Source organism: Quercus lobata, chromosome 7 (assembly GCF_001633185.2).
Source record: "Quercus lobata isolate SW786 chromosome 7, ValleyOak3.0 Primary Assembly, whole genome shotgun sequence".
Taxonomy (NCBI): domain Eukaryota; kingdom Viridiplantae; phylum Streptophyta; class Magnoliopsida; order Fagales; family Fagaceae; genus Quercus; species Quercus lobata.
Window position 1 is genome coordinate 47190721 of NC_044910.1, and position 124419 is coordinate 47315139.

Here is a 124419-nt window from a genome sequence, read left to right on the forward strand (position 1 = left end):
AATATCAGGTCTGGTTATGGTTAAATACAAGAGCCTCCCAACCAGTCTCCTATATTGGCTCGGATCATCAAGTCACTCACCATCAAACTTACTAAGCTTCAAGGTTTGATCCATAGGAACCTTAGAAGGCTTACATCCTAGCAAACCAGCATCTTCCAATATCTCTAATGCATACTTTCTTTGGCATAAGGAGATTCCTTTATCTATTCTAGCAACCTCCAATCCAAGAAAATACCTCAATTCTCCCAAGTCCTTTAACTTGAACTTCTGATCCAACAACACCTTGAAATCTTCAACCCCTTTTTGATCATTATTTGCAATTAAAACATCATCCACATACACTAACAACACAATGAATGACTCACCTTGTTGTCTAGTGAATAAGGAATAGTCTGCCTTAGATTGAACAAAGCCAAACTCAACCAAAGCAGTGGAAAACTTGGAAAACCACATTCTAGATGCCTGTTTTAGGCCATATAGAGATTTGTTGAGTTTACATACCAACTGTGATTGCTCCCCTTTACTGCATTGCACCCCCTTGCTGTGAAATCCTGGTGGAAGGGACATGTATACTTCCTCATGCAAATCTCCATGGAGAAATGCATTGTTAACATCAAGTTGGCTGAGAAACCAGCCTTTCACAGTAGCAACAGCAAGCACACACTTCACAGATACCATCTTAGCAACAGGTGAGAATGTGTCAATGTAGTCAAGTCCTTCCTTTTGGGTGAAACCCTTAGCAACAAGTCTTGCTTTATACCTCTCAATGGAACCATCTGATTTGTATTTGACCCTATAGACCCACTTACATCCAATAGGTTTCTTTCCTGGTGGCAATGAAGTAATAGTCCAAGTATTGTTAGCTTCTAATGCCTTAATTTCAGCATCCATAGCATCTTGCCATTTGGGATTACCTACTGCTTGGTGGTAAAAAGTAGGTTCTGTGATTGAGGAAATGGCACAGCAAAATGACTTGTATGAAAGGGAAAGGTTAGTATAAGAAATACAAGATTGAAGGGGATGTGAGGTACCTGAAATGGAGGAAATTGGAAGGGTTGCAGATGAAACCTGATTACAATGGTAAGCCGCAAGATAGGAAGGAGTCTTAGTAGGTCTATTAGACCTTCTAAGGGCAATAGGTGGCTGATCAACATGTGGCTGTTCAACAAGTGGCTGATTGGACAAATCATGGGCATGAGATGAATCAGATACATCAGGAAACTCCTGAATGTCCTCATCAAAATCATGATGGATTTGGACAATAGTATCATCAGATATGGGCAAAGAAGAATAGGAAGGATTGGAAGAAGGAAAATCAGTGAAAACAGAAGATTGAGTAGAATTAGAAGAGAAAATGGGCAAAGGAATGAGACTAAGAGACTGAGAATTAGTATTAGAAGAGAAAGGAAAATGTGATTCATGAAAAATAACATCCCTAGAGAGGAAAGTGGTATGAGAATCAAGATCAAGAAGTTTATAACCTTTGACATTAAAAGGGTATCCTAGAAAAACACATCTTCTAGCTCTAGGAGTGAATTTATGCTTATGAGGACTGAGATTAGTAGCAAAACATAAGCATCCAAAAGTCCTAAGGTGAGAATAAGAAGGTGGCTTGTTGAATAGGATCTCAAAAGGTGTTTTATGATCAAGGATTGGAGAAGGGAGCCTATTAATCAAGTAGGCTGCAGTGAGAACACAATCACCCCAAAAGGATAAAGGAACATTAGATTGAATTTGCAATGCCCTAGCAGTAGCAAGAATGTGTTGATGTTTTCTCTCCATAACTGAATTTTGTTGTGGAGTATAAACACAACTCATTTGATGAATGATTCCATTGGAATTATAGAAGTCTAAAATGCTAAACTCTAAGGCATTATCAGATCTAATGGCCTTAATCTTGGTTCCAAATTGTGTGAGAATCATGTTGTAAAAGGAAACAATTAATGGTCTAACATCAGATTTTGCTTTGAGTAAGAAAATCCAAGTAGCTCTAGATGCATCATCAACAATAGTGAGGAAGTATTTATGACCATTAGAAGTTAAAACAGAAAAAGGGCCCCAAACATCCATATGGACAAGATCAAAAGGATGAGAACACTTATTATTATTGAAGGGAAAAGGAATTCTTTTCTGTTTTGCTAAAGGGCAAACAGTACAAGTTTTATTACAACAATTCTTGAGAAAAGGAAAAACATGGCTTAGGGACTGAACCTTCACATCAGAGGGATGTCCAAGCCTTGAATGCCAAAGGGAAAACAAATTGCTAGAAAGAGTAGATGAGCAAGCAGCAGAAAAAGATTTGAAAGACAGCTTTGACAGAAAATCAGCAAGACAAGTGGTGGCTTGATTTAAGCTGGTATCTTGCAACATATACAGGCCATCATGCATTTGGCCCATTCCAATCGTGCTCCAACAGGTAAGGTCCTGTATAAAACAAAATTTGGATAGAAAAACAAGGCATATGGGTTGAGTTTTAGTTAAAGCACTGACAGATAGTAGGTTAAAGGTGAAAGAAGGCACACAAAGCACTAACAGATGTATGGTCCCAACATGTGTGACAACAGCAGCCTCCCCATTAGGCAATTCAACCATGGAATGTGAAATTTCAGTATAAGAAGTCAACAATTTTATAGAGCAGACTATGTGATCACTAGCACCAGTATCTATAACCCATGTGTTAAAGTTATAAGCTCTCCTATTTACTGTCTTAGCAGAGAAGACTGAGTGCTTAAAATTAGTGAGGTTACCTGCAACAGCATTGGATGTGTAATTCACAGCATTGGCTACATGAGGGGCTTGACCTGTTGTGGGTTGTGAAGTAGAACAAGAACCAATCAAGGTTAGGAGCTGCTAATACTGATCTTGAGTGAATGAAGGAGTTTGAGAAACAGGCATGTTTGAAGTAAATGCATGAACTCCATTGCACTGATTGCCTTGAATCAACTCAAGATTAGATGAGACTTGATGAGCAGTGGCACTCTTGTTGTTCTTGAACTTAAATCCTGGTGGGAAACCATGCAACTTGTAACACTTGTCCACGGTATGTCCCATTTTCCCACAATGAGTACATACAGGTCTCTCTTTCCCTTTGAAATTGTTGCCTGAGCTTTTGGTAGCCAAAACAGTTGATTCAACTCTAACAGGATTGGTCACAGATCTTTGCATTTCTTCTTGAATGAACAAGGAGTGTGCCCTATTAACAGAAGGCAAAGGATCCATCAACAATATCTGAGTTCTAACTTAAGAGAAAGCATCGTTTACCCCCATAAGAAACTTCATGGTGGATTCCTTAGCTTGAAGACTCTTCAGCCTTTGATTGATGCCACACACACATTGACCACAGGTACATTGAGGAAATGGACTCAAATTCTGCAACTGATCCCATAAAACCTTGAATTGAGTGAAGTAATCAGTGAGTGATTGCTCTCCCTGATGAATCTCAGCAATCTGTTTCTGGATGTTGAAGACTTTGGTCCCATTTCCTTGACAGAAAGTATCTCGAAGATCAGTCCAAATCTCCAAAGCAGTGTCTCTGTAAATGATGCTACCTTGGAGCTTTGGTGATACGGAATTGATAATCCAAGTACCTACCATATTGTCTGCACGTATCCAAGCTTGAGCAGCTACTGGTGTATTCACCAATGGTGAAGAGATGGTTAAAGATCCATCAATAAATCCAAGCTTGTTCTTGGCAATCAGAGATTTCCTCACTGATCTCGCCCAAGCAGGATAGTTTTCTCCTCCAATTAATGGTTGAGAAGTGAGAATTGCTCCTGGATTTTCTCCAGGATGCAAGAACAGAGGATCACTAAGATTGTATGAATCTTGCGAAGAAGATGAAGCCTCTGTAGTGGAAGTATTGCCCGCTGCTGTTTCTGCCATTGAAGGAGCTTATAGAACACAACGGTGGTGAATGAAGAAAGCTTCGAGGAAGATGACAATGGCAGATGAGAAAATCCCCAAAATTGAACTAAGAAACCCTAGAAAAGAGAAGAGAAATTCTGTGGGTTTTGCTCTGATACCATATAAGAAACTAAATGATTGAAAATGAATAATCTGTTATTAATGGAATGATCTGTACACATATATATCCCAAACGGAGCATGTAACTGCCTGAACAAACTGGTATGCACGTGTGAACACACTCTAACAGTTTAGCTAACTACCACACGTGAGTCATTAGCCTACCTTTAGTTAGGAACAAAACTACAAGTAGCTTACAACACAAAACCAACTATACTACATCCTTATTCTGTAGTTTAGGCATATTTACACAACTTTTAATTCTCTTCAACTGGGCTATACCAGATTCACTAGTTAAACAAGTAGTTAGCTCTTCAATCTTCACATTTGTTACTTTGGCACTTGCTGCTACATCATCAAAGGGTCTTGCTTGATCTGATGTACACTGATGCTCTGTTGATACATTGTTTGCTGCACTATGATGCAGCTTGGGCTGCATCAGTGTGGCACCTGAGGCACCTGATGCACATGTAACAGAACTTGCTGATGCTTTAGAACTTTGACAGTAACTAGAACTACTAACTAGATACTTAGGATTTTATGGCCATTTTGCCATTTTGGCCCACATTTAGGGGTGTTCATGATGCAGTTATTCGGCAAACTTGCCACATACCTTAGGAACTAGTTACCATTTCATTAGCTCCAGTCATGATCGCTGACAATTAATTCTTTAACTTCCCAATTTTTGGGCACTAGTGTGGCTTAGTTTAGTTGTCACAACCAAAAATCCCACAAATTTTCCAAATCTAACCTACAGCCGAAATCTATTAATCAAACCCACAAATCCTAAATCAAACCCATAGATCCAACAAATCAAAACCACATATCAAAAAAAATTAAAACCCACGTATCAAAATATCAAATCAAAGAGAAAATATGAAGGGTTAAAGAGACTCACCTTTGATTGACCTTAATTTGGTGCAAATTCGCTACGATTCATTTTAGATATACTTTGATTATTTGGATTTCTAGGTTTCTAGCTTACTGGATTATTAGGTTTGGTGTGGGTTTTTGGATTTGGTATGAGTGTGGGTTGCTGGGTTTGGACTTTGGTGAGAGAGAGAGAGAGAATGACTACATGAGCAGGATAGGTTTTGTGGGATATACATACATATATCCGTGCGGTTCGGTTTGTAGTGAAATACCATATTCAATTCCAACCACTTCACTGAACCAACAACAGAATGAGAGATCGTCTCCAGTCACCTATTTCAGTTTAGTCAATCGACTTGTTTTCCGGTTTTTGTCAAAAGAAAAATGATATGTCCATAACATTTTTACAACAAATCTTAAGTAGCAAGTTGTTACTAGTTGTTATTGTTGGGACAAAAAAGTAATCTTAGTGTTAGGTTCAAATTTAAACTAATAACAACTAACCACCTATGATATGTTGTGAAAATATTGTGGATGGAGCATCTCTCTTGTCAAAATTGTGTGTTGAGCCTTAATTTTTTGTAAAAAAGATTTTTATTAATTTTTCATGAAAATTAAAAATGAAGCAATTTTTTTAAAGCATTATCGAACTTTTTGGGCTAATATACTTCTTGATTTTTCTCATGTTTGTCCAAGATGGAATCTTCCTGAAACTACTTTGCATGTTATAAGGGATTGTATATGGGCCATAGATGTTTGGATAGCTCTTTCTGGACAAAGACCCATTAATTTCTTTTGGTTACCCCTAGCTTCTTGATTGAAAGAATATCTTATTCAATAGCATCCAGAAATTCACAATTATAATCCCCCATCTGCTACCCGTAAACAAATGGTGCACAAAACCCTTCACCTCTCTTCAGAGTTTCTTCTTCTCATCCATCCTAGAGTTTCTAATATTCCCAAATGCATCTTAAATATATCTTGGAAACCTCCTGTTGATCCTTTTGTAAATCTAAATACCGATGATAGTAACTTAGGTAATAAGAAATTCACATGGGAGATGGATCACTGGATTTTATTCACATATAGGCTTAAGAACAAATAATATAGCTGAGCTTTGAGCAGTCAGGCAATGGATATCTATGGCTTGGGATGCAGGCATAAATTTTTTAAATATAGAGGTCAACTCTAGTTATTAAATGTCTAACTTTTCCTGAAGATATGGCTTCGGCCTTCGCCCCTTTAATTTATGATTGCTGGATACTCCTGGCAAGAGACTGGACGGTCCATCTACAACATACTTACCATGAGGCAAGGGGAGTGGCGGACAGGCTAGCAAAGAGGGGAAGGGAGCAAAGCAATCAACTGGAAATATATGCACAATGTTCATCTTAATAACCTTGTGCAGAAATGCACTCCTAGGAGTGCTCTATGAATCCTTTTGTAAACTGACACCAACTACATGTGTCTAATGGACATACTTGATGTACTTTGCTTTTAAATATTAAATAAATTCTCCATTTTCACCCAAAAAAAAGTTCTTTTCTTAGTCCTGATAAGAGATAATGAGTGATTGTCTTGTATAACTGAGAATCTCTGCTAAATCACTGGCTTTTTAGATTTTGTTTCAATTTATAACGAGTCAAGTTTAACTTAATCTATATATATCAAAAGGCACGGTACAAATCATTCAGTTACCGCAATCCTGATTGCTCAAGTATAAAAGCCCACAGTACCTATATACATGCTTCATTACAAGTTACTGGGAAAGAGACCAATGCTCACAAGATCTTTTAGTCATCATTTACATTGCACCATAATAATATCATAACATTTTGACATAATGTTAATATAAAGATAGAGCAAGGAATTATAGGATCATTTTTAAAAATAAATATAAAAAATAAACATAAATTTCTCTTTGTATTGCGCTATCTGCTACAAGAGCCTCCTTCATATATCCTCTCTCTAGCTTTAAATACCTGAAACATCAATGAAAATTCAACTAAGCATTCAAAACTAGTTTAGTCTACAAGCCTGGCACATTTCAATTGCCACCAATTTTAACAGAAGATAGATTTGATTTTTTAGTCTGGAATACTTAGAGAAGGTTTTGAAACGTCATGCTATGTGATATAGTTGACATAAATTGCAGTATAAAGAAGACGAATTAGAAGAAGGGAGGGGGGGAGGAGGGGGACAATTTTGTAGAAAGGAAGAATCCTTTGTACTAATAACCTGATTTTGCCAATCTGTGAAATTTGTTCCATGAGTATACAGAAATGCTTGTACATTTTTGCAAAATAGATAAAAATCAACTCAAAATTTTATCCATTGCTTAATAGGGTCTATGCCTATGTACCAAGCCAACGTGTGTCCTTAGTTTTTTTGTTACTCTTCCAATTAAGTGAGAAATAATCTACTACCAAGTTAAGGTGCCCTTTCATACCCTGTGCGTTCAAATACCACAAGCTAAACTTAACTAAGCAGTAAGAATTGGAGTTTTTGAGCAATAAGTTAGTTTGGGCCAGTCATGTTAACCAGACCCAGACTAAGAGGCCAGGAATAGGCTAAGCTAGTCTTAAAGGACAGCAGGTGCTAACCAAACAATAGACTCAACCAGGTTAAAAACAACTTCAAACTGATCAGAGAATATTATGATTCCCTCACATCATCCTTTGATTCAAAATTAATTTTCTCTATATCATTTAGAATGGTGTTCATCAGCAAAAGCAATTACAAGTAAACATAATTATTGTTGTTGGCACAAGAAATACAACATCTAAAAGTAAACAATAATTAAATCACAGGGAATGCTGTCATAATAAAATTAGCAAGCAAGCTCAACCCACGTGCAATTTAGAACAATTCTTCTAACCTTAGTTTTCCTTGAGCCATTCCACTACATCTCTATGTATAATTCATGCTAATACTGTTTTTGGTAACTTTTACAGATAAATGGTTAAAACTTGGAAAAATGTATTTGATTTATTACTTGATTTCTACACCAACTAGTCTTTGTATATAAGAAAAACAAAATTCAATTCCAGAAGACAGCAAACAAATAACTTCATTGTCATAATTAAACAAAGATGTAAAGAAAATTGACTTGTATGAGTATATAAATCTGTAAACAAAGACATGGATGGTATACACAGACCATCATTTAAGACAATTAGCAAGCTACTTATCATATGACAACTGCCCTAAATCTTGATATTCATTTAATCAGGTAAACATTTTAAAATGTGACATTGAATCTTCTTGTTTTCAGTCCCTCTCTCTTGCTCGATATCATAGATCTAATTCATACCTAATCTAGAAGATCAAAGCCTTAAAATTGCTCTCACTTTTTCACAACAATAATGACAAAAGAATTAATCAAATTATATAAAAGAAAATTTCTGGGAAAATGTAAATTAAATAATGCTATTTAAAATACTTACATGAGATCCAAAGAATAAAAAGCCAAAATAGTTTCTTTCTCCAATTCCACTTACTCCAGTCTCTTTTTTCTCAAGTTTGGTTCTTTAACTGCAAAAGCAAAAGGAATTAACATGCAAGCCCATGATAAATCAGCAACAAAGAACAAAATACATAAACATAAAAACTCATTCAGACATTTTCACAAACAATACATATGCACTCATTAATACACCTGAATCTTCTATAAGAACTAAAATTCCAAACAATAAAAATAACATTCTCAAATTCCTTAGCTACTTCATCAACTATAAAACCCAAGGGCAGTATCATCTATATTAATCCAACTAAAAAAATGCACATGGATGAATTATAAAAAAAAAAAAAAAAAACCTTCAATGTCAAAACAAATCAGAGAGTGGGTAAGAGAGACTGCAGAAATATTAATCTGCCCCAAAAAATCTCTATATGGATGACTATCAATGTATAATTTCCTCAAATCTTAACTGTAAGAGTTAACCAAAAAAAAAAAATCATTAGTGCGAACTGCAAAATATCAATGGCAGTAAAAGCAAGAAAAAAAAAAAGAAACTAAATGAGAATTCTTCAAGATGCAGAAACTTCAACTCCCCTTGTCTCTCTCCCTCAAATTTTTACAGAGAAAAAAAATTCAACAAATGGTACCAATCTCAAAGTATGAATACACACAATTTACTCAAAAACCAATCTCAGTCTGCTCAAAAACCAACAAATGGTACCAATCTCAAAAACCAACCAAATTTACTCAAAGCGTGAATAGCAAATACACATAATCAGAGAACTAAGTTTTCAGATAAAAGAAAGAACACTGATCAACCATAAATTAGGTTTGGACCAAGAAAACGCCAAGTCATCGATCCGCGTGAAAACCCTATCCTCCAATAAGAACCTACTCCGCCTCCCTATATAAACTCACCCAAACCCACCAACCTCTTCGTCACATTTTTTTCATTGCAAGCTTTTTCACATTCCGAATCTCTCTCTAGAATTTTCACTCTATCAAAAATCAATGGCACCCACAAAGGCAGAGAAGAAGCCAGCGGAGAAGAAACCAGTGGCGGCGGAGAAAGCTCCGGCGAAGGCCGAGAAGAAGATCTCGAAGGAAGGCGGTAGCGATTTGAAGAAGAAGAAGAAGGTCAAGAAGAGCATCGAGACTTACAAGATCTACCTCTTCAAGGTTCTCAAACAGGTTCACCCCGATATTGGGATTTCAAGCAAGGCTATGGGGATCATGAACAGCTTCATCAACGATATCTTCGAGAAGCTCGCCCAGGAGTCATCGCGATTGGCTCGGTACAACAAGAAGCCCACGATCACGTCTCGGGAGATTCAGACTGCGGTGCGTTTGGTGTTGCCTGGTGAGTTGGCTAAGCACGCTGTCTCTGAAGGAACCAAGGCTGTCACCAAGTTTACTAGTTCTTGAATTTGATGTTTTTACCAAACGGGAAATGGGATAATGTTGATTTGTGTATTGGATATATGAAGTGGATTGTGATTTTTTTTTTGGGAGATGGTAATGGTGGTGGTGTTTTTGCTAATGGAAACTTAAAAAAAATGAGACCGATTTATTGGCTTTTTATTTAATTCACGTTTGTTTGGAAAATGGATCAAGGGTAGTGTGACTTTATAATGTTGATTTGTGTATTTGATATATACAGTGGGTTACTGGGTTGAGATTTTTTTTTTTTTTTTTGATTATGGGTTGTGATTTTTTTTGGGAGATGGTAATGGTGGTGGTGTTTTTGCTAATAATAAAAAAAAAAGACCGGTTTCTTGGATAGTGTGAAACTAGAATATGCTTTAAAAATTGTGTGGGAATTTTGAACTTCTAATGAAAATTTTCCCGGAAAAATCTGGGTTGGTTTTGATTAATGACTGAATTTTAGTTTGATATTTTTGAAGAGATGGTGGTTTGGCAATCAAGTTTTCAACAAATTCTTGTATGTGAGAATGGCTTTCTTGGAAGATTGTCACCTACTCATAAAAATGGTATATATTCTAGTTTTTTTTTTTTCCTTAAAATTTTTTATTTTGTATATATGAAAGACTGGTGTGCAAACAATTTCAGTCTACTCGCACTATCAGTCTTAAAAAGACATTCCAATCAACTTGAAGAGTAAATGTGCAGTAGAACAAACGCCCAATCATTAGATAATCGCCATTATTATTTGTGAATTCTCGCATAACTCGGGTTTTATAAAAAGAAAATTTTAAATCCTGTCTTAAAGCCCAAATCTAGCAACAAATCACGCATACAAACACTCAGACTCTTTTATCTCCTCTCTGATGTGAGAGGCTGAGAGCTATCCTTCGAGCCTCCTGTAACAGATCGACAAATTGCACAATATTTAGGTTCTCAAGGTGCAACGTGTATTCCCAGAGCATATTGTTGATGCACACCTCAACAAGCTCATGTTCCTCATTGTCGTCATAACAATCCAATGCTGTGTCCATGAATCTTCGGATGAATTCCACCACAACTTCATTTACATTTTGCTTGGTGTTATTACAAAGACTGACAAATATTATCCTCTCTTCTTCCTGGAAGAACTTACGAAACCGTCTACCATCTCATCCCAAGTCCTGATAGAACTTGGTAGGAGTCTGGTATACCATGTGTAAGCCTGATCCGTAAGGGATTTAGAAAACTCCCTTAGGCATAGCTCTTCGTTACCAGCATGTTGTCCCATTGTATCGAGGAACTTGGGGACATGTTCTATCGCGTTCCCCTTTCTCCCATCATAGCGGACAAAGATTGGAGTTTTGTAGTTATTTGGATAGGGTTGTGATTTTTTTTTTTTTTTTGGGGGAGATGGTAATGTTAATAATTTATTAGTAACTTAAAAAGGGAAAAGAAAAAAAGAAAAAAAAAAAAAGACATAATAGCCAAGCACATAGTTTAATTTCTCATTGAACCAAATTAAATAAAGAGAAGTGAATCTCTCTCCAAAATGAATCCATAAGAGTAAGTGAGAAACCAAAAACAGATTGGATCATTCCCCAAAATCCTTCTCGTTGAATCTAAATTCCCTCTCACTAAACCTAGATTGAATCTCTCTATCCCTTGCTTTGTGTATAGACTATTGACATAATAACTTAGCACGTAGGAACCACACACCCAATAACCTTGGCATGGACCCGAACTTGATTACCCAACCACAACTTGCCGGTGACGAAGAGAGAAGCAAGTTGCACGATAACCTTAACCCAAACTTGTCAACAAGAAAGAGAAGAAGCTAGTTGTACGAACTCACAAGAACAACGTGATCAAAAGTGGTTGTTCTCCCACCATTCTGACCATCACTACAACATATGTTGGGTTAAGGTTTGGGTTTTAGCACCTCATTCAATTGGCAATTATTAAGTAGTTTTGTCAATTTGCTACTTGGGTGTGATGGAATCAACCTAGAATTTTGACATTTAGGTCAAGGGTTTTCATACCTAGCTGCCTATGAAGCCGAAATAGAGAGTTGAATCAAGTTTGGGTTTGGAGAATTGGGATGATGTGTGTTTGAGTTTAATTTGATGTTGTAATCTTGGGCTTGCTATTTGATCTCTTTGTGGCATAGTTCATTTTCTGGGTTTGTTGTTAATGTTTTGGGTTTGTTGTTCATTTGGATTTTTTGTTCAGCTCAATGGGTTTGTTGTTTGATCTCTCTGTGGCGTATTTCTTTTTATAGGTTTGTTATTCATTCGGATTCGTTGATCATCACAGTCGATTTGTTATCTGATCTCCTATGGCATAGTTCATTTTCTAGGTTTTTTGTTCATCTCATTCATTTTCCTTTCTTTCTAGCCAAACAAGATTTTAGGGGAAATTGGGAATTTGCTTTTGGTTTAAGGAGGGCATTGTGGTCATTTCAGGTGGTGTTAATGGGTTCCATATAGTGACTCAAGTGCTTTTCCCTCTAACTTAACTAAGAAAGTGACGAAAGGGAAAAAAGTGCTATACAGGTTTTAGTTTAGGGGGCTAATTATGAATCCTTGTAGTTCAGGAAATAAGTGTAAAATAGGGTATAATTTATAGTGGAAACATTTAGGGGGTATTTGGTACATTTGTTTGAAAACATGTGTTTTGTTGTTTGAAAATATGTATAGAAATACGTGTGGGAGAAAAAGTGTAAGGAATGCGTGTAATGTTGTTTAAAAACTAAAAATGTGTGTTTGAGTGAGTGTACCAAACACCCCCCTTTTGGACATAAAATAATTTAAACTCAACCAAACTAGAGGTTTATGGCCAAAAAGGAAAAATAAAATTTAAGATCACTTTTAAATTTAAAGGCATTGTCAAATTTTGAATAATCAAGTGGTGCCCGTACTAATAATTGCACCAGTAAATTTTCATACATCGATTATATATATATATATATATAAATAAATTTTTATTAATCAACTAATGGTGGTGGTGTTTTTGCTAATGGAAACTTTAAAAAAAAGGAGAAATGAGACCGATTTCTTAGCTTTTTAATTGAGGCATGTTTGTTTGGAAAATGGAACAAGGGTAGTGTGAAATTATAACTCGAATTAGAATATGCTTTAAAAATTGTGTGGGCATTTCGACCTTTTAATGAAAAATTTCCCGGAAAAATCTGGGTTTGGTTTTGATATGACTTGACTTTTAGTTTGATTTTTTTGAAGAGATGGCGGTTTGGCAATCAAGTTTTTAACAAATTATTGTATGTGAGAATGGCTTTCTTGGAAGATTGTCACCTACTCATAAAAATGGTATATAATCTATGTAGTTTTTTTAATTTTTAATTTTTAATTTTTATTTTGTATATATGAAATGAAAGACTGTTGTGCAAACAATATCAGTCTACTCACGCTATCAGTCTTAAAAAGACATTCCAAGCAACTTGAAGAACAAACGCACAATCATTAGATAATCGTCATACTATTTTTGAATTTTCGCATAACTCGGGGTTTATAAATAGAAAATTTTAAATCCGGTCTTAAAGCCCAAATCCAGCTACAAATCACGCGTACAAACACTCGGACTCTTTTATCTCCTCTCTGATACTGTGAGGGTTGTCCTTCGAGCCTTCTGTAACAGATCGACAAATTGCACAATATTTAGGATCTCGAGCTGCAACCTGTATTCCCAGAGCGTATTGTTGATGCACACCTCAACAAGCTCATGTTCCTCATTGTCGTCATAACAATCCAAGGCTGTGTCCATGAATCTTCGGATGAATTCCAGCACACCTTCATTCACATTTTGCTTGGTGTTATTACAAAGACTGACAAATGTCATCCTCTCGTCTTCCTGGAAGTACTTACTGCAGAAACCGTCTACCATCTCATCCCAAGTCCTGATAACCTGGTGGGAGTCTGGTATACCACGTGTAAGCTTGATCTGTTCTCGCTGCTTGGTCTGCAACATCTCATAGAGGGTAGCAACATCTGGTATTGGTGCGTGGGAGGAGGCATCTTTGCTCTCTCTCTTGATGCTCTTTGACTTTGGAGGCATTGTTGGACACGGTGATGAAGAGGTATTAGGACTATTTGATCCAAGATGCAGAGAGTAGAGAATTAAGGAAGAAGAAAAAAGAGCAAAAGAGAAACAAAATTCAAAGCTTTTTTGTATTCTCTCAATGATTGTGATTTCTCTTTTCTTTCATGCCCCTACAAGTGAGTTTCTTTACCCTTATGTAGGGTGAGAATTTAGACTTTGAGTTTTTGTAAGTCCCCACTTTTATCTCTTGGTTTCTCTAGCTTATTTGGGCACTGTCTATTATCCTCTGAGAAGAGGAAAGTCCTTACCTCGCCTTTTCCTCTTCCTCCTGCAACTGGAATTCCTCACCCCAAACAAACTTTCAATATGTGATCTCGTTTTTTGCATCTTGCTGTGTCTCCGAGGTGCTGGACTGTTTGACCCTGCTCCCCGGAGTTGATGGTGACCACGATACAGGACCGTAGGACCTGTCCTTTCATAAATCTTTGTCAAGGCCGCTGAACCATGGCCAAAGTGAGTTCTGAACTTTCCTTGATTGCTTTGCTTGAGGAAGACGCTTGTATTGATAAGGATTGGAACTGGGGTCTTGCTTGAATTTGTGTGCAAGTGGGACACACATCTGCAGCTGGAACTGTGAATATGTGAGTAGGCGAATGCAAGAAAAATCACTTTAGGCCTCTCTCTTAGGTTTGGGTTGTTCCGATACTTGAATCTGATGCTATGTATGGGCTTAGCCGAATTAACCCTCAACAACTACATTTCTTCGAGTCTCAGTGCCATGAAATTTACTAAAATCAATAGATGGGTGGATCTCAACCAAACTATCACAACAAGAAAAGTCTCCGAACACCTGAAACTTGGAATAATGTATTTGATTTATTACTCGATTTCTACACGAACTAGTCTTTTTATATAAGAATAACAAAATTCAACTCCAGAAGACAGCAAACAAATAACCTCATTGTTATAATTAAACAAAGATATAAAGAAAATTTACTTGTATGAGCAAATAAATTTGTAAACAAGGACAAGGATGGTGTACACGGACCATCATTTAAGACAATTAGCAAGATACTTATCATATTTAAACTTTTTAAAATATGTCATTGAATCTTCTTGTTTTCAGTCTCTCTCTTGAGATCCAACGAAAAAAGAGCCAAAATAGTTTCTTTCTCCAATTCCCCTTACTCCACAGTCTTTTCCTAACTGCAAAAGCAAAAGGAATTATCATGCAAGCCTTAGAAAAATCATGAACAAAGAACAAAAATACATAAAAATAAAAACTCATTCAGACATTTTCACAAACAATATATATGCACTCATTGATGAACTTGAATCTTCAATTAAGAACTAAAATTCCAAACATTAAAACCCAATGGCAGTATCATCAATATTAATCCAACTAGAAAATTGCACATGGATGAATTTATTTATTTAAAAAAAAAAAAAAAAAAAAACCTTCAATGTTGAAACAAATCAGTGAGTGGGTAAGAGAGATTGCAGAAATATTAATCTGCCCCAAAAAATCTCTTTATGGATGACTATCAATGTAAATTTCCTCAAATCTTAACTGTAAGAGTTAACCAAAAAATCATTAGTACAAACTGCAAAATATCAATGGCAGTAGAAGCAAGAAAAAAAGAAACTAAATGAGAATTCTTCAAGATGCAGAAACTTCAACTCCCCTTGTCTCTCTCCCTCAAATTTTTACAGAGAAAAAAAATTCAACAAATGGTACCAATCTCAAAGCATGAATACACACAATTTACTCAAAAACCAATCTCAATTAACTCAAAAACCAAACAATGGTACCAATCTCAAAAACCAACAAAATTTACTCAAAGCATGAATAGCAAATACACACAATCAGAGAACTAGGTTTTCAGTTTTCACATAGATAAAAGAAGGAACACTGATCAACCATAAATAGGATGCAAAATTAGGTTTGAACCATCTACATTAGCAAAATTTCTTATTAGAGCAGTGTAATAAGTGAAGCTTGAGAACTTATTTCCTATCTGAATCATATTCTTAACATGCCTAAGGTTTTATACTAGTTATTAAGCTTCTTGAAAGTGATGACGAAAAACTAAAAGATAACTGGACTATATTGTACGCCAAGAAAGAAAATAAAATAAATTAGGATTAGACTTATAATAGGAAGGATGTTGGAGTTGGTCATTACCATTGGATGAAGGGAAAATATTTCATTTCTTTCACATTAAATAAATGCTAAGTCACCACACACTTATCACGGCTACTGCTGCTGCATTGTGCATTTGCTTGGTTTAACTTTTCCATCAGTTCCAACCCAGGGGTTGGCTGAGTTGGTTAGGCACTTGGACTCAAGGTGCTTATACCGGGTTTGACTAGGTGTGCTCCCTAGTTTGAGTCCGGCTACCTGCACTTTGAAAAAATTCCCTAGACTAGCGATTTACCATACTATGGATCCACCAATCGCGAACAGTAATTAGTTTCTGGTTGAAATCTTTGAAGATACACTGTGCGAAAGCAAAAAACTTTTCCATCAGTCCCATGTCTTGCTCGTATACCAATTTGACCCCACACTTCCCCACATGATTCATTGTACTATGAAGGCTTGAACCAGAGTCGTTTTCAAATACAACCTCAATCTGACTGCATTCACCGTTCCCAACAGTACTAAACCAATCATCACGAGACAAATACAATAACCAAACGTGGTCCCTACTACATGTCCCAAAATGAAATTTAGAGACATATTGACTGTGAGGCATACCACCAATGGCTTTAACACAAGCTCTATAACCACAAGCTCTAAAACCACAATCTCTAAAACTAGAATAGTAACCTATAGAAAAATCAGCACAGAGAATGAATCCCATCCACCTACTATTACACCAATTTCGAGACAACGCTACGGTTATTGAGTTCCCAAAACTTTGATGAGTTAACCACTCTGGAAAGAAAAATCTAGGAATAATGATCTGAAATTCAGTTTTAGATCCATCCTCTTTTCTCTTGGTAGCAGTTTCATATCCAGTTTTTTGACAAAAGAGTCCCTGTACCCAAAAAAAAAAAAAAAAAAAAGATATTCCATTTAACAAGTGAAGAGAAAGAGGAGTCAAAGAGAGAGAAAGAAGAGATTACCTGTAGGTAACGATTCAACACTGTTAATGCCACTAAACCATAGCACTCATCATACTTGTGATGATGAGTATAATACAGTCGTGACATTCTGCTTTGTCTAAGCAGTGCCGATGATGGTTCTAGGGAACAACACCTTTCCATATTTATATATCTCATGGTTGATGGAAGCTCTGACACTGATCGAAGCTTCTCGCAGCGGCTCAAATCAAGAGCTTCAAGTTTTGAAAGTTGACTGACGATTGCAGGCAGGGTGACAAAATTGTTTGAACTTAGTGATAAATATTTTAACGAGGACAAGCAGCCTATACCATTAAGTTCTATTTCTTCAAGTTGAGAAATCCCTCCCAAATCAAGTCTTTCCAAACACTTTATTTTCCGTAAGTTCTCTGGCAGGTCAAGTTTTGAGCATCCGGAAAGACTGAGAAATTTAAGAGACCTCAAACTATCCATGTTGCTTGGAAGGCATTTGAGATAATTGCAGCCATTTAGATCTAGATTTTCAAGGGCAGTTAAACACTCGATTGATGAGGGTGGTAGTTCCTCAATAGCAGTCCAACCCAAAATAAGTTCCGATAGGCTTTTCATAGTTCCCTTAAATTCTGGAATCTTCTTCATTTTTGAGCAATTAGAAAGATCAATAGACGTAAGGGACTCCATTTTAGCTGACAAGCTGGGAAGATTGGTAAGAGATTCGCAGAAATGGAGATTTAAACTTTTAAGCTTGCTGAGTTGTCCAATAGATGGGTGTAACTCAACTAAATAATAGCAAAAAGCAAGGTCTAGTATCTCAAGTCTCGGAAGCCCTGAAAAGTCAGGTGTCCTAATAAGGTTTTCAGAATAGGCAAGATTGATGGACTTTAACTTTCCTAAACTCTGTTAAAAAGAAGAAAAAAAGCCATTAAACATAGAATTTAGTTTAATAAGTAAAGAATTCTTTGAAATTAAAACAACCTTATTAATGAAAGGAGAAAGCTCAAATACACTGGCACTATATTTTAGCTACACTTAAAGAAAAGAGAAATAATAAATAACTAAAAGACAGTTAAAAGAACCAAATTACCTTTGCTCCTTCCCAAAGATATTTCAACTTGCTAGACGACAATGTAGGGAATTTAACCAAAAATTCCTAACCTGTGAGAAACAAAACAAATAGAGAAAACACACGTCAAAGAAAATAATCACACGCACAAGACAATATTTACGTGGTTCGGCAATTTGCCTACGTCCACGGAGTTGCAGGGATTTCACTATTATCAGGGAAAATACAATAGTGCACAAGAACACTCTCAAGAAACCCAAATCTCAATTACACCCTAGCACTCTCTCACAGAAAAAATAAGAATAGAAGCTGACTGCCTCTCTTTTCTCTATTTTCTCTCATGCGGCTTCTCACTAGGTTAATTAGGATTTCTCTCCATATATGTTCTCACGGCTGCCTTACTATGCTACTAAAAACCTAATATATATATATATATATATATATATATATGTCAAAGTCGGCTAAAGTGGCAGGTTACTTTTCCAAATAGGAGTTGGTCAAATAGTGACCGACTTAGGCAATGAGGATGTGGGCTTGTGGCAATTCAAGCCACACACGGCCCATTCCAACAAATCTCCACCTTGGCTTGAATTGATCAAGCTACACGAGCAAACTCCTCCATCAGCTCCACCTTAGCCCTTAAGGGCTCACAAGCTGCAAACATTAGCCACAATCCTCCATAACACAGTCCCTCATCCCTGCAACTCATCCTCCTGTCCTTAAGCTAGAAGACCAATTGAAGCTGCGCACAGCTTCAACTTCTCAATAGTGACACCCTTAGTCAACATGTCTGCCGGGTTCTTAGATCCACAAATCTTTTCAAGCATTACCAGCTTATCTTCAACAAGGTAACGGATAAAGTGGTATTTTGTCTGTATGTGCTTCGACTTTGAATGAAAAGCCGAATTCTTGGCAAGAAAGATTGCACTCTGACTGTCACTGTGTAGAATACCCATCTCCTGCTTCTTACCCAATTCATCTAAGAAACCATGTAGCCAAATCATCTCCTTTCCAGCTTCAGTTGCTGCAACATACTCAGCTTCTGTACTAGACAAAGTAACAATCTTCTGTAGATTTGAAGCCCATGATATAGCTGTACCACCCAGAGTAAAAACAAACCCAGTAGTACTCTTTCTACTATCAATATCACCAGCAAAATCAGCATCTACATAACCCTGCAGTTTCAAACTTGCACCTGTGAAGCAAAGACATGTATCTGATGAACCCTTCAGATATCTCAGAATCCACTTGACTGCCTCCCAATGCTGCTTTCCAGGCCTACTCATGAATCTGCTCACAACTCCTACTGCATGTGCAATGTCTGGCCTTGTACACACCATAGCATACATCAAACTACCAATAGCTGAGGCATAGGGCACCTTGCTCATGTGGTCCCTTTCTTCTTCTGTCTTCGGTGATTGTTCTATGCTTAGTTTGAAATGACTACCCAAGGGTGTGCTCACTGGTTTAGCTTCATTCATGTTGAACCTGCTGAGAACTTTCTTCACATACTCTGACTGTGAAAGCTTCAATGTACCATTAGCCTTGTCTCTAATGATTCTCATACCAAGGATTTGCTTTGCAGCTCCCAAATCCTTCATTGCAAACAGTTTGGACAATTGCTTCTTCAGATTATTAATCTCCTCAATGCTAGACCCTGCAATAAGCATATCATCCACATACAATAGTAATATGATGTAAGAATTGTCAAAAGACTTAACATAGCAACAATGATCAGCTTCACATCTCTTGAACCCAATTCTATGCATAAAACTGTCAAATTTCTTGTACCACTGTCTGGGAGCTTGTTTTAGGCCATACAAGCTCTTTCTCAGTTTGCAAACTAAATTCTCTTGTCCTTGAGCAATGAACCCTTCTGGCTGAATCATGTAAAGGTCTTCCTCCAAGTCACCATGAAGGAATGCTGTCTTCACATCTAACTGCTCAAGATGTAAGTTTTCTGCAGCCACCATTCCCAGTACTAGTCTGATTGTTGACATCTTCATAACTGGAGAAAATATCTCTGTGTAGTCAATGCCTTCCTTCTGCTGGAACCCTTTAACAACTAATCTGGCCTTGTAACGTTTGCTACCATCATGCTCATTCTTTATTCTGTATACCCACTTGTTGTGCAAAGCCTTCTTTCCTACTGGCAATTCGGTCAGTTCCCATGTCTGATTCCCCAACAAGGAATCCATCTCATCCTTCATGGCTAACTCCCACTTGCTTGAATTCTCATCTTGCAAGGCTTCATTATAACACTCTGGCTCACCACCATCAGTCAACAGGAGATAATTTAAAGCGGGTGAATAACGCTGTGGAGGTCTAATGTTCCTGGAAGATCTGCGGACTTCAGCTACAGGTGTACTCAGATCTACCTGTGAATTTACATTCTCCTTATCTTCTTCACCCCTTTTCTGGACAGTACCTTCAGTCAATTCATCTAAGTTGACAAACTCAGATTTCTTTTGATCTATCCCTGTAACATCTGACACTACAGTTGACCTGTCCTTGTACATAACCTGTTCATTAAATATCACATTTCTACTTCTGATGATTTTCCTGTTTTGTTCATCCCAAAACCTATAGCCAAATTTCTCATCACCATAGCCAATGAAAAAACATATTTTAGACTTTGCATCAAGTTTACTACGAGCATCAGAATCAATATGAACATAAGAAACACAACCAAAAACTTTTAAGTGTGAAAACTTTACCTCTTTACCGCTCCAAACCTCCTCAGGAAGTCTGAACTCCATGGGAACTGAAGGTCCTCGGTTTATCAGGTAAGCTGCAGTGCTAACAGCATCAGCCCAAAAAGTTTTTGGTAGTCCAGCATGCAACCTCATACTCCTAGCACGCTCATTGAGAGTTCTGTTCATGCGCTCAGCCACACCATTCTGCTGTGGTGTCCCAGGAATGGTCTTCTCCATCCTAATTCCCTGTGCAGCACAATACTCACTGAACCCTCCATCTATGTACTCTCCTCCATTATCTGACCTCAAACATTTTACTTTTAAACCTGTTTCTGTCTCAACCATGGCCTTCCACTTCTTAAAGGTTTCAAATACATCAGATTTATTTTTCAGAAAATAAACCCATACCTTTCTGCTTGAGTCATCAATAAAAGTGATGTAGTACCTTGAACCTCCAAGGGATGCAACCGGAGAAGGCCCCCACAAATCAGTGTGTACTAACTCCAATTTTTCAGCCTTCGGTGTCCTGCCAGTTTTCAAGAAACTCACCTTTTTCTGCTTTCCTAAGATGCAACTTTCACACATGTCAAAATCAATGGACTTCAATTCTGGTAATTTTCCTTTTGACAGCAGCATCTTCATCCCTTTCTCACTCATGTGACCAAGTCTTCGGTGCCATAGGCTTGTATCAGTACTTGCATCAGCAACTGCAATTGTGTCTCTTGGACTTGAGGTCATGTACAGAGTACCGGTTTTCTTTCCACGAGCCAATACCCTAGCTCCCTTTGTAACCTTCCAAGTACCACCAACAAATAGTATTGCATGTCCTTCATCATTAAGTTGTCCAACAGAAATCAGATTCCTCCTCAGGTCAGGAATATGTCGAATCTTCTCCAGTAACCAAACAGACCCATTGGGCAACAATATTCGAACATCTCCCATACCCACAACATCCAAGGCTGAACCATCAGCCAAATACACCTTACCAAAATCACCTGCAACATAATTCTGTATGATTTCTCGGTGTGGAGTGGTATGAAACGAAGCTCCTGAATCCAAAACCCAATCATCAAGTGGACTGTCTACTGCAAGAAGTAATGCATCCTGTACCTTTTCTGTTACAGCATTAGCAGAATCATCTTCATTCTTCTTCTTAGGACTTTTGCATTGATTCCTAAAGTGACCTGTTTTCCCACAATTCCAGCATTGTACTTGTTGGCCTGATCTAGATTTACTTCTGTTCCGATTAGAATTTCTGGATTTTGATCTGCCCCGATTTGAATTTCTGTTATTACCTCTGCCTCTTGTCTCAAGGTTTAGGGCAGAACCAGATCCTGAGGATTCACCTGCATCTCTTCTGCGAATCTCCTCAGCCAGAATTAAATCTCGTATATCATTGTACTTGAGTTTTTCTTTTCCTGTAGAATTGCTTACTGCCATCCTCATTGCCTCCCAACTGTTTGGCAAAGAAGCCAAGACGATCAAAGCACGAATCTCATCATCAAAATCAATTTCTACAGACGACAATTGATTTGTGATAGTGTTAAATTCATTCAGATGTTGTGCTACTGATGCATTCTCTGCCATCTTCAGATTGAATAGTTTCTTCATCAAGTGCACTTTATTGTTTGCTGACGGCTTTTCATACATACCAGACAAAGCCTTCATCAGATCTGCTGTGGTCTTCTCCTTTACAACATTGTGTGCAACAGACCTAGACAGAGTTAACCTAATAACTCCCAATACCTGTCTGTCAAGAAGAGCCCATTCCTCAGCCTTCATAGCCTCAGGTTTTGTCCCCAAAAGAGGCAGATGCAATTTCCTCCCATAGAGATAATCTTCAATCTGCATCCTCCAATACGCGAAGTCTGTGCCATCAAACTTTTCTATTCCAGACGCCTTTCCTGCTTCCTCTGCCATTGCTCCCACTCAAACCTAACCCTAGGCTCTGATACCAGTTGTAGGGAATTTAACCAAAAAAATTCCTAACCTGTGAGAAACAAAACAAATAGAGAAAACACACGTCAAAGAAAATAATCACACGCACAAGACAATATTTACGTGGTTCGGCAATTTGCCTACGTCCACGGAGTTGCAGGGATTTCACTATTATCAGGGAAAATACAATAGTGCACAAGAACACTCTCAAGAAACCCAAATCTCAATTACACCCTAGCACTCTCTCACAGAAAAAATAAGAATAGAAGCTGACTGCCTCTCTTTTCTCTATTTTCTCTCATGCGGCTTCTCACTAGGTTAATTAGGATTTCTCTCCATATATGTTCTCACGGCTGCCTTACTATGCTACTAAAAACCTAATATATATATATATATATATATGTCAAAGTCGGCTAAAGTGGCAGGTTACTTTTCCAAATAGGAGTTGGTCAAATAGTGACCGACTTAGGCAATGAGGATGTGGGCTTGTGGCAATTCAAGCCACACACGGCCCACTCCAACAGACAATTCAAGTTCAACAAGTTCCTTTGGTTGGAAACTAGATGGCAAACATTTTAAAGAACAGTAGTCCCATGAAAGATGTCTCAGGCCATTAGGAAAATGATTGAGAGCAATTGAGATGTGCTGCCCCTCAATTATTAGCAATCTAAGATTAGACATCTTTGGAAAAACTACAGAAAATTCTTCAAAGTTGAAATTTGCTTTCCGATTTTTGATGACTATGGCTTGAATTGCTTTTGTTGCCTATGATTTCAAAAGCAGACACTTCAGATTTATACAAACAAATGATAAGAAATTAGAATTACTACAGTAAACCCTTAAAAGGAGATAAATATATTTACTCCCTCAATTTTCCATATTGATAACCTCCTCTTAATTATTGTTATGCTCAAGAAGGCTAAGGTGGGAAATTGCCTCATTGAGCCGAACTAAAAATAACTTAATTTTTGCATTCACTTCCCTCCCAAAACAGTGGGTCCAACTTTCAAATTTCATAATAGAAAATAGTAAGATGCACTACATATTACCAATTTACCATTTGGCATTGTGATATTGTGGAGAAAAAAAGCGATTTAAATGAAATTGTATAAAGATTGGTGTTTGGCTTTACGTTTTTAAGATAATACAATTCATGGAGTTTTTTTTTTTTTTTTTTTTCATTGCATTTTCACACTACCACTTTTCATATCAAAAATACTTTCCAGTTTCCATAGATTTTATCAAACAATTAATTTCAATCCAAACCGACACTAATAGTCGCATTAGTAATTAATAGATCGTAGTACACTAGTACCACATCATATTTTAATTATAAAGTGTATTACATATTTAGCCGTATTAGTAACTAACATTTCATAGTACAGCATATTTTAAAGATTTTACATTATTTTTTAACCAATTTGAAACTCATGCTGTACATTAAATCAATAAACGTGCACTTTTACACATGGTTTAAAAAACCCGAACAGTCAAAGAATCAAAAATGGGTTTGGTTCCTAGTTTTTACCGGTTGAACAAGTGACTATCATGGTTGAACCACTAGTTTAACTAGTCCGGTTTCATGTTTGATTCCCAATTGAACCGTTTGGTCCGGTTTTTAAAACCATGTTTCTACCTTTTAGAAATTTATGACCATGAGAGTAAAAAATAGAAAATTACAACATTACTTTTTCAAGTGATGGAAGAAAGAAAATAAAGCCTATAGAATGAAGTTTTATTATTATCATTATTAAGAAAATAAAGCCTATAGAATGAATTTTTATTATTATCATTATTTTATAATAAAAAAAATGTTAATATAGCCTTTTCTTTTATGTAGTAACTAATAACCAAGAGATTAGTGATGATTGATTACATTAGGAAAAATGAATTCAGTTTTATTAACGATTACTTAATCATATTATGTTTTTAAAATATAAGAGTGTGAGAGTGCCTTTTTCGGGATACTCAGGCCCAAGGATCCCGGGCCTGAATGAAAAAGGAAGGATTTGGTGGACCGGGCCTTGACTCACCGCAGCTAACGAGCTGTTTAAGAATCAAGCGAGTGCAGAGAATTCTCCTGACAATATACAGAAAAATGACAAACAAGGATATCGAAGAGTGCCAAAAAATTAACAACATAAGTTCAGAAGGAAAAAAAAAAGGATTAGCAAGACAATAAAAAATAGTGCTGTGGGGATCCTGGGAATTGTGAAACAGTATTTCATTAATACATTATCTGTTTGATTACAGAAAGCTCACTAGGACGTGATACAAGGTCCAATCAAGCTCAAAAATTGTAGTCTTGAATGGCTATTTCAGTCTTCAAAACTTGCAAAGTTTGATTCTCGTTGAATCCGAGTATGTGCAATAGTGGCCTTTACAGGATATCGGGAAGCAGCATTTGTTTTTCCCTTAGTATTTTCTTTCTGCACAGATCTTTCTGATAGTTTTTCCTAGAGAATTTCTTCTTTCTTGTGTTTCTTTCCTTTTTTTCTCGCTGCCCTTTTCATAACCCATCCCCTCCTTTTATAATGGAGTTTTCTGGGTGTCCCAGGGAACCGTTGGTTCCCCTATTTTGTTCTTTTGCAAACAGAGCATGTTCTGTCCCCATCGTCTCGGTAAGTCCCTTTTCCGTTTTCTCTCATCCTTTCCTTCTCTTGGTTCTGATTCCTTCGAAAGCTTATGGTTGGCCATCCTCTTTGGGACGTGCTGAGGTATGCCCTTCTTGGCATCCCTATTTCTGGCGTCTTCCTTTCTTTCCTATTTGGGCGGAATCCTGTTCTGCCATTTTTGAAAGTCGTTTGTTATCATTCTTCTTCCTTGTCCTGGTTCCCCGAGACCCTTTCTGTCTGTGCCATGAGAGGTCGCTTGCGTTTTTTGCTTTTTTTTTTTTTATTTCTTGTTTTCTTCTTCTGTCTTCTTTCTATCGATCTGTCCCAGTCTTCCTTTTTCTTTGTGCCTGAAGGGATCCATGCCCATTAATTGTTCCTGAGGATCCTTGCTTCTTTATACTTTGTCGTGGTCTCTTTTTTGGATGCTTCTCTCTTTTCTGGGCTTCAAGATCCTCTGGGCCTTTCTTTTATTCTCCCATGAGTCTTCCGTATCTATTGCTTTGGGCTTAGCCTGAATTTTTTCCTTTTGGGCTTAACTTGTTCTTCTGTTTTGGGCTTATTTCATTATGACCCTTTTTAGACCTCAACATTTAGCCCCCCGAGCTCGTGGGTTGCCTGAAGCCCACGCGTGAGTGATTTAGGTTTCTTAAGATTTTCGTGGGATGCCCTTTTTCTCAACTTCTACTGGGTTCTCTTTCCTTTTACTTGGGATCTCGCCCCTTTTTTGCTGCTTTTGGTCACCTCCTTTTTGCGTGTTGTGTTCTCTTACAATTATTATTTCTCGTAGTTTCCTCTTTGCACGGTACGTGGCAGTTGTATATTTGAAGTAAAACTCTTCTACCCACTTTTCTCGTTTCCCATTATTTCTCATTAATAACCGCTGCTTAATCCCTTCTTCAAATTAAATTTTTTGCAACTGGCGCGTCTTTTCATAAACTGTCTTCCCCAACTGCTGTTTGCGCCTTTATTATAGCCGTTTCATCTTATCACTTTGTTTTTCTGAGTTTTTCATTCTTTGAATTTCTCTTTCTTTTTCTCTTCTTCTCTGTTACTCCGGTCTTCCCCTTTTTGCACTTTCAATCTCCTTTCTTCTCACAGTACGTGTTGTTCCGATGGCTTCTTCTTCTTCTCGAAAGAGGAGAGAGCGCACTCCCAGTCCTTATGAGGGTGAAGGTTCTTCTGGTTCTGCTCCAAGTGATTCTCATGAGGTCACTGAACGTCCGGCCTTCCCTCTACGGGATCCTTGGTATTCTCTCAGTTCATCTTTCCCTCATATATCTCATGGTGAGGCTCCTCCATCCCCTCACGCCTTGATGTTTTCTGGCCAAGCGGGTTTCGCTGGTTCCGCCCAAGTTCCTGACCCTAGAGAGATTTTTGATCTTCAGATCAGACAAGGAATTCGAGAGGCGGTCCCTATTTTCTTTGATTTTGTTCCGGGAAAGATTCAGGGTTGGCCTATATGGGTAAACAAGGAACTGTCTGATGCTGAGTTTGTGGGTCGCTTGGAGCGCGTCGGTATCCTAAAAGCAGTGGCCATTTCCAGAAATCTTGAGGGCTTCAGAGACGCCAAAGGGCTCAGGCATCTGGTACGTCGTTGGTGCCCTTCCCTTCATACTTTTTTCTTTTCTGCTGGTGAATTAACGATTACCTTGGAAGATGTGGTTAATAATTTCCTCCTCCCGGTGTTTGGTGAAGAGAGCCCCTTTGATATTAATCTTTCTGGTGAGGATCTCGTTGTAGAAGACAAATTGTTTGGTCATTTTGGTGGCCGCGCTGCCTCTTCTGGTGGCAAGCCGGCTAGGATGGGGAGATGGGTGATGACCCTCTCTCGTGAGAAGGATAAGGAAGTGAGGTGGGCCGGTTTTCTAGCCTTTTGGCTTAGTAAGTTTTTGTTCAGTGAGTTCCTTGGGTATGGAGTTAAGTCTTCCTTTTTTCCGTTGGCAATCAAGTTGGCTCGTGGTATCCAGTATCCTTTGGCCCCTCTGTTTTTGGGTCATGTTTACTCTCAATTGGACCAACTTCATGGAGATGAGACTAAGGGTGATTCTTGTTATGTGATCACTTCATCTCTTCACTGCGCTATTCTTCAGATTTTCATGTGGGACCGTTCTGCAGCTACTTTGGCCAAGTGCAGGAATTTGAAATTTGTGAAGGACAAATTCCAAGGATCCCCTGACATAGTGAAAGGTCTTTGTGGCTATTCTACTGATGCCTTTCCCATCATTTTTCGTTGGATTAGCTTGAAAGGTGGTGGCCTCAATCTTGTGGAGTTATTTGACCAAGCAGGGAGCTTACATTGGAGATCCCCTCGTGAGTTTGGCCCTGGCTTTGCACGTGATTCTGTATTGTCTTCTTTTTTATCTTCTACGGGTAATACTTTTGACTTGCGCCGTGGTGATGAGGGCAGCCTAGCTTATCTTGCGTGCATTAGCCCTTCCTGGCTTCCTGTGCCTTCTTCAGGTGGCCCAAAATATACCCATTATTCAGCACACCGGGTGCTCCGACAATTTGGTTTTGACCAGGACATTCCTCTAGTCTTTAAGGACGTGGTACCATCCCTTCCTTCCTTGGATCCTTTCCTGAGGCTGCAGGCCTTTTCTTATTGGTCACGGAGGAGCCTCCAATTCGCAGTGCCTAACTCCCAGAGAGGAGTCTTTGCTTCTAGTGGCTACACCAGTTATTGGAGAAGAGTACAAAAGTCTTTTGTTGACTATGTTGGCTCTGGTACAGTTCGGGAAGCCTCGAATCTTAGCATTGTTTCTGCTCCGACATCCAATAGGCGTTTATCCCTTCCTACTACTGGGATTGTTTCTGCTGCTGCAAGCAGCAAGACTGGGTTCGCAGAGTGGCATGCCTCCAGGGGAGGTTGGGTGACTTATGGACAGGATTTTCCTGAGACTTGGCTAGGTGATAATCTCATCATTGGCGCTTCCTCTGGAATGCCCATCAAGAAAGGTGCAGTGGAGATAATAAGTGCTGTCACTGCCCCGAGTAAGGGTAAGGATGTTAGGCCGAAGAAAATGAAATCTGTTGATGTTGAAGAAAGTGTGGAGATAGGTTCTGAGACAAAAAGAAGAAAAACTAGGAAATCTCAGATACACTTGGCATCTCAGGAAGGCGAGGATGCCAGGGAACCTTTGGCTTCAAGGACCCGGAAGAAGACTAAGGTAGAGTCTTCTTTTTCCCAGGTTCCTGTGACTGCTTCAGTCCATGGTTCTTTAGGATCCTCTGGTTTGGTATCCCAGCCTCCTTTAGGACCCTTTGGGCGTACTCGTAGTAAGCAAAAGACTCTCAGAGAATCTGTAGAGAGAGAGAGAAGGGCAAGACTTCTTTCCTTCTTCTCTCTTTTTCACTTGTTCACCTTGTTGCACTTATTTCTATTTTGCTGATGAGTGGTGATTTCCTTTGCAGTCCAAGCGCAAGTCTGATCACAAGAAGGGTAAGAGCCAATCTTCTGGAGACGACGTGGTATGTGTGTTCCCCCCCTTCTTTTGTTCTTTCCCTTTTGTTCTGGTATTGTATTGTTAGCATTTTCCTACTGTTGTATTTTTCTCCTTTTTTCACTTGGCACTGCCTTCTCCGCTTCTTCTTCCTTTAGGTGGAGGTATCCCCTCCTATGACTGACAAGGCTCTGGGAGAGGAAACTATCACAGCTCTTTCTGTTGTTTTTTCTATTATGGGGGAGGAGCCCCCTACTGATGATCCAGCTGAGGAAACCGGGCATGTAGAAGCAAAAGCAAAAGCAATTACAAGTAAACATAATTATTGTTGGCACAAGAAATACAATATCTGAAAGTAAACAATAATTCTATAAATGTATGAATATATTGATAGAATCGCAGTGCATGCCGTTATAATAAATTAGCAAGCAAGCTCAACCCACACGCAATTTAGAACACTTCATCTAACCTTAGTTTTCCTTGAGCCATTCCACTACTGCGGTATGTATAAGACTTGGAATAATGTATTTGATTTATTACTCGATTTCAACACCAACTAGTCTTTGCATATAAGAAAAACAAAATTCAACTCCAGAAGGCAGCAAACAAATAACTTCATTGTTATAATTAAACAAAGATATAAAGAAAATTTACTTGTATATCTTTCCTTTCACTTCGCCCTACATAAACTCGAGGTATTGTGCATAGCAGCTGCCTTCAGCAAATCAAAATAGTAAGTTAGAAACGTTTTCAAACAATTAAGAAAACTAGACATCTCGAGTACCTGAAACTCGAGATTCAACTGAAAACCCCACCTTTATATAATCGTTCTGAACGGCTGAGGTGGCAAAAGTTGCCACGCAGATCTCGAGTCTTTGAGACTCGAGATATTGCTCCCATAAACCGACGCTAAAAGACTCGAGATTTACTTAAACCACAGATTATTTTGAATAAAATTTGAACAGTTCTCGAGTCTTATAGACTCGAGTTTTGTCTGGCACAAACCGAGTCTATAAGACTCGTGATTTACTTAACGAAATATTGTGAAAAATTTTTGAACAGAACTCGAGTCTTATAGACTCGAGTTCTGGGCTTTCTATGCTACAGCATTAGGTTGAATAAATTTTGAACAGAACTCGAGTCTATAAGACTCGAGTTCTGGTGCACCTACTTGTACTATCCCGTTCCGTCCACACTAAAAAACAGATAGCAGTATAATTTAGTAACGTATTCTGGGATGACATTATTCAGTCCACACTCAGCCTCACTAAACGCTCAGCCAAAAACAGAGTATCCTCAACTCTCTCACCCATAGACACAGCCTCACTAACTCTCACACCTCTCACTCTCACTCTCACTCACCACATTGCCTCTCTCACTGCTCTTCCCTCTCAACAATTTCATATTTAAGGTATGGGTTTTTTGATTTGATTGTTATTGTAGTTGGGTATTAGTTGTGTATGGGTTTTGCCACTAAGAGAACTTTCCAATGGCTTTATGGGTTTTCCAATGACTCCATGTTTTTTCCTAATATAAGATGTTCTTCTTGTAGTATCTTTTTGTTCTTGATTTCAATTCCTTTTTTTATTGGCTTGCATGTCATTTGAGCTATATATTATTTGTTATATTTTCTTTGATTTATTACTAATTCATGTGATTAATCTTAACCATCTTGATAAAAATATGTTTTTGCATTAGCCATTTTGGTGAAATAAAAAAAATTCTTTTGTCATTGACTTTATTCTTTTTGAGGTGTTTCCCTGCATTAATTATTCTTGATCAAATCTGCCAATTTTAAAGAGAATCAATCTTTCTTGAATTAGATTCACCAAATTCTTGTAGGTTAGAAAATTTTATGAAAGATTCATAGCAATGTACGTTTCCCTTGTTATCTGAGATGTGGAGTGTTGCTTGATTGTGGAGTCACCACTTTTTCTTTAAGGAGCTAGTGGATTGTTTGAATTTATTGTTAAAAGACAAAGAAAATGGGCACATGGTTATAGTCATTGTTGAAGTTACAAAACTTCTTCTAGAAATAATGCGTACAAAAGACTAGCAGGACATGAGTATGCAGATATCTCAGGGGATTTAGGTATGGATGCTAGGATGTAAGTCTTGCTTTGGAGTTGACTGTGTTGTTTGCCATGCCTGGAAATTGTGAACATCTCAGAATATAGTAAAAAAAGAACTTGGAGAGGATTATTTGTGTAGTGACTAATTCTAACTTTAAGGGCTGCCTATTATTTCCTTCATTTTGCTTTCTGACATGGTGCTAGAGACATTAATGTAATTTTAACTACTTGAGTTGCCCCTTTTCAGTTTAGTAAATGGTAAATGTAGCACTAGAACATGACAGTTCCTTTATTTAGGAATTGTCTGCCTCTATACAAGATGCAAACTTAAGAACCATTGATTTTGTTATAGGTAAATCATGTGGACGTTTACATTTTTTTTTTCCAGTGAAACCTTTAAGGTCCCTAAAACTTTTTATAGTGGTGTAGCAGATTGAGTTTAGATGTGTATAGGTTAATATAGATGTGTATAGGTTAGTACAGGTTAATATAGGTTAGATGTGTATAGATGTGTATAGGTTAGTACAAGTTAATATAGATGTGTATGTGTGAACAAAATATTATGGACTTTAATCTTGTAACGACTTTTCATGGAATCATTATGAAAGTGGAGCAGAGGTTCTCTTATTCATTTTTGAAGGGGCTTTTGTTGAGAACAGTCACAATGTTGAAGCAGATTTAATTTGTAATGAGTGTGTATCGTGTGTTCATTAGGCTAAAAGGTCCACTCTGATGTGGTTATTAAAGGTAGTCTTGGAATCTAATAAAATGGTTGACTGGGATTTCAGTTGATACTAATGTCTTAAGCATGAAATATGTTGGAAATACTGAAAAGGTCTCGATTCTTTTTTGTTTGGGGGGGGGGGGTTTGTATGTGTTACCAAAAAATGTGGTTGTGTTTGTGTTACAAAATTATATGATATATCTTTTGCAATTATTTAGTCCCCCATTATCTTTTGCAATTTTGTATGTGTTAAAAAAAATTGCGTTTGCAATTATCTTTTGCTTTACATGTGTTTGCCTCTCATACCATGCTGCTGTAATTAGCCTCTTGTATATAGGAAGGATAGATGGATTTGTATATGTCCAATTGTTAAATATAGTCGTACTACAGCCAAAATGGTAGGAAAAAATGTTCAGTTTGTATGTATGATGAAAAGCAACTTATAAAAGTTTCTCGGCCGCATCTTTTTATTAGAAAGTTAAAGACCTACTTCAAGTTTCTTTTAGATCAGGGAACTTGAAAATGTTTGTTAACTAACATAGTAACTTGACTGTAACAGGTTCACAATGCCTGAAATTGATATAATCATATACCACGGTGGTCCGTTGAAGAATGCCAATGCGAACAAGGGATTGCCATTTGAAGGGCCGGGTATAAAGACCTATTATACCCAAATTGATCGTAGGTTGAAGACCCTTGACGAATTGAAGATGATGGTTATGGAAGAGTTGTGTGAGAACCCTACTGTGCACAACATACACATTACTTATCGCATGCCAAATGAAATCCTGAAGCACCGGATTAATTACAAGTACATGGCGATAGAAGCAGATAAACATGTGAAGATCATGTTTGACAAGTTGGAAAGAATATCTGAAGTAACTAACATTGAGTTGTACATACAGTTGGAGCCACGTGCAGAAGTTGGTATTGAGGAAATCCAACAAACTCAAACAAGTTTACAAGTTACAGTTCCAGATGCTCAATATGAGTATTTTACACATGTTCAACATGATGATGTTCATGCCGATGATGATGATGATGACAATGAGAATGATGATGATTATGATGATGAGGATGAGGATGAGGATGATGATGATGACTATGTTGATGAAAATATTGCCATTAACGGTGAAGAATTTGGCGATAGAGACGAGATTGAAGACAGGATTGAACAAGGGGACTTTAGGGACTTTGAGAGGGACATTGATGACGATGAGACATTGGACGGTAGTCAACCTGATGCATACAATGTTCTTAGTGTCCAAAACATTACAGACACAATCCCTGTGTACTCACCACCTGCCTTGTCATTTTCTGAAAATACTTGGGAAAATTTGGTTGATCCTTCACATATTGAGACACCATTTGTGTCTAGTTGGAGAGAGGGGATGAATTTGTGCAAAGGCTTGACTTTTGCCAATAAAATGGAGGTGCAACGCGTATTAACAAAGTGTGCCCTCAAGGAAAACAAACACTTTATAATCAGTAGGTCAAGCACGACAAAACTTTGTGTGAAATGCGTAGATGAGTCATGCATGTGGTATGTTTGCGTAGTCATGAAGCCCAAGTTCCACAATCTATGGATGGTCACCGTGTACAAGGGTCCTCACACGTGTATACGGACTGGGGTGCGAAATGATGGTAGAATGATGAGTTGTAAATTTATTGCAGATGACATCCTAAAGAAGTTATGTGAGGATCACACTACCCCAGTTAAGCATCTCAGATCTATGATAGAGTCAAAATATGAGGGACAAAAGCCTTCTTACTACAAGGTATGGGATGCGAAACAAAAGGCGATTGGGAAGATGTTTGGGAATTGGGAAGAGTCTTATCAAAGGTTGCAAAAGTTGCTAATGGCATATATTGATCAGGATTCGACTACCCAGGTGTTCTATCGTACCACATCCACCGGTGAAGATGACACAGTATTTTTGAATTATGTGTTTTGGTCTTTCGGTCCAAGCATTGATGGATTCAAATATTGCAAGCCGGTTATCAGTATTGATGGGACCCATCTGTATGGTAAGTATCAGGGAAAATTGTTGGTTGCAATGGCAACCGACGCTAACAATAAGGTATTCCCTCTTGCCTTTGCTATTGTGGATTCTGAGTCAGGGTCTAGTTGGAGGTGGTTTTTACAATGTATCAGAGATGCGATTGGCCGCGTGATACCGAACGAAGGCATTTGCATAATTTCTGACCGACATCTCGGTATCAAAAAGGCCATTGCAAACTGGCCTACAAGGGATGATGGAAGAGCACTGGTATTTCATAGATATTGCCTTCGACATGTTGCTAGCAACTTTAACACACATTTTCAGAACTCGACTCTAAAGTCAGCGGCGTTGAAAGCCGGATATGCTAGTCAGGCAGTGAAATTTGATACCATAATGGAGACCATTAAGCAGGCGGAAATTGAGGCCATTAGAAATAAGAAGTTGACGGGGAAGGATGGCAAGGAAAAGAATCAAGATTATCTTCCATACACATACCTAATGGGCGAGTCTGTGGATATGTGGACCCAGTCACATGACGGTGGGAGACGTTTTGGGGCAATGACAACCAATATATCAGAGTGCTTCAATGGTGTATTGAAAGGTGCACGGGGCCTTCCTATTGCCGCGTTGGTTGAGTTTACTTGGACCAAACTTGTTCAATATTTCCACGACCGTCGCAAAGAATACCTTTTTGAGTTCTCAGAGGGTAAGAAATGGAGTAAATATGCCTTCTCCAAGTGGGAGGAAAATAAGAGTAAATCTGAGAAACATTATCTCAAGCCATTTAGCAATGAAGAGTTGATATTTCAAATAGTTACCCAACTCAACACGTGTAGTGCAAGAGGGGGAAATCACAGTTATGAAGTTCAGTTACAGGAAAGAACATGCAGTTATGGGAAATGGCAAAACATAGGGATCCCGTGTTCACACGCAATTAGAGTATGCGACTATTTACATATTGATTCGACCACATATATTCACCCGTGTTATGGTTTGAACAATGCCATTAACACTTATGAGCATGCATTTGTGGTTCCTAAGTCGCAGTCATTGTGGAGGGATCCCATAGGGCCAAAGTGGTTGCCTAATCCAGCATTGTTGCGGGCCAAAGGTCGACCAGTGAAGTCGAGAATAAGGAACGAGATGGATGGAGTGAGGAATAAGGATCGAGAACCGGGATGGCGGAGGGAGGATGCAGATTTGATAGAGAGTCAGCCCAAGCAGACATGTGGACTGTGTCATGCTTCCGGGCATAACCGCAGAAAATGTCCGCAGTCCCGTGGCGCTTCCACAAGCGGTCATGTTCCACAGTAGGTAGGTAGATGGCAAATACTTATGCATCGGTTAAATATTTGTTGTTCATTCCATGTTGATCTAATGTTTACTATCTTCTCTCCTAACGTGATTACTCTACGTTTCTCAGGCATGCTTCCAAGGACGATGTTTTCGTTGTACGGACCGCCGATCTTAGGAAAAGTGACTACGTTGTATTGCCTCTATGTGAACTTTTTGGTTTTTGTTAAAAGTACTTCTACATCTCTTTTTAATGTATGTGTATGAAGATTGTGATTTGAGTAGTATGGCTAGAATTGCAAATTAAGCGTGGTTGGGCATGTTTAGAATGTTGATATTGACAATGCCTTTTCCTACGATGTAACTGCATTTTGCATTGTAAAACCATGTTTATACAGAGAGCGTAGAAGTTTCAGTAGTTTTGTTTGATGTAATGTACGTGTATTTACATTCTTAGCTTAGTTGCCTCTAAATGAGTGTTTATGGATTATATTCGCAGTTTGTAAGAGCATTGCCTCTCCCCAGGTGCATGCACACGTTTCAGTTTCTGGTTTGTCTGCATAACCAGGAAAAAAGACAAAAAAAATTCCCTAGTCAATGATTCCTGGAATGGGCAGAGGAACACAGAGCAAAATTTGCCAAAAAAAAAAAAATTTACAAAGAACTCGAGTCTATGAAACTCGAGTTCTTCAGGGAAAAAAAGAACAAAACAGAGCAACCCTACTGGACCTCTCTGAGTAAACAGAGCAAAAGGGAGGAAAAAATTTCCCCAGTGGAACTCGAGTCTATGAAACTCGAGTTCTTCAGGGAAAAGAAGAACAAAACAGAGCAACCCTACTGGACCTCTCTGAGTAAACAGAGGAAAAGGAAGGAAAAAAATTTCACAGTGGAACTCGAGTCTATGAAACTCCAAAGCTAAATGAGTATTAAATGTGGCAGCACTCCAAAGCTAACCTGGTACTCCATCTATAATTGCACTTCCTACTTGATTTTTTTTTCCTAGATTTAATTAAATAGTCAAGGCCAGGTAGGAGTTTCACAAACTCTAGACTACATGTTGAAACTTTAGAGCAGGATTGCTGTGATCCACTTCTTGAATTATTATTATTTTTTGGGGGGGGGGGGGGGGGTTGGGGGTGTTATGATGGAAAGGATGGGAATTGTTATGAATATAGGGATTGTGCATTTATAATATCTTTGGTAAATCTTGATAAAAGCTCTCTCAGAAACTTTGAGGCTTTTGACTATGATCTTCATAATGATCATAATTCATTGCTAATTATAATTGATCACAATAATGTGAAAATTGAGAAACTTCTCAGAATGTTGCTTATGTAGGGCTTGTCTCCATGATCTGTTTAATACAGTTTGAGTTTAGTAACTGACATGGTGATTCAAAGGAGAGTAGTTGGAAGAATTAATTAGCTGATTCTCTAAATGTAATAGAGATATATATTTATCTGGGTGCCCCATGACCAAAATATACATATTTTTTCACTCTGTATTGAATATTTCATAGATCTAATCATTTGTATTCTCATTATTTTTGCCTATGGCCATTGACCTCAACGTTTATTGTTGATATACTGCAGAACTATGGCCAAATTCTGATCCAAGTTTCCTCAACAAATTAGGGCTTTGGACAATGATCTTATTGTTAGTTACTCCAACTCACTTCTTTATTATTATTTTTTTTAACAATGAGAATCATGAACCCCATCTCCAATGAGGGAATTTTAGCAAAAGTAGCTTAAAATCTCAGCCTCTATATTGAAAAGCAAATATATTACTTATTGATTCACAGCATACAAAACATTAATATAAACTTCTATGGAAGAAATTGGCTCTGCTTGCTAAGTTATTAATGTCAGTCTCTTATAATCTTAAAACATTCAAATTTGATCTCAGCAGGACTGCTGTCCATCCAATTTTTCCATTCAATTTATCATGGGTTGACCATTGTGAATGCCGATTGACATTATTATTTTCAAATTAACACTGCGCCTATAATTTCAAAAGAATATACTAACTTAACAAGCTTTTAACAGGGCAGTTTTTTTATTAAAAAAATGTATAAGTAAGATATTCTATACGGCCAAACAAAAAATAAGAAGAGTTTTGCCACTAATTTTCTAAGCCCACATAATTGAATACATTGATATTAAGGCTGCCGATAAATGCAACTGACAACAATAATTTTTCCTGTTGAGGAACCAGCACCCAGATTTCATCCTCAAATCAATCAACAACACTTTCCTTATTAACAGAAACTTCAGATTTTAACCTAGGTGAGAAATAATAGGAAGAAAAATAATGCATAATGAAATTGAGAAACGAAAAACCCTAGGTAACATTATGAAATTCCAAACTCTAAAATTGGAGAAACAGAGACAGAGGGTACCAGCAACCCAAATCATGCAACAAGTAACAAAACAATAAAAACTAAAGCACTAACAAGGGAAATTATCAACCACAAACACTTGGGCTAAACACAGATGGAATAATTCTTTAAAAAGCTCAAATTTTTATAAGAAAAACATACCTTCAAACTTGAAAAAATTTGAACTTTCGTTAGAAGGGACAAGAGGGATTTTCACGGTATGGGTGAGGGGATCGTCTGAAGCCGATTGTGAGGAAAGAGGAGAGCGTTTAAGGGTGAGGATGACGGTGATTTTTGTTGCACGCCGACGGGTTGAGGATGACAGATTTCGCCGTTTGAGTGAGAGTGTTTGAACTGAGAAAGAGTGTTTGAGAGACAGAGAAAGAGTGTTTGAACTGAAGCCGATTGTGAGGAAAGAGGAAAGCGTTTGAGGGTGAGGGTGAGGGTGATTTTTGTTGCACGCCGACGGGTTGAGGATGACTGCTGTCGCCGTTTGAGTGAGAGTGTTTTGAACTGAGACAGTGTTTGAGAGACAGAGAAAGAGTGTTTGAACTTAGAGAGAGACCGTATGAGTAGGCGTTTGAAACTTAATGCATTTTTCTCATAACTCGAGTCTTATACACTCGATTTCTACTTAATCCACCTGGCAAATTTGTCCACGTCAGTGTATTTAGAAACCGGGCAAAACGAGTTTTAAAAGATCGAGTTTTAATAGGATCTCCAGTTTTAAAAACTCGAGATGCTATTATCACAAATTCTTTCAAAACCGGCCAACTAACTATATTGTTAGATATCCTTTGCTATTTCGCAACGAAAATCACATAAACTCTCCCAAACCCACCAACCTCTTCGTCACATTTTTTTCATTGCAAGCTTTTTCACATTCCGAATCTCTCTCTAGAATTATCACTCTCTCTCAAAAATCAATGGCACCCACAAAGGCAGAGAAGAAGCCAACGGAGAAAGCTCCGGCGAAGGCCGAGAAGAAGATCTCGAAGGAAGGCGGTAGCGATTCGAAGAAGAAGAAGAAGATCAAGAAGAGCATCGAGACATACAAGATCTACCTCTTCAAGGTTCTCAAACAGGTTCACCCCGATATTGGGATTTCAAGCAAGGCTATGGGGATCATGAACAGCTTCATCAACGATCTCTTCGAGAAGCTCGCCCGGGAGTCATCGCGGTTGGCTCGGTACAACAAGAAGCCCACGATCATGTCTCGGGAGATTCAGACTGCGGTGCGTTTGGTGTTGCCTGGTGAGTTGGCTAAGCACGCTGTCTCTGAAGGAACCGAGGCTGTCACCAAGTTTACTAGTTCTTGAATTTGATGTTTTTGTTAGTTTCTGTTTGGCAAAGCAACTATAGTTCTGTAATGTTTGGTAGAGAAATTTAATGGAATTTGTTGGTTCTGGGAATTGTTTGGAATGATTGGTTGTTTGTTTTTCAATGGGATGTGAATGTGAATGTGTTTGGTGGGAAAACGATTGAAATTATGTATTTACTAAACGGGAAATGGGATAATGTTGATTTGTGTATTTGATATATACAGTGGGTTGTGATTTTTTTTGGGAGATGGTAATGGTAGTGGTGTTTTTGCTAAAAAAAAAAATATGAGACCGATTTCTTGGCTTTTTATTTGAGGCATATTTGTTTGGAAAATGGATCAAGGGTAGTGTGAGATTTTTTAACTTGAATTAGAATATGCTTGGGAATTTTGAACTTTTAATGGAAGATTTCCCGGAAAAATCAGGATTGGTTTTGATTAATGACTGAATTCTTGTATGTGAGAATGGCTTTCTTGGAAGATTGTCACCTACTCATAAAAATGGTTTATAATCTATATAGTTTTTTTTAAAAAAAAATTTATTTATTTATTTTGTATATATGAAATGAAAGACTGTTGTGCAAACAATTTTAGACTTCTCGCGCTATCAGTCTTAAAAAGACATTCCAATCAGCTTGAAGAACAAATGCACAATCATTAGATAATCGCCATACTATTTTTGAATTTTTCACATAAGTCGGGGTTTATAAATAGAAAATTTTAAATCCTGTCTTAAAGCCCAAATCCAGCTACAAATCACGCATACAAACACTCGGACTCTTTTATCTCCTCTCTGATACTATGAGGGCTGTCCTTCGAGCCTTCTGTAACAGATCGACAAATTGCACAATATTTAGGTTCTCGAGGTGCAACCTATATTCCCAGAGCATATTGTTGATCCACACCCCAACAAGTTCATGTTCCTCATTGTCGTCATAACAATCCAAGGCTGTGTCCATGAATCTTTGGATGAATTCCACCACACCTACATTCACATTTTGCTTGGTGTTATTACAAAGACTGACAAATGTTTTCGTAAGCCCCCACTTTTACCTCTTGGTTTCTCTAGCTAATTTGGGCACAGCCTTTTATCCTCTGAGAAGAGGAAAGTCCTTGCCTCGCTTTTTCTTCTTCCTCCTGCAACTGGAATTCCTCACCTCAAACAAGCTTTCAATATGTGATCTCGTTTTTTGCATCTTGCTGTGTCTCCGAGGTGCTGGACCGTTTGACCCTGCTCCCTGGAGTTGATGGTGACCTCGATACAGGACCGTAGGACCTGTCCTTTCATGAATCTTTGTTAAGGCCGCTGAACCATGGCGAAAGTGAGTTCTGAACTTTCCTTGATTGCTTTGCTTGAGGAAGACGCTTGTATTGATGAGGACTGGACCTGGGGTCCTGCTTGAATTTGTGTGCAAGTGGGACCCCTACCTGCTGCTGGGAACTGCGGATATGTGAGTAGGCGAATTAAGGAAAAACCAATTTAGGCCTCTTTCTTTCTGGGTTGTTTCGATACTTAAATCTGATGCTATGTATGGAATTAGCCCTCAACAACCTCCAAGTCCATAACCATTTATCAACTACATTTCTTCAAGTCTCAGTGCCATGAAATTTACTAAAATCAATAGATGGGTGCATCTCAACCAAACTATCACAACAAGAAAAGTCTCCGAACACCTGAAACTTGGAATAATGTATTTGATTTATTACTCGATTTCCACACGAACTAGTCTTTTATATAAGAATAACAAAATTCAACTCCGGAAGACAGCAAACAAATAACTTCATTGTTATTTACTTGTATGAGTAAATAAATTTGTAAACAAGGACAAGGATGGTGTACACAGACCATCATTTAAGACAACTAGCAAGATACTTATCATATGACAACTGCCTCAAATCTTGATTTTCATTTAACCGTGTAAACTTTTTAAAATATGTCATTGAATCTTCTTGTTTTCAGTCTCTATCTCTTGAGATCCAACGAAAAAAGAGCCAAAATAGTTTCTTTCTCCAATTCCCCTTACTCCACAGTCTTTTCCTAACTGCAAAAGCAAAAGGAATTGTCATGCAAGCCTTAGAAAAATCACGAACAAAGAACAAAAATACATAAAAATAAAAACTCATTCAGACATTTTCACAAACAATATATATGCACTCATTGATGAACTTGAATCTTCAATTAAGAACTAAAATTCCAAACTGAAAAGATTCAATCCAAGCTTTACAGATTACAACAATGGTGTTCACACAGTAAATCACTCAGAAAGAAGCTACAAACTCAAGGAGAAAAGAGAGGAAGTTCGAGAGAGAAGAAGAAAGATTCTGATGAATGACAGCTTAACTATTCATTACTGTGATGTACAATATATATATATACACACAAGGATCAACCACGGACTCATTAGAGATCCCGGAATTAACGGGATTGATCCGGAAAGTGCGGAGAGAAATTAGGAACTAAGTAACTGTTAAAAACTACCTAACAGATTGCCTAACCGATTAACAATAGCTAAACAAAACGCAGCGTAGCACATGGATAATATCAGATATATAAAATGCAGCGTTTCAGTAAGTATGAACGCAGCATTTCATTAAATACATTCAATAATCTTCGTGCAACCAGAACGGCATTGTTCTAATGAATTCTTGAAGTAGCCGTTGGGAACTAGCTGTTGGGCATGCTCTGTTGACCTTTGGGACTTCTTCTAGAACTACTCTCAACATCCCCCCTCAAACTCGAGGCAGTGTTAGCCAAGAGTAGAAAATGGGGACTAGGCAAGGGTTTGGTAAAAATATCAGCAAAATTGTCACGACCAGAGATGAACTTAATCCCCAAAGTACTCCGAAGAACACAGCCCCTCACATAATGGTAGTCAACCTCAATGTGTTTGGTTCTGGAATGAAACATAGGATTAGAGGCCAAAGCAATAGCAGAGTTGTTATCACACTAAAGTATGGGGATGTGAGGAAGAAACAGCTTAAGTTCTTTGAAAAGTGTGCAAAGCCAAGCTAACTCAGCTGCTGTGGAAGCCAAGGCATGATACTCTGCCTTTGTGGAAGAACGGGAAACAGTGGATTGTTTCTTGGAAGACCAAGAAATTGGGCTTGAGCCAAGGAAGATCAACATGCCAGTAGTAGACTTTCTGTCAGTGGGGTCGCTAGCCCAATCCGCATCAGAGAAGGCTGGGAAGGTGAGAGGACCTGGAGCAAGATGTATGCCAAAATGCAAAGTGCCCCTCACATAACGGAGAACACGCTTGGCTGCCTCCAAATGAGAAGTAGTGGGATGATTCATGAACTAGCAGAGCTGATGCACACTGAAAGCTAAATCAGGGCGTGTGAAAGTCAAATATTGGAGAGCACCCACCATGCTCCTATATTCAGAGGGATCAGGTAAAACAGAACCATCAAAAGGAGTAAGACGCACATTAGGACAACAAGGAGTCTTTGTGGGCTTGGAATTCTCCATGTGGAACCTGTGAAGCACATCTGAGGCATATTTTGACTGACATAAGGTAAGCCCAAATCGTGAAGGCATAATTTGAATGCCCAAAAAATAGGAAAGAGCACCCAAATCCCTAAGCTCAAAAGCTTGACTAAGAGCAGTGACTAGATGAGAGACTTGGGAAGATGAGTTGCCAGTGATGATAATATCATCAACATACACAAGGAGATAAATGATGAGTTGATGAGAGTGATACACAAATAAAGAGGAATCTGCCATGGAAGCTTCAAAGCCAAGATGTAACAACTGAGAGGCAAATCTGTCAAACCAGGCTCTAGGAGCTTGTTTCAAGCCATACAAAGATTTATGCAACCGGCAGACATGATGAGGAAAGTCATGATCCACATAGCCTAGGGGCTGCGCCATGTAGACTTCCTCCTTTAGAAAACCATGGAAAAAGGCATTGGAGACATCCAATTTCCTGAAAGGCCAATGAAGACTCACTGCTATTGAAAGAACAAGTCGGACTGTAGCAGGTTTCACAACTGGACTGAATGTCTCAGTGTAGTCCACACCTGCCTGCTGATGAAATCCCTTTGCAACCAATCTGGCTTTATAGCGAGCAATGGTTCCATCACTATGTAATTTCAACTTATACACCCACTTACACCCCACCAAATTGATGCCAATAGGAGCAGGAACAAGAGACCAAGTTTTCTGTCTTTGCAAGGCAGAAAATTCTGCATCCATAGCTTGAACCCATTGAGGAAACTTAGAAGCAACCTTGTAGGATAGAGGTTCAGTATGAGTGTAATCACGCATAGCCTTAAAACAAAGTTTAGGCTTAGTGATACCATTCTTAGATCTGGTGATCATGGAATGGGAATTGATAGGTGCTGGAGTAGAGATAAGGGTAGAAGCTGAAGTATTTTGTGGAGGAGCAAGTGGCAAGGAAGGAGAAGGAGCTGAGGCAGTAGGTTGTAAAGTGGTAGGGAAGTGTATAGGTTGAGATTGGGATGGAGATAGAGAGTGAGACTAAGATGAAGGACTAGGAATAGGAGCTAGACTAGGACTAGAGACAGATGGGATAGGACTAGAGACATGTATGGGAAAAGAGGAAGAATTAGGTGTGTAGGGACCTAGGATAGAAGGCTGATTGGAAGAGTGAAGGTACAAGAGATTGGACAGCCATATGTCTGGAGTTGGTAGGTGAGAAGGTGTGACAGAAGGAGATGTAAGAGGAAAAGGGAATCTGTGTTCATTAAACAACACATGCTTGCAGGTATACAACTTGTTAGTGAGTAAATCAAGGCACAAGTATCCCTTAGAAACATTGGAATAGCTTAAGAAGATGCATTCGGCTGTTCTGTGATTAAGTTTGTGTTAATTGTATGGTCTGAGGTAAGGGTAACAAGCACAGCCAAAAACTTTAAGAGAAAAGATATCTGGATTATAACCATAGAGTTTAAACCAAGGTGACATAAAGTCTAAGGTGACTGTTGGAAGGAGATTGATGAGTGCCAGTGTTGACTGAACAGCAAAGGACCAATATGTGGAAGGTAGAGAGGCTTGTGAAAGTAAGGTGCTTGTTGTTTCAATTAGGTGTCTATGTTTCCTTTGACTTCCATATGAGATAATCTGGATTAATCACAGAGGTAACAGCTCCAGAAAGATCCTTGAGAAATTTCTCAGGAATAAGAGGAACTTCATCAAGAAGTTCAAGCATAGAATATGTTTCCAATACCATGGAAATTTGGTGCTTCCAAACAATATAATTGGAAGAATCGAGCTTGACTGTCATCATGTTTGACATGTTTGACAGCAACAGTAGAGGTTGGTTAGTGAGATTGATGGATGAAGAGATTGAAGGCATGGTGGTGGAGGTTGACGGCATAGTAGAGGAAGTTGATGTTGAATTAGTTTCGGCCATTGTTGGACCTTGGGATCGTGGCAGCTCTGATACCATGAAAAGGTTCAATCCAAGCTTTACAGATTACAATGATGGTGTTCACATAGTAAATCACTCAGAAAGAAGCTACAAACTCAAAGAGAAAAGAGAGGAAGCTCGAGAGAGAAAAAGAAAGATTCTGATGAATGACAGCTTAACTATTCATTACTGTGATGTACAATATATATATATATATATATATATATATATATAGACACAAGGATCAACCACAGACTCATCAGAGATCCCGAAATTAACGGGATTGATCTGTTAAGTGCAGAGAGAAATTAGGAACTAAGTAACTGTTAAAAACTACCTAACAGACTGCCTAACCGACTAACAATAGCTAAACAAAACGCAGCATAGCACATGGATAATATCAGATATATAAAACGCAGCGTTTCAGTAAGTATAAACGAAGCATTTCATTAAATACATTCAATAGTCTTCGTGCAACCAGAACGACATCGTTCTAATGAATTCTTGAAGTAGCTGTTGGGAACTAGCTGTTGGGCATGCTCTGTATTCAATCCAAGCTTTACAAATTACAACAATGGTGTTCACACAGTAAATCACTCAGAAAGAAGCTACAAACTCAAGGAGAAAAGAGAGGAAGTTCGAGAGAGAAGAAGAAAGATTCTGATGAATGACAGCTTAACTATCCATTACTGTGATGTACAATATATATATATATACACAAGGATCAACCACGGACTCATCAGGGATCCCCGAATTAACGGGATTGATCCATAAAGTGCGGAGAGAAATTAGGAACTAAGTAACTGTTAAAAACTACCTAACAGACTGCCTAACCGACTAACAATAGCTAAACAAAACGCAGCGTAGCACATGGATAATATCAGATATATAAAACGCAGCGTTTCAGTAAGTATAAACGCAGCGTTTCAGTAAGTATAAACGCAGCGTTTCATTAAATACATTCAATAGTCTTCATGCAACCAGAATGGCATCGTTCTAATGAATTCTTGAAGTAGTCGTTGGGAACTAGCTGTTGGGCATGCTCTGTTGACCTTTGGGACTTCTTTTGGAACTACTCTTAACACAAACAATAAAAATAACATTCTCAAATTCCTTAGCTACTTCATCAACTATAAAACCAGACAAAATTGCCTTATGCCCTTTTCACCCAAATTATATAGCCTTTTGCCCCTCTTCCCAAACTAATTAGGAAATGCTCCTCTTTTGAAACTCGACTTTTTCAAAATCGAGTTAAGCCCTATAGTGACGTTTTCAAGGACCTATAGTGACGTTTTATAACTTTATTGCTTATAACTCGATTTCATGATATCAAGTAACAAAACGTCACTATAGGTCCTTAAAAACGTCACTATAGGGCTCCAAAATTTTTTTTTTTTTTTTAACTCGATTTTGAGAAAGTCGATTTTCAAAAGAAGAGCATTTTCCTAATTAGTTTGGAAAGAAGAGCAAAATGCTATATAATTTGGGTGAAAAGGGCATAAGGCCATTTTGTCCCTATAAAACCCAATGGTAGTATCATCAATATTAATCCAACTAAAAAATTGCACATGGATGAATTTATTTATTTAAAAAAAAAAATAAAACCTTCAATGTTGAAACAAATCAGAGAGAGAGATTGCAGAAATATTAATCTGCCCCAAAAAATTTCTTTATGGATGACTATCAACGTATAATTTCCTCAAATCTTAACTGTAAGAGTTAACCAAAAAAATCATTAGTGCAAACTGCTAAATATCAATGGCAGTAGAAGCAAGAAAAAAAGAAACTAAATGAGAATTCTTCAGAATGTAGAAACTTCTACTCCCCTCGTCTCTCATCCTAAAAATTTTACAGAGAAAAAAAATTCAACAAATGGTATCAATTGTTGATACCCATTTTCGCGACACATTTTCTACAAGCCCGATTCAACCAAGTCCGACTTCCTTGTGAGCTCAATTCATGTATTATATTATATTTTATTCTTTTAAGTATGGCCCAAGCCCATGCGACTTATTGAGGGAAATTGAGGAAGTGTGGTTTGGAGGGTATGGGTCAGTTCCTTTCGGGCCTTTTGCATGAGCCCAGCTTATACGTGCTACCAAGTGGGCAAGAGACACTAGTAGCACCTCAGGCTCATGGAATAAGTCTTGTATCCAAAATTTCCACCCGAAAATAGTTTTTATGCTCTGGGTGACTGTGGCCTAAAGTTTCTACCTTAACCCACTTTTACCTTTAAAACATATTTGGCTCCCATTGGCCAACTCCATTTGCTAGACCTTACTTAGGTGAGCCTCCCAATGGTCTGAAATGTTTGACCAAAGGCAACCAATTAGAGCAAACCTCCTTTATTCCCAAAATTATGTAAAGAGCTTATCAAAACTCTTCCCTAAACAAAAGCAACCCAAACCAAAACACCAAATTGGTATCATTGGGGATAAAAGCCTCTTCCACCACTCAAAAACCAGTCAAGAGCAACACCCCAAACTCCATATAAAACTCTCTCTTTAGCTCATAAAAAGGGGGGCCACATTCTCCCTAAAGACCTGAAACTTGAGAGCAAAAGCCCATTCAGCCAATCAACAATCTCACAATTCTGAAGTTTGGGGGTGGAAATATGGGTACAGGGGAACATTTCCTCTCTTCCTCAAGACCTCCCTCAATTTCCTCTTCTGTGTGACTATGGGTCGAAGTTTCAGACCTGTTAAACCACATTTTTCCTATAGAGCTGAAACTTGAGAGCAAAAACTCACTTAGCCAAGAGACATTCTCACAATTTTGAACTTTAGGGGTGGAAATATGGGTACAGGGGAACCTTCCCTTTCTTCCTCACGACCTTCCTCAATTTCTTCTTCTGTGTGACTGTGGGTCGAAGTTTCAGACCTGTTATGTTTTTATGCTTTTCTGCACTTTCATTATTAGCATTTTAATTTTCTCTTGTCAAAGCACCATTAGCCTTTTGTTCATTATACATTTGAAATTTTGGGCTTGATTCTCCACAAATAAACACTTCTAAAGAACCCAAGGGGAGCAATCTCAGTTTACTCAAAAACCAACAAATGGTACCAATCTCAAAAACCAACAAAATTTACTCAAAGCGTGAATAGCAAATACACACAATCAAAGAACTAGGTTTTCAGTTTTCACATAGATAAAAGAAGGAACACTAATCAACCATAAATAGGATGCAAAATTAGGTTTGAACCATCTACATTATCAAAAAATTTTATTAGAGCAGTGTAATAAGTGAAGCTTGAGAATTTATTTCCTATCCGAATCATATTCTTAACTTACCTAAGGTTTTATACTAGTTATTAAGCTTCTTAAAATCGATGAAGAAAAACTAAAGGATATCTGGACTATACTTGTAAGCGACCAAACCAACCATACGGCAAGAAATAAAATAAAATAAATTAGGATTAGACTTATAACGGGAAGGATGTTGGAGTTGGTCATAACCATTGGATGAAGAGGGAAATATTTCATTTTTTTCACATTAAATAAATGCTTAGTCATCAAACTCATCACGGCTTCTCTTTGAATTGAAAAATCCATGATGGACATAATTCCAACCTTCAAAAGTAATGACACGGCCACTGCTACTGCATCGTGCATTTGCTTGGTATACCAAACTGACCCCACATCGCAGCACAGGATTTCTTGAACTAAGATATCTTAGACCAGAGTCCTCTTCAAATACAACCTCAATCTTACTGCATTCACCATTCCCAACAGTACTAAACCAATCATCACGAGACAAATACAATAACCAAATGTGGTACTTCCTACATTCTCTAAAAAACAATTGAGAGACATATTGACTGTGAGGCATATCACCAATGGCTTTCACACGAGCTCTAAAACCAGAATAGTCACTCATACTTATATTGAAAAAAGCACATAGAGTGAATCCCATCCACCTACTATTACATCAATTTGGAGACAACAGTACGCTTATTGAGTTCCCCCAACTTCAATGAGTTAACCACCGCAGAACTAAACATCCAGGAATAATGATCTGAAATTCAGTTTTAGATCCATCCTCTTTTCTTTTGGTAGCAGTTTTATATCCAGTTTTTTGACAAAAGAGTCCCTGCACCCAAAAAAAAAACACATGATATTCCATTTAACAAGTGAAGAGAAGAGTCAAAGAGAGAGAAGAGATTACCTGTAGGTAACGGTTCAATATTGTAAATACCACTCCACCACTGCTCTCATCATACCCACGAAAAAATGGGGAAGAATAAGGTCGTGACAAACTACTTTGTCTAAGCAGTACTGGTGATGGTTCTAGGGAACAACAGCTTTCCATATTTATATATCTCATGGTTGATGGAAGCTCTGACAATGATCGAAGCTTCTTGCAGAGGCTCAAATCAAGAGCTTCAAGTTTTGAAAGTTGACTGCAGAATGCAAGCAGGGTGACAAAATTGTTTTCACTTAAGTGATAAATATTTTAACGAGGACAAGCAACCTATACCATTAAGTTCTATTTCTTCAATTTGAGGCATCATACTCAATTCAAGTCTTTCCAAACACTTCATTTTCCATAAGTTCTCTGGCAGGTTGGCAAGTTTTGAGCATCCGGTAAGATTGAGAATTTTAAGAGGCCTCAAACTATTGATGTTGCTTGGAAGGCATTCGAGATTTTTACAGTTAGTTTAGACAAAGAATTTCAAGGGCAGTCAAACACTCGGTTGAAGAGGGTGGTACTTCCTCAATAGCAGTCCAACCCAAAATAAGTCGTGATAGGCTTTTCATTGTTCCCTTAAATTCTGGAATCTTCTTGATTTTTGAGCAACCAAAAAGATCAATAGAGGTAAAGGACTCCATTTTAGCTAACAAGCTGGGAAGATTGGTAAGAGATTTGCAGTAACTCAGATCTAAACTTTTAAGCTTGCTGAGTTGTCCAATAGATGGGTGTAACCCAACCAAATTAGTGCACTCTTCAAGGCCTAGTATCTCAAGTCTTGTAACCCCCGAAAAGTCAGGTGTCCTAATAAGGTTCTTGGAAAAGGAAAGATTGATGGACTTTAACTTTCCTAAACACTGTTAAAAAGAAGAAAAAAAAACCATTAAACATAGAATTTAGTTTAATAAGTAAAGATTTCTTTGAAATTAAAACAGCCTTATTAATGAAAGGAGAAAGCTCAAATACACCGGCACTTTATTGTAGCTACACTTAAAGAAAAGAGAAATAATAAATAATAGAAAGACAGTTAAAAGAACCAAATTACCTTTGCTCCTTCCCAGGGATATTCACACTTGCTAAACGACAAGTCAAGTTCAACAATTTCCTTTGGTTGGAAACTAGATGGCAAACATTTTAACGAACAAAATTTCCATGAAAGATGTCTTAGGCCATCAGGAACACGATTGAGAGCATTTGGGCTGTGCAACTCATCAATTATTAGCAATCTAAGATTAGACATCTTTGAAAAAACTTCAGGAAATTCTTCAAAGTTGAAATCTGCTTTCCTTTTCTTGATGACTATGGCTTGAATTGCATTTGTTGCTTATGATTTCAAAAGCAAACATTAGAATTACTACAGTAAATGCCTTCAAAGGAGATAAAAAAGCATACAACAAAGATCCAATCGGTAGCACAAAAAAGCATACAACAGAGATCCAAGGTGTGGACAAACTCACAATCTCACCATCAGTGTGAGGGGGGGGGGGGGGGGGGGTTGAAATCGTCGACTATGGTCACTGATCAAATCAAGAAGGATCTGGTTGTTTGGATCATTGCAGAACTAGTTGTAGATGGATTTTGAGTTAATTTGTCGAGGTGGGGTAGGTGGTGGTGATGTGAGAGAGTGATTTCCGTTTGGACCGTGTGTGTGAGAGAGAGAGAGAGAGAGAGTGTGTGTGTCTTGGGTTTAATGGGTTTGGAAAGGAAGATTGTGTGTGTGAGAGAGAGTGGTTTTTGTTTGAGGAGAAATAGTATTAATATATTAGACAACAAATTTTACACGAACTAACATGAATGCTCTAAGAATTCGTCATAGATAATATATTAGCATGTTAAATGAACATATTCTATATTTTGTTACTTAGGCAACCACTTACCTATTGAAGTTTTTTCTTTTCAAGAACTAATTTATTGAACACAATTATGTCACTATACTTAATCTTATTCGCTAAAATAAAATTATAGCTTCTTACCATATTGTTCTCCAGTACATGAAGCAAGTCCTCAAAAAGCCACAACTTACTCTGCCTTCCAAGCTCTCCACATGATTGTTGATGAACAATTTTTTTACCCATTTCTTGTAGTAGATCATGCATCCCTAATTCTTCATTGTCTCTTGTGACCGTTAGGAGAGATTTGTCCAGGAGAACACTTATACCAAATCTTGCATTAAAACCACAATTCTCTAATATACGAATTACTTCAAATTTGGACCGCCCTTTAAAGAAACATGCAATATCTAAGAATATCTCCTTCCACTCTTCCTCCTCTAGTCCATCATAACTTATCTTAAGTATATTAAATATTTCTTTTTTAGGATTTTTTTTAAAAAAATAGTCCAATGCAATTTGCCATACATCTATTTTTCTTTCAATTAAAAAAGAACCAAATTTAACAAGAGCTAACGGAAGGCAACTAGCATAATTTACAACTTCCTGAGAGAGCTGCGTATAATCTTCTTTGGGTTGCTCATTTTTGAAGGCTTTCAAACAAAAAAGTTTTAAGGCGTCATTATTCTTTAGTCCATTAAGCTCATATATTTTAAGAACTCCTCGTTCAACCAACACATGTTTATCTCTTATTGTTATGATGATCCGACTCCCCAATCCAAACTAGTCAGGCTCTCCAACCAAATTTTCTAATTGGTTCACATCACTAACATCATCTAGGACAAGTAGAACTTTTTTATGACGTAACCTATTCTTGATTATGCCAACTCCTTTATAAACATCCCATATCCTTGTAATTATTTCCACCAAACTTTCTTCAAGAAGTTGTTGTTGTAATTGACCTTTGTTTTGTGATTTTGTGATTGCTGGATACTCCTGGCTAGAGACAGGACGGTCCGTCTACATCATACTTACCATGAGGCAAGTGGAGTGGCGGACAAGCTAGCAAAAAGGGGAAGGTAGCAAAGCAATCAACTGGAAACATATGCAAAATGTTCATCTTTTGTTTCTTGTAATTATATGTGGAACCTTTTGTAGAAATGCTCTCCTAGAGAGTGCTCAATGATTCCTTTTATAAACAGACAATAAACTACATGTGTCTAAAGGACATACTTGATGTACATTGATTTTAAATATTAATAAATTCTCCATTTTCACCCCCATAAAAAAGTCATTTTTTTAATCCTGATAATTGATAATGAGTGATTGTCCTGTATAACTGAGAATCTCTGCTAAATCACTGGCTTTTTAGATTTTGTTCCAATTTATAATGAGTCACGTTTAACTTAATCTCTCTCTCTCTCTCTCTCTCTCTCTCTCTATATATATATATATATATATATCAAAAGGCCCTGTACAAATCATTTAGTTGCCGCAATCCTTACTGCTCAGGTATAAAAGCCCACAGTACCTATATACATGCTTCATTACAAGTTACTAGGAAATAGACCAATGCTCACAAGTTCTTTTAGTAACTAGAATGCACGGACGCGGCTGGGAGGGTGCCGCACCCAAGTCCGATGCGGCGCGACGTGGGACGTGATGTCCGACGTGGTAGACCGCGCGTCAGTGCCGCGTCTGCTTTTTTTTTTTTTTTTTTTTGCCGATGCGGCTCGATTCGCGCCGAATCGGCTTAGATTCGCACCGAACCGGCCTGTTTCGGCCGATTTCGGCCTGTTTCGGCCACATCGGTACATATCGGCCGGCGACCGATACGGCCGAAACAGGCCGAAATCGACCTTGAAACTCGCCGGAGAGGCCGAATTTCTGACCTAAGATGCGCTTCTTGCCTTATTCTTTCTTTGTTTTGTAAATCAAGTATATTAATGTGTTTTTTAAGAATATTTTAATAGTAAAAATATATAGAAAATATAAATAAAAATATTTTTAATCATTTTTTAATCACCAAGTCCCGCCGCACCCGCACCCTATTTTTTCAAAAATTGCCGGGTCCCGCACCCGCACCCGCACCTACACCCGAGTCCCGAAACGCACCCGTGCTTCATAGTTTAGTAATCATTTACATTGCACCATAATAATATCATAACATTTTGACATAATGTTAATATAAAGATGGAGCAAGGAATTATAGGATCATTTTTAAAAGTAAATATAAGCAATAAACATAAATTTCTCTCTGTATTGTGTTATCTGCTACAGGAGTCTCCCTCATATATACTCTCTCTAGCTTTTAAAACCTGAAACATCAATAAAAATTCAACTAAGCATTCAAAACTAGTTTATTCCACAGGCTAGCACGTTTCAATTGCCACCAATTTTAACAAAAGATAGATTTGATTTTCTAGTCTAAAATACTTAGAGAAGGTTTCGAAACTTCATGCCATATGGTATAGATGACATAAATTGCAGTATAAAGAAGACGAATTAGAAGAAGGGAAGGAAGGGGGGGGGGGGGGACAATTTTGTAGAAAGGAAGAATCTTTTGTACTAATAACCCGATTTTGCCAATCTGTGAAACTTGTTCCATGAGCATACAGAAATGCTGGCACATTTTCGCAAAATAAATAAATATCAGCTCAAAATTTTATCCATTGCTTAATACGGTCTATGCCTATGTACCAAGCCGATGTGTGTCCTTAGTTTTTTCGTTACTCTTCCAATTAAGTGAAAAATAATCTACAACAAAGTTAAGGTGCTCTTTCATACCCTGTGCGTTCAAATACCACAATCTAAACTCAACTAAGCAGTAAGAATTGGAGTTTTTGAGCAATAAGTTAGTTTGGGCCAGCCATGTTAACCAGACCCAGACTAAGAGGCCAGGAATAGGCTAAGCTAGTCTTAAAGGACAACATGTGCAGATGTGCTAACCAAACAATAGATTCAACCAGGTTAAAAACGACTTCAAACTGATTAGAGAATATTATGATTCCCTCACATCAACCTTTGATTCAAAATTAATTTTCTCTATATCATTTAGAAGGGTGTTCATCAGCAAAAGCAATTACAAGTAAACATAATTAGTGTTGTTGGCACAAGAAATACTACATCTAAAAGTAAACAATAATTAAATCACAGGGAATGCTGTTATAATAAAATTAGCAAGCAAGCTCAACCCATGCGCAATTTAGAACAATTCTTCTAACCTTAGTTTTCCTTGAGCCATTCCACTACATCTCCATGAATAATTCATACTAATAATTCTTTTGGCAACTCTTACAGATAAATGGTTAGATCTTGGAATAATGTATTTGATTTATTACTCGATTTCTACACCAACTAGTCTTTGTATATAAGAATAACAAAATTCAATTCCAGAAGACAGCAAACAAATAACTTCATTGTCATAATTAAACAAAGATGTAAAGAAAATTGACTTGTATGAGTAAATAAATTGTAAACAAAGACATGGATGGTGTACACAGACCATCATCCAATTAGCAAGATACTTATCATATGACAACTGCCTCAAATCTTGATTTTCATTTAATCAGGTAAACATTTTAAAATGTGACATTGAATCTTCTTGTTTTCAGTCCCTGTCTCTCGCTTGATATCATAAATCTAAATCATACCTTGTTAGGTAAACACACATAATCTAGAAGATCAAAGCCTTAAAATTGTCTTTCACTTTTTCACAACAACGACAAAAGAATTAATAAAATTATATAAAAGAAAATTTCTGTGAAAATGTAAATTAAATAATGCTATTTAAAATACTTACATGAGATCCAAAGAATAAAAAGCTAAAATATTTTCTTTCTACAATTCCACTTACTCCTCTCAGTCTCTTTTTTCTGAAGTTTAGTTCTTAACTGCAAAAGCAAAAGGAATTAACATGCAAGCCCACGAAAAATCACCAACAAAGAACCAAAATACATAAACTTTAAAACTCATTCAGACTTTTTCACAAACAATACATATGCACTCATTGATGCACCTGAATCTTCAATAAGAACTAAAATTCCAAACAATAAAAATAACATTCTTAAATTCCTTAGCTACTTCATCAACTATAAAACCCAATGGCAATATCATCTATATTACTCCAACTTAAAAAATGCACATGAAAAAAAAAAAAAAAAAAAAAAAATCCTTCAATGTCAAAACAAATCAGAGAGTGGGTAAGAGAGATTGCAGAAATATTTATCTGCCCCCAAAAAATTTCTTTATGGATGACTATCAATGTATAATTACCTCAAATCTTGACTGTAAGAGTTAACCAAAAAAATCATTACTGCAAATTTCAAAATATCAATGGCAGTAAAAGCAAGAAAAAAAGAAACTAAATGAGAATTCTTCAAGATGCAGAAACTTCTACTCCCCTTTTGTCTCTCTCCCTCAAATTTTTACAGAGAAAAAAAAAAATAACAAGTACTGATCTCAAAGCGTGAATAGACACAATTTACTCAAAAACCAATCTCAGTTTACTCAAAAACCAACAAATGGTACAAATCTCAAAAACCAACAAAATTTACCCAAAGCGTGAATAGCAAATACACACAATCAGAGAACTAGGCTTTCAGTTTTCACATAGATAAAAGAAGGAACGCTGATCAACCATAAATAGGATGCAAAATTAGGTTTGAATCATCTACATTAGTAATACTTCTTATTAGAGCAGTATAATGAGTAAAGCTTGAAAATGTATTTCTTATCTGAATCATATTCTTAACTTGCCTAAGGATTTATACTAGTTATTAAGCTTCTTGAAAGTGATGAAGAAAAACTAAAAGACAACTGGACTATACTTGTTAGCGACCAAACCAGCTGTACAGCAAGAAAGAAAATAAAATAAATTAGGATTAGGCTTATAACAGGAAGGATGTTGAAGTTGGTCATTACCATTGCATGAAGAGGGTAATATATATATTTTTTTTTACATTAAATAAATGCTTAGTCATCACACTCTTCATGGCTTCCCTTTGAATTGACAAATCCATGATGGACACCATCCCAACCTTCATAAGTAATGACACGGCTACTGCTGCAGCATTGTGCATTTGCTTGGTTTAACTCTTCCGTCAGTTCCATGTCTTGCTCGTATACCAAACTGACCCCACATCGCCCCACAAGATTTGTTGAACCAAAATATCTTGAACCAGAGTAAGCTTCAAATGAAACCTCAATCTGACTGCATTCACCATTCCCAACAGTACTAAACCAATCATCACGAGACAAATACAATAACCAAACGAGGGCCTCACCACACATGCCAAAAAAGAAATCAGAGACATATTGCCTGTGAGGCATATCACCAATGGCTTTCACACGAGCTCTAAAACCAGAATTGACATTTGCATTTCTATTGAAAAGAGCACATAGAGTGAATCCCATCCACCTACTATTACACCAATTTGGAGACAACACTACGTTTATTGAGTTCCCCCTACTTTGATGAGTTAACCACCGCGGAACTAAATATCCGGAAACAATGATCTGAAATTCAGTTTTAGATCCATCCTCTTTTCTTTTGGTAGCAGTTTCATATCCAGTTTTTTGATAAAAGAGTCCCTATACCCAAAAAAAAAAAAAAAAAATGATATTCCATTTAACAAGTGAAGAGAAAGAGTCAAAGAGAGAGAAAGAAGAGATTACCTGTAGGTAACCGTTCAATATTGTAAATGCCACTCCACCATTGCTCTCATCATACCCACGATCAAATGGGAAAGAATACAGTTGTGACAAACTGCTTTGTCTAAGCAGTGCTGGTGATGGTTCTAGGGAACAACAGCTTTCCATATTTATATATCTCATGGTTGATGGAAGCTCTGGCACCGATCGAAGCTTCTTGCAGTGGCTCAAATTAAGAGCTACAAGTTTTGAAAGTTGACTGAAGGTTGCAGGCAGGGTGACAAAATTGTTTGAACTTAGTGATAAATATTTTAACGAGGACAAGCGGCCTATACAATTAAGTTCTATTTCTTCAAGTTGAAACATCTTACTCAAATCAAGTCTTTCCAAACACTTTATTTTCCATAAGTTCTCTGGCAGGTTGGCAAGTTTTGAGCATCCGGAAAGATTGAGAATTTTAAGAGACCTCAAACTATCCATGTTGCTTGGAAGGCATTTGAGATCATCGCAGCCTTTTAGATCTAGATTTTCAAGGGCAGTCAAAACACTCGATTGATGAGGGTGGTAGTTCCTCAATAGCAGTCAAACCCAAAATAAGTTGCAATAGGCTTTCCATAGTTCCCTTAAATTCTGGAATCTTCTTGATTTTTGAGCAACCAAAAAGACTAATACACGTAAGGGACTCCATTTTAGTTGACAAGCTGGGAAGATTGGTAAGAGATTTGCAGAAATTCAGATTTAAACTTTTAAGCTTGCTGAGTTGTACAATAGATGGGTGTAACCCAACCAAATTAGTGCACCCAACAAAGCCTAATATCTCAAGTCTCATAACCCCTGAAAAGTCAGGTGTCCTAATAAGGTTCTTGGACATTAAAAGATTGATGGACTTTAACTTTCCTAAACACTGTTAAAAAAAAAAAAAAAAAAAAACAATTAAACATAGAATTTAGTTTAATTTAATAAGTAAAGAATTCTTTGAAATTAAAACAACCTTATTAATGAAAGGAGAAAGCTTAAATACACCAGCACTATATTGTAGCTACACTTAAAGAAAAGAGAAATAATAAATAATAGAAAGGCAGTTAAAAGAACCAAATTACCTTTGCTCCTTCCCAAAGATATTCACACTTGCTATGCTGCAAGTCAAGTGCAACAAGTTCCTTTGGTTGGAAACTAGATGGCAAACATTTTAACGGACAATATTTCCATGAAAGATGTCTTAGGCCATTAGGAAGATTGAGAGCATTTGGGAGGTGCAGCTGATCAATTATTAGCAATCTAAGATTAGACATCTTTGAAAAAACTTCAGGAAATTCTTCAAAGTTGAAACCTGCTTTCCTATTCCTGATGACTATGGCTTGAATTGCATTTGTTGCCTATGATTTCAAAAGCAAACAGTTGAGATTTACACAAGCAATGATAAGAATTAGGAACACTAGAATTACTACAGTAAAGCCTTCAAAGGAGATAAAAATATATACTCCCTCAATTTTCCATTTATATATAACCTCCTCTAAATTATTGGCATGCTCAAGAAGGCTGTGAACCAAACTCAAAATAATTTAATTTTTGCATTCCACTTCTCTCCCAAAACGGTGGGTCCAACTTTCAAATTTCATAATAGAAAATAGTAAGATGCACTACATGTTACCAATTTACCATTTGGCATTGCGATTTTGTGGAGAAAAAGAGCGATTTAAATGAAAATGTATAGAGATCGGTTTTTAGACTTGCAATTTTAAAATAATACTATTCATGGAGTGTTTTTTCTTTTCCATTGCATTTTCGCACTAAGACTTTTTGTATAAAAAATACTTTCTAGTTTCCACAGATTTTATCAAACACTTAATTTCATTTTTAAAAACACATTTTCAAAACACAATTTTTAAAATCATTACGCTTCAAAACACTTTTTTTTTAAAAACCCAAACCGACATTAAGAGTCGCATTAGTAATTAACAGCTTGTAGTACAACATCATATTTTAATTATAAAATGTATTACATATTAAGCCCTATTAGTAACTAATAGATTATAGTACATCATATTTTAAAGATTTTATATTATTAATCAATTTAAAATTCATACTGTCATACATTAAAACAATAAAGGCGCACTTCTACACATAGTTTTAAAATCCGAAACAGTCAAAGAACCGAATATGGGTTCAATTTCCGATTTTTACCAGTTGAACCGGAGATGTTCATAGCTAATCCACTGGTTTGATTTTTGGTAGAACCGTTCGACCCAGTCCGATTTTTAAAACCATGCTTCTACCTTTTAAAAATTCATGACCGTAAAAAATAGCAAATTACAACATTACTTTTTGAAGTTATGGAAGAAAGCAAATAAAGCCAATAGAATGAAGTTTTATTTTTATTATTATTATTTTTTTTTTAAGAATGATAATATATCCTTTTCTTCCATGTAGGAACCAAGAGATTAGTGATTGGTAGATTACATTCAAAAAAATGAATTCAATTTTATTAAAACTTATTTAAATCATATTATGTTTTTAAAATATAAGAGCATTCACATCAGTTTATGTAAAATATAAAAGACTCACATTTTAGCCAATCAACCCAGAAAACCACCCACATCATACCATATGAAAATGTGTAAAATATTTACAAAACTACAATAATCATGTAAATATAGAGGTTACTATAGTTTTTTATTTTATTTTATAATTATTTCGCATCTCGGTTGCTTCCCAACCCAGACCATCCAACCACTACCATCACCAGCACCATAACCCATTACAACAATGGCAGCTCAAACCCATCAACCTAAACCCAAAATGAAGTCCAATTGGTAGCACAAAAAAAGCATACAACAAAGATCCAAGGTGTGGACAAACTCATAATCTCACCATCGGTGTTTTTTGGGGGGGGGGGGGGGGGGGCCTTGAAATCATCGACCGTGGTCACCAATCAAATCAGGAAGGATCTGGTTGTTTGGATCATTGCTGATCTAGTTGTGGATGGATTTTGAGTTAATTTGTTGAGGTGGGGTAGGTGGCGGTGATCTATAAGAGTGATTTCCGCATGCGTGCACACGCCCGCACGTGCGCGTGTGTGTGTCTTGGGTTTAATGGGGTTGGAAAGGAAGACTGTGTGTGAGAGAGATAATGGTTTTTGTTTGAGGAGAAGAGAGGTATGATTTGGGAGAACTAATAAATAAATAAAAATTGATAAAGAAATAGTATTTAATGAAATGTACTGTAAATAGATAATTTAATGTGGTGTTTTTTGAAAAATAGTTGTGTAAAATAGAACAAATAGGTTTTTAAGCTAAAATAGACTGTAAATTTTACACAGGCAAATGTGAATGCTCTAAGAAATCGCCATAGACAATATATTAGCATGTTAAATGAAAATATTCTATATTTTGTTACTTTTTTCTTTTTTTTTTTTTGAGAAGGAATATTTTGTTACTTCGGTACTTAGGTAACCACTTACTATTGAAGTTTTTTTTCTTTTTTTTTTCAAGAACTAATTTATTGAACACAATTACGTCACTATACTTGCTCAATCTTATTCGCTAAAATAAAATTATAGCTTCTTACCATATTGTTTTCCAGTACATGAAGCAAGTCCTCAAAAAGCCACAACCTACTCTGCCTTCCAAGCTCTCCACATGATTGTTGACAAACAATTTTTTCACCCATTTCTTGTAGTAGATCATGCATCCCCAATTCTTCAATGTCTCCTGCAACAGTTAGGAGAGATTTGTCCAGGAGAACACTTATACCAATTCTTGCATTAAAACCACAATTCTCTAATATACGTATTACTTCAAATTTGGACCACCCCTTAAAGAAACATGCAATATCTAAGAAAATCTCCTTCCACATTTCCTCTAGTCCATCATAACTTATTTTAAGTATATCAAATATTTCTTTTTTAGGATTATTTTTAAAATAGTCCAATGCACTTTGCCATTCATCTATTTTTCTTCCAATTAAAAAGGAACCCAAAGTAACAAGAGCTAACGGAAGGCCACCAGCATATTTTACAACTTCCTGAGACAGATGTGTATAACCTTCTTTGGATTGCTCATTTTTGAAGGCTTTCAAACAAAAAAGTTTTGAGGCATCATTATTCTTTAGTCCAATAGGCTTATATATTTTAAGAACTCCATGTTCGACCAACACATGTTCATCTCTAGTTGTTATGATGATCCAACTCCCCGATCCAAACCAATGATGCTCTCCAGCCAAATTTTCTAATTGGTTCACGTGATTAACATCATCTAGGACAAGTAGAACTTTTTTATGACATAACCTATTCTTGATTATTTTAGCTCCTTCATGAACATTCCATATCGCCGCTGTATCTATTTTCCCCAAACTTTCTTTAAGAAATTGTTTTTGTAATTGAAGCAAATCACCTTTTTCTGACTTTTCCCTAACATCAACAATAAAACTAGAAACTTCAAATTGATCAGAATACGTATCATAAACAACTCTAGCAAGAGTTGTCTTTCCCATTCCCCCCATACCACAAATCCCTACCATGCAAACATTATTCCCAAAATTTAAATATGAAGGGATCAATTCTTCCATGATAGATTCTATTCCTATCAAGTTTTTGTTAATTCTTGAGAATTTTGAACTCAATTTCTTCATCATTTCTTCAACAATGTGTTGGATAAATTCTACCTCATGCCTGCAAATAAGATAGAAAACATTCATGTGATGGCTCAAACCAAATATTTTATTGTTTCTCATGATGTGTTGGATGAATTCTAACTCATGCCAATGAACAAGATAGAAAGTAATTACACGATGGTCCAAACCAATTAAAAAAGACCACAAGAGGAAGAAAAATATTAATCTCCTTGCTCAAACACATTTGAATTCATTTGCTCAAATAGCATGGATAGAACTACCCATATAAGAACAGAAGAGAATTACGTGGACTAAATTCGTGGATGTAACTACCCTTAGCGGAAGAAGAAGTATAAAATAAAGAACACATGAGAGTTACGTGGTTTAGTCTTACAGTATACATCTACAAAGGAAACCCTTAAGAGCAACATCTTTAATGCATGAGTGAAGTACAAATCTTATATTACAATGAATCCAATTAGGGGTGGAACCAGAATTTTTTGTTTGGGGGAAGGGGGCCGAGACTAAACTATCATATTAATTTGCAATACAAGAAAAATTCAAGTTACTATATATCTATATCTACACAAAAGTTACACATCAGCAAAATTATCTTATACGAGAATGTTACATCCTTTCTAAACTTTGCTCGAGTGTAAACGAGTTTTTCAATTTGCCGTAGATATATTTATAAAAAATAAAAAAAAAGCATATAGCTTCTTCCATTAAAATTATAATCAATAGTGGTCTTTCATAAAATAAAAATCCATCCATTATCTTCTCCATTGTGAAATTTTGAGCAATTTCTTTTTCAATGTAAACTATCAATTAAACATTATTAAGGTCACTTTTTGCTCTAGATTTCTCATATCTTTTGAACAACCATAAGTACATAACATTTATAGATATTAAATATAAGTATATAACAAGAAATTAAATTTAAAAAAATCACTATAAGCAACCATAAAATAATGGAGAAATTACACTTTTTCACCCAAAACTATACCCGATTTACACCTACTCCCTTGAACTACAAGATTGTATGATCGCCCCCTTAAACTAAAACTTGTACAACACTTTGTCCGCTTCCTTCACTTTTCCGATTAAGTTAGATAAAAAAACAAAGCCACGTGCAACTCATGGAACACTTGCTAACATGGACCCAATAATGCCACTTAGAATGACTGAAATACCCCTAATTATTAGTAACTTATAAGGGGAAAGAAAAAAAAAAAGACATAATAGCCAAGCATGTAGTTTAATTTCTCGTTGAACCAAATTAAATAAAGAGAAGTGAATCTCTCTCCAAAATGAATCCATAAGAGTAAGTGAGAAACCAAAAGAAGATTGGATCAATCTCCAAAATCCTTCTCGTTGAACCTAAATTCCCTCTCACTGAACCTAGATTGAATCTTTCTTTCTCTTGCTTTGTGTATAGACTATTGACATAAAAGCTTAGCATGTAGGAACCACACACCCAATAACCTTGACACAGACCCGAACCCGCTTACCAAACCACAACCTACCGGCGACAAAGAGAGAAGCTAGTTGTACGATAACCTTAACCCAAACTCGTCAACAAGAAAGAGAAGAAGCTAGTTGTAGGAACTCACAAGAACAACGTGATCAAAAGTGGTTGTTCTCCCACCATTCCAACCATCACTACAACATGTGTTAGGTTAGGGTTTGGGTTTTAGCACCTCCTTCAATTGGCAATTGTTAGGTAGTTTTGTTGATTTGCTACCGGGGTGTGAAGGAATCAACCTAGAATTTTGACATTTACGTCAAGGGTTTTCATATCTAGCTGCCTATGAAGCCGAAATAGAGAGTTGAATCGAGTCTGGGTTTGGAGAATTAGGATGAGGTTTGCATCTGAGTTTGATTTGATGTTGTAATCTTGGGCATATTTCATTTTATGGGTTTGTTATTCATTCGGATTCGCTAATCATCACAGTCGATTTGTTATCTGATCTCCTATGGCATAGTTCATTTTCTAGGTTTGTTGTTCATCTTGTTCATTTTCCTTTCTTTCCAGCCAAACAAGATTTTAGGGGAAATTGGGAATTTGCTTTTGGTTTAAGGAGGGCATTGTGATCATTTCAGGTAGTGTTAATGGGTTCCATGTCAACAAGTGTCACGTGACTTAAGCGCTTTTCCCTCCAACTTAACTAAGTGACGGGAGGGGGAAAAGTGCTATATAGGTTTTAGTTTAGGGGGCTGATTGTGAATCCTTGTAGTTCAGGGGGTAAGTGTAAAATAGGGTATAGTTTATGGTGGAAACATTTAATTCCCATTAAGAATGTAAACTAAACCAAAATAGAGATTTATGGCCAAAAAGAAGGGGGGGGGGGGGAGTTAAGATCACTTTTACATTTAAAGGCATTGTCAAATTTTGAATAATCAGGTAGTGCCCCTACTAATAATTGCACCAATAAATTTTCCTGCATCAATTTTTTTTTTTTTAATATATATAAGTAAAATTTTTATTAATCAACTAAAAATATGCCTCCATGTACACAATAAGAACACAACATTCAGCATGAAATCTTTTTCATTCATCAACTTCAAGATTTGCTCTTCTTCAAATATCAAAGGCAAATCCAATATTTTATTTTTGACGTGTGTATAAGGTTTTTTTTTTTTGATAAGTTAGTGCTACCAATTGATTTAATAAATTAAAGGAAAAAGAAAGAAAGAAAACTATAGGCTATAAGATAAATAAAAAGAAATTAATCTAAAATATAATTGAAAAAGGAAAAGAAGAATTTTGCACATCTCAAGATTTTAATGTCATTTTTTCCTACCTACAGATAAGAAACTTTTTATTAAGGAAGAGGGATGAATTGAGTGAGAATGTGAGATCATTTGGATGAAAGTGAGAGGCTTTTGCCTTTGGGGAATTGGGTAATTGGCTTCTGTAAGAATTTTGAGATATGAGAATAAAAAGGTGGCTTCTAAAACAAGCTAATACAAAAAGCTAAGGATAAACTAAGGTACGATACCTTAAGTGTAGTACATTAGGTTCCTAAATTAAATTAAACACCTTATTGCATTCAACTATAAATACAATATTATTCTTTCCAAGAATAATTAAATGTAGTGCAACTACGTTTTTGAAATTTAATTAGAGAACTTAATGTACTGCACTACACCTAAAGTACATACAAATTTTACCTAAAAATTAAAGGCTAAACATGTGAGGGAGGGAGTTTCAATTCAATAGAAAAAATCAAAATAATAATAAAAGAAAATCCGTATGTTGAGACGAAGAGAAAGCTTAAGGAAAGTGTGGAAGCTGAATTCGAGGACAGCTAGGCCTCCTAGAGATAAGAGAGAAGAGTAACAAATGAGTACATTCTTATTACTTGAATCATTATACAGATTGTTCTATGCTTTTATAGATCTTTTTATTGTGAAAATAATATTTTTTTTAAAGTAAATTTTTATACAAAATTGGACAAAAAGCCTGAATTGAATAAATTTGAAACTTAAAGGACTCAATTGAACAAAAGTAAAGGTAGAAGATTGAAATGAATTTCAACAAAATTTAGACGATGCAATTTGCATTTTAACCTTAATTTTTTTATTCAAATGCTGATGTGGCATATTTTATTATTATTTTAGTTGAAACGTAAGCTTCAAGTATTTCAACAATGCACACTATTTGCTATGTAAACGTTTTCCATTCGTTAGTGAGTTAAATGTAAGGCTCAAATTAACTGACTCAAAAATGTAAAGATCCATATGGTATTTTCACCTAAACTTATCTTATTTTACCAAAGGAATTGAATATATAATTTATCCATTGATTTGGCCATTTCACAATTTAGTATACAAAGTTTCAATTACTCTTTATATCCTAAAACCATTAGGTTTCCATCTAAATTAGAGCTCTTTCACACATGTGAGACTTGTGAGCAATTTTATGGACTAGCTTGAAGAAATAACCCCTCACAATTCCAACCCAAGTGCTTGGCCATGCTGCAATGGATGAAGAGGAAGAGGAAAAAAGAAATGAAATTGAGGTATGAATTAGTCCACAAAATACAAAATCTATTAATTTGGGTAGAATCCTAATGGCTTCATTTCAGTCCAAAGTTTAAGGGTATGGATATAATAATTGAAATTTTGTGAAATCCCAAATCACAAAGAGTAAATTTTAATTTACCAAAAAAATATAATGAAGATAATAGATTGTTAAGTACAAGTTTTGTTGGCTTATTTAGTGACAAATTTTATGTACTTATTCTCTCATTTTTATGTAGTTTTGTGTGCATAATTGTATTTGGGATAAGTTTTGTCAAAGTTGTTGGAAGTGCATCTGTGACCTACATCCTGATTTGTAAATTGTTCTCTATTTTACCATCTAGAAAAGTTACGTTATCTATTATACCAACTCATTTAACAATACATATAACCAACTCATTTAACAATACAGCCTACATCCCGATTTCTATTCTTTAACCACTTAAATTAAATATTCTTTTTCAATTTTTTATTTACCATTTCTTTATTTTTATTTATTCTTTCTCTCTAGTTCTTTCTATACAAGAACCACCACAAATCTACTGACACCACCACCACCACAAGCCTACCACCGCTGCACTACACACACTTGACTCCGCCACCACCACCAGCAACCCACAAAAATCCACAATCCACCATTAACGCCAAAAAAACAAAAACAAAAAAATTGAAGTGGATAGACTAGCACCAATCCACCATCAACACCAAATGCAACAACCCAGTCCCCACCGTGAGCAAAACCCAACTCACGGCAAGCAAAACCCAGACCCACAGCCACAATCAACACACACCCCCAACCACAAACCCAAAATAACAAACCCATCCACCACTCACCTCAAACCCATCAGAACAAATCAAAACAACCACATCACCACACCCAAATCAGAATAACCACATACCCATACCCAAATTGGAACAAATCAAAACAATCACATATACCCAAATCAGAACAACTACACATACCACCGAACCAACCAACCAAACACCACCACTGAAAATCTGAAGAACACCACCCTTAGACCTCAAATTCCAATCATCATTGCTGTAGGAACACCACTCTCAGACCTCAAACTCCAACCATCAACACCATAAAATAGAAAGAAAAAAAAACAGCAACCCACGGTCCCTACCACCGTGAGCAAAATCCAAACCCACCGATCCACCACCATTAGAACATTGAGAACTTAGAGAAGAGAGAATTGAAGATCCTACCTAAAATCACGAGGGAGAGTTGAGAGAGAAGACAGTTTTGGAGATTGAGAGAGACTGAGAGAGCAGTACAAAGAGTCGAGAGAGGAGAGTTTCGGAGATTGAGAGAGATTGAGGGAGAAGTGCAGAGAGAGAGAGAGAGAAAGTGAATAAAATATTATTATTTTGTTTACAAACTCGTGAACAGTGGGTTGTAAATATAAGTACCGCTTCTAAAATTTTTAAGATTTACATACCGGGTTGGAGCTCTTTTTTGGGTTCTCAGTTGCTAAATAGCAATTGGGGAGTGTTTATACCCCCAATAGCAGGTAAAGAAGCAGCTTTTATCAAAGGGTAGTTGCGACCAGCTTGCAACCTAGCTAGATCTAGACTAGGCCACGAGCTGCATGTAGACAAAATGTCATGCACTTTAATCTGTTTTTTCCAACTTTCTCAAATATGCCGAATAACACACCTTGTGCATGTTGGACTTGAGAAACAAATGAGAGCTTAGTATATACACTTAGATTGAGTTCATTTCATTCATCCCAAGCATTCCATCTTGTTGTGAGAGAGAGAGAGCCTTAGCCTAGAGTAAAAAATTCTTTCATCCTATCCTCTCCGTTTCTCTCACAAATGACATATACTAAGAGAAATTTATAATTTTCACCTCCATCATGAAACCTTGAGTTTTATAAGCTTATTGAAGGGCTGGAAATTATTTAGGATACATTTGGTATATTGAATGAGGATTACGACAGAAATTATAATCTTTATTACTAGTAATAAAGTGTATTGTAATATAATAACTAACATATTCATTAGTTTGGTTGTAAGTTATAACATTAGAATAAAACTTAACATTTATTTTATGAAATATCTTATTCATACAATTATATTTCCTTAAAAATCGTTATTTTTAAATTTAAGAGTGATATGTGTTATTTTTTATGATTTTTTATTTTTATAATTGTTAAATGTATATGGAAAGTTTCTTTATTTGAAAATATATTAAGTTTTGAAATTATTGCACTTACTAAGGAATAACTAATATAACCTTTTAAAGATGAATAGTTATTTCTCATTTTAAAGAATAGCTATTCATAAGGAATGACTATTTCTTGTAATAAAAACATAACCAAACTAAAAAATAACTAAACAATAAGAATAACTATTATATTACAACGTTTATTACAGTCTACCAAACATGCTCTTAGAGATAACCTCAAATCCAAATCATATTGGTGGCTTTCTGTTGGCATCTCAATAGTGATCTCTCTAGTAATTTAGTTGAAAGAATGACTCCGGTGAAACTGGTTGCTAGCTAGAGCTTAGATGGCTCAAGTACTTAGAGGGATATGGGCTTTGATGGTTCATGATCTTTCATGTACTGCAACTATTAAGACTAGAGGTTTTATATGAAAACTCTTCTTGGTATTTTTTGTGTGGTTTGTCATTTCTTATTCTGCATCTTTCTTATTGCTTCTATTTATATACTTTGACTTTATTGTATGAATGCAATATGAAAATTAGGTTAATCATGTAAATTTGGTTTTAATGTTAGTTTAGGATTAACTAAGTGTTAAGTCGTAAAATTAATTATGGGTCTAAATATGTACTAGGGGGTTAGCATCTAGTACTTTCATAGAAAATCTCAATAGATTTGTAATTCGTAGAAAGTCAAGTCCTTATTATAAAAAATTAAAAAAAAAAATTATGTCCCTAAATAAAATAGTTCTTTTTTTAATTATTGCAAAGGAGCGTACCTAAGTCAAAAGAAGGGGTCTCGCCAAATATAAAAATAAAGTAAATAAATAAAAAATAAAATACTATTTCTAATAATATAACAAAAATTTAACAAGTATATGTTGCAATATTTCAATTCATGCATATTATGCTACATTTTTTAATTACTATTTATATTATATACTTCATGATATATGAAATAAGACTGGGTGTTTACATATGAGAAATAAATTTGTCATGAATATTATACCTATTTTGTAAATCCCAACCAGCGAGATTAGCCACTTCTCTCAAAGTAGATGTCCATGTTCCCACCTTATCTATGCTCTCCTTAAAACTTTCTTTGGATAAAAGTGAGATGCTTTTGCTTTTGGGGAATTGGGTAGTTGGTTTTTGTAAGAATTTTGAGATATGAGAACAAAAAAGTGGCTTCTAAAACAAGCCAATACGAAAAGTTAAGGATAAACTAAGGTTTGTTATCTTAGGTGTGGTACATTAGGTACCTAAATTAAATTAAACACCATGTTGCATTCACCAATAAAATACAATGGTATTATTTTCAAGAATAATTAAATGTAGTGCAACTAAGTTTTTGAAATTTAATTCGAGAACTTAGCGTACTGCATTGCACTACACCTAAAGTACATAGCTTAAAAATTGAAGGTAATGTGTTTTTTTTTTTTTTTTTTGGGAGGGGGTGGGGGAGAGGAGGGGAGAGAGGAAGTTTCAATTCAATTGTAAAAGTCAAAATAATAATAAAAGCAAATCAATATATATATATATATATATACACACACATAAGCAGAGACCTCATGCAGGAAGTTTCTACCATGTGGCACACTTTATGAAGAGAATTGAAATACTCTTAAGTCACATCAGAGATAAAAACAAATTTAAAAATAGAGACTCTTTATTTCCTTTGGTTCAATGTTTCAATACTACTTTTTGTTAAATTTTTATTCAATGTTTAAAACTACTATTTGTTTCATTTGGTTCAATATTTCAAGACTTTTCTTCTCTCACACACACAATAACTCTTTGCATTTTCATTCACCATTTTCACTTTTACTTCTTTATATACACATGCCCACAACCCTTTATGCTATCCCATCTCAAGTACACTTAGACAAAAAATGATACCATTTACTTTCAACCATTCAATGAGATTTATGTAACTCCGACAATATGGTACCAATTGATTCTAAACCATATGAGTAGGTTATGACAAAGGGAGGGGGCTTGCAATTTTTATTCAATCATGGTAGCTTACGATTTGATGTTGAAGTCAAATGTTGTGGATTTTGTAAAAGTTGTGATCCATTTTGAGTCTTTGGGTGTTTGGAATTTTGGTTTGGGAAAGTCATAAATGTATTTTGTTTTAGAACTAAAGAAAAAGAAACATTCTAATTGATTATTTACGAAGTTAGCAAGACTTTTTTTTTTTTTTTTTTAATTTTGTGGTAGAACTCAAAATTTGTAGGTTCCTTTGTAGGTTTTTTTTACTGCTACTTTGTGCAATATGAGCCATAGTGATAAAAACAAAAATCAATGATGATTTCAAAGTATTTTTCCTTTTTTTTTTAAGGATATGGAAGCCCAAATCAAAACTATTAAATTTTGATAAATGGATGTGTTTTTAGCCAATATCTCTTTGTTTAATCATGTTCTCTTTATATTAATACTTACAAATAATTTCCTTAATTTCATTGAGGTAATGAGTTTGGTGTTTGCGATTGAGGTCTCCATATTTGGTTGTGAGGATAGAGTAGTTGAGAAAGTGTTTGGCGGGTTGTTTAAATTTATGTTATTTTAGAATGTAGAAGTATTTTATACCTTAAATTATTATTTATAAATCATTTATCAATTTAAAAAATAAAATATACTTTTAACGGTAAATATTATAATATGTTATAGTCTTATAGTGTTATATAATTTTTTAAAATAAAATTTGAATTAAGGAAATAAATTTTCAAAGTATTCAAAAATATTGTGGGCAAATATAAATATTATACAACAAAATAAGTATTATATGTAGGTCTTAATATACATAAAAATGATTTCAAGTGAAATTGTAAAGTAATTCATGCATTGTGCAGGACATCATCTAGTTAGTATAAAAAACAAGATTTAGATCTTTAGCAATAGAGCAGGTTAATTGCACCATGAATTTACCACCCCATGTAAAATGTAAAAATTTGTAGAATAAAATGGTAAAAAGGTAAATAAGTTAAAAAGAATTTCCTCAACCAACATTTACATCACATCACATTGCATGTAGGATGTGCTTGGTTTGATGGAAAATATTTTCCGACCATAAAATATTTTCGAGTGAAAATATTTTTTGGAAAGAGGAAAAAGGAAATGAAATTGAGGGATGCATTTGCCTATAAAATACAAAATCTATTAAGTTGGGTAGAATCCTAATAGTTTCATTTCCATCCAAACTTTAAGGGTATGGATATAAAAATTGAAATTTTGTGAACTAAATTTGTGAAATGGCAAAATCAAAAAGAGTAAATTGTAATTTATGAAAAAAAAATAAAATGAAGATAATAGACACTTACGTATAAGTTTATTGGCTTATTCAATGACAAATTTTATGTACTCATTCTCTCATTTTTATGTATTTTTCTGAGCATAATTGTATTTGGGATAGTGTATTTAAGCTTTATGTAAGCTGTTGGAAGTGCCTCTACAACCTACTTAGGCAACGAAGTGACACGTGGCAAATAAAGGAGGAGCTTTTATTAAAGGGCAGTCGCAACAAACTTGCAACCTAGCTAGGCCTCGTCCAGGCCACAAGCTGTATGTAGACAAAATGTCATGCACTCTAGTATGTTTTTCCCAGCTTTCTCAAATATGCCAAATAACACACCTTGTGCATACTGGACTTGAGAAATCAATGAGAGCTTAGTATATACACTTAGAGAGAGTTTATTTTATTCATCATCAGCATTTCATCTTGAGAGAGAGAGAGAGAGAGAGAGAGAGAGAGAGAGCCTTAGCCTAGAGCAAAAGATTCCTTCACCAAACCTTGAGTGTTATGAGCTTGTTGAAGGGCTGGACACTATTTGGATCTAATATCAAATCCAAATCATATTGAAGGGTTCAAATACTTTGGGAGATTTCGGCTTCGAGGGGTCATGGTCTTTCATGTACTACAACTATTCAGATTAGTTGAGAATTTGATGGTGGTGTCAAGGGAGAGGTTTTTCATTGGGGACTAGTTTCCTCTTTGAAAATTCTTCTTAGTGTTTTTCATGTGGTTTGCCATTTCTTATTCCACATCTTTCTTATTGCTTCTATTTATATACCATGACTTTATTGTATGCACCCAATATGAAAATTAGGCTAATCACGTAAATTTGGTTTTAATGATAGTTTAGGATTAATTGAGTATTAAGCCGTAAAATTGATTATGGGTCTAAATATGTACTAGGGTGTTAGCATCTAGTGCTTTCATAGACAATTTCAATAGATTTATAATTCGTAGAAAGTTATGTCCTTATTATATAAAATTTAATAAAAAAAATTATGTCCCTAAATAAAACAGTTCTTTTTTAATTATTGCAAAGGAGCGTATCTAAGTCAAAAGAAGGGGTCTCGCTAAATATAAATAAATAAAGGTCACAATGTCACATACTATTTCTAATAATATAACAAATATTTAACAAGTATATGTTGCAATATTTCATATCATGCATATTATGCTACATTTTTTAATAACTATTTATAATTATATACATATATGAAATAAGACTGGGTGTTTATATATGAGAAATAAATTTGTGATGAAAATTATACCTATCTTGTAAATCCCAGCCAGAGAGATTAGCCACTTCTGTCAAAGTAGATTTCCATGTTTCAACCTTCTCTATGCTGTCCTTACAACTTTCTTTGTATTTATCAAATGCTTCTGCAAAAGTTCCCTTCTGTTTCCGTACATCAGATGGATCCACGTGGTAAAAAATTGGAAAAACTTCCAATCCTTTCTCTTTCTTGCATCTAACAATATGCTCTAGTTCATCCAAGCACCATGTTGAACATGCATAGTTTATGGAGAAAATAACAATAGCAAATCTCGATTCTTCTATAGCTTTCACGAGCTCTTCTGAGATGAATTTTCCTCTCTCCAGTTTTTCATCATCCCTAAAGGTCCAAATGCCTTTATTTTTCAAAGCATTATATAGATGATCCGTAAAGCCTTTACGGGTGTCCTCGCCTCTAAAACTGAGAAAGACATCGTATGTCCACCGAGGTGTTGATGAAGAAGACGGTGATGAGGTTGAGGCTCCTTGGGTGCTCATGGAAACCGGTAGATCTAGAGCTATAATATAGATCCACGAAAAAAAAGAAAAAAGAAAAAGATACGTTCAATAAAAAAGAAGAGAAATATATTAAAAGGAAAGAAAATTAAGGAAAGAGAAAACAATTTGATATGGAATTTTCATCTCAAGGGCGAAGTGAAAGGAAAGACACAAAAGTGATGAATATGTGAGAAAATTGAGAACATACCAATCGAAACTCTCCTGAAACAAGGCCTGATTTAATTCCTACCAGATAAGTTTCCTGTTCAGTAAAGGAATGAATACTGTTCTTTCTCCGTGTGTGCGTGTGTAAGAGAGAAAGAGGGAGGGTGAGAAGAGAGGTAAAGGGAGATGGGGGTGAGATTTATTCACAATTTCGCATCCCCTGTTCTGAGTCAAGTCAACAAGTCTTCTTTCTTTTCTTTCTTTTTCGACTGAAGTCATCTTCTTTCTGTTCCGTTTCGGTAATTTCGCAGTGACCAGGCTATAAACAATGCATCACAGCTGGTTTGTCTTTTCCCTTAGAAAAATAATGCTTCACAGCCTGGCAAAGGTCAGAGTAACTTCGTGGTGACCAGCTGTCTAATACCGTTTAAATTTCTTGTCTAATGGTAATAAAATACTAATATTTGCTATAAAATTGAGTGTGAGTTTGGATAGAAATTTTCGTCTGGGTCTGGCGTATTGTATGGGTTTTGTGTACTGTTTATGAGGAAAAAGTGTACTATGTTTTGGTAATATTAACTCAATATTTGTTTTAGTATTTCCTATCAAATAAATTGGTGACACATGTTTTAAAAATAAATTCAATTTTATAAAAAAATACTTAATCATATTATGCTTTTAAAATATAAAAGCATTCACACTAGTATATGCAAAATATACTAAGATTCACATTTTAGCCAACCAACCCAGAAAACCACCCACATCATACCATGTGAAAATGTGTAAAATATTTAGAAAACTACAATAGCCATGTAAATATAGAGGTTACTATAGTTTTATTTATTTATTTGATTTTATAATTATTTCGCATCTCTCTCTCTCTCTCGGTTGCTTCCCAACTCAGACTATCCAACCACCACTAGCACCATAACCCATTACAAAATTTGATCAAACCCAATGGCAACTCAAACCCATCAACCCAAACCCAAAATCAAATCCAATCGGTAGCACAAAAAAGCATACAACAGAGATCCAAGGTGTGGACAAACTCATAATCTCACCATCGTTGTTGGGAGGGGGGGGGGTTGAAATCATCGACTATGGCCACCAATCAAATCAGGAAGGATCTGGTTGTTTGAATCATTGCAGAACAAGTTGTGGATGGATTTTGAGTTAATTTGTTGAGGTGGGTTAGGCGGTGGTGATGTGAGAGAGCGATTTCCGTGTGGACTCTGTGTGTGTGTGTGTGTGTGTGTTGGGTTTAATGGGTTTGGAAAGGAGGACCGTGTGTGAGAGAGATAGTGGTTTTAGTTTGAGGAGAAGGGAAGTATGATTTGGGAGAATTAATAAATAAGTAAAAATTGATAAAGAAATAGTATTTAATGAAATGTAATGTAAATAGATAATTTAATGTGGTGTTTTTTGAAAAATAGTTGTGTAAATAGAACAAATAGGTTTTTAAGCTAAAATAAACTATAAATTTTACACAGGCTAATGTAAATGCTCTAAGAAATCACCATAGACAATATATTAGCATGTTAAATAAACATATTCTATATTTTGTTACTTAGATACTTAGGTAACCACTTACCTATTGAAGTTTTTTTTTTATATATTTTTTTAAATAACTAATTTATTGAACACAATTATGTCACCATACTTACTCAATCTTATTTGCTAAAATAAAATTATAGCTTCTTACCATATTGTTCTCCAATACATGAAACAAGTCCTCAAAAAGCCACAACCTACTCTGCCTTCTAAGCTCTCCACATGATTGTTGACGAACAATTTTTTCACCCATTTCTTGTAGTAGATCATGCATCCCCAATTTTTTATCGTATCTTGTGACAGTTAGAAGAGATTTGTCTAGGAGAACTCTTAATCAATTCTTGCATTAAAATCACAATTCTCTAATATAAGTATTACTTCAAATTTGGACCACCCTATAAAGAAACATGCAATATCTAAGAATATCTTCTTCCACATTTCCTCTAGTCCATCATAACTTATTTTAAGTATATCAAATATTTCTTTTTTAGGATTTTTTTTTTTTTTTAAAATAGTCCATTGCACTTTGCCATTCATCTATTTTTCTTCCAATTAAAAAGGAACCCAATATAACAAGAGCTAACGGAACGCCACCAGCATATTTTACAACTTCCTAAAAGAGCTACAAATAACCTTCTTTGGGTTGCTCATTTTTGAAGGCTTTCAAACAAAAAAGTTTTGAGGCATCATTATTCTTTAGTCCATTAGGCTTATATATTGTAAGAACTCCATGTTCTACCAACACATGTTCATCTCTAGTTGTTAAGATGATTCGAATATAGATGAGCCATACTCGAGTTTAGTGGACTCAGGTACTGCTAAAACAGTAGTCAAGTCCATGAAACTCGAGTATTAATATGCCTAATTTCACTTATTTCGTTTTTTATACCCAAGCCATACTTGAGTTATACAAACTCAGGTACCACACACAGTACTCAAGTCCTAGGAACTCGAGTATCAATCTGGCTGACCACTTATTTCGTTTATTATACCCGAGACATACTCAAGTTATAGAAACTCGGGTACTACACAATACTCGAGTTCTTGGAACTCAAGTACCTAGTGGCATGTTTTAATCCCAAATGCTAGCTCAGCGTATGCCACGGTGGTAGAAATTCTAGGAACTCGAGTTTAGTTAACTCAAGTACCATTTAGAACTCAAGTTTGACAAACTCGAGTACTAGAAAAGTGGTACATTGCTGATTAGTTCCGAAACAGTGTTTTTTTGCTACAAATTTTACAAAATGGTGGTATTTGGCCATTTTCACCCTTAATATAGAGTAAGAGGTCCAAAGTTCAATGCTCACATTTAGGGGTGTTCATGATGCAATTATTCAACAAACTTGCCACCATACCTTAGGAACCAGTTACCATTTCATTAGCTCCAGCCATGATCGCTGACAATTAGTTCTGTGACTTCCCAATTTTTAGGCATTAGTGTGGCTTAGTTCAGTTGGCACAACCAAAAATCCCACAAATTTCCCAAATCTAACCTACAGCCAAAATCCACTAATCAAACCCACAAATCCTAAATCAAACTCATAGATCCAACAAATCAAACCCATATATCAAAAAAATTAAAACCTATATATCAAAATATCAAATCAAAGAGAAAATATGAAGGGTTAAAGAGACTCACCTTTGATTGACCTTAATTTGCTTCAAATTCACTACAGTTTGTCTTAGATATACTTTGATTATTTGGATTTCTAGGTTTCTAGCTTACTAGATTATTGGGTTTGGTGTGGATTTTTGGGTTCGATATGAGTGTGGGTTTCTGGGCTTGGACTTTGGTGAGAGAGAGAGAGAGAGCATGACTACATGAGGAGGATGGGTTTTGTGAGATATACATACATATATCCGTGCAGTTCGGTTTGTAGTGAAATACCATATTCAATTCCAACCACTTCACCTAACCAGTGACAGAATGAGAGGTAGTCTCCAGTCACCTATTTCAGTTCAATCAATCGGCTTGTTTTCCTGTTTTTGTCAAAATTGTGTGTTGAGCCTTGATTTTTTCTAAAAACTATTTTTATTAATTTTTCATGAAAATTAAAATGAAGCATTAAATTTTTTTAAAAAGCATTATCAAAGGTTTTTTTGGCTAATATACTTATTGATTTTTCTCATGTTTGTCCAAGATGTAATCTTCCTGAAACTACTTTGCATGTTATAAGGGATTGTATATGGGCCAAAGATGTTTGGATAGCTCTTCCTGGACAAAGACCCATTAATTACTTTTTGTTACCCCTAGCTTCTTGGTTGAAAGAATATCTTATTCAATAGCATCCAGAAATTCACAATTATAATCCCCCATCTACCACCAGTAACCAAATGGTGCACAAAACCCTTCACCTCTCTTCAGAGTTTCTTCTTCCCATCCATCCTAGAGTTTCTAATATTCCCAAATGCATCTTAAATATATCTTGGAAATCTCCTGTTGATCCTTTTGTAACTCTAAATACCAATGATAGTACCTTAGGTAATAAGAAATTCACATGGGAGATGGATCATTGGATTTTATTCACATATAGTGAACGTTTGGATCTCACGTCCACGTCCACGTTTTGCTTTTTTTTTTTTAACTGACCAACGCCTCTTGCACTATTCATGTCCCATGAACAATACATTAAGGCAAATGAATGATAACCCACGCGTAAACAGTAACTTTTTAATTTTTTTTTTTTTTTTACTGTTTTCAGTTTTCAATAAAATAAACAATATCCAAATGCACCTATAGGCTTAACAACGAATAATATAGCTGAGCTTTGAGCAGTTAGGCAATGGCTATCTTTGGCTTGGGATGCAGGCATAAATTTTTTATATATAGAGGTAGACTCTACTTTTCCAGATCATATGGCTTCGGCCTACGCCCTTTTAATTTGTGATTGCTAGATACTCCTGGCAAGAGACTGGACGGTCCGTCTACATCATACTTACCACGAGGCAAGGGGAGTGGCAGACAGGCTAGCAAAAAGGGGAAGGGAGCAAAGCAATCAACTAGAAATATATGCACAATGTTCATCTTAATAACCTTGTGCAGAAATGCACTCCTAGAGAGTGCTCTATGAATCCTTTTGTAAACAGACACCAACTACTTGGTCTAATGGACATACTTGATGTACTTTGCTTTTAAATATTAAATAAATTCTCCATTTCCACCCAAAAATAAAGTTCTTTTCTTAGTCCTGATAAGCGATAATGAGTGATTGTCTTGTATAACTGAGAATCTCTGCTACATCACTAGCTTTTTAGATTTTGTTTCAATTTATAACGAGTCATGTTTAACTTAATCTATATATATCAAAAGGCACTGTACAAATCATTCAGTTGCCGCAATCCTGACTGCTCAGGTTAAAAAGCCCACAGTACCTATATACATGCTTCATTACAAGTTATTGGGAAATAGACCAATGCTCACAAGATCTTTTAATAATCATTTACATTGCACCATAATAATATCATAACATTTTGACATAATGTTAATATAAAGATAGAGCAAGGAATTATAGGATCATTTTTAAAAAATAAATATAAAAAATAAACATAAATTTCTCTCTGTATTGTGTTATCTGCTACAAGAGTCTCCTTCATATATCCTCTCTCTAGCTTTAAAAACCTGAAACATCAATAAAAATTCAACTAAGCATTCAAAACTAGTTTAGTCTACAAGCCTGGCATGTTTCAATTGCCACCAATTTTAACAAAAGATAGATTTGATTTTCTAGTCTGGAATACTTAGAGAAGGTTTCGAAACTTCATGCTATATGATATAGTTGACATAAATTGCAGTATAAAGAAGACAAATTAGAAGAAGGGAGGGGGGGAGGGGGGACAATTTTGTAGAAAGGAAGAATCCTTTGTACTAATAACCTGATTTTGCCAATCCGTGATATCTGTTCCATGAGCATACAGAAATGCTTGTACATTTTCGCAAAATAGATAAACATCAACTCAAAATTTTATCCATTGCTTAATAGGGTCTATGCCTATGTACCAAGCCGATGTGTGTCCTTAGTTTTTTCGTTACTCTTCCAATTAAGTGAGAAATAATCTACTACCAAGTTAAGGTGCTCTTTCATACCCTGCGCGTTCAGATACCACAATCTAAACTCAACTAAGCAGTAAGAATTGGAGTTTTTGAGCAATAAGTTAGTTTGGGCCAGCCATGTTAACCAGACCCAGACTAAGAGGCCAGGAATAGGCTAAGCTAGTCTTAAAGGACAGCAGGTGCTAACCAAACAATAGACTCAACCAGGTTAAAAACAACTTCAAACTGATTAAAGAATATTAAGATTCCCTCATATCATCCTTTGATTCAAAATTAATTTTCTCTATATCATTTAGAATGGTGTTCATCAGCAAAAGCAATTACAAGTAAACATAATTATTGTTGTTGGCACAAGAAATACAACATCTAAAAGTAAACAATAATTAAATCACAGGGAATGCTGTTATAATAAAATTAGCAAGCAAGCTCAACCCATGCGAAATTTAGTACAATTCTTCTAACCTTAGTTTTCCTTGGACCATTCCACTACATCTCTATGTATAATTCATACTAATACTGTTTTTGGTAACTCTTACCGATAAATGGTTAAAACTTGGAAAAATGTATTTGATTTATTACTCGATTTCTACACCAACTAGTCTTTGTAAATAAGAATAACAAAATTCAATTCCAGAAGACAGCAAACAAATAACTTCATTGTCATAATTAAACAAAGATGTAAAGAAAATTGACTTGTATAAGTAAATAAATCCGTAAACAAAGACATGGATGGTGTACACAGACCATCATTTAAGACAATTAGCAAGATACTTATCATATGACAACTGCCCTAAATCTTGATATTCATTTAATCAGGTAAACATTTTAAAATGTGTCATTGAATCTTCTTGTTTTCAGTCCCTCTCTCTTGATCGATATCATAGACCTAATTCATACCTAACCTACAAGATCAAAGCCTTAAAATTGCTCACTTTTTCACAACAATAATGACAAAAGAATTAATCAAATTATATAAAAGAAAATTTCTGGGAAAATGTAAATTAAATAATGCTATTTAAAATACTTACATGAGATCCAAAGAATAAAAAGCCAAAATAGTTTCTTTCTCCAATTCCACTTACCCCAGTCTCTTTTTTCTCAAGTTTGGTTCTTAACTGCAAAAGCAAAAGGAATTAACATGCAAGCCCATGATAAATCACCAACAAAGAACAAAATACATAAACATAAAAACTCATTCAGACATTTTCACAAACAATACATATGCACTCATTGATGCCCTTGAATCTTCAATAAGAACTAAAATTCCAAACAATAAAAATAACATTCTCAAATTCCTTAGCTTCTTCACCAACTATATAACTCAATGGCAGTATCATCTATATTAATCCAACTAAAAAAATGCACATGGATGAATAAAAAAAAAAAAAAAACCTTCAATGTCAAAACAAATCAGAGAATGGGTAAGAGAGATTGCAGAAATATTAATCTGCCCCCAAAAAATCTCTTTATGGATGACTATCAATGTATAATTTCCTCAAATCTTAACTGTAAGAGTTAACCAAAAAAAAAATCATTAGTGTGAACTGCAAAATATCAATGGCAGTAAAAGCAAGAAAAAAAAAATTAAATTAAATGAGAATTCTTCAAGATGCAGAAACTTCAACTCCCCTTGTCTCTCTCCCTCAAATTTTTACAGAAAAAAAAATTGTCTCTCTCCCTCAAATTTTTACAGAAAAAAAAAATTCAACAAATGGTACCAATCTCAAAGCATGAATACACACAATTTACTCAAAAACCAATCTCAGTTAACTCAAAAACCAACAAAATTTACTCAAAGCGTGAATAGCAAATACACACAATCAGAGAACTAGGTTTTCAGTTTTTACATAGATAAAAGAAGGAACACTGATCAACCATAAATAGGATGCAAAATTAGGTTTGAACCATCTACATTAGCAAAATTTCTTAGAGCAGTGTAATGAGTGAAGCTTGAGAATGTATTTCCTATCTGAATCATATTCTTAACTGGCCTAAGGTTTTATACTAGTTATTAAGCGTCTTGAAAGTGATGAAGAAAAACTAAAAGACAACTGGACTATACTTGTTAGCGTCTTAGCGACCAAACCAGCTGTACGGCAAGAAAGAAAATAAAATAAATTAGGATGTTGGAGTTGGTCATTACCATTGGATGAAGAGGGAAATATTTCATTTTTTTTTGTGGATTCTGTGAACAGTGCATAGGACCCACTGGAAAAGCCACCACATGCACAGAACTTGCTTCTCCACAAAAAAGAAGAAAAAACAAAAAAATGCAGACGCAGACACTTATAATCTGAATCCAAACGGGTGCTTAAGTCATCACACTCGGGATTTATAAATAGAAAATTTTAAATCCTGTCTTAAAGCCCAAATCCGGCTGCAAATCACGCAATACAAACACTCGGACTCTTTTATCTCCTCTCTGATACTGTGAGGGCTGTCCCTCAAGCCTTCTGTAACAGATCAACAAATTGCACAATATTTAGGTTCTCGAGGTGCAACCTGTATTCCTAGAGCCTATTGTTGATGCACACCTCAACAAGTTCATGTTCCTCATTGTCGTCATAACAATCCAAGGCTGTGTCCACGAATCTTCGGATGAATTCCACCACACCTTCATTCACATTTTGCTTGGTGTTATTACAAAGACTGACAAATGTTATCCTCTCCTCTTCCTGGAAGAACCTACTGTAGAAACCGTCTACCATCTCATCCCAAGTCCTGATAGAACCTGGTGGGAGTCTGGTATACCACGTGTAAGCCCAATCCGTAGGGGATTTAGAAAACTCCTTTAGGCATAGCTCTTCGTTACCAGCATAGTATACAATGGTATACCATGTTGTCCCATTGTATCGAGGAACTTGCTGACATGCTCTATCGTGTTCCCCTTTCTCCCATCATATCGGACAAAGATTAGAGTTTTGTAGTTCTTTGGATAGGGTTTATCCAATAACTCGATTGGATAGGGAGGCCTTCGAACGATAGATTGCTGGTTATTGGCAGTAGAGCCAATCTCCTTTATCAGACACAGCATTTTCCTTCTGCTTGCTTATAGTCTTTCAGTAGCTTGACTGACTCAACAAGCTCTAGCTGTTCTCGCTGCATGGTCTGCAACATCTCATAGAGAGTGGCAACATCTAGTATTGGTGTGTGGGAAGAGGCATCGTTGCTCTCTCTCTTGATGCTCTTTGACTTTGGAGGCATTGTTGGACACGGTGATGAAGAGGTATTAGGACTATTTGATTCAAGATGCACAGAGCAGAGAATTAAGGGAGAATAAAAAAGAGCAAAAGAGAAACAAAATTCAAAGCTTTTCTGTATTCTCTCAATGATTGTGATTTCTCTTTTCTTTCATCTGCCCCTACAAGTGAGTCTCTTTACCCTTATATAGACTTGAGTTTTCCTAAGCCCCCACTTTCACCTCTTGGTTTCTCTAGCTTATTTGGGCACTGCCTATTATCCTCTGAGAAGAGGAAAGTCCTTGCCTCGCTTTTTCTTCCTCCTCCTGCAACTGGAATTCTCACCCCAAACAAGCTTTCAATATGTGATCTCGTTTTCTGCATCTTGCTGTGTCTCTGAGGTGCTGGACCGTTTGACCTTGCTCCCCGGAGTTGATGGTGACCACGATGCAGGACCACATGACCTGTCCTTTCATGAATCTTTGTTAAGGCCGCTGAACCATGGCCAAAGTGAGTTCTGAACTTTCCTTGATTGCTTTGCTTGAGGAAGACGCTTGTATTGATAAGGACTGGACCTGGGGTCTTGCTTGAATTTGTGTGCAAGTGGGACCCCTACCAGCTGCTGGAACTGCGGATATGTGAGTAGGCGAATTCAGGAAAAACCACTTTAGGCCTCTCTCTTTGTGAGTTGTTCCACTTTAGCCCTCAACAGCTTAAGTCCATAGCCATCTATCAACTACATTTCTTCAAGACTCAGTCCCATGAAATTTACTAAAACCAATAGATGGGTGGATCTCAACCAAACTATCACAACAAGAAAAGTCTCCGAACACCTGAAACTTGGAATAATGTATTTGATTTTTTACTTGATTTCTACACGAACTGGTCTTTTTATATAAGAATAACAAAATTCAACTCCAAAAGACAGCAAACAAATAACTTCGTTGTTATAATTGAACAAAGATATAAAGAAAATTTTCTTGTATGAGTAAATAAATTTGTAAACAAGGACAAGGATGGTGTACACAGACCATCATTTAAGACAATTTGCAAGATACTTATCATATGACAACTGCCTCAAATCTTGATTTTCATTTAACCATGTAAACTTTGTAAAATATGTCATTGAATCTTCTTGTTTCCAGTCTCTCTCTCTCTCTCTCTCGATCCAACGAAAAAAGAGCCAAAATAGTTTCTTTCTCCAAATCCCCTTACTCCACAGTCTCTTCCTAACTGCAAAAGCAAAAGGAATTATCATGCAAGCCTTAGAAAAATCACAAACAAAGAACAAAAATACATAAAAATAAAAACTCATTCAGACATTTTCACAAACAATATATATGCACTCATTGATGTACTTGAATCTTCAATTAAGAACTAAAATTCCAAACAATAAAAATAACATTCTCAAATTCCTTAGCTACTTCATCAACTATAAAACCCAATGGCAGTATCATCAATATTAATCCAACTAAAAAACTGCACATGGCTGAACTTATTTATTTAAAAAAAAAAAAAAAAAAAAAAAAAAAAAAAAAAAAAAACCTTCAATGTTGAAACAAATCAGAGTGGGTAAGAGAGATTGCAGAAATATTAATCTGCCCCCAAAAAATCTCTTTTTGGATGACTATCAATGTATAATTTCCTCAAATCTTAACTGTAAGAGTTAACCAAAAAAATCATTAGTGCAAACTGCAAAATATCAATGGCAGTAGAAGCAAGAAAAAAAGAAACTAAATGAGAATTCTTCAAGATGCAGAAACTTCTACTACCCTCGTCTCTCTTCCTAAAAATTTTACAGAGAAAAAAAATTCAACAAATGGTACCAATCTCAAAGCATGAATACACACAATTTACTCAAAAACCAATCTCAGTTTACTCAAAAACCAACAAAATTTACTCAAAGCGTGAATAGCAAATACACACAATCAGAGAACTAGGTTTTCAGTTTTTACATAGATAAAAGAAGGAACACTGATCAACCATAAATAGGATGCAAAATTAGGTTTGAACCATCTACATTAGCAAAATTTCTTAGAGCAGTGTAATGAGTGAAGCTTGAGAATGTCTTTCCTATCTGAATCATATTCTTAAATCGACTAAGGTTTTATACTAGTTATTAAGCTTCTTGAAAGAGATGAAGAAAAACTAAAAGACAACTGGACTATACTTGTTAGCGACCAAACCAGCTATACGGCAAGAAAGAAAATAAAATAAATTAGGATGTTGGAGTTGGTCATTACCATTGGATGAAGAGGGAAATATTTCATTTTTTTTCTTTGTGGGTTCCACAAACAGTGCATAGATGTTGGAGTTGGTCATTACCATTGGATGAAGAGGGAAATATTTCATTTTTTCTTTGTGGGTTATGTGAACAGTGCATAGGACTCACTGAAAAAGCCACCGCATGCACAGAACATGCTTCTCAACAAAAAAGAAGAAAAAACAAGAAAAAAGAAAAGAAAAAAAAGCAGACGCAGACGCAGACGCAGACGCTTATAATCTGAATCCAAACGGGTGCTTAAGTCATCACACTCATCACGGCTTCTCTTTGAATTGACAAATCCATGATGGACACCATCCCAACCTTCATAAGTAATGACACGGTTACTGCTGCAGCATTGTGCATTTGCTTGGTTTAACTCTTCCATCAGTTCTGTGTATTGCTCGTATACCAAACTGACCCCACATCGCCCCACAGGATTTTCTGAACTAGGATATATTGCACCAGGGTCCGTTTCAAATACAACCTCAATCTGACTGCATTCACCATTCCCAACAGTATTAAACCAATCATCACGAGATAAATACAATAACCAAACGTGATCCACACATGTCCCAAAATGATATTCAGAGACATATTGACTGTGAGGCATATCACCAATGGCTTTCACACGAGCTCTAAAACCAGAATAGACATATGCATTGAAAAGAGCACATAGAGTGAATCCCATCCACCTACTATTACACCAATTTGGAGACAACACTATGCTTATTGAGTTCCCCCAACTTTGATGAGTTAACCACCGCGGAACTAAACATCCGGGAATAATGATCTGAAATTCAGTTTTAGATCCATCCTCTTTTCTTTTGGTAGCAGTTTCATATCCAGTTTTTTGACAAAAGAGTCCCTGTACCCCCAAAAAAAAAAAAAAAAAAAACCACATGATATTCCATTTCACAAGTGAAGAGAAAGAGTCAAAGAGAGAGAAAGAAGAGATTACCTGTAGGTAACGGTTCAATATCGTAAATGCCACTCCACCACTGCTCTCATCATACCCACGAGAAAATGGGGAAGAATAAGGTTGTGACAAACTGCTTTGTCTAAGCAGTGCCGGTGATGGTTCTAGGGAACAACAGCTTTCCATATTTATATATCTCATGATTGATGGAAGCTCTGACACTGATCGAAGCTTCTCGCAGTGGCTCAAATCAAGATCTTCAAGTTTTGAAAGTTGACTGAAGATTGCAGACAGGGTGACAAATTTGTGGCAACATAGTGATAAATATTTTAACGAGGACAAGCAGCCTATACGATTAAGTTCTATTTCTTCAAGTTGAGACATCCCTGTCAAATCAAGTCTTTCCAAACACTTTATTTTCCGTAAGTTCTCCGGCAGGTTGGCAAGCTTTGAGCACCAAGAAAGATTGAGAAATTTAAGAGACCTCAAACTATCCATGTTGCTTGGAAGGCATTTGAGATCTTTGCAGCCATTTAGATCTAGAATTTCAAGGGCAGTCAAACACTCGATTGATGAGGGTGGTAGTTCCTCAATGGCAGTCCAACGCAAATGAAGTTGCAATAGGCTTTTCATAGTTCCCTTAAATTCTGGAATCTTCTTGATTTTTGAGCAATCAGAAAGATCAATAGACATAAGGGACTCCATTTTAGCTGACAAGCTGGGAAGATTGGTAAGAGAATTGCAGTAACTCAGATCTAAACTTTTAAGCTTGCTGAGTTGTCCAATAGATGGGTGTAACCCAACCAAATTAGAGCACCAAGCAAGGTCTAGTACCTCAAGTCTCGGAACCCCTGAAAAGTCAGGTGTCCAAATAAGGAACCAGGAATAGGAAAGATTGATGCACTTTAAGTTTCCTAAACACTGTTAAAAAGAAGAAAAAAAAAACCATTAAACATAGAATTTAGTTTAATAAGTAAAGAATTCTTTGATATTAAAACAACCTTATTAATGAAAGGAGAAAGCTCAAATACACCGGCACTATATTGTAGCTACACTTAAAGTTAAAAGAATCAAATTACCTTTGCTCCTTCCCAAAGATATTCACACTTGCTATTCCACAAGTCAAGTCCAACAAGTTCCTTTGGTTGGAAACTAGATGGCAAACATTTTAACGAACAAGATTTCCATGAAAGATGTCTTAGGCCATTAGGAACACGATTGAGAGCATTTGGGATGTGCAACCAATCAATTATTAGCAATCTAAGATTAGACATCTCTGAAAAAACTTCAGGAAATTCTTCAAAGTTGAAATTTGCTTTCCAATTGGTGATGCCTATGGCTTGAATTGCATTTGTTGCCTATGATTTCCAAAGCAAACACTTGAGATTTACACAAGCAAATGATAAGAATTAAGAACATTAGAATTACTACAGTAAAGCCTTCAAAGGAGATAAAAATATCTACTCCCTCAATTTTCCATATATATAACCTCCTCTAAATTATTGGCATGCTCAAGAAGGCTGTGAATCGAACTCAAAATAATTTAATTGTTGCATTCCACTTCTCTCCCAAAACGGTGGGTCCAACTTTCAAATTTCATAATAGAAAATAGTAAGATGCACTACATGTTACCATTTGGCATTGTGATTATGTGGAGAAAAAGAGCGATTTAAATGAAAATGTATAAAGATGGTGTTTGGCTTTGCATTTTTAAGACAATACAATTCACGGAGTGTTTTTTGCTTTTCCATTACATTTACACACTACAACTTTTTCATATAGAAAATACTTTCTAGTTTCCACAGATTTTATCAAACACTTAGGGTATGTTTGGTAAATGTTTTTCCATCTTATATTCTGTTTCCAAAAACAATTTTTTATTTTTGAGACTAAAAAATTTGTTTGGCAACCCAAAATGAACAAAAAACAAAAATTGTTCTCAAAACTTAATTTGTAAAGGAAACTAAAAATAAGCAAAAAAACTGTTTTTAGTTTCTAGTTTTCAAAAGTCAATAAAAACACATATTTTATTTAATGAATCTGTCTCATTTAATGAGTTAGCATTAGAGTTCAAATCCCAGTAACAACATATTTTAGTATTTTTTTTCTTCAAAAAACTATTTTTTTAATTTCAACTAATAAAACATATTTTTGATTTCAAAAATACAAGAAAATTGTTTTTTTTTTATATTCCCAAAAACAAGTTTTTGAAAATAGAAAATAAAAATTGTTACCAAACATAACCTCAATTTCATTTTTAAAAAACACATTTTCAAAACACAATTTTTAAAATCATTACGCTTCAAAACACTTTTTTTAAACATCACAAACTGAAACTAAGAGTCGCATTAGCAATTAATAGATCATAACACAACATCACATTTTAATTATAAAATGTATTACATATTAAGCCCTATCTATATATCTATATATATAATAATAGGTGAAACTAAGAAAGACTCAAATTATAATTCCAAATTAGAGTTCCAATTTTGCGCTATATGTCCTAAATTATTTATTCTTAAAAAGTTTTATTTCTTAATTTTAGAATAAAATGTGAGACCACATCATAAATATTTATCCAAATAAGTGATTAAGTACAAAAACCAAAAAGTCTAGAACAAATAAATCGTAAAAAAAAAAAAAAAAAAAAATGCTTCACAATATTTTTTTTTTTTAAAACATAGACAATTTACATTTTATACCTAATAATATCCTTACAAAATTTTTTATAGAGTTAACAAAATATAAAAATGACTATAGTATTTAAATTATATATATATAGGAATTATATTATGCATATTATTGTATATCTTTAAGTGTATCCATACATATGCATGAGGTTACAAGCTAGTTAGTAATAATTGGATATAATACATCATATTTTAAAGATTTTATATTTTTTGAACAATTTCAATCTCGTATTGTCATACATTAAAACAATAAAGGAGCACTTCCACCTTCTACAAATTCATGGCCAAGAGGGGAAAAAAATAGGAAATGACAACATTAGATTTTGAAGCGATGGAAGAAAGAAAATAAAGCCAATCGAATGAAGTTTTATTATTATTATTATTATTTTTTATAGAAAAAATGTTAATATAGCCTTTTATTCTATGCAATAACCAAGAGATTAGTGATTGGGATTACATTAGGAAATATGAATTTAATTTAATAATTACTTAATCATACAATAATTTTAAAATATAAGAGCATTCACATCAGTCTATGTAAAATAGACTAAGAGTCACATTTTAGCCAACCAACCCCAAAAATTACCCACATCATATCATTTAAAAATGTATAAAACATTTACAAAGCTATAGAGAAAATTTGGATCAGCTTGTGTATAATAGAAAATGTGTCAAATTTACACATTCAAGCCCCAAAACCGCCAACATCAATCAAGGTAAAGATATATAAATTTGCAAAGTTACTATAGTAACTGTGTATTTTACACGGTTACTGTAGCTTTGTATATCATTTATAAATTTTTTTTCTCTCATCTCATCAAATTCCCCTCTCTCTCTCTCTCGCTCTCTCTAGATAATAATAAACAAAGAATGAAGAATAATTATTTAAATAAAATAGAATGTATAATACATAATCTAATATGGGTGTTTTTGAAAATTGGTTTTGTAAAATAGAAAATGTAAGTTCTTGTACTAAAATAGATAGAAATTTTTGCACGAATAGATGTGAATGCTCAACCATGTAAATATAGAGGTTACTGTAACTTTGTATTTCATTTTTTATCTCTCTCTCTCTCTCTCTCGGTTGCTCCCTAACCTGTACCAGTCAACCACCATCACAATTTAATCATTCTATCACAAAACCCGATCGACCCATCAATTGAAAAATCCAAATCAAACCCAACGGCAGCTCAAACCCATCAACCTAAACTCCAAAAAACCATACAACGGAGATCCATGGTGTGGGGGAACTTCGAATCTCACCATTGGTGTGTGGAAAAACTCGAAATCATCGACTAAGGTCGCCAAATTGGTTGTGGATGGATTTTGGGTTGATCTATTGTGGCGAGGTAGGTAGCGATTATGTGAGAGAGTGATTTACATGTGTGTGCGTGTGTGTTTGAGAGAGAGAGAGAGAGAGAGTCTTGAGTTTGATGGGTTTGGAAAGGAAGAAAGAGTGAAACTGATCGTGTGTGAGAGAGACTAGTTTTTTTTTTTTTTTTTTTTTTTTTTTTTTAAATTTAAGGAGATATGATTTGGGAGAACTAATTAAAAAAATGATAAAGAAATAGATTTTAATGAAGTGTAGTGTAAATAGATAATATGATACAGGTGTTTTTGAAAAACAGTTTTGTAAAATAAAACGAATATGTTCTTTGTTAAAATAGACAACAAATTTTACACGAACTAAAGTGAATGCTCTAAGAAATCGTCATAGACAATATACTAGCTTGTTAAATGAACATATTCTATATTTTTTTACTTAGATACTTAGGTAACCACTTACCTATTAAAGTTTTTTTTTTTTAAGAACTAATTTATTGAACACAATTATGTCACTATACCTACTCAATCTTATTTGCAAAAATAAAATTATAGCTTCTTACCATATTGTTCTCCAATACATGAAACAAGTCCTGCAAAAGCCACAGCCTACTTTGCTTTCCAAGCTCTCCACATGATTGTTGACGAACAATTTTTTGACCCATTTCTTTTAGTAGATCATGCATCCCCAAATACTCATTGTCATCATCATCGGAATTGTTATCGTTATATGTGAGAGTTAGGAGAGATTTATCCATGAGAACTCTTATACCAATTATTGCATGAAACCCACAATTTTCTAATATACGTATTACATAATTTTTTCCTGAACCCGTAAAAAAACACGCAATATCTAAGAATATCTCCTTCCACATTTCCTCTAGTCCATCATAACTTATTTTAAGTATATCAAATATATCTATCGTAGGATCATTTTTTAAATATTCCAATGCACTTTGCCATTCATCTATTGTTCTTCCAATTAAAAAGGAACCCAAAGTAACAAGAGCTAATGGAAGGCCACTAGCATTTTTTACAACTTCCTGAGAGAGCTGCATATAACCCTCTTTGGGTTGCTCATTTTTGAAGGCTTTCAAACAAAAAAGTTTCAAGGCATCATCATTATTTAGTCCGTTAGGCTTATATATTTTAAGAACTCCATGTTTGACCAACACATGTTCATCTCTAGTTGTTATGATGATCCAACTCCCTAATCCAAACCAGTGATGCTCAGCCAAATTTTCTAATTGGTCCACGTGGTCAACATCATCTAGGACAAGTAGAATTTTTTTATGATGTAACCTATTCTTGATTATTTCAACTCCTTGATGAATATCCCGTATCTTTTTATTTCTTTCCCCCAAAATTTCTTCAAGAAATTGTTCCTGTAAATGAAGCAAACCACCTTTTCCCGACTTTTCCCGGACATTAGCAATAAAACCAGAAACTTCAAATTGATCAGAATACATATCATAAACAACTCTAGCAAGAGTTGTCTTTCCCATTCCCCCCATACCACAAATCCCTATCATGCAAACATTATTCCCAAAATCTAAATACAAAGGGATCAATTCTGCCATTTTAGATTCTATTCCTATGAGGTTTTTGTTAATTCTTGAGAATTTTAAACTCAATTTCTTCATCATATTTTCAACAATGTCTTGGATAAATTCTGACTCATGTCTGCAAAGAAGATATAAAATATATTAGCCTCCTTGTTCAAACACATTTGAATTCATTTGCTCAAGTAATGTACATAGAACCACCCATATAAGAGCACAAGAGAATTACATGGACTATCTAACATGGATGTAACTACCCTTAGTGGAAATGTAAGTATAAAATAAAGAACACCTAAGAGCTACATGATTCAGCTTGGTGGTATACATTCAGGAAGGAAATCTTTAAGAGCTACATCTTTGATATATGAGTGAAGTACAAATTTTGTATTACAATGAACCCAAACAGATTTTAAGGGGGGGGGGGGTGAGACTAAACTATCATATTAATTTGCAATTCAAGAAAAATTCAAGGCACTATATATATATATATATATATATCTATATATATACACAAAAGTTACACATCAACAAAATTATTTTATACGAGAATTTTACATCCTTTTTAAACTTCGCTTGAGTGTACACAAGTTTTTTAAATTTGCCATAGACATTTAACAAATATTCAAAAAAAGCATTTTGCATCTTCCATTAAAATTATGATCAACAATTGTCTTTCATATAATAAAAACCCATCCATTATCATCTCCATTTTGAAATTTTGAGTAATTTCTTTTTCAATGTAAACTATCTATTAAACATTATCAAGGTCACTTTTTGCTCTAGATTTCTCATATCTTGTGAACAACCATAAGTACATAACATTCATAGATATTAAATATAAGTATATAACAAGAAATTAATGTAAAAAAATCACTATAAGCAACCACAAAATAATGGAGAAATTACACTTTTCCACCCTAAACTATACCCCATTTACACTTACTCCCTTTAACTACAAGATCGTATGATCACCCCCTTAAACTAAAACTTGTGTAGCACTTTATCCCCTCCCATCACTTTCCCAGTTAAGTTAGATGGAAAACGTAGTCAAGTGCAACTCACGTAACACTTTTTGACATGGAACTCACTAATGCCACCTAAAATGACCGAAATGCCCTTCACTATTAGTAACTTAAAAAGGGGAAAGAGTAAAAAGACACGACAACCAAGCACATAGTTTAATTTCTAACCAAATTGAATAAAGAGAAGTGAATCTCTCTCCAAAATGAATCCGTAAGAGAAAGTGAGAAACCAAAAAAAAGATTGAATCATTCTCTAGAATCCCACACACTGAACCTAAATTCCCTTTCATTAAACATAGATTGAATCTCTATTTCTCTTGCTTTGTGTATAGACTACATACATAATAACCTAACACGTAGGAACCACACACCCAATAACCTTGACACGGACCTGAACCCGATTACCTAACCACAACCAGCTGGTGACAAAGGGAGAAGCTAGTTGTACGATAACCCTAACCCAAACTCGTCAACAAGGAAGAGAAGAAGCTAGCTATACAAACTCAAAGGAACAACATGATCAGAAGTGGTTGTTCTCCCACCATTCTGACCATCACTATGGCATGTGCTAAGGTTAGGGTTTGGGTTTTAGCACCTTCTTCAATTGGCAATTATTGAGTGGTTTGTCGATTTGGTATTTGGGTGTGAGGGAATCAACCTAGAATTTTAACATTTAGGTCAGGGGTTTTCGTATCTAGCTACTTATGAAGCAGATGACCAAATAGAGAGTTGAATCGAGTGTGGGTTTGGCAAATTGGGATTAGGTTTATGTCTGAGTTTGATTTGATCTTGTAATCTTGGGTTTGCTGTTTGATCTCTTTGTGGCATAGTTCATTTTTCTGGGTTTGTTTTTCATCTGGATTTGTTGTTCAGCTCAATTGGTTTGTTGCTTGATCGCTCTGTGGCATATTTCATTTTATGGGTTTGTTATTCATTCATATTCGTTGTTCATCACAGTTGATTTGTTGTTTGATCTCCTATGGCAGAGTTCATTTTCTAGGTTTGTTGTTCATCTTGTTCATTTTCTTTTCTCTCTAACCAAACAAGATTTTAGGGAAAATTGGGAATTTGCTTTTAGGTTAAGGGGAATTGTGGTCATTTCAGGTGGGGACAAGTGTCATGTGACTCGTGCTTTTCAATCCAACTTAACTAAGAAAGTGACAGGAGGGGGGAAAAGTGTCATATAGATTATAGTTTAGGGGGCTGATTATGAATTCTTGTAGTTCGGGGGTAAGTGTAAAATGAAAAATAAAAATCGGAGAAGATGAACCAAGTATTGAGCATGGCAACACCAACCCAAGTGCTTGACCATGCTGCAATGGACGAAGAGAAGAGGAAAAAGGAAATGAAATTGAGGGATGAATTTGTCCACAAAATACAAAATCTATTAAGTTGGGCAGAATCCTAATAGTTTCAATTCAGTCCAAACTTGAAGGGTATGGATATAATAATTGAAATTTTGTCAACTAAATTTGGGAAATCCCAAATCACAAAGAGTAAATTTTAATTTAACAAAACAAATATAATGCAGATAATAGATTCTTAAGTACAAGTTTTGTTGGGTTATTTAGTGACAAATTTTATGTACTTATTCTCTCATTTTTATGTAGTTTTCTGAGCGTAATTGTATTTGGGATATAGTGCACTTAAGTTTTGTCAAATTTGTTGGAGGAGCTTTTATCAAAGGGCAGTTGCGACCAGCTAGCTCGCAAACTAACTGGGTCTCAACTAGGCCACAAGCTGCATGTAGACAAAATGTCATGCACTTTAATATGTTTTTTCAGCTTTCTCAAATATGCCAAATAACACACCTTGTGCATGATGGACTTGAGAAATCAATGAGAGCTTAGTATATGCACTTAGAGAGAGTTCATTTTTATTCATCCCAAGCATTCCATCTTGTTGAGAAAGAGAGCCTTAGCCTAGTGCAAAAAATTCCTTCATCCTCTCTTCTCCATTTCTCTCACGAACGACATATACTTGAAAGAAATTTGTAATTTTCACATCCATCACGAAACCTTGAGTGTTATACCCTTATTGAAGGATTGGAAATTATTTAGAGCTAATCTCAAATCCAAATCATATCAGTGGCTTTTCGTTGGCAGCTCAACAGTGGTCTCTCTAGTAATTTAGTTGAAAAAAGGACTCAGTACAGTTAGTTGCCAGCTAAAGCTTGGATGGCTCAAGTACTTATGGATATGGGCTTCGAGGGTTCATGTATTTCATGTACGACAACTATTAAGGCTAGTGGAGATTTCAATGGTGGTGTCGAGGGAGAGGTTTTCTATTGAGAGCTCCAATTTCCTCTTTGAAAACTCTTCCTAGTGTTTTTCGGGGGGTTTGTCATTTCTTATTCAGCATCTTTCTTATTGCTTCTATTTATATATTTTGACTTTATTGTATGAATGCAATATTAAAATTAGGTTAATAACGTAAATTTGGTTTTAATGTTAGTTTAGGATTAACAGAGTATTAAGTCGTAAAATTGATTATGGGCCTAAATATGTACTTGGGTGTTAGCATCTAGTACTTTCATAGATCATCACAATAGATTTGTAATTCGTAGAAAGTTATGTCCTTATTATCAAAAAGAATAAAATAAAAAAGCTTTTATGTCCCTAAATCAAGTAGTTTTTTTTTTTTTTTTTTTTTCAAAAAAAAAAAAAGTAGTTCTTTTTTAATTATTGCAAAGGAGCGTAACCTAAGTCCTAAAGAAGGGATCTTGCTATAAAAATAAAATAAAATAAAAAAGGTCACATACCATTTCTAATAATATAACAAAAGTTTCTATTTCAATCCATGCATATTATGCTACATTTTAATAACTACTTATATTATATACTTCATGAATATATATGAAATTTTTTTTTTTGAGAAGAGAATATATATGAAATAAGACTGCATTTATATATAAGAAGAAATAAATTTGTCATGAAAATTATACCTATTTTGTAAATCCCAACCAGAGATATTAGCCACTTCTCTCAAAGTAGTTCTCCACGTTTCCACCTTCTCTACACTCTCCTTAAAATTTTCTCTGTGTTCATCAAATGCTTTTGCAAAAGTTCCCATCTGTTTCCGTACATCAGATGGATTCACATGGTAAAAAATTGGCAAAACTTCCAATTTTTTCTCAGTCTTGCATCTAACAATATGCACTAGCTCATCCAAGCACCATGTCGAAAATGCATAGTTTATTGAGAAAATGACAATGGCAAATCTTGATTCTTCTATGGCTTTTACGAGCTCTTGTGAGATGAATTTTCCTCTCTCAAGTTCTGTATCGTCCCTAAAGGTAAAAATGCCTTTATTCTTCAAAGCATTATATAGATGATCCGTAAAGTTTTTACGGGTGTCATCGCCTCTAAAACTGAGAAAGACATCGTATGTCCACCGAGGTGTTGAAGAAGAAGACGGTGATGAAGTTGAGCCTCCTTGGGTGCTCATGGAAACCGGAAAATCTAGAGCTATAATATAGATCCACACAAAAAAAAAAAAAGGGTTCAATTAAAAAGAAGAGAAATATATTAAAAGAAAAGAAAATTAAGGAAAGAGAAAACAATTTGATGGGGATTTTTAATCTCAAGGGCGAAGTGAAAGGAAAGATATAAAAGTGATGAATATAAAAGTGAGAAAATTGAGAACATACTGATCGAAACTCTCCTGAAACAACGCCTGATTTAATTCCTACTAGATAAGTTTCCTGTTTAATAATAAAGGAATGAAAACTGTTCTTTCTCCGCGTGTGTGTCAGAGAGAGAGAGGGAGGGTGAGATGAGAGGAAGAGGGAGATTATTCACAATTTCGCATCCCCTGTTCTGGGTCAAGTCAACAAGCCTTCTTCTTTCTATTAAGTTAGAGTGACCAGGCTATCCCAATCCTAATAAAATAATGCTTCATACCGTGGCATTGTTAAATATTATTAAATGTCTTTCGATATAAACAATGCATCACAGCTGGTTTGTCTTTTCCCTGAGAAAAATAATGCTTCATACCGTGGCGAAGGACAGAGTCTTCGTGGTGACCAGCTGTGAAATACTGTTTAAATTTCTTGTGATATTTACTATAAAATTTAAATTACAAATGGCAAGTTTTATCTGCGAAATTTAAGAGTAGCTCTATGTCACAGATTATTTTATAACTAATTTGTTACAAGATTCACAATTCTGATATATTGTAAGTGATTAACCATCACTTATACATTTTCCTCAAAAAAAAAAAAAAATCATCACTTATGTATGGACCCATCATTTTTTTCACCAATTACACCATATCATGCTCATGTCACAATTGTGGCAAGTAGTTGTAAAAAATATTATGGTCCTAGACTTTTTCGAAATTTAATTTAGAGAAAGAGGTCCAAAGTTTAATGATCACGTTTAGGGGTGTTCACGATACAGTTCTTCAACAAACTTGCCACCATACCTTATGAACTAGTTACCATTTCATTAGCTCCAGTATTAGTTCTTTAACTTCCCAATTTTTGGGCACTAGTGTGGCTTAGTTCAGTTGGCACAACCAAAAATCCCACAAATTTCCCAAATCTAACCTACAGCCAAAATCCACTAATCAAACCCACAAATCCTAAATCAAACCCATAGATCCAACAAATCAAACCCACATATCAAAAAAATTAAAACCCATATATCAAAATATCAAATCAAAGAGAAAATATGAAGGGTTAAAGAGACTCACCTTTGATTGACCTTAATTTGCTTTAAATTCGCTACAATTTGTCTTAGATATACTTTGATTATTGGGTTTGATGTGGGTTTTTGGGTTTGGTATGAGTGTGGGTTTCTGGGTTTGGACTTTGAGAGAGAGAGAGAGAGAGAGAGAGAGAGAGAGAGAGAGAGAGAGAGAGAGAGAGAGAGAGAGAGAGAGAGAGAGAGAGAGAGAGAGGAGGAGGATGGGTTTTGTGAGATATGCATACATATATCCGTGCAGTTCGGTTTGTAGTGGAACACCATATTTAATTCCAACCACTTCACCAAACCAACAACAGAATGAGAGGTAGCCTCTAGTCATCTATTTCAGTTCGGTCAATCGACTTGTTTTCTAGTTTTTGTCAAATTTGTGTGTTGAGCCTTGATTTTTTCTAAAAAAGATTTTTATCAATTTTTCATGAAAATTAAAATGAAGCATTAATTTTTTTTTAAAAGCATTATCGAAATTTTTTGGCTAATATACTTCTTGATTTTTCTCATGTTTGTCCAAGATGTAATCTTCCTGAAACTACTTTGCATGTTATAAGGGATTGTATATGGGCCAAAGATGTTTGGATAGCTCTTCCTGGACAAAGACCCATTAATTTCTTTTTGTTACCCCTAGCTTCTTGGTTGAAAGAATATCTTATTCAATAGCATCCAAAAATTCACAATTATAATCCCCCATCTACCACCCGTAACCAAATGGTGCACAAAACCCTTCACCTCTCTTCAGAGTTTCTTCTTCTCATCCATCCTAGAGCTTCTAATATTCCCAAATGCATCTTAAATATATCTTGGAAACCTCCTGTTGATCCTATTGTATCTCTAAATACCGACGATAGTACCTTAGGTAATAAGAAATTCACATGGGAGATGGATCACTGAATTTTATTCACATATAGGCTTAACAACGAATAATATAGCTGAGCTTTAAGCAGTTAGGCAACAACTATCTATGGCTTGGGATGTAGGCATAAATTTTTTAAAGGCAAAAATCCAAAACCGACCCTATAACTTTCAGCCTTTTTCATTTCAGTCCTCTAACTTTCAATTTTGTCATTTTAGTCCTCTAACTTTCAATTGTTGTCAATTCGGTACTAACCTCAGTTACTTGCTGCCGTTAAGTGAGCCAAAACGACGTCGTTTTGGCAATTTTTTTTTTTCATAAATTTTGGAATTAAAAGAAAATAAAAAAACTGTTATTAAAATAAAAAAAAACATTTAGGTGATGGAGACTGAGATTAAATTGAGTTGCAGAGAAATATTGAAACTAAGACTGAGATATTCCCATTACCTGAAATAAAAAACAAAGACCTGAAATCAAGAACAAAGAAATATTGAGAGAGATCGAGATGAAACCGAGTTACAGAGATTGAAACCGAGACTGAGATATTGAGATTGAGACCGAGATGAAGGTGATGGAGTTCTGATATTGAGACCGAGTTGCAGAGATTAAGACCGAGATGAAGGTGATGGAGTTCTTATATTGAGATCGAGTTACAGAGATTGAGACCGAGATGAAGATATTGATAGGGTGTACTCCGTAGCTCCAGCATCGACCAGTTCTTCCTTTTCCCCAAATGTTTAGCATTATAACTGAAGGGTGTTGCAAGAGGGAGCTTTGGAGAAGACTCATTAGTGTCCGATTCCATAGCCATGGATGGAGCGGGCACAGGAGCTTTAAGCGGAGAGTAGAAGCCATCGCCTTCAGTTTCAGGTGCCACAGCTTCGATATGAGGTGGAGGAGAAGCATATTCTGGAGAAAGAGAGTTGTCTGATCCATATTGAGGAGCCAAGGGTTCTTCTTCCCCTAAATGCTTTTTTTTTTTTTTTTTTTTAATAATAGTTTTTTTATTTTCTTTTAATTCCGAAATTTATGAAAAAAAAAAAGCCAAAACAACGTTGTTTTAGCTCACTTACCAGCAGTGGGTGACTGAGGTTTAACGGAGTACTGAATTGATAACAAATGAAAGTTAGAAGATTGAAATGACAAAATTAATAGTTAGATAACTGAAATGAAAAATACTAAAGTTAGAAGGTCAATTTTGAATTTTTGCCTTTTTTAAATATAGAGGTAGACTCTTCATTAGTTATTAAATGTCTAACTTTTCCTGAAGATATGGCTTTTGCCTTCGCCCCTTTAATTTGTGATTGCTGGATTCTCCTGGCAAGAGACTGGATGGTCCGTCTACATCATACTTACCATGAGGCAAGGGGAGTGGCGGACGGGCTAGCAAAGAGGGGAAGGGAGCAAAGCAATCACCTGGAAATATAAGCACAATGTTCATCTTAATAACCTTGTGCAGAAATGCACTCCTAGAGAGTGCTCTATGAATCCTTTTGTAAACTGACACCAACTACATGCGTCTAATGGACATACTCGATGTACTTTGCTTTTAAATATTAAATAAATTCTCAATTTTCACCCCAAATAAAAAAAGTTCTTTTCTTAGTCCTGATAAGTGATAATGAGTGATTGTACAACTGAGAATCTCTGCTAAATCACTGGCTTTTTAGATTTTGTTCCAATTTATAATGAGTCACGTTTAACTTAATCTATGTATATCAAAAGGCACTGTACAAATCATTCAGTTGCCGCAATCCTGACTGCTCAGGTAAAAAAGCCCACAGTACCTATATACATGCTTCATTACAAGTTACTGGGAAAGAGACCAATGCTCACAAGATCTTTTAATAATCATTTACATTGCACCATAATAATATCATAACATAAATTATAGGATCATTTTTAAAAATAAATATAAATAGTAAACATAAATTTCTCTCTGTATTTTGTTATCTGCTACAAGAGTCTCCCTCGTATATCTTCTCTCTAGCTTTAAAAACCTGAAACATCAATAAAAATTCAACTAAGCATTCAAAACTAGTTTAGTCTACAAGCTGGCACGTTTCAATTGCCACCAATTTTAACAAAAAATAGATTTGATTTTCTAGTCTAAAACACCTAGAGAAGGTTTCGAAACTTCATGCTATATGGTATAGTTGACATAAATTGCAGTACAAAGAAGACGAATTAGAAGAAGGAAAGGGGGGGGGGCGGGGGACAATTTTGTAGAAAGGAAGAATCGTTTGTACCAATAACCTGATTTTGCCAATCTGTGAAACTTGTTCCATGAGCATTTCTATGCTTGCAAATTTTCACAAAATAAATAAATATCAACTCAAAATTTTATCCATTGCTTAATACAGTCTATGCCTATGTACCAAGCCGATGTGTGTCCTTAGTTTTTTCGTTACTCTTCCAATTAAGTGAGAAATAATCTACTACAAAGTTAAGGTGCTCTTTCATACCCTGTGCGTTCAAATACCACAATCTAAACTCAACTAAGCAGTAAAAAATGGAGTTTTTGAGTAATAAGTTAGTTTGGGCCAGCCATGTTAACCAGACCCAGACTAAGAGGCCAGGAATAGGCTAAGCTAGTCTTAAAGGACAGCAGGTGCTAACCAAACAATAGATTCAACCAGGTTAAAAACAACTTCAAACTGATTAGAGAATATTATGATTCCCTCACATCATCCTTTGATTCAAAATTAATTTTCTCTATATCATTTAGAATGGTGTTCATCAGCAAAAGCAATTACAAGTAAACATAATTATTGTTGGCACAAGAAATACAACATCTAAAAGTAAACAATAATTAAATCACAGGGAATGCTGTTATAATAAAATTAGCAAGCAAGCTCAACCCATGCGAAATTTAGTACAATTCTTCTAACCTTAGTTTTCCTTGGACCATTCCACTACATCTCTATGTATAATTCATACTAATACTGTTTTTGGTAACTCTTACCGATAAATGGTTAAAACTTGGAAAAATGTATTTGATTTATTACTCGATTTCTGCACCAACTAGTCTTTGTAAATAAGAATAACAAAATTCAATTCCAGAAGACAGCAAACAAATAGCTTCATTGTCATAATTAAACAAAGATGTAAAGAAAATTGACTTATATGAGTAAATAAATATGTAAACAAAGACATGGATGGTATACACAGACCATCATTTAAGACAATTAGCAAGATACTTATCATATGACAACTGCCCTAAATCTTGATATTCATTTAATCAGGTAAACATTTTAAAATGTGACATTGAATCTTCTTGTTTTCAGTTCCTCTCTCTTGCTCGATATCATAGATCTAATTCATACCTAATCTAGAAGATCAAAGCCTTAAAATTGCTCTCCCTTTTTCACAACAATAATGACAAAAGAATTAATCAAATTATATAAAAGAAAATTTCTGGGAAAATGTAAATTAAATAATGCTATTTAAAATACTTACATGAGATCCAAAGAATAAAAAGCCAAAATAGTTTCTTTCTCCAATTCCACTTACTCCACAGTCTCTTCTTTCTCAAGCTTGGTTCTTAACTGCAAAAGCAAAAGGAATTAACATGCAAGCCCATGATAAATCACCAACAAAGAACAAAATACATAAAAATAAAAACTCATTCAGACATTTTCACAAACAATACATATGCACTCATTGATACACCTGAATCTTCAATAAGAACTAAAATTCCAAACAATAAAAATAACATTCTCAAATTCCTTAGCTACTTCATCAACTATAAAACCCAATGGCAGTATCATCTATATTAATCCAACTAAAAAATGCACATGGATAAATTTGATTATTTAAAAAAAAAAACCTTCAATGTCGAAACAAATCAGAGAGTGGGTAAGAGAGATTGCAGAAATATTAATCTGCCCCCAAAAAATCTCTTTATGGATGACTATCAATGTATAATTTCCTCAAATCTTAACTGTAAGAGTTAACCAAAAAAAAATCATTAGTGCGAACTGCAAAATATCAATGGCAGTAAAAGCAAGAAAAAAAAAAAAAAAAAAAAATGAGAATTCTTCAAGATGCAGAAACTTCTACTCCCCTTGTCTCTCTCCCTCAAATTTTTACAGAGGAAAAAAAAAATTCAACAAATGGTACCAATCTCAAAGCATGAATACACACAATTTACTCAAAAACCAATCTCAGTTTACTCAAAAACCAACAAATGGTACCAATCTCAAAAACCAACAAAATTTACTCAAAGCGTGAATAGCAGCAAATACACACAATCAGAGAACTAGGTTTTCAGTTTTCACATGGATAAAAGAAGGAACACTGATCAACCATAAATAGGATGCAAAATTAGGTTTGAACCAAGAAAACACCAAGTCATCGATCCGCGTGAAAACCCTATCCTCCAAAAAGAACCTACTCCGCCTCCCTATATAAACTCTCCCAAACCCACCAACCTCTTCGTCACATTTTTTTTCCTTGCAAGCTTTTTCACATTCCGAATCTCTCTCTAGAATTTTCACTCTCTCTCAAAAATCAATGGCACCCACAAAGGCAGAAAAGAAGCCGGCGGAGAAGAAGCCAGTGGCGGCGGAGAAAGCTCCGGCGAAGGCCGAGAAGAAGATCTCGAAGGAAGGCGGTAGCGATTTGAAGAAGAAGAAGAAGGTCAAGAAGAGCATCGAGACTTACAAGATCTACCTATTCAAGGTTCTCAAACAGGTCCACCCCGATATTGGGATTTCGAGCAAGGCTATGGGGATCATGAACAGCTTCATCAACGATATCTTCGAGAAGCTCGCCCAGGAGTCATCGCGATTGGCTCGGTACAACAAGAAGCCCACGATCACGTCTCGGGAGATTCAGACTGCGGTGCGTTTGGTGTTGCCTGGTGAGTTGGCTAAGCACGCTGTCTCTGAAGGAACCAAGGCTGTCACCAAGTTTACTAGTTCTTGAATTTGATGTTTTTGTTAGTTTCTGTTTGGCAAAGCAAACTATAGTTTGTAACGTTTGGTAGAGAAATTTAATGGAATTTGTTGGTTCTGGGAATTGTTTGGAATGATTGGTTGTTTGTTTTTCAATGGGATGTGAATGTGAATGTGTTTGGTGGGAAAACGATTGAAATTATGTATTTACCAAACGGGAAATGGGATAATGTTGATTTGTGTATTTGATATATAAAGTGGGTTGTGATAATTATTTTTTGGGGGAGATGCTAGTGGTGGTGGTGTTTTTGCTAATGGAAACTGAAAAAAAAAAAAAAAATGAGACCGATTTCTATGGTAGTGTGAAATTATAACTTGAATTAGAATATGCTTTAAAAATTGTGTGGGAATTTTGAACTTTTAATGAAAAATTTCCCGGAAAAATCTGGATTGGTTTTGATTAATGACTGAATTTTAGTTTGATATTTTTGAAGAGATATGGTGGTTTGGCAATCAAGTTTTCAATAAATTCTTGTATGTGAGAATGGCTTTCTTGGAAGATTGTCACCTACTCATAAAAATGGTATATAATCTATATAGTTTTATTTATTTATTTTTATTTTGTATATATGAAAGACTGGTGTGCAAACAATTTCATTCTACTCTCAGTCTCAAAAAGACATTCCAATCAACTTGAAGTATAAAAATGTGCAAAAGAACAAACGCACAACCATTACATAATCGCCATGATAATGACAAAAGAATTATACAATTATAAGAGAAAATTATTGTAAAATGTAAATTAAATAATGCGACTTAAAATACTTACAAGAGATTCAAGGAGGCACAATAGTTTCTTACTCCACACTCTCTTTTTCTTAAGTTTAGTTCTTAACTGCAAAAGCAAAAGGAATTAACAAGCAAGCCCATGAAAAATCACCAACAAAGAACAAAAATACATAAACATAAAAAATCATTCAGACATTTTCACAAACAATACATATGCACTCATTGATGGACCTGAATCTTCAATAAGAATTAAAATTCCAAACGATAAAAATAATATTCTCAAATTCCTTAGCTACTTCATCAACTATAAAACCCAATGGCAGTATCATCTATATTAATCCAACTAAAAAAATGCACACGGATGAATTTAAAAAAAAAAAAAAAAAAAAAACTTCAATGTCAAAACAAATCAGAGAGTGGGTAAGAGAGATTGCATAAATATTAATCTGCCCCCAAAAAATCTCTTTATGGATGACTATCAATGTATAATTTCCTCAAATCTTAACTGTAAGAGTTAACCAAAAAAATCATTAGTGCAAACTGCTAAATATCAATGGCAGTAAAAGCAAGAATAAAAAAAGAAAAAGAAACTAAATGAGAATTCTTAAAGATGCAGAAACTTCAACTCCCTTTGTCTCTCTCCTTCAATTTTTTACAGAGAAAAAAAAAATCAACAAATGGTACCAATCTCAATACCAACAAAATTTACTCAAAGCGTGAATAGAAAATAGACACAATCAGAGAAATAGGTTTTCAGTTTTCACATAGATAAAAGAAGGAACACTGATCAACCATAAATATGATGCAAAATTAGGTTTGAACCATCTACATTGGCAAATTTCTTATTAGAGCAGTATAATGAGTGAAGCTTGAAAATGTATTTCCTATCTGAATCATATTCTTAACTTGCCTAAGGTTTTATACTAGTTATTAAGCTTCTTGAAAGTGATGAAGAAAAACTAAAAGACAACTGGACTATACTTGTTAGCGACCAAACCAACTGTACGGCAAGAAAGAAAAGAAAATAAACTAGGATTAGAATTATAACAGGAAGGATGTTGGAGTTGGTCATTACCATTGGATGAAGAGGGAAATATTTCATTTTTTTCACATTAAATAAATACTTAGTCATCACAGTCATCACGGCTACTCTTTTTCTTTTTTTTCTTCTTTTTGATTTGACAAATCCACGATGGACACCATCCCAACCATCAAAAGTAATGACATGGCTACTGCTGCAGCATTGTGCATTTGCTTGGTTTGACTCTTCCATCAATTCCATGTCTTGCTCATATACCAAACTGACCCCACATTGCCCCACAGGATTCGATGGATCAGGAGAGTCGATTTCAAATACAACCTCAATCTGACTGCATTCACCTTTCCCAACAGTACTAAACCAATCATCACGAGACAAATACAATAACCAAACATGGTTCGAACTACAGGACCCAAAATGAAATTGAGAGATATATTGACTGTGAGGCATATCACCAATGGCTTTCACACGAGCTCTAAAACCAGATCTGAGACCTCCATGTCTATTGAAAAGAGCACATAGAGTGAATCCCATCCATCTACTGTTACACCAATTTGGAGACAACACTACGCTTATTGAGTTTCCCCTACTTTGATGAGTTAACCACCGCGGAACTGAACATCCGGGAATAATGATCTGAAATTCAGTTTTAGATCCATCTTCTTTTCTTTTGGTAGCAGTTTCATATCCAATTTTTTGACACAAGAGTCCCTGTACCCAAAAAAAAAAAAAATACACATGATATTCCATTTAACAAGTGAAGAGAAAGAGTCAAAGAGAGAGAAAGAAGAGATTACCTGTAGGTAACGGTTCAATATTGTAAATGCCACTACACCACTGCTCTCATCATACCCACGAAAAAATGAGCAATGCAAATTTATATATCTTGTGGTCGATGGAAGCTCTGACACTGAAAGAAGCTTCCGGCAGTAGGTCAAATCAAGAACTTCAAGTTTCGAAAGTGGACTGAAGATTGCAGGCACGGTGACAAATTTGTGGCGACTTAGTGATAAATATTTTAACGAGGACAAGCAGCCTATACGATTAAGTTCTATTTCTTCAAGTTGAGACATCCCTGTCAAATCAAGTCTTTCCAAACACTTCATTTTCCGTAAGTTCTCCGGCAGGTTGGCAAGCTTTGAGCACCGAGAAAGATCTAGAAATTTAAGAGACCTCAAACTATCCATGTTGCTTGGAAGGCATTTGAGATCTCTGCAGCCTTTTAGATCTAGAATTTCAAGGACTGTCAAACACTCGATTGATGAGGGTGGTAGTTCCTCAATAGCAGTCCCACTCAAAATAAGTTGCGATAGGCTTTTCATAGTTCCCTTAAATTCTGGAATCATCTTGATTTTTGAGCAATGACTAAGATCAATAGACGTAAGGGACTCCATTTTAGCTGACAAGCTGGGAAGATTGGTAAGAGATTTGCAGACCCTCAGATCTAAACTTTTAAGCTTGTTGAGTTGTCCAATAGATGGGTGTAACCCAACCAAATGGTAGCACCATCCAAGCTTTAGTACCTCAAGTCTCGGAGCCCCTGAAAAGTCAGGTGTCCTAATAAGGTTGGACCTGAAAAGATTGATGGACTTCAAGTTTTCTAAACACTGTTAAAAAGAAGAAAAAAAAAAAAAAAACCATTAAGCACAGAATTTAGTTTAATAAGTAAAGAATTCTTTGAAATTAAAACTACCTTATTAATGAAAGGAGAAAGCTCAAATACACCGGCACTATATTGTAGCTACACTTAAAGAAAAGAGAAATAATAAATAATAGAAACGCAGTTAAAAGAACCAAATTACCTTTGCTCCTTCCCAAAGATATTCACACTCGCTGCTCTCCAAATCAAGTTCAACAAGTTTCTTTGGTTGCAAACTAGATGGCAAACATTTTAACGGACAGTGTTTCCATGAAAGATGTCTTAGGCTATTAGGAACATGATTGAGATCAATTGGGATGCGCGACCCACCAATTATTAGCAATCTAAGATTAGACATCTTTGAAAAAGTTTCAGGAAATTCTTCAAAGTTGAAAGCTGCTTCCCCATTGTTTTTTTTGTGTGAAATTACTTGCCATGTGTCGATGACTATGGCTTGAATTTCATCTGTTGCCTATGATTTCAAAAGCAAACACTTGAGATTTACGCAAGCAAATGATAAGAATTAAGAACATTAGAATTACTACAGTAAAGCCTTCAAAGGAGATAAAAATATCCACTCCCTCAATTTTCCATATATAACCTCCTCTTAATTATTGGTATGCTCAAGAAGGCTAAGGTGGGAAATCGCCTCATTGAACCCGAACTAAAAATAATTTAATTTTTGCATTCCACTTGCCTCTCAAAAATGGCGGGTCAAAATTTCAAATTTAATAATAGAAAATAGTAAGATGCGCTCCAAATTACCAATTTACCATTTGGCATTGTGATTTTGTGGAGAAAAAGAGCAATGTAAATGAAAATGTATAATGATGGTGTTTGGCTTTGCGTTTTTAAGATAATACAATTCACAATGTTTTTTCCTTTTCCATTACATTTACACACTACAACATTTTCATATAGAAATTCTTTCCAGTTTCCACAGATTTTATCAAACACTTAGGATATGTTTGGTAACTGTTTTTTTTTTCCCTTATTTTCTGTTTCCAAATTTTTTTTTTAGACTAAAAAACTTGTTTGGCAACCAAAAAAAAAATCTCAAAACTCAATTGTAAAAGAAAATGAAAACATATAAAACCCTGTTTTCAATTTCTAGTTTTTAAAAGTCAATAAAAACACACATTTTATTTAATGAATCTATCTCATTTAACGAGTTAGCATTAAAGTTCAAATCCTAGTAACAACATATTTTAGTTTTTTTTTCCTTCAAATTTTTTTTTTTTTTTTTTTAATTTCAACTAATAAAACATGTTTTTGAATTCAAAAATACCACAACAAAAAATTGTTTTTTCTTTATATTCCCAAAAATAAGTTTTTGAAAATAGAAAACAAAAACTGTTACTAAATATAACCTTAATCTCATTTTAAAAAAACACATTTTCAAAAAACAATTTTTAAAATCATTACACTTCAAAACACATTTTTTTAACATCACAAACCGAAACTAAGAGTCACATTAGTAATTAATAGATCATAGTACAACATCACATTTTAATTATAAAATGTATTACACATTAAGCCCTCTTAGTAACTAATAGATCATAGTACATCATATTTTAAAGATTTTATATTTTTTAAACAATTTAAATCTCATACTGTCATACATTAAAACAATAAAGGAGCAATATTATGATTTCAAAATATAAGGGCATTCACATCAGTCTATATAAAATAGACTAAGGGTCACATTTTAGCCAACTAACCCCAAAAACTACCCACATCATATCATTTAAAAATGTATAAAACATTTACAAAGCTATAGAGAAAATTTGGAGAAAAATGTGTCAAATTTAAACATTCAAGCACCAAAATCACAAACATCAGTCAAGCTAAAGATATATAAATTTGCAAAGTTACTATAGTAATTGTGTATTTTACATAGTTACTGTAGCTTTGAATATCATTTAATTTTTTTTTCTCTCATCTCTTATCTCATCAAATTCCTCTCTCTCTCTCTCTCTCTCTCTCTCTCTCTCTAAAGATAATAATAAACAAAGAATGAAGAATAATTATTTAAATAAATTAGAATGTATAAAATAGAATGTTTTTGAAAAGTGGTTTTGTAAAATAGAAAATGTTCTCTCTCTCTCTCTCTCTCTCTAAAGATAATAATAAACAAAGAATGAAGAATAATTATTTAAATAAATTAGAATGTATAAAATAGAATGTTTTTGAAAAGTGGTTTTGTAAAATAGAAAATGTAAGTTCTTGTACTAAAATAGATAGAAATTTTTGCACGAGTTGATGTGAATGCTCAACCAGGTAAATATAAAGGTTACTATAGCTCTCTCTCTCTCTCTCTCTCTCTCTCTCTCTCTCTCTCTCTCTCTCTCTCTCTCTCTCTCTCTCTCTCTCTCTCTCTCTCTCTCCTCTCTCTCTCTCTCTCTCTCTCTTCTCTTCTCTCTCTCTCTCTCTCTCTCTCTCTCTCTCTCTCTCTCTCTGTGTTGCTCCCTAACCTGTACTATCCAACCAGTCAACCACCATCACAATTTAATCATCCTATCACAAAACCCGATTGACCAATCAACTGAAAAATCCATATCAAATCCAACGGCAACTCAAACCCATCAACCTAAACTCAAAGTCAAATCAATTGGTGGCACAAAAAACCATACAACGGAGATCCATGGTGTGAGGGAACTTCAAATCTCACCATTGGTGTGTGGGAGAACTCGAAATCATCGACTGAGGTCACCAAATTGGTTGTGGATGGATTTTGGGTTAATCTATGATGGCGAGGTAGGTAGCGGTTATGTGAGAGAGTGATTTACATGCATGTGTGTGTGTGTGTGAGAGAGAGAGAGAGAGTTTGATGGGTTTGGAAAGGAAGAAAGAGTGAAACTAATAATGTGTGAGAGAGACTGGTTTAAAATATATATATATATATATATATTTAAGGAGGAGAGAGAAATGATTCGGGAGAATTAATTAAAAAAATGATAAAAAAATAATATTTTAAAGAAATGCAATGTAAATAGATAATATGATACAGGTGTTTTTGAAAAATAGTTTTGTAAAATAAAACAAGTACATTCCTTGTTAAAATAGACAACAAATTTTACACGAACTAACGTGGATGCTCTAAAAAATCATCATATAGACAATATACTGGCATGTTAAATGAATATATTCTAAATTTTTTTACTTAGATACTTAGGTAACCACTTACCTATTAAATTTTTTTTTTTTTTTTTTTAAGAACTAATTTACTAAACACAATTATGTCATTATACCTACTCAATCTTATTTGCAAAAATAAAATTATAGCTTCTTACCATATTGTTCTCCAATACATGAAACAAGTCGTCCAAAAGCCACAGCCTTCTTTGCTTTCCAGGCTCTCCACCTGATTGTTGACGAACAATTTTTTGACCCATTTCTATTAGTAGATCATGCATCCCCAAATGCTCACAACCAAATTTATATTTAAGAGTTAGGAGAGATTTATCCATGAGAACTCTTATAGCAATTCTTGCATCAACCCCACAATTCTCTAATATATGTATTACATTCTCTTTTATCCATTTTGTAAAGAAGCATGCAATATCTAAGAATACCTCCTGCCACACATCCTCTAGTCCATCAAAACTTATTTTAAGTATATCAAATATTTCTTTTGGAGGATTTTTTTTAAAATAGTTCGATGCACTTTGCCATTCATCTCTTGTTTTTCCAGCTAAAAAGGAACCCAAAATAACAAGAGCTAATGGAAGACCATTAGCATAATTTACCACTTCCTGAGAGAGTGGCATATAATCTTCTCTGGGTTGCTCATTTTTGAAGGCTTTCGAATAAAAAAGTTTTAAGGCATCATCATTATTTAGTCCATTAGGCTTATATATTTTAAGAACTCCATGTGCAACCAACACATTTTTATCTCTAGTTGTTATAATGATCCAACTCCCCAATCCAAACCAGTGACGCTCTCCAGCCAATTTTTCTAATTGCTGCACATGATTAACATCATCTAGGACGAGTAGAACTTTTTTACGAAGTAACCAATTTTTGATTATGGGAACTCCTTGATGAACATCTGATATATTTGTATTTGTTACCCCCAAATCTTGAAGAATTTTTCTTTGTAATTCAAACAAACCACCTTTTTCCGACTTTTCCCTAACATCAGCGATAAAACTAGAAGCTTCAAATTTATCAGAATGCATATGATAAACAACTCTAGCAAGTGTAGTCTTTCCAATTCCCCCCATACCACAAATCCCTATCATGCAAACATTATTCCCAAAATCTAAATACGAAGGGATCAATTCTGCCACAATGGATTCTATTCCTACAAGGCTTTCGTTACTGATTAAGAATTTTGAATTCAATTTCTTTATCATCTCTTCAACAATTTCTTGGATAAATTCTGACTCATGCCTGCAAAGAAGATAGAAAATCTATATGTGATGGTCCAAACCAAATATAAAATATTCTTTTTTCACAATGTGCTGGACAAATTCTACCCCATGCCAATAAATGAGATTGAAACTATTTACATGATGGTCCAAACCAATTAAAAAACCCCAATTAGGAAGAAAAATATTTGCCTACTTGCTAAAACACATTTGAATTCATTTGCTCAAGTAACGTGGACAGAACTAACCATATATGAACACAAGAGAGTTACTTAGACTAAATAACATGCATGTAACTACCCTTCGCATAAGTGGAAGAATAAAATAAAGAACACATGTGAGTTATGTGGTTTAGTCTAGTGGTATACATCCACGAAGGAAACCCTTAAGAGTTATATTTTTGATACATGAGTGAAGTACAAATCTTGTATTACAATGAATCCAATTATGGGTGCAACTATAAATTTTTGTTTGGGGGGAGGGGGATGAGACTAAACTACACACATATGCGCGAAAGTTACACATCAACAAAATTATCTTATATGAGAATTTTACATCCTTCTAAACTTTGCTTGTGTACATGAGTTTTTTAATTTGCCATAGACATATATACTTCTTCTTTTTTTTAAGATTCGCGCCGACTCAGTTCCGATTTGCACCAAACCAATCCGATTCAGCCAGAATTGGGTCATATCGGCCGAATCGGATCGTATCGGCCAGAGGCCGAAACTGACCGAAACAGCTGAAACTGATCGAAACGGCTGAAATAGGCCTTGAATCATGCCGAAACAGCCAAAATCGGCTTTGAATGAGGCCCAAACATCCTAAATCTATCCTTCCTCAATTTTATTCTAAATGTTTGTTGCTTCTTCTGTGTTTTCTTTTTTGTTTTGTGTTTCTTGCCTTCTTTTTTCTTTGTTTTGTGAACCAAGGCCATAGTAATGTGTTTTTTAAGAATCTTTTAATAGTAAAAATATATAAATAAATATAAATAAAAACATTTTTAATAATTTTTTAATCACCGCACCCCGCCACACCCGCACCCTACTTATTCAAAAATTGTCGAGTCTCGCACCTGCACCCGCACCTGAATCCGGAAACACACCCATGCTTCATAGCAAATATAACAAATACTAAAATAAATAAATAAAAAAGCATTAAGCATCTTCCATTAAAATTATAATCAACAGTGGTCTTTCATAATAACAATCCATCCATTATCATCTCCATTGTGAAATTTTGAGCAATTTCTTTTTCAATGTAAACTATCAATTAAAAATTATTAAGGTCACTTTTTGCTCTAAATTTCTCAACCCCAAACCTGAATGGAAAAAACACTCTCCTCCCTTGAGGTTTGAAAAAATTAACACCCTCCTTTTTGTTTATATTAATAACGAAATATTCTAAATTTCTATAAGAATCTCTTTACAAAAATTAAACAATGGTTAATAAAATAAAATAAAAACTGATAAATTTATAATAAAAATACAAAATTTATCAAGCACCCAAACACTTGCAATGGCAAATCTCTCCATAACCCGTAAAATAATAATAATAATAAAAACATTCATACTTAATATTAAAAAATACACTTCAATTAAAAATTTAATACAATGAATTTTAATTTTGAAATGGAGGATAATTCTTGAAACTTTCCCTTAAACAAAGGATAAGTTAGTACATAAGATTTTTAATATTAATTTAACAAGTTTGGTCATTCGAATGTCAAGGTGGGAAAGTATATTTTTCCCTTCAAATTTGGAGCGAGTGTAATTTCCCAATCCACAAGGGAGGAGAATATTATTATCTAAATATTAAATATAAGTATTTAACAAGAAATTAAATATAACAAAATCATCATAGGCAACCATAAAATATTGAGGAAATTACACTTTTTCACCCTAAATTATACACCTTCTCCCTTGAACTACAAGACTGTACAATCGCCCCCGTAAACTAAAACTTATGTAACACTTTACCCCCTCCTGTCACTTTTCCAATTAAATTAGATAGAAAACATAGTTACATGCAACTCATGTAACACTTGTTGACGTGGAACCTACTAATGCCATCTAAAATCATGAAAATGTCCCTCAGTATTAGTAACTTTAAATTGGGAAAGAAGAAAAAACATAATAGCCAAGCACGCAAATTGGATCTCTCACCTAACCAAATTGAATAAAGAGAGCATGAATCACTCTCCAAAATGAATCCATAAGAGAAAGTGATAAAACCAAAAAAAGATTGGATCATTCTCCAAAATCCCTCTCATTGAACCCAACTTCCCTCTCACCAAATCTAGATTGAATCTCTCTATCTCTTGCTCTATGTATAGACTACAAACATAATAGTCAAGCATGTAGTAACCACACACCCAATAACCTTGACACAGACTTAAACACGATTACCCAACCACAACCCGCCGGTGACGAAGAGAGAAGCTAGTTGTACTATAACCCTAATCCGAACCCATCAACAACAAAGAGAAGAAGCTAGCTATACAAACTCACAGGAAGGACACCATCGAAAGTAGTTGTTCTCCCACCATTGTGACCATCACCACAACATGTGCTAGGGCTAAGGTTTGAGTTTTAGCACCTCCTTCAATTTCCAATTATTGAATGGTTTTGTAGATATATTATTTGGGTCTGAGGGAATCAACCTAGAATTTTGAAAGATTCAGGTTAAGGGTTTTTAGATCCAGCTTCCTACAATGCAAATGACCGAAATAAAGAGTTGAATCGAGTGTGGGTTTGGCGAATTGGGATTACGTTTGTGTTTAGGTTTGATTCAATGTTGTAATCTTGGGTTTGTTGTTTGAAAATAAAAAAGAAATAAAATCTTATAGCTTAATTTCTTGGGTAAACTATAAGAAATAAAAAGAAAAAGAAATTAAACTAAAATATAATTAAAAAAGGATAAGAAGAATTTTGCACCTCTCATGATTTTAATATCATTTTTGCCTACCCCCAAATAAGAAACTTTTTAATAAGGAAGAGGGAGGAATTGAGTGAGAAAGCGAGCATTTGGATGAAAGTGAGATGCTTTTGCTTTTGGGGAATTGGGTAGTTAGTTTCTATAAGAATTTTGAGATATGAGAATAAATAGGGGGCTTCTAAAACAAGCCAATACAAAAAGTTAAGCATAAACTAAGGTTTGTTATCTTAGGTGTGGTAAATTAGGTACTTAAATTAAATTAAACGCCATGTTGCATTCACCACTAAAGTACAATGGAATTATTTTTTAAGAATAATTAAATGTAGTGCAACTAAGTTTTTGAAATTTAATTAGAGGACTTAGTGTACTGCATTGCACTACACCTAAAGTACATAGCTTAATAAAAGCAAATCAATATATATATATATAAAAGCAGAAACTTCATGTAGGAAGTTTCTACCATGTGCACACTTTATGAAGAGAATTGAAATACTCTTAAATCACATCAGAGATAAGAACAAATTTAAAAATAGAGACTCTTTATTTCCTTTGATTCAATGTTTCAATACTACTTTTCGTTAAATTTTTATTCAATGTTTAAGACTACTATTTGTTTCATTTGGTTCAATATTTCAAGACTTTTCTTCTCTCACACACACACAAAAAACTCTTCGCATTTCCATTCACCATTTTCACTTCTACTTCTTTATATACAAATGCCCACAACCCTTTATGCTATCCCATCTCAAATACACCTAGACAAAAAATGATACCATTTACTTTCAACCATTCGATGACATCTACGTAACTCCAACAATATGGTACCATTTGATTCTAAACCATATGAATAGGTTATGACAAAGGGAGAGGGCTTGCATTTTTTTATTCAATCATGGTAGCTTACAATTTGATGTTGAAGTCAGATGTTGTGGATTTTGTAAAAGTTGTGATCCATTTTGAGTCTTTGGATGTTTGGGATTTTGGTTTAGGAAAGTCATAAATGTATTTTGTTTTAGAACTAAAGAAAAAAAAAACATTCTAATTGATTATTTACGAAGTTAGCAAGATTTTTTTTTTTTTTTTTATATAATAATTTTGTGTTAGAACTCATAATTTGTAGGTTGCTTTGTCGGTTTTTTTTACTGCTACTTTGTGCAATATGAGCCATAATGATAAAAACAAAAATCGATAATGATTTCAAAGTATTTTCCCTTTTTTTTAAGGATATGGAAGCCCAAATTAAAACTATTAAATTTTGATAAATGGATGTGTTTTTAGCCAATATCTCTTTGTTTAATCATGTTCTCTTTATATTAATACTTACAAATAATTTCCTTAATTATATTGAGGTAATGAGTTGGGTGTTTGCAGTTGAGGTCTCCATATTTGGTTGTGAAGATAAAGTAGTTGAGAAAGTGTTTGGCAGTAATATGTTATAGTCTTATAGTGTTATATAAATTTTTGAAATGAAATTTGAATTAAGGAAATAAATTTTCAAAGTATTCAAAAATATTGTGGGCAAATATAAATATTATACAACAAAATAAGTATTATATGTAGGTCTTAATATACATAAAAGTGATTTCAAGTGAAATAGTAAAGTAATTCCCACATCACGCAAGACATCATCTAGTTAGTATAAAAAACAAGATTTAGATCTTTAGCAATAGAGCAGGTTAATTGCACCATGAATTTACCACCCCATGTAAGATGAAAAAATTTGTAGAATAAAATGGTAAAAAGGTAAATAAGTTAAAAAGAATTTACTCAACCAACATATACATCACATCACATTGCATGTAGGATGTGCTTGGTTCGACGGAAACTATTTTTCGAAAAGAGGAAAACGGAAATGAAATTGAGGGATGCATTTGCCTATAAAATACAAAATCTATTAAGTTGGGTAGAATCCTAATAGTTTCATTTAAATCCAAGTTTCATTTAAATCCAAACTTTAAGGGTATGGATATAAAAATTGAAATTTTATGAACTAAATTTGTGAAATGGCAAAATCAAAAAGAGTAAATTGTAATTTACCAAAAAATAAAATAAAATGAAGATAATAGACTCTTAAGCGCAAGTTTTATTGGATTATTCAATGACAAATTTTATGTACTCATTCTCTCATTTTTATGTATTTTTCTGAGCATAATTGTATTTGGGATAGTGTATTTAAGCTTTATCTAAGCTGTTGGAAGTGCCTCTACAACCTACTTAGGCAACGAAGTGACACGCGGCAAATAAAGGAGGAGCTTTTATTAAAGGGCAGTCGCAACAAACTAGCAACCTAGCTAGGTCTTGACCAGGCCACAAGCTGTATGTAGACAAAATGTCATGCACTCTAATATGTTTTTCCCAGCTTTCTCAAATATGCCAAATAACACATCTTGCGCTTACTGGACTTGAAAAATCAATGAGAGCTTAGGATATACACTTCGAGAGAGTTTATTTTATTCATCATCAGCATTTCATCTTGAGAGAGAGGGAGAGAGAGAGAGCCTTAGCCTAGAGCAAAAGATTCCTTCACCAAACCTTGAGTGTTATGAGCTTGTTGAAGGGCTGGACACTATTTGGATCTAATATCAAATCCAAATCATATTGGAGGGTTCAAATACTTAGGGAGATTTGGGCTTCGGGGGTTCATGGTCTTTCATGTACTACAACTATTCAGATTAGTTGAGAATTTGATGGTGGTGTCAAGGGAGAGGTTTTTCATTGGGGACTAGTTTCCTCTTTGAAAATTCTTCTTAGTGTTTTTCATGTGGTTTGCCATTTCTTATTCCGCATCTTTCTTATTGCTTCTATTTATATACTATGACTTTATTGTATGCATCCAATATGAAAATTAGGCTAATCACGTAAATTTGGCTTTAATGATAGTTTAGGATTAATTGAGTATTAAGCCGTAAAATTGATTATGGGTCTAAATATGTACTAGGGTGTTAGCATCTAGTGCTTTCATAGACAATTTCAATAGATTTATAATTCGTAGAAAGTTATGTCCTTATTATATAAAATTTAAAAAAAAAAAAAATTTATGTCCCTAAATAAAATAGTTCTTTTTTAATTATTGCAAAGGAGCGTACCTAAGTCAAAAGAACGGGTCTCGCTAAATATAAATAATAATAAAAAAAAGGTCACAATGTCACATACTATTTCTAATAATATAACAAATATTTAACAAGTATATGTTGCAATATTTCATATCATGCATATTATGCTACATTTTTTAATAACTATTTATAATTATATACATATATGAAATAAGACTGGGTGTTTAATGTTATATATGAGAAATAAATTTGTTATGAAAATTATACCTATCTCGTAAATCCCAACCAGAGAGATTAGCCACTTCTGTCAAAGTAGATTTCCATGTTTCAACCTTCTCTATGCTGTCCTTCCAACTTTCTTTGTATTTATCAAATGCTTCTGCAAAAGTTCCCTTCTGTTTTCGTACATCAGATGGATCCACATGGTAAAAAATTGGAAAAACTTCCAATCCTTTCTCTTTCCTGCATCTAACAATATGCTCTAGTTCATCCAAACACCATGTTGAAGATGCATAGTATATGGAGAAAATAACAATAGCAAATCTCGATTCTTCTATAGCTTTCACGAGCTCTTGTGAGATGGATTTTCCTCTCTCAAGTTTTTCATCGTCTCTAAAGGTCTCAATGCCTTTATTTTTCAAAGCATTATATAGATGATCCGTAAAGTTTTTACGGGTGTCCTCGCCTCTAAAACTGAGAAAGACATCGTATGTCCACCGAGGCGTTGATGAAGAAGACGGTGATGAGGTTGAGGCTCCTTGGGTGCTCATGGAAACCGGTAGATCTAGAGCTATAATATAGATCCACGAAAAAAAAAAGAAAAAAGAAAAAGATACGTTCAATAAAAAAGAAGAGAAGTATATTAAAAGGAAAGAAAATTAAGGAAAGAGAAAACAATTTGATATGGAATTTTCATCTCAAGGGCGAAGTGAAAGGAAAGACATAAAAGTTATGAATATGGGAGAAAATTGAGAACATACCGATCGAAACTCTACTGAAACAACGCCTGATTTAATTCCTACTAGATAAGTTTCCTGTTTAGTAAAGGAATGAATGCTGTTCTTTCTCCGTGTGTGTGTGAGAGAGAGAAATGAGGGAGGGTGAGATGAGAGGTAGAGGGAGATGGGGGTGAGATTTATTCACAATTTCGCATCCTTTGTTCTGAGTCAAGTCAACAAGTCTTTTTTTTTCTTTTTCTTTTTCTAAAGTCACATTTTCCGTTTCGGTAATTTCGCTTTAAACAATGCATCACAGCTGGTTTGTCTTTTTCCTTACAATAATTTCGCATCCCCTGTTCTGAGTCAAGTCAACAAGTCTTCATTCTTTTTCTTTTTTCGGTGATTTCGCAGTGACCAGGCTATAAACAATGCATCACAGCTTGTTTGTCTTTTCCCTTAGAAAAATAATGCTCCACAGCCTGGCAAAGGTCAGAGTAAGTTCGTGGTGACCAGCTGTCAAATACCGTTTAAATTTCTTGTCTAACGGTAATAAAATACTAATATTTGCTATAAAATTTAAATTACAAATGGAAGTTTGAACTTTGTGCCAAATTTAAGAATACTTCTACAATTATAAATTATTTCACAATTATTTTGCCATAATTTTAATGAGGTTAATTATAAATAATTAAGTGTCTATTTGGATGAGTGGGTTTTTGTATCATATCACTCAGTTTTCATAATTGAGTTTTCAAAACATGTGGATCCCATAAAAAATTTTGTGTTTAACTTGATTTTCAACACTTGTTTTCATCACTCAAAACTCAAAAATTTGAGTTAGAGTGAAGGAAACAGGAAACAGCAAATGGGTATTTTTAAAAACTGAGAACTGAGTTATGAGTTTTGAAAACTAAGATATGAAAACTGACTATCTCTAAACCAAACGGACCTTAACCATCACTTATGCATGAACTTGTCATTTTTTTTTCACCAATTACTCTTTGCCATGTCATAAAGAAGTTGTAAAAAATATTGTGGTTCTAGATTTTTTCGAAATTTAATTCAAAGTAAGAGGTCCAAAATTTAATTCCCACATTTAGAGTTATTCATGATGCAGTTATTCGGCAAACTTGCCACTGTACATTAGGAACCGGTTACCACTTCATTAGCTCCACTTATGATCGCCGACAATTAGTTCTTTGACCTCCTAATTTTTGGGCACTAGTGTGGCTTAGTTCAATCAGCACAACCACAAATCCCACAAATTTCCCAAATCTAACCTATAGCCAAAATCCACTAATCAAGCCCACAAATCCTAAATCAAACCCATAAATCCAACAAATCAAACCCACATATCAAAAAATTAAAACCCATATATAACATCTAATCAAAGAGAAAATATGAAGGGTTAAAGAGACTTACCTTCGATCGACCTTAATTTGCTTCAAATTCACTACAGTTTGTTTTAGATATACTTTGATTATTTGGATTTGCCACTGTTTGTTTTAGATATACATTGATTATTTGGATGTATGGTACTGGCTTATTAGGTTTGATGTGGGTTTTTGGGTTCAGTATGAGTGTGGGTTTTTGGACTTGGACTTTGATGAGAGAGAGAGAGAGAGAGCATGACTACAAGAGGATGGGTTTTGTGAGATATACATACATATATCTGTGCGGTTCAATTTGTAGTGAAATACCATATACAATTCCAACCACTTCACCGAACCAGTGACAAAATGAGAGGTCATCTCCAATCACCTATTTCAGTTCAATCGATTGGCTTGTTTTCCAGTGCAGCACCTCGATTTCTATTCGAAGCTTTAGTGCAAATCAGTTGCTAAACACCACTACTCATAATGAACCTTTCTTTTTTCAAAAAAAAAAAAAATGCTTGAAAATCAATTCATTCCTATAACTTTACTTTCATTTAATTAAGCCCTTTAAGTTTCAATTTTATTCAATTTAATTAATATGGAGCATTAATTTTAAAAAAAATCATTAATATTCATGAAAAAATAATAAAAATATTTTTCTAAAAAAATCAAGGCTCAAGTCGTGTTTGAAAAAATCTAATGTGTTTATGAACAAAGTTTACATGAAAGCTGTTGATACCCACTTTCGCGACACATTTCGTACAAGCTCGATTCAAGCAAGCCCGACTTTCTTGTAAGCTCAATTCATGTATTATATTATATTTTATTCTTTTAAGCATGACCCAAGCCCATGCAACTTATGGGGAAATTGAGGAAGTGTGGTTTGGAGGGTATGAGTCGGTTCTTTTCGGACCTTTTGCATGAGCCTAGCCCATGCGTGCTACCAAGTGGGCAAGGGACACTGGTAGCACTTCAGGCTCATGGAGGAGGTCTTGTATCCAAAATTTCCACTCCAAAACAACTTTTATACTCTGGGTGACTGTGGCCTAAAATTTATGTCCGAACCCTTTTTTTCCTTTAAAAATGGTTGGCTCTCATTGGCCAACTTTAGCTGCTGGCTCTCATCTAGTTGAGCCTCTCAATGGTCTGAAACACCTGAAAATGAGGAGCCAATAAGGGTTTAGTCAAGAATTTCTCTTAATGATGATAAAAGTAATCCTTCATTTTATCCAAACAAAAGAAAACCTGAAAATTACTACTTGCTTAACACCTTGGGGTCCAAAGCCTTTTCTATTGACCAAAAACCAGTCACTTAGAGCACCCCAAACTCAATATAAATTCCACAATCAGATTCAAAACCAAGGGAGCAACACCCAAGCTTAAGACAAGAGTCTTTCTTCAATTAAAAAACAACCAAGCCACGTTCTACCTAGAGACCTGAAACTTCAGAGCAAAAGCTCATTCAGTCAGTCAACAATCTCACAATTTCGAAGCTTGGGGGTGGAAATATGGGTACAGGGGAACCTTCCCTCTCTTCCTCACGACCTCCCTCAATTTCCTCTTCTGTGTGACTGTGGGTCGAAGTTTCAAACCTGTTATGTTTTTATACTTTTTTTTTTCTGCACTTTTGTTGTTAGCATTTTGATTCTCTTTTGTCAAAGCACCATTAGCCTTTATTTTTTATACATTGTGAATTTTGGGCTTGATTCTCCATAAACAAACACTTCTAAAGAACCCAAGGGAAAATTTGGACCGTTTTCGCATTTTCGGCCTTTGTCGCAAAACGTCCCTGACAAAAGCTAGTGTAAAAAAATTTCTCCAAACTAGGTTAGGTGGTACTTTATAAAGTTGACATATGTACTTAACCCTAGTAAACCAAAACCCAACCCCTTCTCTCTCTCCACCGGTCCGTCTCTAAGTAAGCAAACATATGATCTCCTTTCAATAATCACTCTCTTTTATAATTGAGAGTTGAACTTTTTCTTTTCTTTTTTTTCCTTCTTTGCTTTTCATTTTTATTCAGATGCCGTATGGTATCCGTGTGTGTCTGGGTCCCGATTAAATAGAAAAAGGAAAAGCAGAAGACAAGATTTTAAAGGTGGTAGTGGGTAAAGCTAAAAAGCTAGCTATAAATTGAAATAATGCAACCACTCAATAAAGTTGAGATGGGTTGTGCGTGTTGGAAAACTTAGTAAATTACAAAAATAAGATGTCTTTTCTTTTTTAGTTTAGTTTAGTTTACTTTTTTTTTTTTTTCTCGTTAAGAGTAATTAAGTATCCTATCAGTTCTCAACTTGTTTGGACAATTAAGCTTTTTTGCAGGAAATTTTTCAAGGTAAAACCTAAAATTTCCAATGTAGATCCTGAATTCATCTAAAATTTAACAGTGAATATACTTTTATTATTATTAGGGCAAAAAATTTTTAGATTCCCATTTTCAAATTCAGTAATGGCAACTTTTTTTCTCGAAAAAAAATAAAAATAAAAATAAAAACAACTTCACATCACAGCGTTGAAGCACCTATTATTTTGTTCCTCATGAGAAAACCCAGCCTTTTCTCATATGAGGCGAAGACTAACACTTTGTTTGGTTAGGAGGGATTTAGAAAGAAAAGAAAAGAAAATGAAGGAAATAAATTCCTCCATGACCCACCATACTCTTTCCTCGAAAGAGAGAGAAGAGAGAATACTTATGGTGGGACCCATCAATAAGGTGTGTTTCCCTTCATTTCTTCATAACAAACCAAACAAGAGAAACGAAAAAATTTATCCTTTCTCTTCCCTCTCCTCTCCCCTCTCTTCCCCCCTTTTTCCTTCCCTTCTCTCCCCACTTTGTTTTACCAAACACAGTGATAACGTGGGCCTACCAAATTAAAGAACTCCAATATTAAATTGGACAAAGAAAATTGACGACACAATCTTTGCCCATTTGAAGCCGATTTACACAAAATTTTGATTATCAAAATTAGACAAGGGCCCATTACTCAAAATTGAATAACAAGAAATCGAAGCTTCTCTAACACTGAAAAGGGGAAGAGAACATTTTCGTAAGAGGGATACATGTCTTGAAAGATTCACTCTCATTGCATGAAATTCATAACAAATTAGAAAAGCTTTTGATTTGGTTTAGTTGTTTTTTGAGATCTAAGATCTCAAAGCACAATCCTGGTCCTAAAAGAAGGGTTCTGGAACTTCTAAAATATGTTGTCCTTTCAATTATGGAATGCTTGGCATCAGCTTTAACTTTTAGTTTTTAGTTTTTATCTCTTATGTACAGCTTTTTAAAACCTCACGTTTTCTCACTTCTTAGAGCATCCACAATAATGGTGTTATTTTTTTAGCTATTTTGCACCACAAAAAGTCACTTTATCTATTTTACCTTTTCAATTTACAAAACATTCAATATCAGTGGTTTTTTTTTTTTTTTTTTACCTCTTCATTTAAATATTACTAGTAAGTTTCCCGTGCGATGCACGGATAATGTTGTGATGTTTTATATGAAACGGTTTTAGATAAAGTTGTACATAAATTAGAGTATCCACATCAGTGAATCTATAAGTTTTAGCATTTAACAACTCAAAAAACTACTTTATCTAATCTAACACATAATTTCACAACACACCATGCATCAATAGTCTAATTTTTATTATCAGTCAAACACTGTTCATTTATATATATATATATATATATATATATACACACACACACATCACCTTGCTACATTAAATTGTTTGTCTTAGCTCTTCACTGGAGTAGGAAGGCAATATATTTTGTCTTTGACTACACCAATATTGGCACTTAAATTAGAGTGTGAGGTAGTAAAATAGCTAAGCCACCACCAATGGTGATGCTCTAAAGAAAAAGTAAACTAATTTAATAATTAGAGTAAAGAAGCAAATAAATTTTGAGATATTAAAAATTAAATTAGTAGCAAGTAGCAACGTATCACAAAGATCAACCTACTCAAACTATATAATGAGTCAATGACAAAGTTCTCTTTATCACAACAATGAGTTAAATATTAAAAATAGAGAGACAAACCGCGTAGAAAAGAAAGGGCAACTAAGTTTTCCTTTTTCTCCAATATTCCTCCATAAGCATATTTTGTTTAAGTTTTATTAAAAAAAAATAAATACTAAAACAGTGGAAATGCTAAAAGTCATGAAGAAAAGAGAAATGTGCAGTGTAAGTTCAAATAATTAGAGAGATTAATGAGATATTTTGGGTAGTAGTAAAAAAACTTAACAAAAAAGAGGTAAAAAAAAAAACCTAAATTCAAAATTAGAGCGCCACGGCAACACCTCATGCATTCTCACATTATGTCCTGCTTTTATATATATATATATATATATATATATAGATTAATTTCTTTGTTAATTTTTTATTCTCCATCTCTCTCTTTCCCCGTCTCTCTCTCTCTTTCTTTGAAGGAAGAACAACCATAAACAAACCCAGCAAACCAATTGCCAACACTAGCCACCGCCAAACCTATAGCCACCATTGCCACCCATAAATTGGAACTTCTGGCCAAAACCAAACCAGAAACCCACAACCCCCACATCACAACCACCAACCCAACCCAGCCATAGCCACCCACTGCCATAACCACAACCAAACCACCAGAACTCTGATTAAAAAAAAAAAACCACCACCACCATCACCACAAACCCACCTCAAAAACCACCACAAACCCATCTCAAAAACCACCACAAACAGCCACAAAACCAAGCAACCCATTCTCAATTAATCTTCTATATCTCTGTATTTTGGGTCAAAACTCAGAAATGGGTTTTTTTTTTTTTTTTTCTTTGGTGGTATAGAGCTTTGTGGGTTTTGCTAGATTAACTAAAGCAGAGGGAGAAAACATGGTGAGGTGAAGAAAGAGAAGAAAAAGAAAAAAGTGAGAAGAGGAAGAAGAACTAAAGGACATGGTGAGGTGATGAAACTCATGAAAGAGAAAAAAAAGTAAGAGAGAGAAAATATAGTAAGGAGTGTAAAACACTATTAGATGGGTTTACCTTTGTGCTACCGTGCAAAGCAAAAAATAGCTGTATACTGTAGTTAAAAAGCTATTTTTTAGCTGTAACTCCACTATTACAGCCTCATTTTTGTGATTAGTGGTGTTAGAAATAGCAATATAGTTTTTTAGCATCACTAATGTTAATGCTCTTATCACTTTTTTCCACTTTTTATCACAGTTTTCAAGGTAGAAGTATACTTAAGTTGCATTTGGGATAACTTATATTAGCCAGCATATTTTACTATTTAGCTTATTTTTGCTACTATTCATGGGTCTTATTGCACTTTTTGGTACTATTTAGGAGTCCTACTGTCTATTTCAACTAACTTGTAGTTTTATCTACAATATTTTTAGTAAAAAGTTTTCAATTTCAACTAAATAAGTTATTCCTAAACGGACCCTTAGCACACTTTCAATAAAAAGTTTTCAACAAAAAGCTAAATAAGTTGTTCCCAAACAAATAATTTGAAATCTGATCTAAAAATCACCATCAAATATCCTTTCTCAGGCTTTTACATCAACGTAAATCCAACTAAACATTTATTAGAAGCGAACACTATAAATTGGAGCTTTCTCCAACTAAGCATTCAAATTTTGTTTAGTCTTAGGGTCTGTTTGGATAAAACTTATTTTGCTGAAACTGAAAACTGAAAACTGAAAACACTGTAGCAAAATAATTTTTAAATGTGTGAATAGTACTGTGAGATCCATTTTTAATGAAAAAGTTGATAAAAAGTGGAGTTTGTGAGACCCGTGAACAGTGCACAAGTGCACTGTTCACAGAAGAACGGGTCAACCATTGCGGCTGAAAAGGAAAAAAAAAAAAAAAAAAAAAAACTGAGGAAACGCAGACGCAGCACTAATAAGTGCTATCCAAACTAGCACTTAATAAGCCTAGAATGTTTCACTTACCACCAGATGACAATTATTAGATTTTCATAGGATGACATGTGTGTAACCATTCTGTCAGTCTAACCTTTTTTTTTTTTTTTCTTTTCTTTAGATAAAAATCCTCCCTATTTAGCGGACAATCAAAGTATAAACAGAACATGAGCATCATCCTCTGCATACATTTTAATCATTATCATCGTCATATACGTAAAAACTTGATTTAGTATGATACTATAATAAAAAAAAATAATAATAATAATTCACTCATTAATAATTAGTATATTCGAAGTTCCTCCTTGCCTTCATAGTTTTCTAGAGGCATGGCACCATGGATTATGAGTTATAGACATAGTAGAGAAGGAAGTACTATACAGACTATAGCTTTCACGTTACAAATATTTACGATGAAAAATTCTCTTGTTTTTGCTAGCACAACACGAGGTGGATATGAAAATTAGCATAATGCTTGAACATTTACAAATGGGATGACAAAAAGGTTTGAACCATCTATCTTAGCAAAATCCTTAAAGTTTGAAATCGAAAACCTCATGAAACGATGTCGGGGAGGGCATTGTTACTTCTAAGAATTTAAGTAAATAGTAACAAAAATTGTTTCCTTTACTATATCTATATATTTACTAGACAAAGAAGCTGAGCTGGGAAAGTTAGCACTCAAAAAATTTAGATATAAAACAACAGAACAGCTTTATCTCTGCTTTCTCATCATCTAAAGAGGAATTAATGAAGGTTTTTTAAAAAAAAATAATAATAATTAATTAATTTTAAAAATCTAAGAATTCATACAGAGCATTGCTTAAGAATTAGAAAAGAGAGAACATTGCAGATGCGGATATCGACAGAGAGGCTTGAACGATTCATCGCAAAAAAACTTTTGTTTTTAGGCACATACTGACATGATTTAGGTAGGTGACAACTGACAAATTGATAATGAGATACTATTTGTAATTTAATTTGGAATAAAAAAACAGCATATGTTTGTATAAACTTATCATTTTTATTTAAATTATAATTTGTGTACTTACTCACATACTGACATAATTTAGCTGAGGTTTAGAGTTCAGTCAAACACAAAGGTAGTCTAGTTTCAACTTTCAACCATACCAAAGTTTGGACACGGAACTTTGGGCTGTACAACCCAATACACAATTGAGCTGAACAATTTTGCAACTTTACTATACATATATTGCATTCGTGATCGGTAAATCCAAAGGTGTGCCTTCTATTCTACGCTGATCAAAGCAGGGCATTGGCACAAACGCAGAAGCCATTGGAAGGAAAAGGAAGGTGAAGTCTCCCATTTGAGAGCACGTTTGGTTGGTCTGAACAATCAAGTCCAATAAGTGGCAAGCCCAATCAAGAAGTGGTTGGTCTAATTGTAAAAAAATAAATGAAATATGCTAATAATATCCTAACACATATTTAGAATCCTGAACATCATTTTTATGGCTTAATCACTTTTAGTCTAAACTACTAATTAGTGAAATATAAGTGATTAACCAATTTCCATATATCAAACGCAAAGCTACTATAAACTAAACAAGTAAATTACAAAATGGAAATAAGGTAAGTGAAAGCCAATCAACACTAAACACAAAGAAGTGTTTAGGAAGAAGAAAACCTAAGACTCAGGCGAAAAACCTCTCCCCCAACCATTCTAGGTAAATAATTGCAATACAATAGACATCCTGAGTCCTCCAAACCCCAACTAGTAATCAACTACTTAAGAGTTTTTTCTTTACCTCACTTACCGGAGACACCTCCATTGAACCACCAATAGA

General features: G+C 35.1%; 8 protein-coding genes across 9 annotated transcripts; 3 read left to right on the forward strand and 5 right to left on the reverse strand.

Moving 5' to 3' along the window:
• Window positions 1-9339: 9339 nt before the first annotated feature.
• LOC115952999 (probable histone H2B.3) lies at window positions 9340-9788 on the forward strand. The gene has a single exon (XM_031070401.1). The coding sequence runs from the start codon at window positions 9368-9370 to the stop codon at window positions 9779-9781; it is 414 nt and encodes a 137-aa protein (XP_030926261.1). The 5' UTR covers window positions 9340-9367; the 3' UTR covers window positions 9782-9788.
• A 3472-nt stretch (window positions 9789-13260) lies between these two features.
• On the reverse strand, window positions 13261-47344 carry LOC115952996. Of its 2 annotated transcripts, none has more exons than XM_031070398.1 (2): window positions 47292-47344; window positions 13261-14663 (listed from the first exon to the last, which is right to left on the reverse strand). In XM_031070398.1, the coding sequence occupies exon 2, from the start codon at window positions 13826-13828 to the stop codon at window positions 13361-13363; it is 468 nt and encodes a 155-aa protein (XP_030926258.1). In that variant the 5' UTR covers window positions 13829-14663; window positions 47292-47344; the 3' UTR covers window positions 13261-13360. The 2 variants fall into 2 exon arrangements, with proteins under 2 accessions (XP_030926258.1, XP_030926257.1); XM_031070397.1 differs by lacking the exon at window positions 47292-47344 and adding an exon at window positions 14862-15171.
• On the reverse strand, window positions 16240-23970 carry LOC115952137 (TMV resistance protein N-like). Its single transcript, XM_031069214.1, has 4 exons — window positions 23145-23970; window positions 18003-18045; window positions 16943-17815; window positions 16240-16854 (listed from the first exon to the last, which is right to left on the reverse strand). Exons 1-4 carry the CDS (start codon window positions 23294-23296, stop codon window positions 16240-16242), a joined length of 1683 nt encoding a protein of 560 aa, XP_030925074.1. The 5' UTR covers window positions 23297-23970.
• On the forward strand, window positions 37970-38678 carry LOC115953000 (probable histone H2B.3). Its single transcript, XM_031070402.1, has one exon. It carries the CDS (start codon window positions 38069-38071, stop codon window positions 38459-38461), a length of 393 nt encoding a protein of 130 aa, XP_030926262.1. The 5' UTR covers window positions 37970-38068; the 3' UTR covers window positions 38462-38678.
• An 11680-nt stretch (window positions 47345-59024) lies between the features above and the next one.
• On the reverse strand, window positions 59025-59996 carry LOC115952138 (TMV resistance protein N-like). The gene has a single exon (XM_031069215.1). It carries the CDS (start codon window positions 59994-59996, stop codon window positions 59025-59027), a length of 972 nt encoding a protein of 323 aa, XP_030925075.1.
• Window positions 59997-82794: 22798 nt separating this feature from the next.
• LOC115952139 (TMV resistance protein N-like) lies at window positions 82795-97108 on the reverse strand (the record flags this gene model as incomplete). The annotated part of the gene is made up of 7 exons (XM_031069217.1): window positions 97024-97108; window positions 96322-96576; window positions 93056-93578; window positions 88091-89210; window positions 84591-84869; window positions 83554-84432; window positions 82795-83460 (listed from the first exon to the last, which is right to left on the reverse strand). Coding segments are annotated over exons 1-7 (3807 nt in total), but the record flags the coding sequence as incomplete, so codon positions are not given.
• A 2998-nt stretch (window positions 97109-100106) lies between these two features.
• LOC115952998 (probable histone H2B.3) lies at window positions 100107-100721 on the forward strand. The gene has a single exon (XM_031070400.1). The coding sequence runs from the start codon at window positions 100183-100185 to the stop codon at window positions 100594-100596; it is 414 nt and encodes a 137-aa protein (XP_030926260.1). The 5' UTR covers window positions 100107-100182; the 3' UTR covers window positions 100597-100721.
• Window positions 100722-107283: 6562 nt separating this feature from the next.
• Window positions 107284-115542, reverse strand: LOC115952140 (TMV resistance protein N-like). Its single transcript, XM_031069218.1, has 3 exons — window positions 115376-115542; window positions 114663-115185; window positions 107284-108427 (listed from the first exon to the last, which is right to left on the reverse strand). The coding sequence occupies exons 2-3, from the start codon at window positions 115163-115165 to the stop codon at window positions 107284-107286; spliced, it is 1647 nt and encodes a 548-aa protein (XP_030925078.1). The 5' UTR covers window positions 115166-115185; window positions 115376-115542.
• Window positions 115543-124419: the final 8877 nt, after the last annotated feature.

Excerpts from the sequence above, each read along its gene's own strand:
- LOC115952999 (XM_031070401.1), top strand. The coding sequence starts at position 9,368 with ATGGCACCCACAAAGGCAGAGAAGAAGCCAGCGGAGAAGAAACCAGTG.
- LOC115952996 (XM_031070398.1), bottom strand. The coding sequence starts at position 13,828 with ATGCCTCCAAAGTCAAAGAGCATCAAGAGAGAGAGCAAAGATGCCTCC.
- LOC115952137 (XM_031069214.1), bottom strand. The coding sequence starts at position 23,296 with ATGTCTAATCTTAGATTGCTAATAATTGAGGGGCAGCACATCTCAATT. Across the intron at positions 18,046-23,144 it reads AAGGAACTTGTTGAACTTGA|ATTGTCGTCTAGCAAGTTGA; the intron begins ATTGTCTGTTGG and ends TAAATTCCCTAC. Across the intron at positions 16,855-16,942 it reads TGTTGAATCGTTACCTACAG|GGACTCTTTTGTCAAAAAAC; the intron begins GTAATCTCTTCT and ends TTTTGGGTACAG.
- LOC115953000 (XM_031070402.1), top strand. The coding sequence starts at position 38,069 with ATGGCACCCACAAAGGCAGAGAAGAAGCCAACGGAGAAAGCTCCGGCG.
- LOC115952138 (XM_031069215.1), bottom strand. The coding sequence starts at position 59,996 with ATGGGAAAGACAACTCTTGCTAGAGTTGTTTATGATACGTATTCTGAT.
- LOC115952998 (XM_031070400.1), top strand. The coding sequence starts at position 100,183 with ATGGCACCCACAAAGGCAGAAAAGAAGCCGGCGGAGAAGAAGCCAGTG.
- LOC115952140 (XM_031069218.1), bottom strand. The coding sequence starts at position 115,165 with ATGAGCACCCAAGGAGCCTCAACCTCATCACCGTCTTCTTCATCAACG. Across the intron at positions 108,428-114,662 it reads GGTTGGGATTTACGAGATAG|GCATGAGTCAGAATTTATCC; the intron begins GTATAATTTTCA and ends TCTTCTTTGCAG.